At 40.8% G+C, this 144,179-nt stretch overlaps 2 protein-coding genes across 5 annotated transcripts; one reads left to right on the top strand and one right to left on the bottom strand.

Annotated features, from left to right (window-relative positions):
* Positions 1-35,771: 35,771 nt before the first annotated feature.
* UXS1 (UDP-glucuronate decarboxylase 1) lies at positions 35,772-95,960 on the top strand. Of its 3 annotated transcripts, none has more exons than XM_059839584.1 (15): positions 35,772-35,953; positions 52,644-52,671; positions 55,327-55,375; positions 57,454-57,497; positions 60,968-61,028; positions 65,765-65,945; positions 76,428-76,532; positions 77,887-77,946; positions 79,974-80,095; positions 86,669-86,788; positions 88,819-88,862; positions 89,901-89,961; positions 91,383-91,440; positions 93,759-93,862; positions 95,112-95,960. In XM_059839584.1, exons 1-15 carry the CDS (start codon positions 35,857-35,859, stop codon positions 95,241-95,243), a joined length of 1,266 nt encoding a protein of 421 aa, XP_059695567.1. In that variant the 5' UTR covers positions 35,772-35,856; the 3' UTR covers positions 95,244-95,960. The 3 variants fall into 3 exon arrangements, with proteins under 3 accessions (XP_059695567.1, XP_059695569.1, XP_059695568.1); XM_059839585.1 differs by lacking the exon at positions 35,772-35,953 and adding an exon at positions 36,395-36,413; XM_059839586.1 differs by lacking the exon at positions 60,968-61,028 and having other exon boundaries at positions 65,863-65,945.
* Positions 95,961-102,765: 6,805 nt separating this feature from the next.
* ECRG4 (ECRG4 augurin precursor) lies at positions 102,766-123,081 on the bottom strand. Of its 2 annotated transcripts, XM_059839583.1 has the most exons (5): positions 122,906-123,081; positions 108,497-108,621; positions 107,780-107,827; positions 105,184-105,344; positions 102,766-103,150 (listed from the first exon to the last, which is right to left on the bottom strand). In XM_059839583.1, the coding sequence occupies exons 2-5, from the start codon at positions 108,582-108,584 to the stop codon at positions 102,989-102,991; spliced, it is 459 nt and encodes a 152-aa protein (XP_059695566.1). In that variant the 5' UTR covers positions 108,585-108,621; positions 122,906-123,081; the 3' UTR covers positions 102,766-102,988. The 2 variants fall into 2 exon arrangements, with proteins under 2 accessions (XP_059695566.1, XP_059695565.1); XM_059839582.1 differs by lacking the exon at positions 122,906-123,081 and having other exon boundaries at positions 108,497-108,680.
* Between the last annotated feature and the right edge of the window lie 21,098 nt (positions 123,082-144,179).

The following is a 144,179-nucleotide window of genomic DNA, read 5'->3' as shown; positions in this document are numbered from 1 at the left end:
CCACTCCCCTCTTAATTAAAAAAAAATATAGAATTGAGAGTTAGTGATGGTTTTTTAAAGCAATCTATTGCCAGACTGAAACCAAGACAGAATGCCACAAACTGAGAAGTAGCAATCTGATAATCTGTTTGGTCTTTCATTCCTAATGCCAGTGGATGGTCCACACTCTCACTCTGAATTATGTTCACTGAACACAGTTCAACATGTCATATTGGACACTTGAAGATAGATCTGCTCTCAAATGTTCTGATGAAAAGAAGTGATCACATGGCTTTAGCCTATGCTAATTCTTCAACTGCTTTTTCTTGTTTTGCACATCCGTAGATCCATATGGTTTAGCACACATTGGTGTGCCATACATCCATCCATCCAGCAATGTTTAGAGTATAGCCCCCTCACAGCAAATGCCTCTTTTATGAAAAATATGAAGTATTTATAAAAATACCTTATAAAAATGGATTAGGGTAATGATAAATACCAAATCACAGAATCTTTGGGCTGGAAGGCCTTAACAGTGCCAGAGACCTTCTAGTTCAATCCTGCACTCAAAGCAGGGTCAACTAAAGCAACACTGAACACTGACCAGGAAGGGTTTGGATCTCTCCAAGGATGGAGACTCCAGAACCTCTCAGAGCAGCAGAGTGCCACTGTTTGATAACTTCCACTGGAAAAAATACAAACCTTGTATTTAATTGTAATTTCCAGTATTTAGTTTTTTTCCACTGCCTCTTGTCCTGCCACTGGCCATCACTTAGCAGAATCTGGTTTTGACTTCTATTTTCTCCTGCAAATATTCATGCACTTGAATAAGACTCCCTGAGTCTTCTCTTCTTCAGGCTGAACAATCCCAACTCTCTCAGTTTCTCCTCATACAAGAGATGCTCCAGTACCTTAATCATCTTAGTGGCCCTAGTTGGACACACTCTAGTCCATGTCTTTCTTTTACTAGGCAGCCTAGAACTGAACCTGGAATTCCAGATATGTTTCACCAGAGCTGGTTAGAGATGAAGAATTGCCTCCCAAAATCTGCTGACAGTGCCCTTTCCCATTCAGCCCAGGATGCTGGAACTATTGTGCAGCTTTCTAATATTTACAGAATCAGCATCCTACAGAATCTATTCATAAAACTGGTATCTTCACATGAATTTGATTTTTTACATGGAAAATGCCAACTGTTTACATACATGACACTGACATAACCAAATATATCACTCAAGAATGTACAGCTTTCAGAAAATCCAGTCTGCTTAATAATAAAAAAATACTTTGTCTTGGAGCAACTGGGAAAAGACACAAACTCTTTAGACAGCAGTCACTCATAAAACAAAAACATGGAAGGCAAAGCTATTTATAGTGCCTGAGATTATATAACTTCAGGGAAAAAATCACCAAGAAAACGCTGCTCAGTTTCCCCAGTCTGTTTCTGCAGTTGTTTGATCTAGATAAGCAAATAAATTTAATGACTTGAAATAAAATAATAAAACTGTAAACATGATCAGAAATATCTCTCACCAAGGTGCATATTGGATGCAACAAGTACAATTTAAAAGGGAATATTCACTTCCTGTGCAATATGAAAAAGCTTTTGGTGTGCTTTCTTGGGTATTTCTACTGCAATTGCCAATGGATAAATATCCTAAAGTGTAGCAGGGGCTGTAAAATCTCTGTCCTCAGTAGTTTCAAGACCTGACAAGGCAGTCCTAACAAATCTGGTCATATCAGCTGAGCCTTCTTTGAGAAAGTTGCTGGACTAACAACCCTCCAAGTTTTCTTGCAAACTGAATAATTCCATTATTTCATGGTCCAGATGATTAGAGTTCTTCTCTGATATATACAGTGTTTGGAGACCTGAAAGGCCATGCGGTCCCATATGAAAATAAGTTCTTTGCAAACTTGTTGTGCATTTCTTACTTTATTTGTACTGGGCTGAGTACAAAGCAGGAGGAAATATTATAATTTGAAAGTGGAAATGCACTCAGAAAATTCATTTGTGTTACTTAAACCGTAAGTAATTTCTTCCTTCCCTCAAGACTGTCAACAAAAGAATAAACTCTGAGTCTATCTGAGGAGATTTGCAATCTGACAAAATAGGGGATGGGAAAATGTATCAGAGACTTATCCTATTTAAGCCTATCCCAAGATCTGAATGTCCTTTATGTGCTAATTAATCCCACTTCTCCTGATTTTCTGCAGACCCTGGTACGCAAAGAATTAGGTTCATCTTCCCCTACATCCCCAAAGTAAGCAAGATATGGAATAGCTCCAGAATGAGAGGTACCTCTTTATGTTAAAACACATGTATTTCCTTGAATATGCTTTTTTTTTCAGATAATTTCACAAAGATGGAATGCAGAATTTCACATTATATAAAAGATTTTATGAAGCAAACACGACTGAAAAGTGTTTGTCAATTGAAAGGAATAAAAAGCTATTCTCTGTGGAGGAAAAGCTTTTACAGGGTAAGAAAAGCTTTTACAACACAATCCAAAGCCAAACAACATCCATTTCACTCCAAGTCTGTCTTCCCACATGTTTTGAGAGTTTTACAAACTTAAAAAAAAGTTTCGTTTAGTACAGAGAAACTTTGGCATAAAAACTCCAGAACCAGAGTTTAGAATCAAAATATCACCACTGATTTAATCACCTTTAAACTGAAATCTGTCAAAAGTGAAACTTGCAAAGAACTTTCCTCTGGCATTCTCCACTAAGAAAAAAAAAACCCCTGTTTTCTAATTTAAATAATTTAGTTGAAGAATAAAAAAAAATTTCAAGAATTCTAGCCAACTGAAACTGGTAAACTTCATGCAGCTTTTCCTCTGAAGGTCTATTGACCTGGTATCCCTAGAGCATCATAGTGTTTTCTTTAAGATTTGCTAAGCAGCTCATCTCCAAAATATGCAAAATAGTGAATCACACCAATATAGTGTAAGGAGTGAATTGAGACACAGCAGGGCTAATTCAAAAGGAATTATAAAACTCAGTTTGATAACTATTAAAATTTCAAACAAATGGGTGAAGTTGAAGGACTTGTTTCCCTTTGCTGTGCCTTCACACACACACTTAGTACTGACCTTCTACTGTAACCTCCAGCTTCACAACTCTCTTTCTCCACTCCCACTCTGTCCCCCTGCAGACAAGACCCAAATTGTTCTACCCTGTGGGACCCCCAGTGTGTTTGGTGACTGTGTGTGAGTGTCAGTGCCACAGGCAGTGTCTGTACTTACATGCCAAAGCCAGGGCAGGCTGAGAAGGATGTCTGTCCTGAGAAGGCACCCCAAGAGGACAAATGTATTTACAGAACAAAATCTTCCTCCCTAATCTGTGTTTGCACAATGGGCTGTGCAGGGAGAATTCTCCATAGCACCCTTTCAATGAGCACAGCCCTTCTTCCAAATAAGATTACAAGGCAGAGCCACCACCCTTGCATCCTGCCCCGGGTGCCACAATGCCACATTGGCAATCCCTGAATGTGCCAACCCATGTACATGCCAGTCAGTGTACATGCCTGGGTGTATCTTTAAAGGCCTTTTCTGCATGGAAGCTGGAGAAAATGGCTCAGAAATACACCCCTTGGCTCTCCTGGGCTAGAGACCAGGAAGGTAAACAGCTCCACATATTTAACAAACTGGAGCAGAGGTCCCACAGGGGAAATGCAAAAAACCTGTTTTTAAAAATGGTTTGCAAAGTCTTTTTCTACTTATTTATTTATATCCTGAATGGCACAGGCTGAAGATTGAAAGAAAGAAGTGTCATTAGGGAGTGACTAGAGACAAATAAATATTCTGCATTAGAAAGCAAACAAGCCAAAACAAGGTGCTTTTTGCTCTGTGAATATTCCCTCTAGGTCTCATTAACTGTCAGAAATTAGGCAAAGTTCTAAACATTTTCCACTGTGGCTCTTGCTGCTGGGAACATTCATATTGATGTCACCATTTCAGAAGTGATTCAGAGCAACTTGAAGGCAGAAGTCAGACAAACTTTCTACTGACACTAACATCGCTGGCTGTCATTTTACATTAAAATTTTGTTCCCTGTGCTGCAGCAGTGTTCAGTTTGTTTGACCTTCCTGGTTCTGCAGTGTCAGAAAAAAAAGCTCAGGCAGAGCTTTTATGTTTGTTTTTGTGAGTTTTCATGGTGACCTTGCTTGCCGTGGGAAGAAATGGACCAAAAGTTGCCCTTTGTTGTTACTGCTCTTTAAACTCTGTCTTTGCTGACAGCTTTGGGAAACCCTAGGTAGACAGTGTTTTTAGAACTGTGCCATGCTCTTTTTCAGTGCAGCTCTTCTGGCACTGGGAGAAGAGGGGAGTTATGCCAGAACACCTCTTTTACTTTCTATTCCGTGCCTCTGAGGCACAGATACTCAAAAGCACATCGGCAGCTAACGCAGCCGCAACAGACACCCTGGCTCTCCCAGGAGGTGCCCAAACCTCTTTTTAAAATCCAAAAGGACTATAGAGGGGAAACACACATGGGTCAAGTTGAGCACAGCTATGACTGCAGGAATCTATCCTCTGAATTCATTCCCCCTGTGCTTACAGAATGAATACATGCAATAAAATTAAGAGTCTCAAAAACTGTGTTCTTTATGGCTGACATTGAGCTCTTCTGCTTCTCACTGTACCTGGACTTCTCACTGTACCTGGAATTACTACTCCATATGAAAGTTAATCACAAATAATTTTCATTAGTTAAAACTAAATAGCAGGATGAGGAACAAGAATCCAGAGCAGAGTCACTGCAGACAGTATGAAACCAATTAAATCAGTTGATGATTTGCCATTTCTCTTGTTGCAAGAAGTGTGAATATTAATGATCTACACATTTTTAAAAGAAAATAAAATGTATACAATGAATTATGTAACTGTGGTGGCAGCCCAATTAATATACCATTTCTGCTAGATCATCTGTTATAAGCAATAAAAAAATTTTATTATATATTCAAGTCTATAAATGAATTTTTACCACACAGCTCAAATAACCTATTAAACAGGGAAAAAGCAAAATCTAGAAAGGTCTGCTCTACTTTTGATGTGGGGATCATGGTCTCACCAATCCTTAAGAGAGCAGTGTCCTGCTGTTAGCTTAGCTTCATTTAGGAGGTACTGTCACAGATCATATTGCCAAGATCAGTAATACTTCTGTCAAAGAACAATTTAATAAAAGTTGAGCAATCAGCTTTTACCTTGAGAGTGGGTATCTGAGTACAGCTGCAATGAGGAGTTTAGAGCAAATGCCAAATGAAACTCACAACTTCGCCCACGATCTCCATTAGCTGCCAAGGCATTGATCCTGGGTTTGTCTGTTTGCAGCAATGAAGAACAGAGCAGCAAGAAACACCTGCTCTAAAAGAAGTCTTCATTCTAATTTTCTTTTTAGAATCTGAGCCAGAGCTTTATAAAGCCCCATTCCTGCATGCCTTTATAAATAGTAGAGCTTTAGAAGTCCTGTAAATTGTATTCTACAACAGCTTGGAGTGATTTCTTTCAGAATGAAGCATAATTAGATGTGTCAGATGTTCTATCAGCATTTTCTTAAGCACAATATAAACAGATATGAAAAAAATCCTTGGGCTAGCAACTCAAAGCACAATGAATTACTGAAAATTAAAACTTAAAGTTTAACTTGGTCACTCTTTTGCATCAGCTACTAAGTAGAAGAAGACCTTTGGGTGAAGCATGAAATCCCATGTTGTGGCTGAAAGAAATCCATACAAGTTTACCTACATATAAGTTATGCAAAATGGAATTTAATTCATTCTTATCAACCAGCCCTCAATATACCAAACAGATTGCATTTAAGATACCACTACCTGTGTGGGAGGCACACATTGATCACCTCATCCATTATGGTAATATTCACACTGCTCCTTCATTCTTACTGCATGTAGATTCCTGACAAAGCTTGTTCATATATTCTTTCTAACCCATTGGATAATAATGAGAGAATATATAACTTAAAATATAACTGAGAACATATAAATTAAAGTAGCAAAGATGCAAGGCTTTGAGGTTTTATTGGGGGTGATGCTGGCAATGGTTATAATGAAATCTAGAGGTAGGAAAATGTAAATGCACATCATATTGCTTCCCCTCAGTGACAGGGCATTGGAAGAAAAAGTCAATCCTGCCATATGCAATGTATTATTTATACACTGTCAGAGTAGTATGTAGTTTTAGCAGTGAAAAAATAACCTGGGTAGAAATAGAAATAAGTAGTATACAGGCTGAATGCATGAATAAGAAGGTGGCCATAAACAACTCTAATTTAAAAGTGCTACAGCAAAGTTGTATTTTTCTTAACATATCTGCAGGACTGCAACCTACTTCATCAAGCAGTGCAGAACAGGAGGCACTGAAGAGTATGTGACAGCAGTTGTGCCTGACTCCTTGTATAGGATGCCACCCAGGGGGTGTTCTCTGTCACACATTAAACCAGAGTACAGTGAAATGTGTAACCATAAGGCATGAGCTCTTGTTTCCATCTGGAAATACCCAGCACAGTACATTGGGCTGGAATGTTCCTGCAGAATTTCCTACCCTTTTTCCTTCTTTCTTTAGGGTTCACTTATCACACAGCTCTTTGTGTCATCTATTTTGCACACACCAGTAGGATGGTGTATCATTGCATGTGCTGCCTCCAGAGAAAGAAGACAATAAAACAATGACTTTGGCAGGATCAAATTTTCATTATTGGAAAACCGACATCAAAGCAAGTTGGCAGAAGTGAAAGCAGATATAGCAGAAGGAATGACCCAGTATGTAAGACTGGTCTCTTATTCAGTAGCTAGCCACAAAGTCTTCTCAATGCATTCATCCCCATCTTTGTTCTTGCTGGGAGCTGGAAAAATGAAGGAAGCTGCTCTTAAACACCTGTGCAGCTGGATGTATGATCACTAGCAAAGTCTAGTACTCAACACATAATATTTATTTGTTGACCACGGATGGAATGACTTTACTAGAAGTCCAGCATGACCCAGAGAGATAAGACCTGAGGTTACCAAACACTAAATAGTGGTGAGCCTTGTTTTGAGCTTCTTTCTGCATTAGGTGGAGAGAGGGAGAGTTCAAAAGAGATGTTTTCAGAAGACAATATGCATGGTTTTTAATGGGAATATAGGAGGAATCACTAGAGGCATGCAGAACTCCCAAACTCTGTACAGGGCACATAAGCAGTAAGATACTCTTCAGTCCCAGGTTAAATTAAACAACACATAATAATTCTAACCCTAACTCTTGTTAATTTCTGCAAAATCCCTTTCAAATTGTCTGTTGCTATGCAAAATATAGCCAAAGATATCTTTCTTTCATCCTCTTGTAGACTGTAGATTGGATGGAAAACCATCCTTCAGGAAAACCTCCAGGAAAACCTGGACAGGATAAAGAAATGGGCTGACTAGAATCTCATAAAGTTCCACAGAACTAAATGCAAGGTCTTGCATGTGGGGCAGAACAACTCCCTGCACTATTGCAGGCTGGGGGCTGGCTGTCTGGAGGGCAGCTCTGCACAGAAGCTGACAAGAGGATTAGACCTGATGACCTCCAGAGGTCCCTTATAAACCAAAATATTTGGTGATTCTGTGTTTCTACGAAAAATCCTGTACACAGGAATACTAGAGGAGCATAGGGAAAACTTCCAGCTACTAAGCAAGGCAAATGATGGAAACACAATTCTGTCAGGTCTGAAAAGTGTTGGAGAGGGAATACAAAAATGCAAATGTTCTACATACCAGAAAAACACAAGATTTGGAGTAAAACATTGGAGACAATACAGATAAATGAAAAAGAGAAATTGCTTTTAACTTAAGAAAATGCACAATATTTTGTCAAAGTGAGTAGAAAGACTTCAAATATTAATACATAAAATGGAAACAGACTAAAATTGTGAATGAAAATGGAAACAGAAACCTAAGATATGAGAAATAAACCCAAAAATATTTCTATTCATAATTAAAAAAAATCAGTTCTGAACAAAAAATGGTCAAAGTGCCCCTTTTGAGATACATGTCTTCTTTTAAAGAAAACCTGTTTACAAAGAGCCTGGAATTAATGGCATTATATTGTTTTGTACAACAGCACAACTGAGTTCTGCAGCTTTCAGCTAGCCATACATTTTTGGCAATGAAAACCTGAAAAAAATTAGTTTAATAACATACAGCTGTCATTTCTCTCAAAGACGACTCTTCAGTAAACAAAAAGTCAGACATACTAATATTTACAAAGTGGCAGCAGCATGAATATGACAGCCTTTTATCATACTGCTGTGACAAAATCTATTCTGTCATCTTGCTTTAAAAAACATTCTATTGAAAGGCAGCATTCCATTTCCTGTCAGATGAATGATGAAATGGTTCTGTTTGACATCTTTTTGTACTCTGACATGAAACAGGTCATGATTCACCTGCACACTTCTGAACCAGGATACATATCTAATTATATGTAGTCAATATTTAAAAGTACAATATCTAATACAATAGAACAGATGTGACTCCTGCAGTATCTGCTCTTTACCACTAAGTGGTGGAGAGAGTGACCTGCAGCTGTTACAGAAGCTAAATGCCAAATGTATACATGATTCCAGAATATTCAGCAATATTCCAGAATGTTCATCCCTTAGGAACACTCGAAAACCCCTGCCTTTCTTTTCAGAAGTTCAGTCTTTTGCAGAAGATCAAACTAAAGACAGGGTTTGAGACAGCTACCACAAAAGTGGCCTGGTACTTAGTGACCCTTTAATAATTACACAGCACATTAGCCAGAGATGCTAGAAGTGAAGAAGAAGCAATAAAATAATTTCAAACAAAAATTATTCAAATGAAAACATTAAAAAGCTAAAACACTGAAAGAGTTTACAAAAACAATAATAAAAAGAACCCAAATTATCTATTGTTAATGCTCTCCATTCTGCCATCATTATAAACCACTCTAGTTTATAAACACTTTTTATATTTTGCAATCATGACAGGCTTATGAAATGGGAAGTGAAAGCCCAGAAAAGATGCCTGCCCAGAAATGTATCTTTGTAGTTTGGATCAATACTGTTTCCATTCAATCTCTGAATGGTAACCAAGGTGGTGTGGTTTTAGGAAGCTCTGATGCATTACATTCTCTTGGCTGGAAGTGTTTTGTTAGTGGGATTACATTATAAGCTTTCCAATTGGTTCTGCAGAACCAAGCTTCTGCATCTTTCAGCAACTCTTGCTTGTGTAAATATCTCTTTGTTCTATGATTTGAATAGTAGCATTAAAACTTTTAATAGTTCTTCCTCTCTAAAATGCCTGGGTACAGCCTGAAGATTTTGGTACAGTTAGCAAAATGGAAAACCTGAAAACATTCAATGCTTTAGCCATTCTGAAGAATATAAGTTGCAACAGGTAAAACTGGCTGAAACAGCAAGAAAATCACAATCTAATTCCAACATCATCAGCTTCCCAAGGCCCACAATATCTCTATGTTTTTTGGCTGCAATGACAGGATTTTCTCTTGTGAGGCTGCTGTTGTTTTTAAAATATCTTCTTGACTGGGTCACCTGAATGTTGTTATGGTTACTGACATTTTGCTTTTGAAGAGCCTCATCATGAAAAGCAGATTTTTCTGTCATATGTGGAAGGACCAAGCAGACATGGGGAAAATTATTAAATTGCAGTGGATTGTAAATATAAGTGCAACACTCTAGCACCAAAGGACAATGACAACAAGGGAAACAAGTGGAATTAATCTGATATAGAATAGGTGCTGTTGTATTTCCAGATTTACTCTGGGCATTTGAGGAACTATAAATGAACAGACACAATTATTATAAATTCAAGGACTGTTTTTCCCTAACTGCAAAATAAACTTAGAAAACCATCAAGAAATTCATCCAGTGTCCTAGTAAGCCAGTGAAAAGGAAAAAACTACCTCTGGAAATGTTTGATTCACTTGTTAAAAAGACTGTCATACTTTTCAGAAAAGTATTTAATTGCTACTTTAGTGATATTTATCAGGATGAGCTATATGCTGAACTGAGATCAGTGGGATACTGATCAAGCTCACTGATACTGATCACTGGGATACAAGTCAGCTCCACTGACTTGACCAGAACCATTTATGCTCAAAGATTTGAACCACTTTCTTTTTGATATTTATGGAAATATCAAACATTGGGACTCCTACTGTAGCAAGCCTTTCTGTAACTAGTATGTATGCCAGCTGAGGAGCATTACAAAGCAGCCTATGCTACCTTCATTATGCAAAATGCAGAGCTGGGTACTGTGAGCTGAAAGTAAGAATCCTGATTACATAGGTCTTCATAAGGGTTGATGGTGCTATATCTTGCAAAACAAGCTGCTTTTTATAAATCTTGCTCCTCACAAAGCCTGCTATTTAGACCATGAAAGCTTAACTGTTCTCATTATTTGCACTAGACAGTTCATTACTTTGTCTTATTACCCTAACAGCCATTCAAGGCAGAAATGACACAGGTGCTTTACTCTCTATTATTATAATATTACTATTTCAGATGGCAAAATCAATAATTCATGTGTATTCTGGGTGATTGCAATGTATTGACATAGGTAGGAATTTTGAAAATGCATTCAAGACCTAAGTCAAAAACAGATTTTGATGATATGTTGTTGAGTACTTTTCCCAGTTTTGAGGATGCTGTGCAAATTCTTTTTTTTTTATCATAAAACATATTCAAAACAACCTTAAATACTCAAGCAAGTTTTAAGTTTTGCCCTAAAGATATTTAACTGATTCATTTGAAAAAGCCAATTAAAAATTTTTATTAGGAGAAAACCAAAACTTTAGCCACAATGCACTCTGGCACTTCTTACACAACAGATTTTCATAAGATGTATGATATATTCATAAGATATAAGAACTTCAGTGCAGCGTGAATCACTACATATACCGGGCAGATTTTGATGGCTAATGCTGAAGGGTGAACAGTACCTTGGGAATACAACCATGGAATCACAGATTGACTCATAGAATCATAGAATAGTTTGGGTTGGAAAGTTCCAGCCCTCCTGCCCATCTTCATGGCCCTTCTCTGGATTTTCTCCAACAGGCCCACACGCTTCTTATATTGGAGGTCCCAGATCTGGAAGCAGCACTCCAGGTGGGATCTCATAGAAAGGAGTAGAGAGGTAGAAATCTCTCCCTCGACCTGCCGGCCATGTTGCTTTTGATATAGCCCAGGTCAAGTTTGGCTTTCTGGGCTGTGAGCCCAGAATAGCTGGTACAGGGCTTTCAGTCCCCATCCTCACTGTCACTCTCTGGCTTAAGAGCATGTGCTGCTTTTCACCCATTCTGCACTTTTATACATAATATGCAAATTCTGGTCCAAGTCTTACACAAATTTTCTGCCTCCTGTCCAGCCACTCGGATCTCCATTCTCTCCATTGGCAAAAGGGACAGGATAGGAAATGGATTGTACCATGGCAATCCTTGGGATTCCCTGAAAGAAGGGTTTTTTGTTTGTGAATGAAATAGTAAAGATTTCTTCCCATTGTTCATAAAGCAATTTTAGTTAGGATGCCAGCATAAACAGTGAATTTGTGAGAATTAAGGAGTGCAAAAGTCTCATCTAATAAAATACAACAATGTACAGCAGAATACCAGAGCATTAATACTGGAGATGCTTAGTGAAGTGAAAGAGTAAATCTCATAACCGCAATCACAAACATTCCATTTCTGGTCTTGTAGAAAATCATCTCTTTTCTTCTCTTCTCCCTTTGGATCCTTGTCTAGCAGTAGATACTATGCAAAGTCTTCAAAACATGATATTATACAGAAATCATGCAAAAATTACAGCTCCAGTGAAACACAGGAATTTAAACAATACTAAACTATGTGAAACAAATCAAATGGAAGACAAATTAAAATTAATTCTTTCAGAACACTGATGCGTTCATGCATTTCCTTCCTAACTGATGCTGAGAAATGTTAAATTGCAAATGTTATTTGTTTTCACATTTAGATCTGTTTATGGCTTCACCATACATACAGGTTTTCCCAGGGAGACAAAAATACTGCAAAAATACTGAAGAGTTTAAATTTTATATTGTAAGCATATATAAAACCAGAACAGATTGCTGTGAGGTGGCTTGCCTTATTGCATTAGAATGTTAGAATTTTGTAACCAAGGCCATGGGGGCAGAGCTCTGTAACAGGCCATGGGGCCTGTTCCTTGTAGGCTCCCTGTGGGCACTGGGTTTGGTACCCAGTGATCAAGTCTCAGCAAGAACAGGAGCAAATCAAAAACAAAACCACAGTCAAATATACAATGAGATAAACTGCAAGATCTTTAGGCAGGCAATGTTAGACTTGCACTGCTGTACATGAACAAAGATGAATGTTTCTGCAGTGTTTTTTCTTCTCCTACTGCTGCCCTGGGTAATAGCTTGCAATCGACTGTTTGAACTAGGAAAGGGACAGTTTGCACTGTGGTCATACAAGGAAATAAAACTTGGGGAGTCATGTTGTGTATTTGGTGCTCCCATTAAGGGGTGGTTTTACTCTCCATTAAATACCAGAAGTTCCTCTGGTAGGGGTGAGGAAGCAGGGCATAGATGAAGCGAAAGAGATGCAGGAAGTTGGGCAGCCTCAGTTCTGTTGTGCACAGAATTTGCTTTTCATGTGGTCATTGACAGATGGTCTTAGCAGACACAGTTTTCATCCTCAAGGAGATGACACTGACACCTACGACTTTGAAGAACTAATTAGAACTCCTATCACAGAAAAATACCTTTTCCCGTGTCCCCAAGTGACAAAGGCTGCCTTTAGACCATGTCCCTTGCTTTCTTCCCCTCGAAACCGTTCTGAAGCTGCTATGTTATCCAGAAATTACAAGCTAAAGTGAAGGAAGAGACATCAAAGCACAAGTCAAAGCAAGACTATCTAGTCCCCTTAGCTGATTTCTGACACCTCAGGGAAGCAAAATTATGTGTAAGCTGGGAGATGAGTAGCTACATTTCTGTCAGGCTGTGTTGCCAAAATCTGTCCAGAATGGTTGATTTCCTGTGAAAACTTGAACCTCCGGTAAGAAAATTATTCCAAATTCACGTTGTATTTGTGCCCTCATATTTTTACACAGTTTGTTTATTCAATCAGTCACCAGTTTTATGCAGATCACAGTTTGTAGAAGACTCACTTTTAATCCTCTCTTATCCTTTATCATGGCCTAGACTCTCTGGGATTTCCTAGAAATACTATTTGCCAACTGTGTTATGTGCCACCTCACAAACAATACTTCTCTTTCCTTGTGCAGTAAAAGTATTCTTAGCACAGTCCTTAGAAGTAATGCCTTTTTAAAATGCTTATCACTGATACACCATGAGCCTCTGCTCACTGCACCTTTGTTGCTGCTCATCACTGGCAGAAAAACCACACTCCAGGAGCAAATAGATATTTCACTGTGAGGCAGCAGGGAGAGATTTATTTCTTGCTAGTTTGTATGACAGTTCTCACTGCCTAACACATCACTGCTGACTATCTGAGAGGCACCTGTATTCTTGCTTTTGCAATTCCTCTGCTTTACAAAATCTCTGCCTCCCTTGGAAATAGAGAGTTATAATGAAACAAACTCATTCCAGTCCACCTAAAAACACAGCTGAGCAGCCTTCCCAGCAATGCCAGGAACACTTGTCCCTTCCAGTTGCATAGCAGGTCTTACAAACCCCAGTGAATCCCCACTCAAAAGCATGGGAATTTCTTATTTCCCCTTTCATGTATCATTCCCAGGCAGTAATTCTTTATCTGCAAGTACCAAATCTGCACAGGAGACACAGAAAGGCAAATGGGACAGCATCAATATGGGAAATGTCATACACTGCCTAAAAAGGAATAAGAAATGACATTCTCATCTTCATGATAACTGACTTGGTCCCCTGCCCATTAAAATGAAATTACATCACCCCTCTGCCTTGTTTTCCCTCACACTTGTCTGCCCTTTTGACTCAGGTACCATTACCTTTGGTAGGGGAAAGCACTCAAATAAAGCCACCCCACCTCCTCTCCCCTTTCTTCTCCCCCACCCCACCATGACAGAAAGGCCATCCCAAACAGGGCCTGAGAGAGAGAAGGAATTAAAATGATGGGACTTCTCCATTAATTTGTTCATTCTCCTAGCTCTGTTAAATGAAATCTGTGTGCTGATACTTGCTATCAAACACACATTCCAATATTATTTTTGCTACAGTTAATTTATAGCTATCAGATAAAGCATTCATTTGTAGTTTACGGGGAATAGGGGTGGGGGGGGAAGTGGATATATTGGTATTTTTGTGGGGTTTACACATTTGTAAATGCATACAATGTGTAAATGAACCATATTGTTCCATTTAGTCATTGAATTGAATTTTTCTCATTAAAAATAAATAAAAAGGAGAATTGATAAGATTAGAACACTGGAAATAATTAAGAGTGGTAACAATTCAGAATACTAGCTAAGCCTTCTGCACATCTTGAAAATACTGAAAATAGAGCATTCCACTGCTTTCAGTTAAAACTAGCTCAAGCTCAGCAATCACTTGCACTACAGTGGCAAGAGGAGTGGCAGTAATATTTATTTTTAAATCTTCTTTTGAACAAAAAAATAGATTAATACATGGATTTAGACTAGTTCAAGGAGCAAAGATATATAAATAGCAAAAGCCAGAGGTGACATGATGAAAGTAAAATACAAAACATCTAAAATTCTGCTTTTCATAACATAATATAAAAATGCTGTGCTAGCCAACTAATTACCATTTTATTTTTTCCTGAAATGTTTTCCCACTCAGATTGCCCATTTGTTCTTCTAAAGCTACTATTTCAAACACATTAAATTATATGATTGCATTTGTAACATACATAGTAATGCAATTGGCATTAAAGGGAAAATCATGTTCAGAACAAAAGCTTTAATTAGATCTAAATATAGAATTATAGTGCCACTAGTAGTTTCAAAAGGCTTTTGAATCATCAGAGGTTAATTGTCAAGATAACACTGGCATGATTAAAGGGAATAAATATGTCACATCGATTTGGCTCAGCATTAATGCACTAAGTAAATCCTAAATTACTACACTCCCTCTAAATCAGGCTACTGAAAGTAGGTTCTTAAAAAACTATGAAATTATCTGCTTCCATCCCAGGGATTATTGTTCTAGATAATTGGAATGTTATATATCTGAACAAGCTGTCAATATATGAAGGTATTGCACTGATTTAGCAAAGCAACTGCTAGACTGGGAAATCCCATGAGATTTGAGCATTTTCTGAGCCATCTTGCTTGTATTAATTTTTTAAAAATTAAAAGAAAATAGGAAAACAAAGAGGCTTGTAAGAGATGAAAGTGAAATGAGATTAAAATATTTCATAGGAAGTGAAGAATCAGAGGCAACATCAACTTTAGCAAGTACTTGGGTATGAAGTGGGTCAGCAGGGAAGCAGTCAGTGTTTGTCTTTTATAGCTGTACAAGATGGTACAGAACTTTTACCTTAATCCACCCCTCTGGAAGCAGACTGAAGTTGTCCAAAGGACAACTTTGATTGATTTAGACCTTTAGGTCTCTTTGGGCTTGGGGTGAACCTGATCCACAGTAGGAGCACAAAACATATTCTTGTTTAATATTTATCAAAATAATATTGAGTTTGTACATCCAACTGCTTTACAAGTCACAACAGCCAACGTGCAGCTAGAGATAATTAGAGGAATTCACTACATGGCTTTAGCTGTGAATCAAAGGAAAGTGTAATGCAGATGCAGCTACAGATCCCCATAATAAGCTTCAGCAAATGGCAAGTAATGTCTCCTATCACCAGTTTGTCTGTACATCAGGAGAATTAGTATGGAACCATTAGAAAAACAGGGATTGAAAAATAACTTTTAGACATGTACATTTGTTCTTTTTCATATTTGGTAGGCATGTGAAATATTCGTGAAAATTTGAAGCTTTAGGGGAGAGAATGGGATTGGAAATGAATCCCACTATTTCAATTAAAAATCACAATAAAACTAATACAACTTCATGATTTCCTACTTATCTTTAGACAGACAAGAAATTATATATAAATCTTACTGGGTAACAGCTCAACTAATCAGAACATTCTTTAAAAAGCAGAAAAGAGAGACTCTGAGGTACTGCACAATCCTTCAGCCATTGTTCTCTGTGTTGAAAAGCTTTAGACAGTACTCATTGTGCCTTTCAGCAGTTTTGTCTGTCACATTAAAAAATAAATAAATCACTTTTATGCATTATGAGAACTTTTTCTAGGCTGAACTTCTTGTCTCCACAATGTGTCCTCAGCTTGGAAATGAAATCCAAACTGTGATCCACTCTTTCTGTTACTAATTCTAGGAAGTATGTTCTTGTTTAACTTCTCCTAGAACACTTCTGGAAATATGCAGTGCATTATTAAGAAAACAAATGAATAAAATAAAAATTCTCAAATTCTAAGTAGAGCTTGCAGAATTTCAGTTTCTTTGGTGGAGAGAGCCTGTCAAAGTCCATATTTGTGTGCTTCTTGTTCTTTTGGTATGGCTTTGGGAATCGGAGTGTATTGTTGTATTCAATATATGGCTTTTTGGCTTTCATATGATATATAGGGAATCCACTAATTTTGGTCTGAACAGTACTGGATTTAAATACATACATACCTGACTTTATAATTTCTGCTTCAATTTGTGTAATCAGTCATGCCTAGCTACAGTTTAAAATAAGTATTTAAACTTTCTTCATCATTATCTGCAAAGCCTCAGAATAAAATAGCTTTCTAAGCAGTGGATTGAACACTGCCTGGAAAAATGAACAGAATGGGAAAGATGCATCAGGAAGTGGAATTAATTGTTTTCTGTTCCTTTTCTGATTCAGCATGGCCAAATATGCTGAGCAACTGATGACAAATCGAATAATGTCAAGGGGGAAAGGTGGAAAGTAGAAAACAGTGACTAAGCAACAAGTCTATGCTTCAATAGGTAATTTTTTTCTTATCACCTACCATGTGAAAAATTATGATTTTTTCAATCTTATTTTTGGTCGACATGTTCTTCAAGTATTTATTTACAAATGCAAGACAATCTTCCAGTTTAACTAATAGGCTACACAAAGAGTCAGCATTTGTTACCATCACACTCATATTAAGAGCATAGAAGCAGGGAAGACAATATTCTAAGAAGCATTAAAAAATCAGTGCTCTATTCATCATACATTCCTTCTACTGACTAAAACTTGGTAAATTTTGAATAAAACCAGTTTTTAAAATTTTCAATTCAAAGTTTTCAAACTCGTGAACATGAGAGAATCACACTTTTCTCCCTGAAAAAAGTCTTGAAAAGTAAAAAGATAATTTCTTTTTTGAGAAACCAAATATTTCAGTAATCAAAAAGAACTTACTTAAGAACTCCCATAATAAAGCCTCATGAGAATTCATTGTCTCAAATGTCCTTGTTTTCCTTATGTCAAAATCCCAGGCATCATTCAATTTCCCAGTATGGATTTCATATGGGTACTCCTGGTGCAACCTCAGATGATTTATAAAGAAGGAAAACCAGAAAACACAGGTGGGGCTTTATTTGAATCAAGGAACCTCATCTATACAGAAAAGCATGCCATGAGGAACCTAACAATAGTTCCTGTGAGTACCTCTGAAATAGAGATTTTTTTTTAAATGTATTTTTCAATTTCTGAATTTTTTGTCAAATTCTTCCGTAAGTAAAAAAGCCTAAAAATACTGGCATGAAATGATAAAAAACAAAGTTAAATGTTCTCAAGGATTCATTGAGTTCGCAGTGTCAAGTAGACATACATGAATTTTAGAAAAGTTAATCTACTGTGGTTTCAGCTTTTAGTGGTGCAGTTTCATAATGGAGTTTAAAAGACACAAAACAGCAAATAAACAATGTGTATGTTCTGCAGCACAATAACCATTTTTCATGACCAATATTCCCTTCTCTGTTGTTGTGAAGGCAACATCTCAAGTTCTGGTAAATTACAGAGCCTGCTACAAGACATGTTGACACATCTACTACATTTTCTCCCAGTAATGGCTGGAAAGGGGAAGACATCTGCTGAGGGAAATGCCTTATGGTGGAGAAGAGATGATGGGCAATCTGTAAAAGGATGGGGCTACTCAATGTTGTAATGTTACCTTCTCCATCATTTTTGACTGACCTTGTCCACTTCACTGATATTATAATTTGAAAAGTTTTGAGAAATACAGAGCTGCAACCTGTGAATAAGATTTAAGCTTCCCTGCAATGGTAAAATTTGTTAAAAAACAACCATTGCTCACTTTTTAAAGAAACAGCTAACACATCTTGTAGAGGATTTGCAATATCAAAATAATTGCTGTGTGAAAACCAATTCGGAAATCTACAAGACCTACTCAAGTCCCATCCAACAATGAGCTGTTCTCCAGTCTGGAATGACTAGACCAAGTCAGTAAATAAGAAATAATTGCCAAACTGCAATATGTACAACAGCTGTCTATGTTCTAGATGTCTGTGAGAGAGGGCTCAGGGGAGGGCAGAGAAGAGTCAAGGTGCACTAAGTAATTTCTTTTGCCATGGTCCTGGTGATATCTATGTTTAACTTGCTGGGAGTCTCAAAAACTTCTTAGCAAGTGAATATTCCCATAAAACAGAGTATGGAGAGAGGACCCAGTTTTAAATTCTTTCTTTGCAGCAAAACTCAAATATGTTTGACAGAGAACAATTCCTTGTCTCTGAAATTTTAGCCACTAGAGACTTTTAGGGTTTCTTATTTTTGCTTCTTCTTTCCAAAAGTGTAATACCACAAGAAGCTGTGAGTTCAGTTGTGCTGTCCTAGTGAAACTGACTTTCTGCTGATGAAATCACTGCCATTCCTGAAGTTTCTGAATCAACCTTTTCTCCCCCAAAAGCAATCTTTATGGAAAGCAGTTGGTTTAAGGGAAACATTGTCTTTCCTGATGTAATTTGGTGAAGAAATAAAAAGTGGTTTGAAGAATCAAGCATACTGGAGACATTGTTTTCCCCTTCCATTGAAGGAATGGAACTACTGCAGCAATTCCATTTAGAGCTCAGAGTCCCCATTAGGTGCTCAGCAAATAATTCCCAGAAATGTAAGGTGGGGCAAATGTGTAGGTGAAACCCAAAGGTTCCTTCCAACCCACTTTGTTACACTACTCTGACAGCAATCCAGCATTCTCCATAGCAGAGTAGACCTGAGATTTTCATAGCCTTTAGCAGGCTGTTCTTCCCTGTTTCTTTGTCACCAGGACTGTCAGTGCTGCCATTAACATTACTTCAGAAATAGCTGCTGTTCTGAAACCCTCATCTGCTCCTATGTCAGAATTCTAGAAGGCTTCAGAAACTCTCAGCAGAGATGTCATTATCAAACCAGCAGCATCACAGTCGCAACAGGAACCAACATGCTCAATTAGTCTTAATGTACTGTATTTCTGTTTCTAATTTAATAGCCTTGCAACCTTTCCTGCAGCATCTGTTAGCTGCAGCAAGGTCATCAACTCTTTCATTAGTGCTGAATGGCAGAAAGAACTGGCAACATGCAGAGTTTCCTCAGAACACCCAGTTTTCCTGAGTGTCACTTATGGTTATTAGTACAGATAGCACTTCTTTCCTACAGAATCACTCTGCCCTTTGGTGAGTTGGAACTGGGTTAGAAACTGACAATTCTTCAAACTACACTAATTACAAAGATGGGAAATTCAGTGAAGGAAGAGCTACAGTCAAAAAGTTTTTTAAAGGGTGGGGAGTTTAATAATATGAACCTTACCTTTTCAGCAACAGGGGGGAAAAAAGTCAGAGAAATGTGTAAGAGTGTCAAAGGTACTGGTAGCAGTCACTTCTAACTAGCACTGCTAGAATTCAGTAGCCCATAAGGAATTCTTGAAAGAAGTGCAAAAATAAACTAGTCAGTTCAATTAAAGCATCTAAAGCAATGGCAGGGGTGTGATATGACATATCAAGGAATTCAGGCTCACCAGGTAAAGCAAATTAGATCATTACTTAGACTGTTTGAAACACCTCAGTTGAGAAATTTGTTGGGGTTGTATTAGAAACAGTATATATTCATTTAATTAAACTATTCACAAGAAGTACTATCTGCGTAAATCACTCAACACTTCTGCACTTTTAACTAAATTCTGGATAAACCTTTCAGCAATTGTATAAGGGTCAAGATTTCGGTTCCTGATATTTCTAACATTAGAAAGTAAACCCAGAAAAAACTCTCTGTAAAATGCTGCTCATTCTCCAAACATGAAGCTTTTATTCTTATTCTTCTTCTTCTGTTTTTATTTTTTTAAAAAGAACTGATGAACGTTTTTGCAGATCCCCTAGAGTGAAATAGTAGATACATTCTCACTTGTTGATCAAAAGTCGGATAAATTTGGACCAAGACCAGAGCACTAAATTATATTTTGTCTCTGTACAGCCACATAGGATGGTATATGGCATGCCAAGACTTAATGCTACATGCCAATTTTGCAGATTAACTTTCCAAAGCAACTAATATATCAAATTGTTCCAGCCATTTGATAAAAATGTTTTACTTTGTCTAGGTCAAGATAGAGCTATGGGGTTTTAAAAATTATTTCATTCCCTTAATCTTAAACACATTTCATTATTATTACACTGAATAAGCATGAGTAAAGCAAATATAAAGAGTTTTCATCAGGAATCATTCTTATCAGCTATTCCTTGCCAAAGGTTAATACCTTGCAAAGCACCTACACAAATAAGGGCTTGTGTTTGCAAATACATTCAATGAATATGCAGAGAAACTAAATGTTGATACCACTAGTCCTCCTGTTCCAACCCTTGTATTACCAGGCTTGTGCTGCTTTGCTGTATTTCTCCTGTGTTGTACATTTTTCGTTTTATTTCTGTTACATCTCAGAGACACCAACAGAGAATACAGATTGCCAGGAGCTGACAGCAATCTTCTGGTAAGTTGTGGTATGGTACCAGTAAAACATATCAAGAGAGAAAATATACTTACAGTAACATTTTTATGATTAGCACCCAAAAAAAGAGGCAAGGAGGTAGGGAAATCAGCTCACTGCACTACAAAGCACGTGCTGGTTGGCAGACTGAATTCCTTAATGGCATTCTAATTAAGTTCTTTCTGCCAAGTCCTGTTTGCTTTTGCTGTCAGAACTGTCTGCATTTATAATGAATAACTGCTTAGAAGCTACTTACATAAAGCATTGTTTTCATGTCACTGACATAGATGGCATCTCTAGGCAGATGAGAGAGCACCTTGAGAATGAGTTCATTGAACAGTAATTTTTAACACATTTGTGCTGGGACAGTGTTTCTATGGACACAGTCACATTGGTCTGTTCCTGAGGATGAGGACCTCCAGGCCTAACATATTCTTAATCTGAGTGATCTGATACCATATTTTCACTATGTTTGCAATTGGGTTAGCTCTACTGTGAAGGCAGGCTATCAGAGTAGTTATGAGAGTAGTGAGGTGCACTGGTTGTGGGAAACCCTCCAGAAAAATGTAAATACACAGTATGCCAATGCCCTAGTGTAATACAATCCCAGAGGCAGAAGCCTCTTGGCAGATGGGGAAGGGTGGCAATACATAAATGAGCTTGCAAGGTAGTCTTGTAAAATCTTGCCAAAATTACACTGTTTACACAACAAATAAAGCAGAGGAAAATGTCTCTTTCTTTCCACACACTGCAATTCTTACCTTTATGCTTTTATCTCCAATGTTTAATTTCCCCCTGGTCAACACCAGCTCTGTATGCAGAATATATAAAGAATGCATAATTTAGAGTGAATTAGTCTCACAGCAAAATTTCCACTATGGAGCTGGTTTGCTTGCAGTACTTTGTCACTGTGATGATATGACTGGTGTGAACCCTGGATATTGCTGGGAAGTTGCTACAGCAAAACTCATTCTTTGGGAATAATTTTGTGTATAAATGTAAGTCAGTAACTGTTGGTGGATCACTAATATGTCTTTTCCAAATAAAGTCAGACACAGATTGAGCCCTGGGCAACAAAACTGTTTTTGAAAACATCTAGACTTTTAAAAGTAAGCCATACATAGCATGCACTAGAGTCCTTCTCAGCTTTAAGAAGGCATTACTAGAAAGAAGTTTTTTTAATGTGGAACGAAAGGTGGTGGTACAAAGAATTTAAAAGAGAGAAAACTATAGGAGAAGCCTAAAATCGTCAAAAGGCAAGAAGGTCAATCCTAAAATGCAGTAGTCAAGGTCAGTGGTGCAAATAGTTAGAAAACAGCCTTGCAGGCTGATGTAATCCCACAAGCATTTACTTATCATTAGATATGTAATCCACACCTACCCCCCATCACATTGGCTCCAGTGTGATTTTACCACCTGCATGTTAGGTAGTTGTATTCACGTAGTGTAAATTGTGACTGCAAACTGCTCAGAGAGACAAAAAGAAAAAGTTGCATATGTACCTCAAAGCATCATTGCATAGCATTACAGGACAAACTTTCTCATGTGCTTGGATTTGACTTTACTGATAAGGAGAACAGAATGCACTGTTTGGGTAACGCGAATACCAGCCAAACCACATCAAAAGAAAAAATTGGAGTCTAATGCATAAGTAATTTTGCCTTTTTTAAGTACAGTGGTGAGAGGGTGTATGTTTTTGGGGTTTTTTTGCCATGTTAGAAAATTCTAGGTGCTGTGTATTTCATGCAGTCCAGAATACACCCCTCAGCCTTTCATAGTAGGTCAAATAGTAACATTATTACCCTGCTGAGAATATATCTCAGTGGGTGGGTGATGGGGGAAGACAGAACCTTTTTTCTGGCACAATTACAAAGGGAAGAATTGTCAAGGTCTTAGCATGACTATTCCTTATCCTGCACAAGAGCCCTCTTCACCTCTCAAATGCCTTTTCTTTCCTCAGGCAGGCATTGCACAGCATGGTACCCAGGCTACTGCTAAAAAACCATGCCTGCTGCCATGAATCTCCCTGTCAAGAAGCAGCAAGGTCCAACCATGCCATAAGGGAAAGGCAGTGGGAAACCAAGGATGATGAAGCAGCTGGCAGACAGAGGGGCCATAACAGCAAGGGTCAAGTCCCACAGTATGTGACTGAGGTAGCCAGAGAAGGTGTGGTGACAGTACTCAGCTAGGCTGAGTGTTCAGATCATGAGACAAGATCACAGGGACAAAGCAGAATGACCAAGTCACAGAGTCAAGCCAACATGTCAGATCAGAGTCTGGAACAACAGTGTCCACAGCTGGGGATGGGCACAACTGTGGCACAATTGCAAGGTAGCTCAGATGGGGACAGAGGCAAGAAACTCAGCTTAAAAGCAAGTCTGAAGGAAATGAATGGGAACCCTTAGAAAGGGCATCTTCAATCTCTTTTTCACAAGAGGTCTTCCCAATGAGCCAGGCTGAACACAGACAGCTACACCCTTGACTCCAAGCCCAGGCAGGCAAAGTCACAGGAGGGGAGGGGAATGTGCTGATATCCTCTGGACTTCCAAAAGCACTCAGTGTCGGTTCTCCTTCTAAGTGGTGATGATCTCTTGAAAGAAATGAGAACACAGCTCAAGTGGAATTATATATTTTTAGAATGACTGTAATATACTTTCAGAGTAAATCTTACTGTTTGCTCTATGGTCAAAAAAGACATGTGGCTGTAAGAAAACTTGTCAGTATCCTATCTGAGGAAACTGAATCTCAGAAAAATGGAAAAATAAACTGCCATCTGCTTGTGTTTAAAAATGGATAGAGACTGTTGTATTTTAGGTGATATGCATCCTATTTCTCAGTGACAGATGGAAAAAGAATATATACTCACACAATTTAACTCGGGCAAGTCTTTATTCTTAGTATTGAATTCAGACTCCTTGTCAATGAAAAACATTGAATCAGAATGTGAGATTATAATTAGATAACTAGTTAGCTGAGTACAGCTGAACTACCAAATTAATTTAAATGGAAAAATCAGCGAGAGACTCAGATAAGAGCCTCGTTATGAAGTTCTTTGTAAAACCTCCATGAATCGATAAAGGATTCCTCCAAGCTTACAGAGACCACCTTTGTTATTTAAGTCATGTAATATCGATTTTGCCAGCTCTTGTGCAACCACATCAACCTGCAACCCCTTAATATTATCGGTTGCACCAGTTTTACCTCTTTTTCACTATAAATAAGGGGGAAGATGGTTTTGATCTAGTCCCATCATGATAACTGGTGCAAGAGAGGGCCAGTCAGAATGAAGGATGTTCAAAAGAGAACAACTTCTTGTGGGAACCTGTGCTAGAGCTGGTAATGGACTTCATCACCTCAAACATGAATCCCACAATTGACTAATTCTACAATTACACAATAGTAACTCGTGCTTACATGTGAATTGCAGATACAGCCTTTAGGAAACAAAAGAACTATCATTCTGCAAATGCATTTTTTCAGTGCAAAGTACAGAAGAGTAGGGGTTTCTAAAATTCATGTTTGGTAGCAAGTTTAGTGTCTCAATATTTATTTTGGAAAAGGTCTGCATGGAAGTGATGCAGTTTTTCTTAGAAGAGCCAGACAAGATTCTGCTTCTGCCTTCACAGATCCTTTGTTACCAATCTCCCAATCCAGAGTTCAGTTTGGGACTTCCACTGCATCCAAAGAAGATCAACGATGTGGACAAAGAATTTAGAACACAAGTCCTGTGATAAACAGCTGAGGGAACTGCAGTCTCTGTCCTCAAGTAAAAAGCAATAGGACAAGATGAAATGGCCCCTAATAGAGCCAAGGGAGGTTTAGATTGGATATTAAGAAAAATTTCTTGACAAAAAGGTTGTCAAGCATTGGAACAGTCTGCCCAGAGAAGTGGTGGAACCACCATCCCTGGCAGAGTTAAAAAAGTATGTGAATGTGGCACTTAGGAACATGGTTTAGTGATAGGCTTGGCAGGTTTATCTTTATAATTAGACTTGATATGTCGAGGTTTTTTTCAACCTAAATCATTCTATGATATGGTCATTAAACAGGTGTATTAACTCTGTGTTTACAACAAATCACCTAATTATTCACCTTTTTAAAATATGCTTTCCTTACTTCCTTACTTCTACCTTATACCTCAAGGACTTAATCTGGTTTAATGTATGAGGGTCTTTATAGACTTTTCAATGACCCACATTCATAAAAGGCACATTTCGTATGTACAGCCCCCATTAAATTCACAGGGAGTAGAGGGACTGTTAAAAAGTGTATTCTGGAAGAAGGGCAACATATTAACATTTATTGAATATTGAAGCCTCTGAGTAGCAGCCTTTTAGCTGTTGTCTTCCCTCTCCTTGAGTTACCTTGCTCCTAAAGGATTAGAGTGAGCCAGTGATATATAAATAAAAAATTACTTTCTTTTGCAAACCAGTAAGTGAGTAGGTAGACCATAAACAGACATTTCTTAATTTTATTAGATTTAAGTAGAATTATATAAACTATAGGATTGCTTCTGCTGATGGAAGAGATTTTAAATAACATTTCTCTAGGCTTTATTTGGAAACTGGATGGTCAGATGATAATTACCCTATTTGCATTTCTAAATTACTGCCGGCAGAGCCTTAGCTACTGCAATCTAGCAGAGACCAACACTTCATTGGGCTCAAGAGGCAATTAAGCTACTGAAATCTAAAAAAAAGGGAAGCATGAACACTTTTCAATGTCTTTCATTAATTGTTTGAAAAGCTTTACTTACCTTCTTGAAATTGTCTGACCTGTAAACTGGGATGATCGTTTGCATGATGGTAATGAAAATCCTATACACATCAAAAGGATTAAAAAGTCCCCTAACTGCCTCACTTTTAGTGATTGATTTTCAATAATAAACCTGAGCAGGTTCAAGGCAAAGGATCTCACTGGGTAAATTGAAGATATGAGCTGTAGACTGAGTGCTTGCTCTGGCTTTACTGCAGGTATGCAAAAATTCTGCATAGCTTACTTCACTACATAGGTGAAATAAGCTTACATACAAATTCTACACAGCTTACTTCACTATTTTCAGGGTTCCGACTTTCCAAACTATTCAGGTATATAAAAAAAGAAAAATATGAGGAAGGTAGCGTCTGTGTATTTGGAGGGTAATTAACAAATGAAAAGCTGAAGAGTAAAAAACTAAAAATCATCTCAAGCAGAAGCAGTACCCAGGAACAGGCTCAGTGCTGAAAGGAATGTTTTGCAGACAAAGACAATGAAAGTAAAAATCTGAAGTAAAGAAAGCTATTGCACTAAAACTATTCCTAATATCCTCTCCCTCTCCTTTCAGACTGCATTTTTTCTATTTGATTAATGAATATTAATGATCTTCTGAGTTTCCAGACCAAGTGAACTAACAACCAGATGCTGTTGCCATGTCCATGTACAAACCCTAGCTGGAAAGCCACACTCAAGACCACAGAGCATGCTTTTGCAGCCCCATGTGAGTAGATCTCAGTGGTCTACTCACATCTACAGACAGCATGTAACGTAATAAGCCATGATGCCTATGTGACAAGCCCAGTCAACATCCCACACCTTTCCTTGGCTCTTCTTCACACACTTGTTTGCACATGTGTACTGCTTCATAGCACTTCATGTGGTGTTGTGTTTTGGATTTGTGACCAAAAGAGTGTTGGTAATTCAGGGGTATTTTTGCTATTGCTGACACAGCTTGCACAGTGTCAAGGCTTTTTTGTTTCCCACCCCACCCCATCAGTGAGGGGGATGGGAGTGCACAAGGAATTGGGAGAGGACACAGATGGAACAGCTGACCCCAGCTGACCAAAGGGATATCCCAGACCATATGAAGTTTTGTTCAGATATAAAAGATGAGGGGGAAAGGGGAAAGAAGGAATATTAGGAGTTATGGCATTCATTTTTGCTAGTAACCCTTACTGTGATGGAGCCTGGCTTTCCTGGAGATGGCTGAACACCTGCCTGACCATGAGAAGTGCTGAATGAATTCCTTATTTTGCTTTGCTTACGTGCAGCTTTTGCTCTACTCATTAGAGTGTTTTTATCTTAATGTACAAGTCTTCCCATTTTAACCTTTCTGATTCTATCCCCTTCCCACATCAGGGGGCGTGGATGATGGGAGGGCAGTGAGCAAACAGCTGCATGGGGTTGAGCTATCTTCAGTGGTTAATCCACAACACCACACCAGCTCTGCACCCCTCTTCATAAAGAGTCTTTATTTTTACTTACTTTGCCCAGTGTCTTAGCTTAGTTTTATGTAGGGAAGATGAAAACTTTTGTCAGGTGTTCATATCTCTGGAGTATTGCCATTTCCTACTGTTTGACTGTGCTGTCTCAACGACAGCATGTGGCCACGCTTCAGGTGGAGCTGTGAGTGTTTGAACCCAAAGGACTCACCAGGACTGATGAGAGATGATAGCTGGGGAGCACAAAGAATTGTGTGCTATTGCAACAGCTGTTGTACTCTAATGATACTTTGATGCATGGTCTGAGATTAAAGCAGAGATCAACAACAGGAATTGGGTACTAGGTACTTCAGCTCCCAGTGAGGACAGTGATCCTTCAGACAGCATCTTACCTAGCTGCAGGGTGTAATATAGACAGCAACAACCACTAAAAAGAGAGGTTTCTTTGCCCTTGGTGATAAACTGTAACTATCTCCCAAAGCGCATGACTGTGTTGAAGGGCATCTGGGGTACTTCACAGATAGGGTTTCAATAAATTTTTGGGTCAGGCATAGCCATTTCACTCAGCAACCACAGAGAGTGAGTGCCTCAGCCCATAAATGTATGAGCAAAGCCTTTACTAAAGCTAGACAAATGTAAAGGGTGTCATCTCTAACAGTATTCCAGACTTTGCAGTCTCACAAGATTAATTTAGGTGCTGTAAACCATGTCTACCTGGCTACAAACATTTAAATAAATTATAAAGGTAGTCAGGAATATAATGTTGAAATTTCTGGAGAAAAGCACACAAATTTCTAGACAAAGCTTCTTGATGTGCTACTTCAGTATGATCATTTTCTTTAAAAAATGAAAATGGAAAACAAGGCCTTCAAATGCAAACAGCTCATCTTACCAGTATTGCCTGATTCTTTTCAGGGTACCAGTTTAAGTTATCTTGGCAAGGGAGTAATTTTACAATATTATCTATGCAGACACTTTTGTACTACCTGGAAGTGCACCTATCCCATACTATCCAGTACAACTGGGAATACACAAAATGCTTTTGTATAGACAGTAGACAAGTTCCTGAGCCACCTATTTGCTGGAATTACCAATTACAATTCAACATAATGATTTTCCTTTCAACTTGCACTAGAGTTTGAGATACTGTTTGTACCTAGTCAGCCTATCACATGTGCATAGAAGAAAGGTTTCCAAACCTTTTTGATCTAGAGTCTCTCCCAGACTTCAGATGTAAATCTGACAATAGATTTTTTTTTTTTTTTTTCTTTTAGATCCTTTTGCAGAATGCTTCAACATAGTCCACACACTGAAAGCTTGGGACCTAGGAATATTTCCCAAATGTAGTTCAGGCATATGTTCCAGCTTTGCCTTCATTGCATTCCTTCTTCAATTCATTATTCACCTCACAGTATGGTTTCCATAGCTAAAAGCAGAAGGCTGAATAAACCAGCAAAGTCAAATGCTCAGTCCAAGCCTGGTCTTATCAACTTAGTTTAAGTGCTCAGTGTGGAGCCTATGATAAATGTAAGCTTGTTTATTCATAAAACCTTGCCATGGAAGCCTAGGCATAACATGGAAAGATGAATTTCTGATAATTATTTTTGATCTAATAATGCAAATGCTGTATACATCAGGCCTTTGTGGTCTTTTGCTGGTTGTTTTTAGTAAGCACTGAAGTAATAAATCTTCAGTGCCAATGAGAGGCACAAGATGTGCACATAAGAATTGTCCTTTTTTCTATGAATAAGTTTCATACTCAAAAGTTCACATTGCTTGTAGATGATTTGGAAATTTATGGAATATTGCTTTCACCAGCAGTGAATTTATTCGCTGAAAAACAAGAAAATTCAAAGGTTCTTTAGCTAGGTTTGGTTGGTTGTCGGGCTGCAAAACAATTTCCAAATTCATTTAACTTGTATTCACCAGGGGAATTTACTGTTTATGTAAGACCATAATTTAACTTTGGAAGGCAGCAGTGAAAATTTATTTGGTTAAATCTCATTAGCTACTGGAAAACCTATCTGGAAATTCCTAATCCTCCTCACTTTAAAACAGAAATTTGATACTGTAAATAACCTTGACTATAGGCTATAATTCTAAAGCCTGTAATTACAAACAAGAGTAAGTTTACACACAAGACTGTTCATTACTGTCCTTCCTCACAGGAATATTTCTACTGAGATAACTAAAGCTAGTTTATACAAAGGTAGGCACTTGTCTGGTTTTGTATCAATTCAGCTGTATCCTGAAAAAAGAACAAAAGCACACATCTAAGTAAAATATGTGGATCTGTGCTTTTGTTTGCTTTGTAAACACCAAATCACAAAATGTTTGAGGTTGGCAGACACTTGTGGAGGTCATTTAGTCCAATCCTCTTGCTCTAGTAAGGCTACCCGTAGCCAGTTGCCTAGGTTCCTGTTCAGATGGCTTTTGAGTATCTCCAGGAATGGATATTTCACAGCATCCTCAGGTAACCTGCACCAGTGCTCAGTCACCCTCACAGTACAAACATGTTTTTTGTTTTAATAGGGAACCGAAGTGTTTAATTTTGTGCCCACTGTCTCTGGTCTTGTCACTGGGCACCACTGAAAAGAGCCTGGCTCCATCCTCCTTAGACTCTCCCTTCAGTTACTCATACACACAGATGAGATCCCTCCTGAGTCTGCTCTTCTCCAGGCTGAGAAGTCCCAGCTCTTTGAACTTTTCTTAATATGAGATTCTCCTTAGGAGCCATTTACTGAGCTCTCTCCAGTATATCCATGTACATCTGGCACTGGGAAGCCCAGAACTGGACCCAACACTCCAGGTGTGGCCTCACTAGTGCTGAGTAGAGTGAAAAGCTCACTTCCCTTCATCTGCTGACAGGAAACCTTTTAATGCAGCCCAAGATACCATTAGCCTTCTTCCTATATGGGCACATGGCCAGCTCATGTTCAACTTAGTGTCTACCAGGACGTCCAGCTGTTTGTCCCCCAGCCTTTACTGCTGCCTGGGGCTGTTCCTCTCAAGCTGCAGGGCTTTGTGCTTTTCCTAGCTGAATTTTGAGAGGTTCCTCTAAGCCCATTTCTCCAGCCTGGCAAGGTTTGTCTAGATGTCAGCACAGCCCTCTGGCATATCAGCCTCTTCTCACAGTTCACTGTCACCTGCAAATATGCTCAGGGAAAACTTTGCCCCATCACTCATATGATACATGATACATGATTCTCTTCTCTTTGCAGCTGTCCTAGATCCCTCTTCATAAGGTCATGGACTGTCATAGCTAAGGACTTCATAAGCTTAATAATGCTTCTGTGCTACATTTACAGAAATGTATGTGTAGACATGTCCTCTCTGTCATACATCTAACTTCTCTGACACTACAGCTAGAAAAATTCATGAAAGAGTAATAACATCAAACAGCAGTTTTGGAATGTTTGCACTTCAAATGCAATTCAACTGCACTGTGATACAGACACTTCTCAGTAATATCTTTCTATAAATTCAACTGTGTAAGTTCTTGAACACCTTTAATGACCTTATTTACTTTCTGCTTCATTGACAGCCTGAGAGAAGTTGAACAGCACTAAGACTTTCCTTGCCTCAGAGGAGAAAACACCAATATCTAGATTGCAGAGTAGATATACTCTCCAGCATGTTGCAGTCCTGCCCCTTCAGTTATTTAGCATCAGCTCCTTATTCCCAATTAAGATGATAATCCTCACATTGCTGTAACACTGAAGTACTACTACTAAAGTGGCTTGTAAGTACCTGAGATTTGCATGAGGAAAGGAGAGGCAGACCTTTTACAAAGCACACCACTAACATGGGTAAAGTCCCATCCAGCTTGTACTACTGCAAGTAAAGATGCAGAAAGAAAAGGGTTTCCCTCTTATTAGTGCTATAGTGGACAGCACGGACTTCCAGCATAAACCCCAAGTGGCTTTTCTTAACAAGAAGCAGTCCTCAGCCACATGCACAGTACAGGCATATACATCCCTAGCCCACCCAGGGTATGTTTATTTTTGTTCACTTTCTGGGACAGGGATATAAAAGTAAACAGGGGCATACAGATTTGACTACTGTATATCATCAGAAGAAGGCACGGGCTTCTTCAGTACTAATTCCATCTTGATCTGGATTAAATACAGCCCAAAATGGAAGCATTCAAAGTCATTACTTCCAAAGTGCTCTAGGGTAGAGAAATACCAATTAAAAAGATCCAAAGGGCTTGGGAAATTATGAAATGTAAAACAGCAGTGAATGAGTAACTTGCTGACCCAGCCTAATAAACTAGCTTCTTTGATGGATGATAAAAGAACTTTGAGGAACAGTGGTTTTAACTGCTCACAAGTTTTTATTATCACTAATTTAGCACTATCTCTGCTATTTCATTCTGACCCAATTACCAAAGGATCTTGCATGTGGCCTTCTGCACTTTCAGAATAGATAAAGCACCTAAAAATCTTCTTCCAACTTTGAAAATGTACATGGCTGCTTTCAGTTAACTCAGGGGAAAGATGCATCATGAAGAACAAGTACTTTATGTACGTGCTACATTACTAGCTTAAATAATGCTACGAGTCAATTTAGGAATGTTGTTTAATTTTTTTTTTTTTTCAATTGAGTCAGTATATCAATTTAAAGCCTGAAGCCTGAAGCAACTTTTTTGAGTAGTATTGTGTCTTGGGTTTCTATATGCTTGATGTAAAAAAAGAGCCTCAAATTTTACAGAATGAAATACTGGGACTACACCCACATGAACAAAACTGCTTAACAAAATAGATAGATCTCACTGTAGTCTGAAATACAGTTCTTTCCTTAGATATTATAAATTTATTCTTTGCAAATAACTGTCTAAATCATTAAATGATTCATGTAATTTCTGCAAATCCACATTTAAGTAGTCATTTTCATATTATGCTTTGACATTTACTGGTTAGCTTGCTTTCACTGTATGATCTGTCTCTTAATTTGTATGTTTTCAATGGCTGGGATTGTCTCAATTCTGCTTTGAACTGTTATGATCCAGTTTTATTTGAAACTGCTTATTACCATCCAGATAATAAATAATAACTGTCTGAAGCACTTAGCAGTTTTCTTTTCCTTCAGAGATGTTAATATAAAAGAATAGACTCTCTTCCCAGAACTGCATGTTCTCTTTTCATTAGCCTTTATAAAAACCACAAACCCTCAAAATTCGAACTTTTCCTGAAGAGAAACACTGCAAGTTTTAACTCATTTTTGTCTGAGTTCCCACTATGTTCTGTTGTTAAAAGTAGAACAAACCAAGACAAATAATCACATTCCAGTCATTTTTTTTCTTTTAAGTCATGTTTTACAGTATGTGCGTGCATGAATGCCATCAGTTTTTCAAGATTATCTTGGGCTTTATAGATCTGAGTGGTTGTGCCTGTGCAATGCAACAGTGTAACTCTGCAAAATCATCTATTTTTAGAGGAGGATAACAATACCAGAACAATTCCTCCCAGGTAAGCATCACTAGGATGTAGCTGAATGGTGAGGAAGCATACAAGTATCTGGGCAACTCTGCGCTACTTCCCTGGTTATGATGAGCTTTCTAACTTCAGAGACCAAAATTACAAAAGATGAAAGTAGCGTGCTGGTAATAGCTTGATTTTATTCTTGCATTTTCTTCAGAGCTTTGTAACTAATTTTGTTATCTTGTACATAGCAATTCTCTCTGCTCAGGTCTCAGTGCCCAGGATCCACTTATGTCTCCCACATCATACTGTGGAACATCATCTCTTGCAGAAACATGAGTGGGACAGAAAACAAATGTTTTCCTGGTATTTCCACATGGCAGAAGAGTCTCTTGCATGCAGCTTCATGTGAAAATTCTACAAATTGTAGCAGTTGGTTTGGTAGGGTTTTTTTTTCCCAATTCTGGAACAACAGCTGGGCAATTGCATAGTTTTGATCTGGTGTCAAGGAAAAGAACATTGCAGGGGTGCTGTGAATTCTAAACTCATACTGGTTGTTCAGGTAGATATACCTGCACACACGTTTTTAATAAATATCAAAAGTTATTTTAAAATCCCATCATTCAAAATCCCCCATTGTGTTACAGGCCGTGATTCAGTAAACAAAAAAAATCAAAATGCTCTCATAAAGCACTTCGAGAACTAAAGTTGAAAACTGCAATGTGGGAGACAGGGTGTACTGCCTGCAAACCATCTCAGTGAAGACTGCCATTAGCTGATGTCATGTGATCATCCTGACCAAAACAACAACCCAAAGGCAGATGGATGCCCACTACCTGATTTATAGTACATTAAGACTCAGCACTCAAAACTCTATCATCCCTGTCTTGGCACATTTAGCAGCCACTACATACCAGAACCTCTGCTACTGGTACCAGTCCTTGGCACAAGGTTGTGAATGTGACCAGCTGTATCCTGAAATGAGTTGGCTGTTGGCCTGCTGTTGGCCATCATGGGTCTGGAGAAATTTATAGTACTTACATGTGGATAGCTATAGTTGAGAGGGGACAGACTTACAGTCACCAACCTGCAGTTAAGTCAGACACATTCTGTCTCATTTGCAGAGTGACATAGACACAGCTGGCCCTGGTGTCATGCATGACAAACAGGCAGCCCTGCAGAGAGCATGGCCAGCCTGCCTCCTGCAGGGTTCAAGTCTCCTCCACCATGAAATTCCATAATGCACCCTGCTCCTTTGCTCTCCTTTTCCCATCCTCACAGATTGCAGCCTGTCTGAACAGGTTTCTGCAGCAAAACTGGCATGAAGACTGAGCAAGGTGCCAAGCAAGGTGTTTTACAGAGGCAGCGTGATTGAGTCACAGATTGAGCAGCCCAGCTTAGGGCAGGGCAACTGTTAAAAGCACCTTGGGCACCCCTAAAGGCTTGTGGATTTTGTATTGTGCATATGAATATATCCTGTAATATTCTCTAGCTTTCATGCAGCACTGTCAACTGTAACTTTTTGATGGCCAAATTTACTGCTGGTATAAAATTCTGCTTCTTTTTGAAAGATTACTACACAAGATGAATTTGGAGCTAGATCATGTTTTAAATGATGATCTGTTCTTCCCTTTACTCCATGTAGCCAGATGCAGCGGAATGAACTCACAAGCTAGGTATAGCAAACACAAATCAAAGGAAACAAAAATCAAGAGGAAAGGAGTGGCCTTATAATCAGAGCCCAGCGTTAGGAAATCTCAATTCTCAAGGCTTCCTGAAAAAGTCCCTTTTCTTAGATGGGTCTCACAGAGGGGAATATTCTTAATCATTCTGCACAACACCTTACTGCACTTACCATTCTGACTCTCACACATTTGTTTCACCGACTTTACTCCTTGTAATAAGGAGTTAACTCTTGTTAACTGTGCGAGCCTCTGTTTGACTGAGGTCATAGTTTTTTGGTGTAAACAAGCTGCATTTCTATACTGAAAAGAACAATTTATTTCAAGAACACTTGCTCTCGCAGTCTTCTCCTGTGGGAGGCAAGTGTGAGAAAGAATATCCCTTGCAAAGTATGTGGAGGCCACACTACTCAAGGGGAAGGTCAGGTTGTGGAGAGAGATTTCTCTTCAGATTAAGTGTATTTGCTGGCAGGAGAACATGTTTTGACACATGAAGAAGGCACCTACCCTTCCAGGCAAATACCAATCTGCAGTTTGCAACAGGCCACTAGGACTTGAGATAGAAGCTGCAGTAAAAATGTAATAGATTTATATCAACTGCAATCTTGTTATCCTGAACAGGGGCAAAGTCATAAACTACAAGTTGGCAGAGGTGTGGGGGAGAAGGGGGAAATCCTCACATTTTTCATTTACAGAATCACACTAAGGGCAAGATTGGAAGGCAGCAGAGCAGGTCATCTGATCCAACCTGCGTGTTCAAACAGGAGGTCCTACTGCACCTTGGGGGAGACCTCATCTCACTCTACAACTTCTCACATGGTGGAGGGGCACACACTGACCTCCCTTCTCTGGCAGCCAATGACAGGACCTGAGGGAATGGCCTGAAATTATGGCAGGGGAGGTTCAGGCTGGGTATCTCAAAAAGATTTTTCACCCAGAGTGTAGTCAGGCATTGGGACAAGGCTCCCCAGGGAAGTGGTCACTGCACCTAGCCTGACAGAAGCATCTGGACAATGCTCTCAGGCACACGATTTAATTCTTGGGGGTGTCCTTTGCAGGGTCAAGAGTCGGACTTCATTATCTTTGTTGGTCCTTTCCAACTTCTGTGATTCTGCAAAATTGTATCCAGGTGGTTCTCCTTACTCTGCAGATAGGGAAAGCACATTGGGGACGAGCCAAACGGTGCTTTCAAAGGATCAGGTACTGAAGGTGCCAGCGCGACACACGTGTTGTGTATGCGCGTGTCCACGTCTGCCGGCTCATTCCAGCAGATCACCATCCAAGGACCACCACAGCGGGAGGCGACAGGTGACCAAGCTCGCCAGACCCTGAAGCACCCTGACAGACGGGACGAGGCCAGCGGGAGGCGGCAAGCGCACTCCATTTCCCAGGCACCCCGCAGGGAACGCACGGCCCACAGCGAACCGCTTGTTATGAGGGAAGCACGGGCCACGCGCATGCGCCGCCTCCGCTCCGGCCGCGTCCGCGGCCCGGGAGGTTCTGGGGCGGGCGGGGGAGTGGGCGCGCGCTGCCGCTGCAGCGCCTGCGCGGGAGGTTCTGGGGCGGGCGGAGCGGGGCTGAGCGGAGCCGTGGGTGGCCGCGGCCGTGCCCGGCGCTCTGCGAGCCGCTGCCGCGGGGCATGGTGAGCAAGGGGCCGCTGCTGCGCCTGCTGACCGCCATCAACCGCAGGAGGATGAAGCTGCTGATGGGGCTCGCCTTCGTCGCCTATGTCGCCTGTGAGTGAGCGGTGGTGGGGGCGGGTCTGGCACAGCCATTCATTGCCCGCCGGCACGGCGCCCCTCGTGCCCTCCTTCCGCCTTGGGGGAGAGGAGGAGGAAGGGGATGAGGAAGATGTGGCGGCGGCACCTCCCGCGCCCCGTTGCTCTGCCCCGTTGCGGGCGCGCCGCAGCGCCGCTGCTCCGGCCCGGCGGGGCAGGGGCTCCCCGCGGAAGGCTCCGGGCGCGGGCTCGGGGCTCCTGCGCTGCCGAAACTTTCCCGCGTGTGGCGGGCAGCCGTGCCGGGCGTCCCCCGTCAGCCGTCGCTCCCCTGCCCCGTCCCGAGGGCTTGCGGGCAGCGGTGCGGGCGGGACGTGGCTCAGGGAGTGTTTCCGCAGCCGCTCCTGTCCTCAGACCGCGCTTTGTCCGTCCCGATCGCCACCTGGTAGCGGTGAGCAGCCCTCAGGGAAGTTTTTCCAGGGTAGGCCTCGTGTCTGTTTTTTGTAAAATCCTCCCAGGTCCTTTGGGGGCTAAATAAATGTTTGTTTATTAACTCAGCGCGTAGCTGGAGTCTTAAGAGCCGGGGAAGAGGCACAGAGGTACTTTAGAAAATCTTATAATAGCCAGTGACGGGGATGTTTATGACTTCACTTACTAGCAGTGAGTCAGATAGATTTAAAATGGATTTAAAACGCTGTCATGTCAGCTCTCTTTCCGTACTTGTTCTTTGTGTTGCAATTTTATTTTATTTTACTTTAGCCTATTTTGTTTTCAGACTTAGGTAGATTTTATGTGGACAGCACAATACCTTGTCTGTTCAGGTAGAGAGAGAGCCATTCCCTTGAGGCTTGAAGGCACATAGGTAGAGGTGAGCTAGTTTTGGGGGTGAGTGTGTGCATCGCATTTCAGATCTTTCCTTTGGGTTTGGGAAGTTGGAGAGGTACAACACAAGTAATTTTGTTAGAGCGGTGGTGTTTCCAACCACAGAAACACAGCAATTCCCTTCATTACCATATGTTATTGTCTTTACTGAACCTCACTATTTAGGTACTTTTGTTACCATTGAAGTTGTGTTTCAGCTCTGACTTTCAGAAGTTTGTCCTGTGACTTCAGGTCCCTTGCATCCTGACAGCTAATGTCAGTTCATATTTTGGAAGGCTTACATGTTTTGCTAAGAGTTATAGTTTTCAAAATGAAAGTTAATAGACTGCTGAGAAAACTGGATTTGAGTGACAGGTGATGTGGTCATTGGGACCTAGCTATTGATTATATTCTCTGGATGGTAATTGGTGCTTGCTTTCTAACTTTTTGAGTAAAAGTTAGCCTTAGGGAGAAGCCTTCTGACTGCTTGTTTTTTTGGGATTCAGAAAAAAGTGGAGGAGGAGAGGGACTGCGGGTCAGTGTGGCAAAAAAGTGTCTTGAAAAGGCAGTAAGTTGGTGTCTGATGGGAACGTGTTTTTTTTTTTTTTGCAAATCTAAATGCTGTGCTTTCCCGTCTTTTGACTAGAGATCAAAAGCAGTGGAATGCTTAGGTGTCAGCTACATAGTATGGCACGGTAGCAGATGCCACTGCTCTATCAGATTCTAGAGAGAATATTTTTTGTTTGCTTTTCTCAGAAGTGATTATTTATGATCCCATTCACCTACCCTAAAAGGGTACTCCTCACAATGTTACTGAATCATCACTATGCTCTGCTTGCAGTCAGATAATGCCTGACTGAAATAGCAGAGAATCTGAGAAAACTGAGCAGCTGGTGTAGGTGTATGTGCTGGCACTTCTTACATTCCTTCTTTCTTAAGTACTCTCCAAATGACTAAGTGTTTTTAGGCTGTGCGCCTCCTTTCCATGAATTTCCATTCAGTATTAGGGCATGGGCATTCAGACTTGGAGCACATTTTACAAGGAATGAAATAGTTGGCAAGGACATTATTTTTTTCTGAACCAAAGGATAGGACTTTTTAAATAGTGCCATTTTGTCAGCCTGTGCGTGAAACCCTGAGCAAATGTTTCAGGAATATAATTTAGAAAAATGTCGTATTTCATAGAAATCTTTTGCCTTTGAATGCAGATTGGTTACAAAGGTGCCTGAAGAACTTCTCTGTGCGAATTTGCAAACTACAGAAAGAACTTTTTGCATACAGTTGGAAGGCTGTGAGCTATTTCACTCTCAAGTCATTGAGTGGCTCTCTTGGTAGTTTCACACAGTGGTGGATGGCTGGGCTGTCTTCAGGATCTCTGCTCCCCATCCATACAATTACTGCAATTTCTTTCTTGTGCACCAGATGAAGGAACTGGTCTGGACTGAGATCACCCTTTTGTGTTATAGCAGTTTGACAGTGTGGGTATTCAACAGCTGTTTGGTCCCAGCTTGAGGAGGTGGTGCAAGGTGGTAAAATGGGATAAAAGCTGGCAGTGCTGCTGGCAGTGTTGCCGTCACATGCTTTGCAAGGTCTACAGTTAGAAGCCTGTCTCCGAAGGAGTCCTGTTTACTTTGGTTGAAGTAGCATCATGACATGGTATACACTGTTGGAGTCCTAGTATAAGATCCCTAGAACTCCTTTATGGCCTTCAGTTTGCTCCCTAGTAGCCCTTAGAGCCAGAAAGATCCTTACTTTTATTTGAATTAAGGTAGTATTTGATGCCTCATTTCTGTAAGTGTAATTTATGTTAATTTTTAAAAATCATTCACTGGAAACATTGTGCTATGCATGGTTTTTATGTATAAAAATAGAATTCAAAAGGAGTATTTCTATATAGCAGGCAATTAAAAGCTGTTGTGACTTAAGCAACTGTTTCCTGGAAAAAAGAAATTGAATAAAGTTTAAAATTTACCTTTACCTTTTCTGTAGGCACAGGGTGAAAGAGGTGATGTTGTTCCCCACTGCCCAGGTGATGAATTTGGAGATACTGCAGCTAGCAAGCTGTCTGAATCACTCTAATATGTCAGACTGCTACTCAATTTTTTTTAATACTCTTCATAATTAGGTTAGTTGGCTCACCTTCAGTGCTGTCTTCTTCTGTGAACATTGCATGACTATAGTGTGCTACATATAGTGGGAAACCTTGCCCAGAGGTTGAGTTTGCATTGCCCTTTTAAAGGGAAAAAAATCTTCTGCTCCAAATTTCCTCTGATTTAAGCCCCAGCAAAATAGTGCAGGAGTGCTAATGCTAACCAAAGTGGGGTGGAGGGGTGTGTTGAGGTGGACTGAAACAAATTCTTTCAGTCATAAGCTCCACTTACATCATCTTGAAGCTGTTGTGAAACCACAGCTTCAGAACGTGAGGTGATTATAAACTGAAGTGTAGTGGGTTTAATTGATTTTTGTTGTCTGTAATGAGAAATGTAGACAGATCATAAAAGAGTAGTGAATTAAATCAATAATGTTAAAAAACTTGAGTGTCACCACAATATGAATAACTTAAATGAAGGCTGAGAGTGTTCTTCTGTTTTTAAAAACCCCATCTGTGTATTGGGATGTCAATACATAGACACCTTAAACTCACTCCCTTGGAAGTTTTAAGTGTGTATTCAGCTTTATATGGACATGCAGCCATGCCTCAGAGGCACTGTCTTTGCAGAATCAGAACCTATTTAAGTTGTTAGAAATACACTTAGAATCTCGTAGCCAGGATTTAAAGACCAGAGCTCATCAGTCTGCATGGTTTGATTTAATCTTGATGCTACTGTAAATAATCTGCTGATGTATGACAGGGCAGTTGCATGTTCTTAAAGAAAAAGTTCAGAGCTCTATTTTTTGTAAAGTAGAACAGCTCTCTTTACTCATTTGTAGATCAAATGGTTCTCAGGAAGTGTATCAGTTGCCTTGTTCCTTTTCCAAGGGGAAAATGCAATAGTAGGGTGCTGTCATGAGATCCAAGCTTAAGACCTCATTTCCTTTGTAAGATAAGTTATAGCACAGCTACTAGAACAACTTAAAAATGAAATGTCAAAATAATATGAGGGAAGTACATCCTGTAGTATAGTGGCTTGACTTTTCACATCATTGTTAGTTTCCATGGTTGTTATCCTTTGTTTTATATAATTAGCCATTTGTTTTTGTCAGATTTTCATCAGCTGCCGGGGTCTCTCTTTCTAGCTGGTCAGAGTGACCCCGACTAAAGTTCTAAAGTTTCTTTTCCCAGCCCGGTGCTTGAAGAAGAAGTCAGGGCTCTTCATTTTTTCGGTCTCAAGATTGTTTATTGCATCTTATCTATAAAGTTCTTTCTCCCTGTCCAGCCGAGATCCGTTTGGCAGGACAGCCAGAGGCACTCCCCCCTCCTCCAGGGCGGTGTTATCTTTATATACTACAAACTACGTGTACAATATTTACAGTTATTTTCCAATACCTATCATCTATATTAGACAGTGAGTTTCTACTTTAGACCAATCTAAAAGTGCCAACATCACCAGACAAGATGGAGGTAGAGAAGAAGAAGAAAGGCTAGACACGCCCAAATCCCTCCATCTTGTCACCAGAAACCCCTATACCCAAAATCCTAAAACCTACATTTAGACTCTGTAATTATTTATTCTTACACTATTTACACTATTGTGGCTTTTATCTCTTTCTATAAAGGTGACAAGTTATTCCGTGGTTCATAATCGAACCCACTGGTGTTCTGGGCTGTGTGCCAGGGTCTCCGAGCCCCCTGGCAAGGGTCCCAGGAAACTCCGGACTCCCAGAGGGATGTCCTGAGTTCCGACATCTCCCCCTTCTGTTTGCACCAAGAAGACCTCTTTGGCAGCTTGGTTGACAACCCGCCATATACACAAAAGAATGCATGGCGCAATGAACAAGAGAACTAAAAGCCGTACTAAAATATAACAAGCAATCATCTAACAACAGTTCTACAACACCACTGATTCCCACACCCATGAAGAGACCCAAAGTCCACAGTCTTCTGTGGGCAAAACACAAGGGTTGGAATCTCTGTGCAGTCCACATCTCCACATCTTCTTTTCTGCTTATGGAATGGTCAGCGTTTTCTTGCCCACGCTTCTTGTCAGCATTATCTTGCACTGGATGGAGTTTCACATTCTTCACTGAGGTTCACCTGGACTTTTGTACCTGCTAAAACACAAACAAATCCATGCCCCCGAAGAGACTGGAGGATTTTCTCAAAATCTCGGAGGTGAAGAATGGGTCCTGATATGAAAATAAAACATTGATCAACTCTGTTTCAGTCTCTATGCAATTGCATAGGGAAATGTAAAATGACAGCAATTAGAAATCAATTAGATAATACACATAACCAATAACACATCTGAAATCATACAATTGTCAAACATTACAACACTGAACTGTCATCCCAGAGTCTGCGACAGCTGATGAACCTTACAACAACAGAGAACTGGAGAATCCATGTCCGGATTCATGTTTCTCCAAACTCCTTCTGAAAACAGGCTCAGCTATCATAGACGGTCAAATTGCCAAGCCAAAAGGACTTGAATACTTTTTGATGCAGAAAACATCTGGGCTGATTGTCAATCACTCCATTCAAGTAGAGCTAGGACTTGGCCAGAGCCCGAACTCTAATTGATGGATATCACTTAGCACATTCTTAAAATGAGACTCTTAAAAACAGCAATTATGAATAGGAAACCTTAGGATTAAAGATCTATCAAACCATTAAATAATTGGATCCTTCTGAAACTTCTGTTGGGATAGAAATTCTTCAAACACAGTAGACTTCTTGAATTCTTGGCTGAAGTACCTCTGTAATAACTGAAGAAACAATAAATGAAAAAAAAACCACAAAAGCGGCAATTTGGATTTAAAAGAAATCCAAAAACCTGTGAGTAGTTAGGAAATAAAGACAAGATTCTGAAGAGACGTGGCTTCTCACAAAAGAGATAGTGGAACACTGGCTGGTTATAAACACTACAATACCCTGATAATAATTCTTATCACAAATTCTGAGAATTCTCATTATATAATCAACTTATCAACAGGAAGTATTTGAAGGAGTTAAGACAACCTTTTTAAAGTATTCATATAACATTAACAGCAATCCTTATTTATCAGTATTACCTATAAAATCTAAAAATAACAAAGGTTACAAACTCACTGACAACAATCCCTAAAACTCTGAACCATTGGAGAATCAGCTGATGACCCCACAGATAGGATCTGATTGATGTTTCTCAAATGCTCTGTCTTCAGAGACACTTTGAGTAATTGAATCCTTACTAATACTTCTATCTTTATATGGTGCCGTCTCTCTCCCTGAGAGGCATTTTTCAAAATAGATTTCCATCTACATCATATTTGGAATAACATTGATTTGCATTGATTTTCCCTTCTTTTTTCTGTATCTTGGGCAAAAGCCTGGTGCTTTCTCACTTTTCTCTGACTTTTGGACAACTTTTTTTTTTTTTTTTTTTTTTTTTTTTTTTTTTTTTTTTTTTTTTTTTTTTTTTTTTTTCCACGCCCATCTTTTGCATCTGAGACTTGATCATCTGATAAATGCTGTTTCTGTCACTTCTGTGGGACTAGCCTGTTGAAGAGCTCGGTGTGCCTCACTCAACATGTGCTGCACCCGCGAAAAATCTCCAACTTGAGATTTTGATGGAGGCTGAAACTGTGTGCTGGCTGCTGCGGTTAGCTGGGTGCCCGTTGCCCTGGGATCGGAGAGGGGTGGTACCTGGGGCAGCCTCTGTACCCTGATCACGCCCCGTCTCTGCCTGTGCCGTCACGGGAGTGTGGACAACCCCGCCCCGACCGCGCCTCCCCTGCGCTCGTCTCGGCGCAGGCGCGGTCTCGGAAATGTCCTTCTCTCTCTGATCGACACCAGTACAGCTCAGATCCCATTCTGGCCCCGTGCCAACACCCGCAGCCGGCGCGCGGTCCCTGCTCGGCCGGTGCCCGTCCCGCGTCCGCGAACTGGGGAAAAAACCCTTCGCGCCCCGACTTCCGGGTCCTGCATCATCACCACGCGTCTCCTGCGTCTGCCTACGGGCACCGCCTGGAGCCCTGCAGCTGCTCCAAGCCCACCGCCCGCGTCTGACGTGGACGCTATGATTTGAGAGCCCTTCCCGGACGTCCCGCGGGTCTCGCCCTGCGCGCGCGTCCCTGGCACCGCGCCAGCTGAGGCCGCCGCCGTCGGTGTCATGCTCACAGCCCCCGCGCCGAAACTCGCGTCCCCCACTGCCTCCGCGCTCCCCCCGCCGCTCGCCGCCGCCGCCGCGCAGCCACGCTCGCCGCGAGCTGGGCTTTCGGGGTAGAGGAATTGGAGGCGGTAAAGCTGCTTCCCACTCCCTCTCATCGGGAGCTATTTCCCGCTCCCTCTCATCGGGAGCTATTTCCCGCTCCCTCTCATCGGGAGCTATTTCCCGCTCCCTCTCATCGGGAGCTACTTCCCCAGGGCTGGTTGGGACCAGAGACAATCTCTGCTTTGAGCTTTGCTCTCCTCCCCCCGCCCCTATGGGATTCACAATTAATGACCTTTTAGCTCTACTCCGGGATCTTGCCGTAATTGCCTCTAACATGATCCTTGCTGGGGATAAAAGCTTCAAGGCCGTTTTACCTTTTTTCAGAGATTTTCACAAGTTGTGTGGCTGCCAGACCTTGTAAGGCTGACAAAATCCTTAACTGTTCCTGAGAGCATGTCCCCTCCATGTTCTCAAATCTCAACCTTCTTACCAAAAGCTGAATCATTTGCAAGGTCCGTCCGGAGGTCGCCCTGGTCACTGGCCCCCCCGCCAGATCTGGATGCGAGTCTGTTTAGCAGAAGTTGAATCTTGGATCTTCTGTGTGGATTTTTTTTTCTTTTTTTTTTTTTTCTTTTTCCCTTTTTTTTTTCTTTTTTTTTTTTTCTTTTTTTTCTTTTTGGGAGTGCCTGCTTCTTTTCCTTGTCCTTTTTTGTTCTCTTCACGGGCTGTGTTTCAGCGGCTGATGTCTGGTGGCGTGGCTGCCTGCCAACTGCCCACCTGGGTGCTTTCTTGCTGCCCAACGTGTCGTGGTCTCTCTTTTGCAGCCCATCTCTTGCAGCCGTCTCTCTTTCCGCCCATCCGGGTTGTTCTCTTGCCGCCCAGCTCTTGCAGCCCACCTGGGAATGCCAAATGCCGGGTCTTTCTTGCAGCCAAGCCAGGGAACGCCAGTTGCCGCATCTTTCTTCGAGCCTGCACAGGGAACGCCAGTTGCCGTGTCTTTCTTCGAGCCCACCCAGGGAACGCCAGTTGCCGGGGGCTGTCTTTTTAGCCGGTCAGAGTGACCCCGACTAAAGTTCTAAAGTTTCTTTTCCCAGCCCGGTGCTTGAAGAAGAAGTCAGGGCTCTTCATTTTTTCGGTCTCAAGATTGTTTATTGCATCTTATCTATAAAGTTCTTTCTCCCTGTCCAGCCGAGATCCGTTTGGCAGGACAGCCAGAGGCACTCCCCCCTCCTCCAGGGCGGTGTTATCTTTATATACTACAAACTACGTGTACAATATTTACAGTTATTTTCCAATACCTATCATCTATATTAGACAGTGAGTTTCTACTTTAGACCAATCTAAAAGTGCCAACATCACCAGACAAGATGGAGGTAGAGAAGAAGAAGAAAGGCTAGACACGCCCAAATCCCTCCATCTTGTCACCAGAAACCCCTATACCCAAAATCCTAAAACCTACATTTAGACTCTGTAATTATTTATTCTTACACTATTTACACTATTGTGGCTTTTATCTCTTTCTATAAAGGTGACAAGTTATTCCGTGGTTCATAATCGAACCCACTGGTGTTCTGGGCTGTGTGCCAGGGTCTCCGAGCCCCCTGGCAAGGGTCCCAGGAAACTCCGGACTCCCAGAGGGATGTCCTGAGTTCCGACAATCAGCGAGGAAGAATGCAATGTTCTCTTCTCAAAATATCGAGGTGTGAGTTAGCTTTTCAGTTTGAATCTTACTAGCCCCTCACATGCTGCTTGTCTTGCATATATTCAAAATGAAGATTAAATGTTACTTAATGTTTTGTTTTGATAAGCTTTTACTTCCACTTTTCATAGTAGAAGAGCAGTTATCAAGTTGGTCCTGCCCTATTGCTTCAGACTGTCTCAATGTTTTTCAGCATCAGAAATCTTCCTTCCTCAGCCATTTTTTAACTAGATGTCAGGATTGATTGGCCATGGAAGAGTTCAAAATGGTTGTGTAGGACATTAGGCTTGCTGGTTGGGCTCACATTCCCCAAGCTGCCTTTCATTTGTGGGTTTATGCAAATAAGTTCACTGTTGTAACAGCTTCCAGTTCCCTGCTCATCAGGCTTGCAACTGGCTGTACTCATGAAGCTTATGAAAATTTGTTCATGCTTCAGTTGTTTGTTAGGAAGAGATGGACTCTGACTATGCCTTGCTAGCCATGATGTTTTAAAACAATTTTTGGCATCCTGGAGATATAGTATTTGTCACTTCTGCAGCATGTGCAGGAGACAGCCCTGTCATCATTCCACTCAAGGACAAATACTCTTAGAGCTTCTACCTTCTTTACCCTCTGTTTTTGCAAAGGGGAATATTTCTCTGACATTTATATTGCTTTTTTCTTTTTTTAAGGTTGGTTGACCAAAGCAGAGTTTGGTTGAAGCTGGTAGTTTTCAGCATCTCATTTATGGAGCGGAGAGAGGGAGAGGTGGGGGTTATGGCATCAATTTACCTGAAGGGATTTGTGAAAAGTAGCTGGGAAGAGTGAGTTTGTTTCAGTTACAGTGCTGACCATTGGAGCATTCTGTGAGTCCACTGAAAACAACCTTAGCTGTCAACAGATGGGTCAGTGGAGGAGCAGTGGTAAAGAATGATATGCTGAAGACATGAGGCAGGAAGGAGTAGTAACAATGAACAGAGAACTGGAAAAAAGACTTAATAGAAATTTCAAGAGAATTTTCCATCTGGGAAACTAAGAATGAAATTCCGTCATAAAGTGATGATGCTAATTGAAATGTAAGAAAAAGTGCTCTTGGCTACCTTCCCATGCAGTATGAAGCTCCATTAACTCTTGTAAAGAAAGAAAATTTGCATAATGTTATCTCTCACAGCTGTGGGAGAGTATTGGCTTGCCAAGATTTAACTGTTTGTTCTTAAGAGAGAGTGGAGAAATTTCCTGGTGATGTGTTGCCTTTGTTTTGCTAGTTGATGACTAGCTGAAGGGTTGACATAGAGTGGCAGTGATACTGTCTAAGATGCAGACAGCATCTTTCCCTTAGCAAATCCTGTCTTTGTGTCTAGGATACTTCTCTTGTGGGAAAAGCTACGGTTCCTATCTGCTGTCTTTGATTTGGGGCAGGAATTTTACTGTTGAGCAAGGCATCAGTTCAGGAGATGCAACAAGAACTATTTGCCATACAGAGATCTGTGTAGACTTACCAGAGGTGTATTTTTTAAAAATATTTTTAAATATTCAAGTTGTTATACTTTCCCCAAAGGCATAACCATAAACTTCACTCAGTAAAGTGACATTTCTTAAAGTTACGATTAATAATTGTATGTTGTCACCTCCACTAATATTGCAAAACACTCTCATCAGTAAAATAATTTTCTAAAGCAAATTAACATACTGCTGGAATTACAGATGGACTACAGTTGAGAGGGTTTTTTTATTCTTATGGAATCAAGACTATAAAAGGTGATTTGAAATATATTGGCCATACTGTAAAATGGTTTACATTGGATGAGACTTTTAAAGATCATCTAATCCAGCCCGCCAATGCCCTGGGGGGATGTTCTACATCTTTCAGTAGAACAGGTTGCTTATACCCCTGTCCAACCTCACATTGTTTACAGGTGTGGGCCATCCAAAACTTTTCTGGGCAATGTGTTCCAGGCTTGCCACTCTCATAGTAAAGAATTGCTTCTTTGCATCTTACTTAAACCTGCTCTCTTTCAGGCTAACACCATTGCCTCTTAAGAGTCCTGTCATTGCAGGCCTTGCTGGAAAGTTTTTCTTCATTGTTCTTATAAGCCCCTTTTAAGTAAAGCTACAGTAAGGTCTCTTCAGAGCCTTTTCTTCTCCAGGCTTTTTTAGCCAGCTCTCTCAGACAGTTCTCATAACAGAGGTGTTCTGTTCCTCTGACCATGTTTTGTGACCCTCCTCTGGACCCTCTCTAACAAGTCAATGTGTTTCTTGTCCTGGGAGCCCTAGAGCTGTATGCAGGTGATGTCTCATGAGAGTGGAAGGGAGAGGAAGAATCACCTCAGTTGACAGGGTGACCACACTTCTTTTGGTGCTGCCCAGTGTTTCTGATTTGTTTTCTGAGCTGAAAGTGTATGTTGCCATTTCATGTCCAAATTTTCCACCAGTACCCCCAGGACCTTCTTGACAGGGCTGCTCTCAGTCCTCTTGCAACCCAGTCTGTACTTATACTGGTGGTTGCTCCAACCTGGGTGCAGGACCTTGCACTTTGCCTTGAACTTTATGAGGTTCATGTTTGCCCACTCCTTATTGTCCCTCTGGATGGCATCCCTTCCCTCAGGACACTTACAGCTCAGTGTCATCTGCAGACTTACTGAGGCTCAATGCTGTATCATTAATGGAGATACTGTGCAGTACTGGTTCCAGTGCACCCCCCTGGTGGACACCAGTTTTTACTGATCTCCCTTTGGGCACTGAGCCCTGGGTGCAGCCATACAGCTGCCATCTCTTGAGTAGTCCATCAAAGTCATATTTCTCCAATTTAGCCACAAGGTGTTGTGTGGGAAGTAATAGTTTCCTAAAGAAAATAATTGGGTTTTTTACATTATTAAATAATGTAAAATTAATTAAATAATTAATACATTATTAAATAATGTAAATTAATTAAATTAAAACTTTAATGCAATTGTGTAAAAAAGCATTTTATGATTTTGCTTTGCATGTTCTCCCTTTTTGTCAGGTTTGCATCTGGAAACTAAAACCTTATTTCTTCCAGGAGACTGAAGTTGCTGAGTGACTGTGGAGAGTCAGATTTAAGTAAAAAAAAAAAACAAAAACCAAAAAAAATCCTTTTTTGAATGCTGTTGCATCTCTCTGAAATAGAAAGTTTGAAACAATTCACTTTGGATGGTCAGAGCATATGAGTTTGTTCTAAAAATTCTGATTATGACTATCTATCAATTCATATTATTCCTGCATGCTGTTTCTGTTGTTAGTGAAATCGATTTATAACAAACATCGTCTTGTAATCTCTATATTAGTTTAAAGGTGGGTGATACAGGGACAATCCCTGTGCTTTCAGCTAAATCTATTTAGACAAAAGTTTGTGTAAAAGTTTCTTTAACAGTCCTGAAAATGCAAACAACAAAGCAATTGGGAAAGAATATGGTTTTAAAAGAGATTGCATCTGGTTTTGGTACAGTGGGATCTCTATGGACATCATGGTTTTGCTTTTTAAAACATCTGTTTTAAAATGTATGTGATGCTGAAACTAGTGATGTCACTAATAATTTCAGATTGAGTGTATACTACTGTTGAGGGCCTGTGGTAAGTCTGTGACTTGATTTTAATGTCGTTTAAAGAGGCCCAGAGAAGAGGGATAAAGATCAAGGCTACTTTTAGAATTGTGTTTTTTCCCACCTTCAGGTTGTGACAGTGTTGTTTTTCTGGTTCCTCAGCCTGTTGTGGATGAGTTAATTATGGCATGCAAGGTTCTCTTAGTGTAGTAATCTATATTTGATAGAAACCTGTACAAAAATATTATTGCAGATGACAAATTCAGAGGATATTCAGATGAAAACATACATCCTATTCCTATGTTCTGAGGATCTGGAAAGATAACACTTGCCTGCTGTGAAATGCAGCTGGTCAGTTAAAAAGTCTGACTGAAATATTGAAGTGTACATTTAATAGTAGATACTCAGCAATACCCCAGCCAAATACCTGGGGTTTCTGTTGTATTTTTCAAGTGTGATTTAACAGATTTTATATTTTGTGTTGTTGTGGTTTGGGGCTTTTTTTGGTTGGTTTTTTTTTGGGGGGGGGGGGGGGGTTGGTTGTTTGTTTTTTTTTACTTAATGTAGGCATGGTTGGTTTGGATCCAAAGGATAGCTCCTGGACTTTTCCTTTACTGGCAGTATCCGAGTCATTGCAGTCCTCTGCATTCAGAATCATTTCAGAATGGGCCTTCTCTAGAAAAACTAAACAAACTTTTAAATTTCCAGGAATGTAAATATATTCAGTAGGAACAAAACCAACACAAAATTCTTTACTCATGTATGACAAATTGCCTTTAAGGGAGGTTTGAGAAGTCTTGAAAACCTACAACAATTTTACTGTAAGACTGTGCCTGCCAAATAGTTGCAGCTTAATCTCAGAAGCTGGGGAAAGAAACAAAAAAGCTTTTGGATTTTCTAAAAACCCGGAGTGGTTAATGTTTAGTCGGATAAATGTAAAACCTCTTTAATAACAATACTGTTATTAGGGCATTAAGAAACAATTTTTTTTTTTTTTTTCCCCAGAAGAGGCTCTTTTAGAGAGTTCTTCATCATTTTACTGAAGGCATGTTGTCCTTCTCTGGCAGCCTTCGCTTTAAATTTTATTGTCTGTGGAAATTATTAATGACTAATGCAAAGGGGAAACAACATCTCAAAACAGATTGGTGTAGTCCTATTTTCACTCTTCCTACAGACCATTAAACCAGGCTACAACAATTCAGATATTCTGCTCACTTCTCTAGTGCCAATTCACTATGACCTTAATCAGTCATTGGGTGAGGTTTACAATCCATCTTTGGGAGAGAAAGTAGAACCCCTGTCTCTTTCCCTTGTAGGTGAGTGTCGTAATTGTTAGGTTACAAGTCATACATAGTCCAATGAATCATGAATTCTTCCCTTGCACAGAGTTTCAGTAGATGGCAGGCAGACTATGTTTATGAATGCTCTCTAGTTGGATGAGTTGCAAGTTCTTCACAGGGTATGTGTGGCTGTGGGGGTTGAGGATGTTAAATCTCTGCAGTATGAGAATTGGCACAGGACTATAATCCTGGATTAATACCTTTTGACTTAAAAGATATGGGTTTAGACTTGAATTTTTAAAACTGGCTTTTACAGTGAAGTTCTGGGTTGTGTTAGTGTTTGCTCAAATTTGGTCCATTAGGAGTCTCATGCTTTTGAAAGCTGGGTTTGTGTGGTGCCTAATTCATGACCTTGCTGATGTGGAAGAATTTTTTAACCATCTATGTTTGCAGCTTTTGGGGCCTGAACTTGATGGGCCTATCAGGTGGTTTTGTGATGTCTGTAAGGATTTTCATCTTGAATTTAGGCTTGTAATTTTCATCGTTCTGCTTGTGGATTTGGACCTACTTACCTCTGTGTTTCCATCATTCTTGCCTGAATGTCATACTAGCCTTGACTTAACCTTTAGGGCAAGGAAATCCTCTGTGAGCCAGTCGTGCTTCTGGTTCTGCTACTGGGTAAGCCCGTTATATAAACAGCTGTGTATTTGGAAGAAAAACAGCCAAGCCTTATTTCCACTCTTGTACAAAAATATTAGCTCTGATCCCTTCAACCTTGGTGTAAGCTCCATGTGAGCACCAGTAGCCAAAGAGATCCTTTTTAGAATTGCACATTCAGGATTCTTTATGAGGGCAGTCAGTATGCTGAAATGAGTTTTTGTAACATCTCTCTACACATGAGAGACTTCAGAGTTCTTCAGATCTCTCTGTATGGTAGTTCCTATGTGATTAATTTTTGCAATTTTTTTTCTTTTTTTTCTTTTTTTTTTTTAGTGGTACTCAGTACACTTCGTAAAAGTTTAATGCAAGGTCATGTTCTCCTACAGAGCTGAGATATCAAAAACAGTGTTTCTGGAAGGATGTGAATGCCTTTTTGAGCTTCCCTTCCCTGCTGTGGACACTGAGTACACACAAGTCACATGTTTTCTTTAGGAAGCCGGTTCTTTGTATGCTGTGTGGCTTCAGTGTCTTTGCAACAAAACTGGGAGGGTGGTATTTGTTGCAGCTGGCAACTCCTTTTTTTTTTTTTTTTTTTCTTAAATCAATTCTTACTTCACCAGCTAAACCCAGATGCTTCCTGCCACTGCATAACGATTTGTATGGGTTTCTGTAGCCCAGAAAAATTATTCTTTGTACGTATAGCTCAGTCCTGTTTAACTGGAGAATTCTGTACTTGCAACTGCCAGATTGTCATCACTCATTGAAAGAAAAGTCTTTTTTTCATTACTGTTATCATACATAATTCTGAAATCCTATCCAGAGGGTAAATAACTTGAATTTAACTGTGCTCAACGCTGTATTCCATTTTCACCACATTAAATTTACTTTATCTACAAAATCCAGGTTATTTAAAAATTCAGTTGGATTTTATGGGTTATTTGTTCTAATATAATAAAGCTTCCCCATCTTTTCCCCAGAAGATGACAGGTGGTTTTATGGTATCACGAGAGATAACACAGAGCCCTCCTACAGCTTATTTCTTAGTCTGTCATGGATTCTTTCCAGTTACTCGTGAATTACTCAGCAGTACTCAGCACTTAAAAACAGTTCAGTAGCTTTCCCATCCCCTGAAGGCTCGAACAACTGCATTACTGAATCCTCATTTGTGTCCTCCCCACTCCTCCTTCCTGGGAATGTTTCATTTCTCCTGCCTGGAAGGTGCCTGTGACTGTAGCATTGTTTTTTGTTTTGTTTCTGTAACACCTCATCCATGAGCTCATTGAGTAATAGTGATGGAAATGTATGTGCAAAGCCTAAAGGTAGGCAAAATACTTTACAGCTTACAGAATGTATGGACACTTTAGAAATTTTCTTTATGTATGGAAATACAGCATATAGGCTACTCCCTAAGACAAATTACATTGGGTCCTCCTAAGCACCCAATGTAATTTGGTCCTTAGCTTGAGCCTTGTGTCTTAAAGAGCAACTCCAGAATGATATTCTGGAGATGTTTGGGGTATATTTCTTGTGTTGCTTGTTTTGCAAAATTCCTTACATAACTGTTCCATGTTAAACTTGTTTATCTTGATGTTGCAAAGTTGTCAAGTGTTCCTTGTCAATGTAGCCTGGTTGATGGCTTCTAATTTTTTCACTTAAAACTGCATTCTATTTCCTAGTTGAAAGTTAAAAGTAAAGTCAGTGTTCTCATAGTCTTCCTATAATCTCCTAAGCCCTGACCAGTTATGTCTGTTACATCTTTTGGTCTTTTATTTTATAATGTGATTTATCTTTCTATAAAGATTTTTCCATACAAACAGTAATAAATGAGTTTTGTTTGCTTACTGCGGCATTGTAAGTTACATTGCTTATGTGTCTTTTGTGTTTACATCACATTATATATGTATTTAGACACAATTATATGTGCACACAAGCACTTGCTACCTTTAATGCAGAACTCCTGAGGCAGCTCTTTGGGCTGGTTCAGCTCTAGCCTGTAGTGGCCCGTCTTTTGTCACTCTGCAGTTTCCAGTTTGTGTGGTTCAAGTCCACGGGGCTCCTTTCTTGCTCTTGTCATTTTTTCCAGTACCCCTAATAAACAAGTCGAGTGTTCTGGTTTATCCAATCTGTGTGCAGTGCCAAATTACAGGTTAGATAATTCCTGCATATTTTTTTACAGTCCCATGTAATCTCATCAGAATTCCACCCATACTCTGAAACTGTATTCTAGGCACTCATGTATGGGAGGTGCATGTATAACTTACTTAGTTTGTAATTGACATACTTAATATTGTCTTAAATTCCTTCTGATGATAATAGGAAAAAGCTACCTCAGGTACTGCTATATGACATTGTAATGTTTTCTCTTTTCCTATTTTCCAGCTGTATGGGGAAACTTTGTCAATATGAGGTAATGTATAAAATTTTCGTATTGACTATCCTTATGTTTAATAAAATTAACTAACATTTTCTATCAGTATATATCGGAGAAGAACAGCACTGTTGTTTGGGTGGTTGCTAAGCAGCTGATACCTTTTTTTTTTAAATACAAAGCGTTCAGTCTCAAAAATGGTTGTATATTTGCTATAGATCTCACCTGGAATTTTACTCACACTTCATCTGCTTTTCTTTGCACAAATTCATCTTCTGATTTTGGCCAGTTGGTTGGCATACCTGTTTGTATAGGCTTGGATTCTGCTTTTCCTTAGCACAGACGTGACTGTATCTTTCCAGCATCCAGAGCATATTCAGTGATAATGTGGGCTTAAATATTGAAGAGCAGCACATTCTCCACTGCTTCCCATTATATTTCTGTACCTAGAATCAGAAATGTACTTTGGAGAGCTTTTCCTCCTCCACAGTTAATTTGTAGAGAACCTGATGGCTTAACTGCTGAAAAGCAGAAAATCCTGCGCTGTCCCCTAGAATTTTTTCCTTTAGAAATAGGAAGACAATATGTATGCAAAACATGCAGATTTTCACATTTCTGCTTGCATGTGAGTTTGTCCTGCAGGAAAATTCACTGGGAAGACACAGCTGCAAAAGAAATTGAAGAGAATATGGGGACAGCTTGTTCCCTACAGCAAAGTCATTGTGTATAGAGGACAAAATATTTTACCATGTTTTGCTAGTAAAGGGTTTTGATATTCTGTTGCCACTCCTAGCAGCACATGGTAAGGAAAGTTTGAGACAAAATGAGAATGATAATAATGATTTTTCTCTAGGCTCTAATGCACCCAGCACGGCTTACCCTGGGAGTCTCTTCCTATCCCAAGTGGTCCACTCTGCTCCTCTTGGAGTTTCCCAGCCTTGGTGCAAAGAGTGCTCAGCTGTCAGGCAAACAGCTGCTGGGCTGCTGTGGGTTGCAGATGGGGATATCAGTTAGATTATCATGTTATCATGACCAGTGAACTATGGCAGCTTTGCAGCTGTTACATGAGCAGCTGAGCATTTCTTAACAAAGGACAAGAACCTCAGAGAGGGGTTTGAGGAGGACAGGTGGGTGTGGGATCCTGATATTCCTGTTTATTTCCTGATCCTGTTTATTTCCTGGTAAGCTGTCCTTACAAATCCTGCCACTACCTGCCTCTGAATTATTATTTGAGATGTCTTTTTTAGAGCTGTTGAGGATGAAAATTATTTCTGAGGGACTGATGTTGGTCCTTAGCCAGTAAGATTGTCTTTGTTAGGAGGAAATGCTCATAAAAAAATAGATTGCAGAGTTGCCAGTCCTTGAGTTGCAGTATTTTACTGTGAATAAAAAACAGTAGGAACTATTTTTAAGGGGAACTTTTTTAATTCTGGTCACTTACAAGAAAGGAAAGACTATCTGTTCCACGGTTGTTTGCATAGTTTTTTGTAAATTTGTTACTTGGGAAAACATTTTCAAAATCCACCAGGACAGCTTAATTCCATTTCCTTATAGAACATTCATTCAACATTAGCTTCAGGGTTTTTATTTGCCACTAGTGCAATAAATGACAACTTCGTTTGAACAGATGGTTCAGGGAATGTGTGTCTTACTGTTGGAATTTACTGTATTCTTTAGAGATACAAATGAATCTGGTCAGTAAAGTCTTTGCCTTAGTAATACACAGAGTTGACTTTCTTAAAAAGTGAGAATTTTACAGAGGGTTATGAAGGGAATCATTGCTTTAACTTCTAACAGTGTATATATATATCTGCTTAACAAAGGATCTTCTGTTTCTCTAGGTGTAATGAGTTCAGGTCCCAAGTAAAGGAGCTCTGTTTTTCACTTGAAAGAACTGCATTTTATGTTGGATACCCATGATTCCTCTAGTATGCAAAAACTTAACTACTGTGAGATAAATAATTCCCCTTTCAGAAGGTTTAATTGGAAAAAAAAAAAAAAAACGAAAACATAGTAACACAAATGTTAGGAAAATTGCATAACCTTGATATAAGAGGTAGAATTTAAAAATACATATTCTACACTTGCAAATGTTTACTCAAAAGTGAACATAACTGGGACACTTTACACAATCAGATGCTAAATAAGACCACACAGATTTACCACAACGTACTTTATCCTTGGCCTCATGTCAAATGAGTAACATTCGTGTGAGAAGTCAGTATTGCCCATCAGGCAGTTGATGAAGATATGTTTTAGTGCAGTTGGGGTTTTTTTTCCCATTTGGAAAAGTTCAAAGTCAAAATGAGATACATTTGTCTAAGGGAGAAAGTTCTATCAGCATTTTTGTCTCTGCAGTAAGCAGAGACCTCAAAGAGACATTTTGGGCCTTTGCACAGTAAATTTGCACTCAAAACCAGTAATTAGACACTTTTCTAAAATGCTGGTCGTTTCTATGTAAAACGAATGTAACTTTTATTGGTACTGTTCTTTCCCGTGGGTTTGGCTCAGTTTCTGCCAAAGTCATGGATTTCAATGGAAATTAGACCATCCTCTTTAAATTGTTCTAATTATGTTTTTGAAATAATACTAATTCGAGGTGCTTTGAGGATACTGTTTTAATATGATGCAGGTGCAGTGGAGCAATTATTGCTTAGGTGTGGATTATTTTTTTTTTTCTTTTCTTGCCAACAGGTCTCTTCAAGAAAATGGGGATCAGAAGGTGGAAAGTAGAATAGAGGAGGTTGGTTTGCTAATAGTTGTAATCTGTTTTGAGTACTCCATTTTACTAATTTCAAATTAAAGTGGTATATTTAGTTGTATCTCCTTACTCTTGATTCTGGTAAAACCAAAGCATTGGATTTGTGTCTGTACATAAGTTTTTGAATTGTTCTTCGCTCTAGTGGAGTTTCTAACATTGATCTCTGACTACACTTTAATTTCATTAAAAGCTTTCTTGAAAGTGTTAGATCTGCTGATACATTTGCTGCAGAGACTGTGGTAGAATCCTCGCAAGAACTGTTTTATTTGTTGCTTAAAGGATGTACACAAATTCTTTCCTCTGACTGCCTTACAAAATGTGAAGTATTTACAAGGTGCATTACAAATTTGAGGGTGCCCAAAATTGCTGTGTTTTGTTCTTAACTAATGAATAAATGTAGCAATGTTTGCAGCTGGGCAGGGTGTGCCATGCCAAGGCTTTAAGCATGAGTCCTGGCAATTTCTGGAGTAGACATGGGGACTGAATTTACTTGTGGTTCTGGACTGCTGTACCAATACCTCTGAATTTCCATTTCAGCCTCAGTTTATTGTGAAATATTGAGAATGTGTGCAACAGATCTTTCTCCAAATGTTTCGCCCTTCCAGTCTAGTAACAGTAAAACAAAGTATGAAGTAGATAGTCCTTGAGGTTGATACCCCTTACCCTTGTGTGGGTGTGTGTTCCTGTACTAGTGTCTTGTATTCCAGCAGGTTTGTAAAGCAGTTGTTCCTCTGGACACAGTGAGCAGCCTACTGAAATTGCTTAAAATCAGTGGAGAGCCTGTATGATTAGTTTGTCTTTTGCATTCCTCTTTCTCTGTTTTTTTGGTTGGTTTGTTTGAATTAAAAAAAAAAAAAAATCTGGTAAGTGTTGCAACAAGCATTGTGAAAATTCCAGTTGTTTAAGAATGGTGAAATATTTGAAATTCAATGTGTAGATCAGAGTTACTGTAAGGTCTGAGAAGTTGGGTATTTCTGGATCTTATTTTTAAAGTTGTATTTGTAGAATGTCTTACACCATCAGAATAACTCTTTCAGGAATTATTTGCTCTTCCACAGAGCTAAATATTTATTGAATATAAATGATAATACCATATAATTTCCTCTTAACATGAATATGCAGCTTTATTCAGTTTATGAAGTTACTGAAGTTTAATTGTCTAGCTCTAACCAGAAGTATTTGTATAAAACGAATTAATGGTGGTTGCTGATGTGCTGCCACTTAGTACCAGTTAGAACCTCTGACAGCTTTCAACTTATGTATTGCCCAAGAGTGTAAATTTTGTGACAAGGCTTTAGTAAACCTAAAAATAAGAATTCAGTGACTCCTGTTGAAATTCAGGACTGTTAGAAATTTGGGTCCTGTGATAAAGAAATTGAAACTGATGCTGGCTTAAATGATTCTCTCTTCTAAAGCTGTGAAAATGCAAACAGAAGTAGGTGAACTATATTTTCTAACAAATTTCCTTTCAATATTTTCTTAAGCCTAAATATACCCTCAAATCATTATGTAGAACATATTTAGGTATTTAAACATGATGAATCTTTAAATTTGCATGGCATGTTCTGAAAGAATTACAGTCATTTCACTGGAGCTAATGCCCCTCTTTCTGTGTCTCTGTCCTCTGTATGCTTATCTGTTGTCCATTTAAATAGCTGATGGTTCAATTACTGTCCCATTGTTCTGTTGCTAGATATAGATTACCTTTGACCACCTCAGACAAGTCACTTATGACTTCACTTTGTCAAATAGGAATCATAATATTGGATGTCCTTGTAAAGACTGTGGTACTCATAGCCTTGAGATGTTTTGTTTTCAGTGGTAAGTTAAGGGATTTAATTTCACACTTTTCCAGGTGATTTGATTTTTGGTGGAAAAGGTTCAATTTTTTTATGTAAAGGAGGCATTAAAATGTAAGTTTCTTGGAGTGTCTTCAGTAAAGATCTGCATAGGAGACTGTTTGCCATGATTTCTGCTCTAAGGCAACTTCCTATGTGTGTCTTTTGTGATGTGAATCCTGTTTTATTCTTCAAAGATTAAATGTTTTTCCTTTGTTTTAGGCTGTTGCACCTCTAAGGGAGAAAATCAAAGATCTAGAAAAAAGGTATGTCATCTGCTGAATTTGGGAAGCATCTCAAAGGCACAGGTTTTTTTCTGTAGCAGTCAGTTCTGTAATTGTAGGCTTGAAATAAATTTTTGTATATACCTTCAGCACCTTTGATTTGTTGTCATATATAAGTGAGGACAGGGCATTGAATGCTGAGACAGTAATGGTTAAGGTATTCTGCCTGATTGATCCTACTAAATCAAGCTGGGAGTGCTGGACTCTGTAAAGTTCAAATCCTGTGGAGGTGTTTGCTATTTGGAGGCCAACTGATGAATGGATTACTGTGGTTTATGCCTGGTCTCATCTTCAAGAGACTTCAAGTATGTTTTACCTCACTTTTCCCATACTTGTGGTTGGTTACTCTGCTTCAGCTACTGTGCAGTGACTTGCTTGTGCATCCTAGCCTGTGTGTGTGCTTTGGATGAGCCTGACTGACCTGCTTCTCTTAGGATCTGTAAGGGAATGTGTTACCCCTCACTCAGCCTGTTCGCCTTGGTGTCTCATCAGTTCTCTGATCAGGGTGTCCTCATGGACAGATGGTTTCATCACAGAATGAGGTCTATGGCAGTGGGAGCTGTCAGCTCTGACTAGGGCATGCTGCTTTTGCCAGTGGTACTGGCTTACAGGTGACACTGTTGGTGTCCCAGGCAAAACAGAAAGGGCTGCGTTGCAAAGGGTCAAGATTGGATTGTCCAAGCAGTACTAGTAAGCCCTTGTGGGATATTTCATACTGGTGGTTGTGTGCTCTTTCTCTGGCAAGGGGGCAGAATACCATTGCTGCTGGCCAGAGGTGTGCTTGACACCTGCAGTACTTTGGTGTTCAGAGTTTGGTCTTGTCAGTGAGCAGCTGCTCCTCCTCCTGCCATCCCTCCTGGGTAAGGAAAAGGGGAAAAAAAAAAAAAAAAGAGGAGAAAAAAATTCTGTGTTTTACAATTGATTTGAAAGGTTCAGTGACCTGCCACATGCAATTTATTTCAGTGAGAATACTGAGCTGGTTGCTCATCTCTTAAAGTGCACATGAACTTCATAGGTTGAACAAGGTGTATATTGGCAATGTGAAACAAATTGCAGGTTGTGTCACCACCTTGCCAATTACAATATTAAATTGATTTATTTAATCTTTATTGATAGTCCAGTAAGCCTTCACCTTAAGCTGTGGGTAATTCAGGTATTTTCTTCTGCCATCCACAGAAGACCTTTGTGGGAGGGTATCCTGATTAGCTCTTTTTTATTTAATAGTTTTTGTATTTTTTCAAATGAGCAATGAGCTGTTGAGTAGAACCATTAAGTTAAAACTTCTCCCATAACCCATATAAATACTACGGCCTTTTATTGTACATTGATAAATCTTGTTTCAGAACTCTTGGAAAAAGGAGAAGGAATCAAAATATTTTTTATCTCAGTATGAGCCAATCTGGAAATTATACTTTCACAAAAGGGATACTCTTATTATTATCTTATTATTATTATTCTAATAATGTAGCCATTTACCTCTGGTTGTTTAGCTGAATGTGGGTTGTTGCAGTTAATGTTTTTTAAATTTTATATCTGTGTGAAGTGGCAGTAAATAACTGCTCACTGTCAGATGCCTGAAAGCTGATCCTGCTTGCAAAGCTTATTCTAGCGTCAATGTTTTCTTACTTCATAAGCTGATAAAACTTGAAAGCAAGCCATCTTCATGCTTTTGAGAAGCAGGAAAGACAAGAATTCCTTAATGCTAGTCTCATGACAAGAGATTGTTTAACTGAAGCTAGAGCTATAAAGTTTTTATTAAGAATTTGCACAGCAAAAGCATTGCCATGTAGTCATCAAAGCAAGCATCAAGTCAAGATAAACTCCATTTTGTTGCCAAAAGGTTTTTGCCTGCCATACTCTATCCCACTGCCTCTAAACTGCTACTGGTGTAATAGAAGGAGCAAAAATGGTTGTGAGGTCCTTTGGCAGCAGTATGACCCCGGGCTGCATTACTGCAACCTTAAAATAGTCGCCTTCAGAATGGAGGAGAGACATGCCTTGCATCTAGTTATTTGGCACTTAAACTTATTTTGAACTCCATAAATCTCTTGTTATGAGTGAATTTTCCTCTCTGCCTCAGAGTATGGATTAGACATCTGCATTGTGCTTATGCACTATCTTTCATTGCTTCAGCATAAATGGAAGAAATTTTTTGGGACCTGTATAGTAATGTAAGGCAAGTTTAGGTAGCTTCTTTTTCAGTCTCCCTGTGTGGCTAACATTGGAAGGTTCCATTGCCATATTTCCTTTATCCAAGAAACTGAAAGTAGCTTTCATGCTGTGATGAAAATTGGATAAAGTACCAAAGCATCTGTGCTCTGGTGCTGAAGAATTCCTGTTGAGCCAGTATTGCAGGTTAGAAGCAGAGGAGGGGTTGCTTCAAGATCACAGTTGTAGGGTCAGTTCAATCAGCAGCTGTTGGTAAGTAGAAGAAAATGTAACTCTTGGCATTTTTGGCTCCTGCATGCTACACAAGGCTATCTCTAGGCTGTGGACTTCCTGGAGGAGAAGAGTAACCACAGTGTGTGCAGTGTTACACTGATGTTTAGTTGAGGAAAACCTGAACTATTAAATTGCCAAGACTATGAGGCTAATTACTGAAATAAATAAATAAAATTCATACCTTCTTTCAGAGGACTTTGTTGCTCTGTGCAGAATGCATGCCAGGGAGGGAGAGAAGTTCTTCTAAGGTTTGAAGCATCAAGAGCTTGAGAAAGCATTTAAGATTCATATGTTGCATAATTTTATTTTATAATGGTTTTGGTTTGATTAAGTTCTTGTAAAGAAGATGCAAAAATTAAATTACTAGCTTGAAGACCAGCAAATAAATGGCAATTAGCATGTCTAAGAAAATTAACATTAGTTTTCATATTGAATAAGATCTTTTGTAGAAGTTGTTGAAATATCTTAAAATGTGCTTTTTCAACATTCTGATTGTCAACTTTATATTGGTTTTTGTAAAACTTTAAGACAAATAAGGACTTTATGTTGTAAGTTTCACATTGAAACTTCAACTGTTTGAAGTCAATGCGATAAGTCAACAAAATTTGCTTTGTGTTCCAGGGCTTTTAAGAGGGTTGTTTGCCTTTTAAAACTGTAAAAAGAAGATGTCCAGTCACTGCTCATGTTTTATTGTTTTATTCTCTTGTGATGTCATGCTTGACACTAGTTCTGCTCTCAAAAGATAAAAGTCAAGTGATTGATTATATAAAATCAAGCAGAAATTGTAAAAGCACTCTTTGTAGATGAATTTTGATATTTCACCATGCTTAGACATTGTCTTGTGTTGACCCAGATTCTTTTTTAGAATAAAGGACTAAATATGCACTTAGCAGGACTTTATGAATGGAAGGTTTTCAGAGTAGTTTCTCACATGTCAAAGAGAGGTATGTGAAAGAAACCAGGCTGAAACTTACTTAGTGTTTCTTCCTTTGTTTTGAAATGTTCTGTAGTTTCACCCAGAAATACCCACCAGTGAAATTTTTATCAGAAAAGGATCGTAAAAGAATCCTGGTAAGTTTGTGTTTATTCAGAGGTTGTTTTGGGGAAATACCAAAAAGTTCTGTGGAATGTAATCTGTTTTGTAGGATTAAAGATATGAGAAGGGATGAAGGGGGTTACCTTGAATGACATATGTGTTGCACAGGTTTTAGGGCACTGCTTCACTTATTTGTGTTGATGTTTTCAAACTCAGGGTATGAACAATACACGTGGACTCTGCTTTGAAGTTTGACTTGCCAACTAAACTGCTCTTCCCTGTAACTTCTCAGGATCACATTGCCAGAGAGTATTTGTGTGTGCTCTCAGATGGCTTAAACTTTCGGAGACTGGGAAACTTTTCAAGCACATCTTAACAGGAGCCTTGTGTGACCAAATTGGGCAAAATTTAGTCATAAGGCTAGAAAAGAAGTTGCTCTGCAGGGAATGTTCATCTCTCTGTATCTTCTCTGTTTTTTCTGTTATTTTGAAGCGCCTTAAGCAGTTGAGGGTTGAAGAGGATGGCAGGTTAACTCAGGAAAAGGAGTTGTCCAGGGCATTCTTAAATTTAATGAATTGTGCTATAAATCAGCTTTCTAGTTTTGTCTGCAAACACTTTTGATGTTATCTGTGAACTAGATTTTTCCTTATTTCTGTGTGTCTTTGGGGGGGAAATTGTCCTCATGTTTTGAAGGCAGAGAAAGAGTAGCTACTTGAGATGTGTAAAATGGAATAGGACCTTCTGCTTCTGTAGTAATGAAAGTAAAGTCTACAATAAAACCCTGCTAATGTGCCTAACTTAGCTGGTGCTTTTGTTTGCTTTGACTTCAAAATCTTGAAGAAAAATCTGAAAATATGCAGAAAAATTATTTTACTGCATATTTAGGCAATAATCTTCATTGATATTGAAAAATTTCACAAAATGTTACCAAATTAGTTTAATTCTGCAATGGTGTTCTGTCATTTTTATGACAGTCTGACGAAGGGAGACCTGTAGACTCCCGGTGCCCCTCTTGACTACAGAAAATAAACTGAGGAAAATAGAGATTTAATTTTGAAAATTCCTAAATTGTGTACTTTGTGTGTTTGCAAGTGTGTAAAAGTAACCTTAATGCCATGTTTTCTGTGTAAGTGAGAACAAAAGTGTCAGTGAAAGCTGTTAACAGGCTCTGGAGCTCTTAATGTTCACTTCCAGATTTGCCACTGAAAACTACTGGATATTTTGTTGAAATTTGTTGCTTCAACAGAGATGGCAAGTAGTTGGAATGGGAGAGTTTTCAGCTGACCTGGAGGTGAATAGCTTTTCGGTTTCCAGTGTATTTTGTAGAGTTTAAATGACTACAGAGAAAGCTGGCCAAAAGGATTGGCAGGTTGTTCTGACTAGTTTTGTGCCAACTCGGATGGACATTCATAGGCCTCCTGCTCATGGGGGCAGTTACCTTCTGTTACAGTTGCTGTCATAATTGTAGGGGAAATAATCTCATGTTCTTTTGCACAGCTGAAGTTCCCATAAAAATGTTGCACGACACTTCAAAATTCTCAAGAACTGGCCCGCCAAGTGAATTTTGCTAGATTACATATTTTTGCTTTGTATTTTGTTAATACTACATCTTTTTCAAGAATGCATTATTTAACTTTTTTTCTGACTGCAGTCTCCAGCTCCAGCCTGGAGATCCCCACAGCATTCTCCTGATAAGACAACAGTTCTAGCAGTTAGTTTTTATTAAACAGCATCTCTCTGGAGATGATTTCTAGTAGTGGTGGTATCTTAACTGAGACCAGATATCCAGTCACTTTCAGTGAAAAGAGATCTTCACCTTGTTGTGCATGATTTATCTATTTCCTGAGTTCTCTGAAGTGACTAGGCCACAGGCTTTCATATGCAAGAGAAAGAATTCTCTTATGTGGAAGATAGTGTTGCCATTGATTCAATCTATTGGGTGTTTTTTTTTCTGAATTGAATATAGTAAAGTGATAAAAGCGGAAAACAAAAAATAATTAATATAATTTCCTTATAGGCCATAAGACGTTTTGAATCTGATTGCAGACAGCAAAAATGTGTAATAAATAGACAGACCTGTAAATGCCTGTAGTGAAGATAATTATTTGTAATATTTGTGCCTTTTAGTAGGTACTGAAGTTACCAAGCAGACGTGCTCTACTAAGTAATTAAATATTTTCATTAATGTTGTCTTAATAAAGAATTCGTTTTTAAGACCCAAGTGCTGGTGCTCCAGTTCTGATATGGATATGATTCATGTACATCTTATGATTATGTGGATTAATACGTCATTGTGATTTGCAGGAAGTAATATTTAGAAGTGATGCTTGTATGAGTAATTACAGGAAGGTTGTACAAAGAACTTCAGTGATAAATCTTTTTTTTTAATGTTGCATCAAGTAATGATAAAAAACAATTTACATAGTTTTTTTACTTTTCCAGGGGAAATTCAACTCCTTTTTCAATAATTTCTTAAGTTCTTTGTCTAATAGCTGTGGAAGTGATATGTTAATAAAACCAACTTAATTTCATCGTAAAAACTACTTGTAGATTTAAGGTAATTGGAAACGTCTTTACAGATAAAATTGGTTTGTGCTTTTTTTTACCTTTTTTGTGCTTTTTTTCTTCTTATTGTGTGTGTGCTTTTTTTCTGTGCTTTTTATGCTTTTTTTGCCTTTTTTATTGGCTTTGTGATTTATTTTTTTTTACGGGTTATTGGGAAGAAGGCACTTCCTTTTACTGCACCAAAGACATATATTGCAAGCATTGAGTTTATCTTCTCTAGTACTTTGAAAATAGAAATAGCAGCAGGAGATTTCCTTCTGTCTCAGGTGAAGGAGTAGATTCAGGTCTTCTACAGAAAAGTCTTATCCTGGTCACCAAAGAAAAGCCAAAACCCTTGGAACATTCATCAAGGCTGCAGCTTGCTTGCGAGTCAGCATAAACTCATGGCATTAGGTTTGCCATGCATGGGTTTGGTTTTTTGCCTCTTATAAGTGGTGACACATGGCAAAGGGCTGTTCTCCCTCAGTTATTGGTCTTCTGTCCTCATTCTCAGCATTCTGCCAGAAACCTGCTCTTCCCTCCTCTCTGTTGCAGCATAACGTGTGTCTTGAGATTCTTTCTTTTATTCCAGAGGGGATTTGTCCTAAATCCTGTTTCTCCTTCAGATTTGTCAGGGAGCTGAATAAGATGTTGAATCTGCCACAAGGAAGCCCTGACAAACTCAGAAGAATACTAAATAGACCAACTAAACGATTCTTTCATTAACTGCTAAGTACAGTTGTTTTCACACACTGGTGCCTCTGAATTTTTAATAAGAAAAGGAAGGAGAATACAAGAAGTGGACATGCAAGTTTTTGCAAAAGAAAACAGGTGTAGTTTTTGTATGGTTTTTTTTTTTCCTTTTCAGTCTTTGTAGGTTTTCCTTTGCTTTTTTTCCTAGTTAAAAAAAAAAAGTCTGCTAATTTTGCTTTTTAAAACAGTGGATGGCAGGGTAGTGGACAGGATAAATGTTTAGTCTTTGACTAACCCAAAGTAAAAGAACTTCAGGCATCTCATCCTTTTCCACACAGCACTTAGTCATTTCAGTACGTTATCCATTCATTAGATTCCTGCTTGATTCCACCTTGTCCTTTCATGGTTTAGTTAGTTGTCACTACAGCTGAAGAATGGACATCAACAGCTGAATCACTTTGAAAATGTGAATTTGACCATGCAGATATATTTTATAGCTGATACCACACAGGTCTCTTACAAGTCTGCTTTTTGAGTGTTGTGATCTGTCATGTCTTGGTTCTTGAAAACAATTTATGAAATGCAGAGAAAATAATTGCTTCTGTAGATGGTCTGGGTGTGTCACACAGCTTGCAGTTCTGCTTATTGTGCTGACTGCTTCAGTACTAAATAACTGATTTTTTTTTTTTGCTTGTTTACTGTTAAAGTCTGTGGTGTAAAAAGGGAAAAATTAATGAGCTTGTTTATTCAATGAAACTAGAGTACTGAGTTTTAAATATTTTATTTCTGCTTGTTTCTTTGCAGCATAACATCAGGGTTTCAAGACAGGCAAATGCTGCATGTCAGAGCTAATGGTGTAGAATAGAGTTTTTTCAGTTGTAAGGGACCTGCAAAGATCATCTAATCCAACTGACTGACCTCCTCAGGCCAGGATGATGTAAGCTATAAATGCATTAAGACACAGAAAGAATGATTTTGGTTTTAGGAGATATTTCAAATGAAAGGTCTTCAGAGAATTCCCTTCCTCCTTTCTGGGTGAAAACTTACAGTACTTACTTAGAACACCCAGCATGTCTTCCATGTAAACCAGACAGAAGCTGGATTTGACATGTCTGATAAATCTGACTTGAAAGTAACCTGGCATTCTGTCATACCTTATATTTTTCTCTGGGAAATGGGATTTGTAGAAATTTCTTCTAATACCTTTCTGCATCTTTTTAAACTTTGCTGTCGCAAAAAAAGAGCACAATCCAATATGAAGGCAAAAAAGGAATATAATGTAATCTGAAAAAGAGATTTTGTTGATGTGAATAGCTAGCTGACCTTCTAGCCTGACAGTGATGGAACTTGTCAAGTATGTCTCTCAAAATTTTAAAGTCTATATTTTGGGAAAAAAATATATACATGGAAATGGAGTTGTTTCCCCTGGAGTAAGCAAAGATCTGAAAACTACTGTTCTGTCGTCATGTTTGTAGACTTTGTCTAGTGTTTCTGTAAAAAGAAAAAGAAATTTATACCAACTGTCCTAACGCAGATAACTGGAGGAGCAGGGTTTGTGGGTTCTCATCTTACTGACAAACTAATGATGGATGGCCATGAGGTTACAGTTGTGGACAACTTCTTTACGGGCAGGAAAAGAAATGTGGAGCACTGGATTGGTCATGAGAACTTCGAACTGATAAATCATGATGTCGTTGAGCCCCTGTACATTGAAGGTAGGTAGTCCCTGCTTTGGTATTTGCACTTTTTTGTGCCTTTCCCTTCTAAGTGTGTGCGTCTGGAAAGAAATGAAATTGATGTGCTGACTTCTGGGTTGGTATGTCTAATGTCTGTATGCTTTGTTTATTATTAGCCTGTTTTCTGTGACCTGTATGGAGTAAACGGTTCAGAGCACTTTTGTCTGCAGTCAGTTCTTCTTTTCTGAGTGGACCAGAGGAAAGAGACCTTAAAAACATCTTGATATGTCTGATTTTGTGAGCAGGCAAGATGGCAGCGGGTCATTCTGTCTGTTCCATCCATTGTCTCACTTTCCTATGTGCCTGCACAGGCTTACACACACAGAATATGTGGTCCAGATATTTCACAAAGTGTAATTGGGGGCTGCAGCTACACTACATATGCATCCTGCAACTGTGTATGGTCAGTTGAGAAGAAATTAACTTTCCTTAGGTGTCTTCAGTGTCTTCTGTAGAAAGCATTGCTCCCACTTTAAGTATAGGCTGTCTACAACCTGAAGAGTTGGAAAACAGCAGCACCGAATTTCCCTAGTTTTCAACAGAAAAACAAAAAAATACACAAATTCTAAAGAAAGAAACAAACAAACAAAAGTGTGTTCTGCTTTAAAGTAGTAGGTCAACATCTGAACTGTCATTAACCTCAAACTATTAAATAATGAGATTTTAAGGCACCATTAACATGGTTGTATTGGAGAGAGACCTTTTTATAGACTTCTATGGGAGTATTTAACCATGTAATGACTCAGTGAAAGCATTACTCAAATTACACTGCAGTTCTGGTAGGTGTGCTCCATCCTTTTAAAACTCTATAGCAATGTACTTGTTCAATTTAAGAAAAAAAATGAGTGGTTTGGGTTTTTTTTTTGATTTCTAATGAATTCTAGTGGATGGAATTTCACAGGAAATATCTCTAGTAATTGTGTTGTATTGTTGTATTATTGCTTGTGATGAATTCCTGGCAACACTACTCAAGCAGTCCTGCAAAAACACGTGCTCCTTCTCTGTTCTGACAATGTCCTGCTTCAGTTACTGCTTGTTATTTAGAAGTTATTTCAAACTTCTGCTTCCACTGACAGGATAATGGAACAAGGACCTTATTAACTGACTCCAGGTGCTGGTAGCTCATGCCTCAGCCAGATCCATTTGTCAGCTTTTCTGATCTTTTCCATTCTTTTCCTTCTTCCTGACTAATTACATTTGAGACTTTGTTAGAGAATTATCATCGTTACTATATTGTTGCCCAGCTAACTAGGCACTAATGAATGGGAATTCTGAGATCCTTCAGCTACCTTTCCTATGGCCTATGTCATTAAGACACCGATTCCTATTTAGTACTGGCAGCTAATTATTGCATGTTATTCAGTGGGTTGTTTATTGAATGCCTTTTCATCTTCCAACAGTGTAAATTGAGGGCTGGCATGGCTAAGTGTTAAAATAAAATTAACTTTCATACACTAAGAACATGATAAAATTTCATTTCCTTGCAGAGTTTATAGTCCAATGAGGCAATGGGGGGACAGTTTTTTAACAAATCAGCAAGTTGACATATAGATCAGATGCAACTTTTCTTACTCCCAGTTTCTCCTTTTTACTTGTAAATAGAAGTTGGAATGTCTGTGCAGTCATGATAAAAAGTAGGTTTGTGTCTAAAGAATTTCTCTGTATTTGCTGTCCTGTTTAAACCAGGTTATATAAGGTTGTTTGACAGCTCAGTTCCAGAGAGGATAATCAGTGCTTTATTTCTGAAAGAGACCTCATTTTTGGTCTAGAAAGAGCACTGCTTTCTCTTTGGATATGGGAAAGTGAATTTAGTCTCGAGATGGGTAGCTTTCAGCTTCACAGTGGTGCCTACGCACAATCTGCCTTGGCTGCGTCATTATCTTTGAGCCATGACACCGAGTGGGACTCAGCATTCTTGTATCTTCATCTAGGTTGGCCCGAGACAATTACCAATCACATAAACCACATTTTATTTTTTAGCCTTGTGACAACTGTAGTTATCTCTAGTGCTGAAAGTCTTTCTTCTCTACGAGGACTTTATTTGCTTTAGCATTTGGAAATGTCCGTGGGAGATGCACAAGTTTTCACTTTTTTTTTTTTTTTTTTTTTAAGCAGAAGAAAGAGGGTTTTGAATTCTTTAGTGGAATGAAAGTTCAGGAATATTGAAAGATAAATAGTTTAAAAAAAGTTGCAAATAGCTATATTAACCCTTCTTTTCCTATTATGGTTCAGTTCTGTGTTTTTCAAGATATTTTCATTTCAGCCTAACCTTCACATAGAGTTTTAATACACTATTAAATGGGCACTTTTTTGGTACAAGAAGACAGGGCTTTTTTTCTGAAGGCTGGTCTGGAAAGGAAAAAATCTGATAATACTCTTTTTTGTATTATCAGGAAAATAAAAATACCCCTTTACTTATTTTCTGCCTCATTCTCTGCATTTATTAAGGTTACAAGTACCCCAAGATAGTCCCTTGAGGGCACTGTGGGCTTGTGTTCCTACAAACCATATTGTAAGGACACACAGATGTTAATTGGAAAACAAATGAGAATTAATGCTTCATCTGGTGTTATTGTGATGTACCCCAATTTAGGGTAATAGATAAACTGCAATAGGAAATGCCAAAGGAAATTCTGTATTAAATACATGTATTTTATTAGTAATGTACTTGGTTTCTATAGTGACATAAGCATTAGTGCTGTTTTGTTTTTACTCACCTTTGTACTCTGTGTTTGTAGTAAAAAGTAAGGGTTTGGTTTTATATCACTTCAAGCCACCCAAGTCTCTGTTTCTATTGCAAAATAGTGTTTTACTTAAATATATGTGTTTAAAAAAAGCAAAAAAAACCCAAAAAACAATGAACCCCCCAAAAAACCAACCAAAATAAATAGCCCGTATACCCCACAAAATGCCCAAAAGTACACACATGGAAAACCAAGCCGCTTTCAAAGTGATGTCATAAGATGGCACATGGTCCTTCCACAAGCCTAAGCAGTACCACTAAGCAGGAAAAAATGCCTCTCAGTTCTCAGTCTTGAGGTCCAGTTTTCAACTACCCTTAAGCACACACAGCAGTTGAATAAATCTGGAAGAAAACATCAGACAGTTATACATAGCCCATATCCTTCTCCCACTGGTGTTTCTTCTTCCTGCTTCTTCAGCAACTTTTGGAAGCCTTAAAACAATCTTCTGTAAAGTGGTAGGTGCACATTTCCTTTAAACTGCTACGTGCTGTATCTGAAAGATGTCCTCAGTTGAACTGCTTCACACTTTGCAGGAACACATTTTGGCCTTGTATTTCTTTTTGGTTGCTTGTAGTGTTGTTTTGTTTTTATTACACCTTTCACAAATTTGAAACAAAACCAGGCCTGAAAATGACACGGATTTACAGTCAATGGTGGAAACAGTTGAGTCAGTTGAACTGATTTCACTCCCCTAATCAAAGGTGCACAGTATGTTTTGAAAAATACTGTGATACTTGTAAAATTGCAGTCTGTGGCAGCTGAAACTGCTGCCCAAACTCTTTTTGGGCAGAGCAGTGAAGAGTTGTTCCATTCTGATGCTCAAAAACTTCTGTTTAAAATAAGTGCATGTGCACTACCTAAGTAATATAATATGAAATGAGAGAGTAGTGAAGTGTAAGTGTAGGTAATGATCAACTGTTTTATGGCTTATTCTGAGATTAACTGATCTTCAGTTAAATAAAGCTGTTCAGTTTTGCTGTTGGTTTGTTGTTCTGTTTTAATTCTTCCTGCCAGCAGTCCAGTTTCTGGAAAAACATTTCTTAAATGTAGGCTCTAATTTCTGTGACTATTGTGAACACAAAGGTGGTTTTGGCTCTCTTGACTCTCACTGAAAATGTTTTAAAAATTATGTAATACATTTTGCAAGTTGAGAGACAGGGTGTTAGCACATGATACACATAGTGGCAAGGATATTGTAGAGTTTGCAGGAGGTGTTGTAATTGGTAGTTACATGCACATAGGTAAGAAAAGTAAAAGTATTTATAGAATTTTAATAAATAATTTGCTTGACTAGGACTGAAAAAACCTTTTATTTTTTAAGGACTTTGCTGGCTTGTAGGCCTGAGTTGATTTTTAAGGCTAAGACTAACAGTCTCACAGAATTGGTCAAAAGAATAGTCTATGGCCTTCTTGTGAGTGACAGCCTTCCAGATGTCAGGATGGTAACATTTTACTAAACAGTGTTCTATAGTATCCCAGAATTGTTCAGTCTTGAAGTCCTCTCACAGGTAATTTAAAACACATACAAATACAAACACAAAGGATATCCTTCATACATGGTGCTTTTCTTTGTTTCTCTTTGGCTTCCATCCTTCCATCCCAGATTTTTCCCTTTCTAGTCTTCGTTCTCTGTGCTTAATATGTTCAGTTTGCTGGTTTTAAATTGTATGGTCAGGAAAGTCTATGGCAAGGCAGAGGGTAACAAATACTACTTTATTTTGTTTGTCCAGAGCCAAGTGCAGTGGTGCCTTGATATTGGTCTGGTGTGAGGCTCTCCAAAACTGCTCCAGTATGAGCAAGTGGTAAATCTTTATGAAGTTATTCCAGTTTGCCTGACATTACAGACAACATCTTTAGCATCAGGTAAATGAACTAGTATTTGTCATTTTTAGTTCAGGGCAATAGAAATGTCTCGCTTCATTGTGTTAGCTTCTCTGGCCTGAACTCCAGTAGTGAAATCAGCACAGCTGGGGTTTTTTTACAGGAAAAGTCATACATTCAAGCTGTAGGAACCTATTTGTATGCTTCTGATCAAAGCTTTTCTGCTCAGTGCTTCCTGACTAGCAAATACAGTGATGGATGCAGGTGTTTAGTGGACTTAGTGACCTGTTTAGTCCTATCTGGGACTGTGACAGATGTGGAAGGCAGAAATTGAAGATGAAGGTCATTTCCTGTCATAGGAAAGGTGGTATTTTTCTCCCTTACCATTCACCTAGGAAGTATGGAGAACATATCCAGGGCTAGAAAATGAAGATGATATGAAGGAAAGTAGTTTTATGGCAGTATATTGGAATTTTATGGAGTATTTTGTTCTAGTCACCCTAGTACAAGTGGTTTTACTGATCATTCTTGTTTAGCATTAAGGAAAACACAAGATCGGATACTTGTGTCCAAATTTAGGTATTGCAGATTCCAAGTATGCTAAATTTTAGGGAATTTTTTTTTTTAGCTTTTCACACAGAGAAGGGCATAATTGGCAAACATTAGTTGCTGTTTATCTTGCAATATGTTACTTAAACCATATGTTGAGCACAGACTTCTATAATTGCCACAGTGTACCTTGTGTACCAGACTTGAATGTTTATACCAGCTTCTGTGTCTGTGCTATTTTTAAATGAATTTGATTTTTTGTTTTTTTCCAATATAATTGTAACATAACAAATTTATTTAATTTTTCTTCATCAGTAGTCTATGATCCTCTGCTTGCTAAACTACTTGCTGCTGTCTTCACAGTTAACAAAGTTCTAGTCTCCCATGTGAGCTACACATAAAACTTGCAGAATTTTGTTGTTATCATTTGTTATTCTGTTGTGGTCCTTAACGAAACACTTTGCACAGCTGTTCACACGGTTATTTTCAACTAATTGCACTGTTACTTTATTGCAAAGCCAGCTAAAGGCTTTGTATTAAATGTTGTAAAACTTCTTTACCTCATGTAACGAGAGAGTTGTGGAGGTCAATTACTAGATGTATTGTTTCTGTCCTTCAGTAATATTGTCCCAGGCACCCAAACAGTTAATCCTTTGAAAAGCTGTAGCTTGGAGACCTTTCCACAGCTCTGGCTGGAACAAAGTTGCCTGCTATCTTAAATAACTGTTAACTTTGTGCTACAATGCACAAGGTTGTCAGCCAAGCTGGGTGGATGGCTTTGTCTAGCTGGCCTGCTGAAATTCTGAGAGAGAAAAAAAAAGTAGGTGTTCTTCAGACCTGACAGTTAATAAAGGGAAGGTGGAATGAGAAACAATTACTCTTATTTCAGAATTGTCAGCTTGATGGTTCAAATATGAAAAGTTTGTGGTAGAAACTTTTCACCCTACTGAAATGTCCAGCATTCTCCAAATGTTTTGGAAAAACTGTGATGTTTTTCATTGGTCTGAGGCTTGATATCCAAAAGATTCCTTCCCAGGCAAGAGGCAGAGGTCCTGTGGCTGCCTGTTTGCCTGTCCTTCTGATCCAGAAGATGGCCACCTGCCACTTGGCAAATTCCCCATCTTCCATCTCTGTGCCAGTTCTGCTCTTGCTGAACCTTTTCCGTACAGGGGTCGATTTTTGCCTTTATGCATGGGGGGAAAGTGTATTGAGGCAAATGAGACAGGCAAGACTGTAGATTTGGCAAGGAAAACCTTGTTTTTTCCCCCAGCTCCTTCCTTGTTTCACTTGAAACAATTGCTAGCTGGGAAACAAGGGAAGAATGAAGGTCTAAAAGAAGGAGAGTGCTTTCTTGCTTGCTGTCTTGCTTTCTGTCTTTGTTTTGCACTGTTTTTCACACTTAGTTTAATGTTTAAAAATACATAAGTAAACTTGATTATAAGGAGTTTGTGCGGTTTTGTATTTTATATACATTTGTTTCTAGCTAACAGTTATATTACCACTGGGATAATCACATGCCTAGCTGTGTCCTTGTAGAGCAAAAGGAATGGTAATTTTTGACCTTTTGTATCTGAATTGCCACATGTCATTAAAGGAACCATTCCTATATGGGCTGCTGTGTGCCAAAAATTAGCAGTATTAAAAAAAAAAACAAAAACAAAGAAACCACAAAACAAAACAAAATAAAGTGAAAGGAGAGGGAGGCAGGAAAGAGTTCATTTCTGCTTTGACAGGTTAGGATTGGAGAGTAAATTACTAACAGACCAAAGTGGTTTTGAAGTTTTTTCTCTTTCCAAAAATTCCACCAGAGCTTGTCAAAAACCTAAATTAGAAAGAGTTGTGAAGGAATAGGTAGAAAGAAACATCATAAAACTCAAGGTCAGACTTCAGCTTTGAGTGGCTGTAGGTGACTTCAGCAATTACTTTGTTAATTTTTCTTCACCACTGTGCTTGAGTTGTTCTTGGTGCTTGCAAGCATCAGTCAGCATCTTTACAGAGCATTCCTTTTCCCAGCTTCCAGTCTACTCCTTGCCTTTGGTTTTATGACAGTAGCTTGCTGTGAGAAGGGGATACTTGTAGCAAAACTTGGGGCAGTCATGTATTTTATTCATGTTCAGAACTCATCTGTAGGAAGTGTGTTTAAGTTCAGCAATCCAGTTAAACTTTACCCCATGCTACGTTTTTGCATCATTTCACCAGCAGATTCCAGCTTTATTTGCTGCTTAAGTTTACAGTGTCACAGTGACCAAAGTAAGGAGTAGTTATTCCATGTCACACTTCATCATGCTGAACAATTAACTAGCTTCATGTTGCAGATAGACTCCTACAAGTTTCAGTTGCATTAGCAGTGCAGGCAGGGCTTGGAATCGAGCCTGAGCTGGGAACTTTGTTCTGCCAGTTCTCACTGCATCAGGTCATCTTTGGATGCTGTTTGTATTGCTATTACAGGTGCCTTGTGTGACAGACTCTCTCTTGATGCTTCACCAGAGTTGATAGTGGATGGATGTACTGTTTCCTGATCATTCAACAACAAATAGCAGAGAACCTGCTACATGAAATTTTACTTCTCTGCACCTTTTTATGTGAGAATAAATATTCAACATTACACATCTGCCAAAACTGTCTCTCTTTAGCTTTTTGGGTTGTTTTGACATCTTCTAGGCAGCAATTCATCCCTGCTTTGTAGAGATAAACAGCTGTAGACCAAAGAGAGAATGGCAGGATAAAAGCAGATGTATTTTGTGGCATCTGCATGAGCATACTGTCAAATATCGTTACTCTGTCAAGACAGTAAAACTTGCAGTAACAGTCATTAAGTTTAGCTTAGGAGCTCATCTTATGTTTATGTTGATAGTTAATTGTTCTCTGGGGTGAGGTATGGCTTGAAATAATTTCTCCTTATTTTGGTCACTTGACATTGTGAGTTTAATCAGTGAATGAAATTATTTTGCAGGATTTCTTGTGTTGCAGTGATAATGCAGGGCTGCAGTATGTGGTAAACTTTGAAATGCTTCCTCCAGATGAACCAGTGTGTGCTTATCCAAGCTTATCAGGAGCTGAGCTTGCCCAGTAAACAATAGACACAACAGTTAATCTAGAAAAACTTGACTTACATACAAGCACACTTCATTAGGGATTCAGAAAGAAAGTAGGTTGAATATTTTACCATGCCAATATTGCTGGTATTTTTAAAGTGTTATTACCAGAACATGTGCTTATCTTAAAAAGAATATTTTACTGTGAAGGAGATACTTGTGCTTTGAAGGCTTACCTACTTTTCATTTTTTCATTGCTCAATAGACTGTTGAAAAGTATGGGGTGACTTTCACATGGATAATTCAAGCCACTTATTTACACTCTTGCCCTATACTATGCTTTTTTTTTTTAATATATAAGAGGTCAGAAAGCAAAGGTTTGCATACTTGCTTTGTCAGATGAAATTTGAGAGTGGGAAGGAAGTCTTCAACAGAAGGCACGTTCCTCTAGTATTTCAGTGTTCTCAGCTAGTTAAAAGCAGGTGATAACTTCATAGCTGATATTCTATTTTTCCATATAGTGATAGGACAAGGGGAAATGGCTTTAAACTGTAAGAAGGTAGATTTAGATTAGAGATAGGAAACAGAATCACTCCTGTGAGGGTGGTGAGGCACCAGAACAGGTTGTCCAGAGAAGCTGTGGATGCCTGATGAACACTTGAAAGTGTTCAAGTTCAGACTGGATGGGGCTTTGATCAGCCTGGTCTGGTGGAATGTGTGGTGGGATGGAGGTGATCTTTAAGGTCTCTTCCAATTCAAACCATTTCTGATTTTCTTTTTTTTCCCTACTAGATGTAACTCATATACAGCTTGTGCTGTTTAAGTGAGTATAGTTGTATTTAACTAGAGAAAAAGGAAAACTTTTTTGGTTTTGGGTTTGCTTTGGTTTTGGTGGTCTTGTTTTTTTTTTTTTTTTGATACTCAAGGGTGCTTCTACCCTGTTTTAAGTAGGAAAAGTAATTTCACTGGAGAAAAAAGTTCATTATGTCCCAGATTCTGTGAAAGTTAAAGCCTCCAACAGAAGGCTATGAGAAATCAACATGTGGTCAAAGTACAGATGATTTTTTAATGCTGTGATTTTCTATTGCTTTTTAGTAATAAAACACCTAAGGAAATAGAAGGAAAACATTTGTTTGACCAGTAGTGGTTCTGTTCTAGGGCAAGGCAGCCTTATGCCATGCAGTATTTTCTTCTGTCAGAATTGCGGCTAGCCTTGACTTTTCCAGCTTCTTTCTGGTTTTAGTGTCAAATCTTCTTAAAAAAAACCCCTAACTTTTCTTTTAAAACACAAAGGAGTTCTTTTCCCTTTCTTTTATCAGGCTATTCTAATTATTACTTCACCTTTTGATCGCTTTTCTTGAATTACCTTGGCGTAGGGGATTTGTTCTTCCTTAAACATCTCATTTGAGCTTATGTTTAATTTTTTTGCTTTGCTGCAAAAGCAACTTTTGCAGTTGCTTATCCATAGGTGGTTTTTTTAAGATAGTTCTGGCTTGCTGTGATTCAAGTTACATAGAAGACAGAAAGACATTAACATATTTACAACAGTCATGTTATGAAAGGCTTGCAGGTTGAGCTTTTGAATATCAGATACTGCCTATGACAATATATCCAGTTTTCATTGCTTTGTTTTTATTATAATTTTACAAATTTGTTTCCAACAGACTTTTGTTTCTAATAATAAACCTTCAATCATCTCAGACAATGAATTTCAACTAGGTCTTTGGTTAATTGTATTTTATAACAGGGAGTAGAGGAGTGTGTCAAAATCTCTGTATTGGGTTTTGATTTGTGTGTTTGTTTTTTCTATTAAAGCTAAAATACTGTATTATCCAAAGCATTGCATATGTGTGACAAAAGTAAGGAGGAAAAAAGGACAAAAGTTGTATGCTTGTATCTTGCCATATATATTTAATATATAATTGATACAAACCTGATTAATGTTTCATTGACAGATCATCTAGAAATAAAAATACAGTATTTAGTTTTCCCAGAAAGTTTCTCCTCATATTGAAGAAATGTTTTTACCATTTTTGCTTCACAGTCAATACTCTGAAGCTTGTAGCCTCTTAAAAACTTGAGGATAACAGAATGTTGCAAATACTTCTGCAGCTTCTAAACATTTTGGAAATACTCAGCTAAATTTTTTATAAGTGGAAAAGTGTGTTCACCAACACAGACATTTATATCCATGTCAACAGTGTCGATATATTACGTTATGTAAAGGAACACTTGTTTCTTGACTTCACTGCTTTCTTATTTAATATCTTATATGGGAAAATAATAATGCTATCCCCTCCATTTTTCTGTAGTGGACCAGATCTATCATCTAGCATCTCCTGCTTCTCCTCCTAATTACATGTATAATCCTATAAAAACATTGAAGACCAACACTATTGGGACATTAAACATGCTGGGTAAGTGGAATTTTTTTATTACTTTACTTGGTTAGACATCATATAATCCTGACAGAGTTGCTGGGGAGATGGGAGGATGAAGCAAATGAATTGTACACTTTAAAAAGTTGTTTCTTTAGGCAAAATAAGGTTGGGGGGGTATTTTTACCCTCTTTGAAGATTTTTTGTGGTTTTCCTTTAAATATATCTGCAAATGAACACTAATAACGTGGCTGTCAAAGGACAAGAACTTTGTGCCTGTAAGTTTGCTATGGAGTGTGCAGTAATTACAGAAGAACAATTAAGAGCGTGGGATTTTTATAGCCCAGTTGTGTTCATGATTGCAGTTTTCACTTTGGTGACTGTGGAACTTTCCCACGATTGCCGTAAGTTAGTGTTCCTTTCCACCTCAGCAAACATTGGACTAGGTGGAACTGCACTGGTTTAAACTCCAGACATCAGGAGTACTGCACCCTCTTGTGCATGCCTTGGCTAGCAAATTCTGAAAGAGTGTTTCATGTCTAGCGTCATGCTGCATAATTACTAGGCCATGTTTTCAGCTTTGTCTGCTAGTTTTGATGCTGGGAAGGGGTCTGTGAAAAGAAGACCTCAAGCCTTCATTACTTTTTCCTCCCATCTTTCTGCCATTTGGTATGATGCAGACTGATCTGTGTCAGTGATCCTAAGAATTGTTATGAGTCAGAAAAACTTGGCATTATCATAGCTGAGTTTCTTATTTGAGTGATACTCTAGAGAGTACAGTTCAGAGAATCAAATGATTCAGAAGCTATTGAGGTACCAGAATGACAGAGGTGAGAGATTTGTTTAATTTACCATGCCAGCTTGAAGACCAGAAAGCCATTGAAATGGAATGGAGGATAATCTCAAGCGATGGGTAGGATGATCCAAGCAGTTTAAAAGGGCATAATAAAGGAGAAATTATTGATTTTTGTCCTATAACATGTCATTCTGTGTAAGTTTCTTTACATGGTTTGTCTTTAATCTGTGTAGGGAAGGATTTAATCATCATAATATACTATGTTGTTTCAAGATCCTGATTTCCTAAGTGGAATGCTTCCCTGGCCTGGCCTTTATTTAGATTGTAATAGATTAAATTCTTGGATCTTGATTCAGTGCAACTGCTAGTCCCAGAAGCAAACACATCACATGCAGGTGCTGCTCTGCTATTTCTTAAGTTTTCTAGTTTGGAAGTGGGAGCTATGGATGTGATTTACAGCTAAATTTGCCTACTGAAAGAGATCAAATTGTCTTTAAAAACATGTAAAACAGGATCACACTAAAACAGCTAGCATGAGTGAAAGATTCTTGCACTTGCTCTAATTATGTTCTTCTTTCCCTATTGCCCAAAATCTAGGTTTAGCTAAACGTGTTGGAGCACGGCTGCTGCTGGCCTCTACGTCAGAGGTTTATGGAGGTAAGAAGAATAAAACAGTATTTAGAGCTCTTCAAATATGACTGTGTAAAAGGATATTTACACATCTTTTGTCAGATACCAGAATGATAGATTTTCATCACTGTCTTAGCTTGCTTTTTTAGGAGATGTTTTTCCTACTGTTTAAATTATGACAAGGGCATTTACAGTGCCTGATGTATGTATCTAGTCAAGAGTGGTGGCAGGAGACTTGCAGTGTTGTCCATATCTTTCCCGTGTCCTGGTTTACATCTCTTTTTTCAGAGGGCTTGTGGGGAAATTGTGTTGTACTCTAAATTCCAGATGCCATAACGAAAACCTGAGAAGAAAGATTTCAATAGTAAATATGCATATCTTTTTCCCATCACATAGGAATTGTATTGTTAAGATTTAGCAGATGCCCTAGTGTGTAAGAGACAAAGGATGTAACCTCCAAGCTAAGAAAATACTTCTTGTGCATGCAGGTTCTTCTGGTGTCTCTTAAAATGTAATATTTGGCAATGCTCTCCATCTTCCTCTTACTGTGAGAAGTGAAGAAATGAAAGAATGATGGACAGAATGGTGACTGGATGCAGCAACAATCTTTAGTACTTCCTAGGGTGTGTAACAGACCCTGTGCCTGCTAGAGAAAATTCCTTCTGTTTTGAACTATTGCATAATTGATAATAGCAGTGTTGTAAGATTAGTAGAGATACACAGGGGCAGTACCCTGCTCAGTGGGAGTAGATTTGAGTCTCAGCTGAAAAGAACAAACAAGTAAACAAAAAATGGTCAAAGGTACAAGATACAAAGCTTTGTGAGCAAAAAGTGAGGAAAGACAAAGAACATGGCTCCAGGTGTACACTTTTGGTGGAGCAACTTAAGAAGATTGAAAGTAAACGCCCAAGCAAGAGATCACTAAGATGATTGGCCAGCCAAAGTGGTCTGAGCATGTGCAGCATTCCTACTGCCTCCCAAGCCTTAGATTATCTATGTTCAGGCTCTACAGAGAAAAATGATAGCCCCAAGGACTCTTCTGCAACTGAACAATCTCCCTGCTGGAGTATTTCATTTCCCGCAGCATCTTCTCAGACCTTTTTAAAGTTGTTGTGAGCTTTTATAATCATGTAAAACTTCTGTGCATTTACCACCACTCTGTGGCTGTCATATGGCACAAATTCATCCATAATCATGTCTGAACAGCATAAAATCTGGAAGGTTTAATCAGAACTGACTATCAAGGTTGTTTCAAAAAATTAGCTCTCAACACTAGGAAGTTCTGTAGTAAACTGTATGCAAACTTCAAACCCAGTAGAAATTATACCATTCTAAAGACAACAAAGGGAGAGATTTAACCAAGTGTTTGTAATTTTTCAAGCATATAAAGCACACACCATCAAGGTTCTTAGGTGATTGTTGTTTGATTGTTTTTATAATCAAGAACTTCTGTGCTGGATCAAAGCAAAGGATTGTCTAACCTGATTGTGCCCAGTGATAGCTAGTAAAAATGCTTAGGGTAAAATAGAAGAAGTGTAAGTACTTTGTGGTGCATCACTCTTACCTCTTTATGAAACACTGTAAATTTCTATTTTCTTTATTTTTTGTTTCCTTGTTTCCTATTTTATGAAATTTGATTATGTTTTACTTACCTACATAACCTATAATGCCTCTTACATAACTGCTGCCTGCATAACCTGTAATATTTCCTCTGAAGCACATTAGGTAAAAGTTGTATTTATGCCCTTGAGGTGGTCTGTCTTTGCAGAGAAGAGTTGTCTTTAACCCTCTGTTGACAAACTCTTCTAGGAAAAGCAGTTGCTGGCCATTGTTTGCTTGTACTCTGTTATTTTACTAGTCCTTCATCTTCTGCCACTGCTGTTTTCATGATTTCACTTGAAAGAAATTGTGTTAAAATGTAAGATTTTCCAAAGTGCAGAATTCAGAGAGAAGATGTGCTGGCTTGTATAACTCAAATGCTCTACTGAAAGTCTCATCACATACAGTCATCTTTTGATATATCATAATCTAAGGTGGGTTTTTTTTCCCCATAGATCCTGAAGTTCACCCTCAAAATGAGGATTACTGGGGGCATGTGAATCCAATAGGTCCAAGAGCCTGCTATGATGAAGGAAAGCGGGTTGCAGAGACCATGTGCTATGCATACATGAAGCAGGTATTAAACTTGTATCAGACTTGGTGGTTTTTCTGTAATTACTGAAGGCCCAATGTATGGCAAGACTGGAATATGTGTATTTAGGGGTAGGAGGGCAAAAGAACATCTTAAGTAGGAGCACTTATCCTGTTGTTGCAAAATCTGTTTTCTTTAATGGGAAGGTTTTATTGCTCCCATCTGTTGTGTGTTTTTAGATGAGCAGTCTTCTTGTGGAAAATGTGCTTTAGTGTTCTTAATAGGTATAATATGTCTTTCAGTATAGTAAATAGTTTTTAGGCAGATAAAACTGAGGTGACCTTAGTATGCTTAAAAGTCAATGGGATTGAAGAAGGCCATTACTGATAAATGTGTAATGTTAAAGGAGAACAATCAAAATCAGAAGTTACAGGTAGGAATGGGGAAGGTCTTTAATGAGTACTTACATAGAAGCAATGTATTTTAAGCACTTTTGAAATGTCTTAAAATTATGTACATATAAATTATAGACCTTAATGAATATCTAGCTGGGTAATGACTGTTTTCAGACAAAGACAGTAACATGAGGATAAAAATGCAATTTAAAATACGTTTAAAAATTTTTCATGTCAGTTTCCTTGTGTTTCCTAACCAGCAAGTAGAAACTCATCATTAACTAACGTAACATTGACTGTTTACCTGTAAGTAAATCTTGCTTAATTGTGGTTCATCTAAGCTCTAGGGGACAATTCAATTAGCAAATATGGCATACTAAAGAAAATGGTACCAGTATTTTTTGTTATTTGCAGCCTTAATATAAAAAAGTATAAATCAAACATAGTATATTGTATAGAATTTTAAACCTTTAAATTATAAAATTCTAAGTACTTTATAAACTTGAAAATAGAATCAAGCTGAAGTGGTGAGACTTTTAAGAGGTGGTATTTCAGTGTAGAGTAGTAATTTTGTCTTATCTCTTCTGCCAGACAGAGAAGGCAGAGGTTCTGTCTCCTTTGTTCTCTTTTAAATCATTTAAGGTCCAACATGGCGATACTGCTCTCGTTTAGGATGATGTCTCCAGTATTTCACTGTAGCAAAATATTCCTTGTCAGTCTGGAAACCCATTTGCACTTGAAGATTGCAGTTTTTATGAGAAATTTTTGTGCTCTAGGGTATTGCATTTTTTGCAGGTTTGTGATACACTGCAATATTCTTTTAGAAGGCCATGAGTAGGTAATTTTTAAAATCATAGGCTATATCTTAAATCCACAGAATGAATCCTGATAGCATCTCAGAGATTTTATGCAGGATTTACAATGAATAGGAAAGGTTTATAAGGTGGAACTGCAGTGCACATGTACATTAAGTAAAACCTCATTGTGCAAATGACCTCTCTGTCCTAGAGGCAGCTCTGTGACATATTTCTTGTACTTTGTTATGGATTAGTGAAGTCTGCCCAAGCTTGTCCTAAGTTCAGGTATATTCTGAAACACTGTTAAGTTGGTGTGGGGAAAAGAGAGAGGGTGAGTAGTGATTAGGTGATATGCTGTTACTAGTGGAAGAAACCTTCCCTTTTGAAAAGGTCTGATTTCCTCTATGCCGATAAGCATTGTGCTTTTAAGAGGATTTTCAGCAGGAGTGACCTAGCCCCAAACAGTAAGATTTGCAGTATTTCAAGCTAAAATATTTCCAGAATCCCTCACCTTCAATAAGAAACAGGCAAAGTTACTTTGCATTTTTTGGTCATTCCTTAAAAAGATTTCCATCATCATGCACATTGCCAAGTACCTTAAATACATAATAGCGTTTCCAAAAAATGTGAAGCAAAACTGACCTTCTGCATTATACTTCAGACAGCCTGTTTGAATCAGAATGGTTTTTGAATCTAGTCGAAGTTGACTATTTGCTGTTGTCAGAGGTCCTCAGTAGCTTGTCCTGACCAAGGCATTTTTAGTGTGTTCTTTTCTGCTGGTGGTGTTGTTTTGTTCACTTATTTTGACCCTGTGAATTAAGCACTTCTTGACATTATCACCTGAAAAAGTGGTGAGAAGGGAGTTTCAGCACACACTATCACAGTGTGAATTTTGTGCTTCGTTCAGGACTTACCATTCAATTATCTGTGCAACCTTAAAAAAATTGTATTTGACATTCTGGGGCTACCTGGAAATCTTAGTATTAATGTTTCTGCCAATACTCTGGATTAATTTAAATACTGACTAGAATCTGATGCTACCTTCATGGCAGGGATCTGCATCATCTGCTTAGGTGTGTTTTAAATAAAAATACACTCCAGTTTAAATGCTGTGCATATTCAGGGTGTTTTGTGAACTAGATTTCTTTCTTTTCTTATACTACTGACCTGTAAGAAAATTCTCCAGAGCTGAAGAAACACTTCAGGTCACTAGGGAATGTTACAGGAAAGTTTTTCTTCTCCTTCCACATTCTTCATCCATTTTTTCATACCAGCTATGTGACCCTGAAGGCTTTGGGGGTAAGAAATGGGCTTGGTTGTGATACAGCTATCACATTAAGTGATAGTTTTGGAACTGTCTTAGAATAGCTGAAGTGTTGAACTATAAGCATAACATTTCAACTGTAAAATTGTAGGCTGTGTTCCGGGACCTGCATTATGCCCAAAGTATAGAGTCAGATGATTGAGGCTGTCCTTCCTAACTTGTTTAGGAGTTTTAGTGCTTATGTAATTCAGATCTCAGCATCACTGTTTTTGCAAAATAATTCTAAAAATCTATTAGTAGAGTGTTAATGGCATTTTTTTATACAATTGACAGCACATACAAATAAAATTCCTTGGACCCAGCCTCACTGTAGAGTAGTGTAGCTTAAACACATTGTAGATTGATCCACTGTACACAGTGCTAGTAATTCTGCTGTGATTGCAATTCAGAGGTTTGGGAACAATTTTGAGAGTTAATGATCTGTGAAATACATGGGAGAGAATATGTAAGAAAGGGATTATTAGAGCAAGGAATGCTGACAACAGTCTAAGTAATTTTGGCTGAGACACTGGTAAAGATTTTTGTCAGGTCACAGTGATACCCCTGCTACTGTCTGGACTTCTCCAGCAGATTTTTTTAATTCCAGTTGTCTGCTGGAGGGCAGACATTTTCCTTTCCTGATCTTTTATGCAAGGCGGTCTGGCTCATACTTGCTGTTTAGATAGATCCACAGATTTTACAAAGAAGGAAGCACTGGTAATTAATAGAAGCTTACCTGATATTCTTGTGAATTATGGCCACAACATGTCATATTCAAATTGCTTTGGTTAAAAGAAACGTGGTATTTAAATTGTATTCATCTATTTTCTAAGACAGTCAACACAAGAAAATGCCTGTTCTTAAAAAGCTTATAAAATTAAAATACGTCTTTTTAAATTAAGGAGTTATTACAGCATCCTTGATACTCTTGATAGTTCCTGGACCTGGGATCTCTAAAACTAAATCACCAACAAAGACCCATGCTGAAAACCATGGACAGCTTTGTTTTGCAAGGGAGACTGCATAATTAATATTAAATTTTAACTGACAGCTATAGAATACTCTTGAGTACTTATTCAGAGGAGGTATCTCTATAAGCAATAACAACCTTTTCTGCTTCTTTACTGTTTCTTTTCATCTGTACAGGCACAATCTCTGTGAAGAAATTCATACTTATAAATAATAGAGTGAGCTGAACTGTTTTGCTAGTCCACAATCCTGCATTTTATGATCTTGCTCTCAGGCTCTTTTTTGGATTGCTCAAGGCATTTTCTTTCTGATCAATCTGCTGTGGGAAGGCATTGTCTTAAACTGTGAGGGCAGGAGGCAGCTGATCGCATTTTATCTCAGCATTAGGGATAAATCTCAAGCACTCTTCTGTTTAACAGTATAAATAGGAGCCAAAGAGGTTTTTTTTCTTTGTCTAGGATGTAATAAAATACTGTACATGACTTACTGCTACAAATCTGGGGAATTAATTGACTTTGATAGTGGGAATATGGTAGAGGTAGTCAGTCATTACTAAATGTTATTGATAATATTCAGAGTAACAGGACATAGCTAAGATGGAGTTTATACAAAAAGGAGTAGAGTTACTCAGCATATAAAAAGGGTCACTTCAAATGAGATGTTCATGAAACAGCAAAAGGAGAGTTATGACAATTTTTAAGTTACTGTCTCCAAAATCTCTTTGTCTGTGGAAGAGTTTCTTTTGAGGTGACAGATTCCAGTTTTAAAGGGGCAGATGAAAAATTAGCTGCATAGAAAATAGATTTTTCAAAGCAGTAGGCTTCAGGGAAAAGCTTTGCTAAATGATACTATAAATAAAAGGTTACTCATTTTAAAAGACAACATTACAGTGGGATGAGGTGAATAAATAGAAGGGAGAAGAAATAATGGGTTCATTGTTACTATGAGTAAGTGCCTACAGAGAATGTGTTGTTTTTCTTTTCTAGATCCCTTGGTAGTTTCCAACCAATACTGGAAAACAAGGCTGCTGCTGTAGCTTGTGCAGTGCAAGAGAGGCTTTTTGGTCAGCATTGTTGAATGAGTTATTTTTATCTTGAATACTAGCTTCCAAGTGCCTTATTTTCTGCACTTGTTATTAATGGCAGTATCTGGAAAGCCCATGTGAAATACAACCCCTTCCTGAAGGAGTCAGTGGCCTTCTTAAGATAAAGTGCTAGGCAAAACAAAGGAAGGAGCAGCTCTATAAGAGTATATATTTCCAAATGCTGTGAAGGCTTTGGGAATGGTTCTGTGATGTGCTGCTGGAAGTATTTGAAATGTTACACTGCTGTACATTTTAGCTAGCAAGAATTTAAGAGTATGGTCCCAGCTGATGCATTTTGCTTGGAAAGAGACTTCTGCTCTTTCCAGAGTCTCTTTCAGCGGGAAGCACCCAATGGATGATTTTGTGAGGTTATTTTTTTGCCTCTGTTGTGGATACAAGCTTGTTGGACAAAGACTGTGTATCTTTTCCTGTGGCACAATAGTTACCTCCCTTGTTACTGTTAATTTATCATTTAGTTGCAGTTGCAAACAAGGTTTGATCATGACAAATGAAATCTTACCTGCAGTTAAATGGAATTGAATGTTGTTTGACTTTCTCCACACTGGAAGGTGTTGGGCTTTACCTGTACTACTTGGTGTTTCTGATTTCTCAACACCAAGTAGTAGCTGATGTATTGAATGTCCCTTTTGCCTGTCTCTGTCCTGTAAAAAGCTAGTTCTACTGCTTTCACAAAACATCTTTGAGGATTTGTTTATTAATCACTTGGAGACCTAAGAGAGAAGGTCACATTTTCCTGCAAGTGTCTCTTGTATGTGAAGCTACATTTATTTCCAAGAAGAATGCGTTTCCAGATCTCTTCTGAGTGAAGTGTGTGTGAGCTGCAGCTTGTACTGAGCTGCAGATGTACTGACAATATACTTCTTCCTCATACACCCTCTTCCAAGATGAGAGCAAGCATTGGTCTAAGCCTTAGTAAAACATGTGGAAAATACAAGATGTTCTGTGTATCCTCTGAAGGAATGGTTATGGAAGGAATGTTTGCAACTCCAGAACGCTGTGGTTGTGACTTCAGTTGAATCAGAGCACACAGTTTGCTTCAGACAAATTTTTTCCAGTAACTGATACAAGGATGTCTTTTTCTGGGAGGTGGGAGGACTAGGTAATATGAAGAGCATACATGGGCCTGTACTGAGGTTGATACCTTCTTCCCTACCTTGTGGCTGTCACTTTCAGATCATAGCATCTATCTGCTTACAGCATACCATATTGCTCTGAGCTCAGCAGTATCCTGTTTTAGCTCACAAGGGCCAAACATCCCTCTTGTAGGCTTTATCATAAACTGCGGCTTGTCCAAATGAATGTATCAATCAAAATAACTCAAGAGAGATTACTTCAGTCTACAGTCTCTAACTGTTAAAATGCTGTGTCCAGAAAGGTTCCAATTTCACATATTTGTTGCATTTTACTTTGAAGATTTCCAGAATATTCTGTAGAAAGAACTTCTGGAAATGATAAAAATGTTTCTCGGAAAAAAACTATGCCATTGAAGACTTTGATTGTAATGCATGTATTTACATAGCCTAATAAGAAGGGCGCTAGAAAATATTGTGGCTGTGGTTACAAAACCACTTTATGGCCTTTGTAAAAGATACTTCTCTGACATGTTCAGCTTTTCTAAAGTATGGACTTCTGTAATCTATGGAAATGCAGCCTTGGTACTATATCTGATGATTGTGAGACTTCACCTTTATGTGCAAAGAAAGTAGCTAAGTCCCAGGTGAAATAAGTTGTTATTGGAAGGGTATTATTGAAAAAATCTTTAAAGTTCTTAGTGGAAGAAAATGCATGTGCTAAAATCATGAGCTGTTCTAGCACTGATTTAGATTTGCATTACAAATACTGAGAACTAGCATAAATTAGCTTGGTGTATGGACTACATTTTTCACAAGGGCTTAGGAGAGGTTTGAAGTGTTTCATTATTAGAAAATAATGCATGTTGAAGCTGAAGGAGGGATTCTTAAAAAGCTTTTTGTCAGGGTAGAGTTTACACATTTAGGGAGATAGATGCTTTTATTAAGGAAGTAACAATTCTTTTTTCTTTGGCTACAGGAAGGAGTTGAAGTGAGGGTTGCCAGAATATTCAATACCTTTGGTCCTCGAATGCATATGAATGATGGAAGAGTTGTCAGTAATTTTATCCTACAAGCTCTGCAGGGAGAACCACTAACAGTAAGTGATGACTTCCTGGTGGTATGAAGAGCCTTTCACTTTTATATCTTGTCCTGATGTGTTGCAAATGAGGATAGATTTTAGACAATACTGATGTTCCCCTCCTCCAAAATGTAGTGTTGCAGAATACCAGACGTAAATGTATGGAAGTACATGTCTGAAGATGTGCTCTGTTGATGGGGTTGATCTTTCCCAGAAGGAAACAAGGCTACCAGTTGAAATTTGCACAAACATTTCAGCATTCTTTATATTGGGGATATAAACAAAATCCAATCATTGCCATGCTGACTAAACTTCAGCAAGAATGTTATTGTAATAGGAGTTAGAACAGAATGTTCTGCCCAACATCACTGTTCTGTAGGAAATAACTGTTTGATGTTGAAAATTACTGAATCTGAGAAAAGAAGTAAGGGGAGAGCTCTTTAGCTGACCAGGTAAAATAAAATTAATTATTAGCAATAAGCGGCGACTGAGACCTAAAAAAAAAAAAAAGAAAAAAATCACTCTTACATCATCACAGAATTTGGCTGACAGGAATACCAAGTGTATTATCTGTCTAGAAACTCTATGTATTTGGTCTCTCAGTTCAGAGCACTTGTTCAAACAGGGAAAATAATCTCTTGAGAGAACAGTGTCACTGAGTTGTAGAAATTCTGGCCTATGCAAACATGGCGATTGTTGTTTTGTTATTCCAAAGGAAGATTTATTAAAAGAAACTGAAAGATAGAATCTCTATTGTATTTTCCAGCTATTGCCTGTATGTGGGAAAGATAACCACATGGGTGACCTTGCAAAAATCATGTACAAACACTTAGTTGTGTAAAACTTATCCTACATGCTATAAGTTAAGCTAAGTGCAGGAAACTCTACATAAATACATAAACCAGCTTCCTGTTTGTTTGGGAGTCCATCAGGCTGATATTATGCTCCTGGTGTGTTCCTATCTGCATCAGTTTTTGGATAAACTCTTAGACCCCTGATCTTACCCAATGTGTGCTGAAACTGGAATTCTTTTGGGCTCTGAATCAGCCTTGGAGAGCACAAGGCTTACCAAGTAACAGATGGCCTGTGTACCATTATACTGCCCTTTCTGTCCTCAAGGAAAACAAGCATGCTTTCTTTTCTGTCCTTCCAAAAGCCTTTCTGTTGCAGCAGGTTGATGGCAAAATGTGTATGTCCCCAGTTAAACTGAAATGTTTTCATCTCTTAAATGTGCCTGCCAATAGCTTTCAGAATGTAAGTATTCATGTTCTAGAGGCTTTAGTGATGCACTCAGTTAAAATGTGAAAAAAATAATGGTATCAAATACCATTCTGTACACTTCAAGTATACATTGTCTGTTTGAATTTTGGAGCAACTTGCTCCAAAATACCAGCATATAACCTGAGGAGACTTCTTTTTTTCCCCTCTAAGGTTTTGATACATATTTTGATACAGGTGACTTTGTGAGTTGTATCATCTAGAAATTACTTTGCTTCCCATTTCCCTAGATAGTAATATTTAGAGCCACGTGTTTTTTGATTTTTTATGTCCTGATTGCTTTAAACACGGTGCTTTTTCTCAACAATTTTTTTAGCAACCGCTAACATTTAGTGGTCTCTTTGATGCTGGCTGTTGTTAATGTGCAAATCAAAACTGCTCATCATAACCACATCTTAGTAGTCTGAAGTTTGCTTAAAATGTTTGGCACTATTTTCTGGCTGTGAGTGCAGGCTGCACCTTCTTCCAAGAAGAGCACAAAGCATCACTCTGTCCTACACCCCTGAGAAGGTTTTCTTCATGCAGAGTTCTGACTAACAGAATGCCTTGGGATATGTTTACTGGAGACAGATCCAAGAGGAAGATGACCTTCAATGAACTGATACTTTGCCAAAGGCTCTGCAAGCACGTTTTTTTCCATTCCTGTAATATTGAGCTTGTGTCTCGAGTGTTTCTTCTTTAGGCAATTTTCTAGAATAGTTAGGAGAAGATAATTGGGCTAGAGAGGGCTTCTGTATTTATTAACTTCCCCATTTTTCGTGTGGTTTTAGGTCTATGGACCTGGAACTCAGACAAGAGCTTTCCAGTATGTCAGGTAAGCCTTGTTTGTTCTTGCTGATAATTTACTTCATGGTTCACTTAGCCTGGTCAGCTTTGTATGCATGTGCAGTTGCTTTATGTTTTAAAATAATTTTTTAATACAAGCACTCAAAAAAACATGCATTGAAATCTGATTTCAGCATTCCTCAGCTGCCCAATCTGCTTTACTGGAGCTCTTAGGATCCAGCTTTACTTTCAGAAGGGAGACATAAAAATTTTTTAAAATATCAAGGAGAAAAACATTAATTGGTTTAGAATTTTACTTAAGATACTAACATGCTCTTCCCTTCCAGAGACAGCAAGTAGCAAACAAGTTTTTAGTGCTGAACAGTTTGTCACTCCTTGCATTTTAATGCAATGCTGCCACCTTGTGTCCTTGGGACTGCTGTGGTTGCTGTGCAGACTGCACCAAAAAAAAAGAGCTTAAAAAACCCCATGCTGAACTTCTGGGTTGTTTTAAGCATTCTTGGCTTGGAAATATTTTTTCTTTTTGCTGAAGGTAGTATCAGTGGTAATAGATGTTAAAGAAACACCATCAGGTCCAAGTACCCATTCCTTTCTTGATTTTGAGTCATAATGATCTGGATTTCTACGTCTAGGGCCAAGGTGCTACATCTGTGGCTAATAATCCAAAATAACTTTGGATTATATTGCTGGGGGAAAGTAACACCAAAATACTGGTTTTCAACAAACTTGGTTTAAAAAAATTTGAAAATGAGAAGACAATTCAAACAGCAGGCTGCAAAGCAGGTGGTAGTGTTATGTGCCTTTGCATTACTACTTGCTCTATTCTTTTTGAAATTCATTAGAAATCAGCCTCCCAGATATGTTTGGATACCAGAGAGAAGAGGAAATATTAATCATTTTTTAATACAAACACTCAAGAAAACATGCACCCATTGAAATCTGATTTCAGTATTCCTTAGCTGCCTGATTTACTGGAGCTCTTAGGAGTCAGCTCTCTTTTTTAGACCAGGAATATCATTTATAGAGAAGTGGAAATAGCCCCAATCTGTTCTTCCCTCTTTTACAGTGATCTTGTGAACGGGTTGGTGGCATTGATGAACAGCAATGTCAGCAGTCCTGTCAACTTGGTGAGTATGAGTGCTCCACTCTCCTGAGTTACAGTACACTGGTCAACGCCACCTCTGTTTTCCTCCTTGTCACTGATACTGATTTCTAGAAAAAATAAATGTAAGAAAAAAAGGTCTTTCCATTATGAAGAACGTATTCTCCCATTCTCTTTATAAATAAGAAGACTGAGTCCCTGGATATTGAGATTTTACATTTCCAAGAACAGGATAAAGTTGCTGGACTTTTAAATTTGTTTTAGGAAGAAGATGTATGTAATTAGAATAGGAAGGGAAAAAACGTGGGTCACGCATGCAAAGTGCACCAAGAAAATGATTGAAGACTGATTTTAGTGGAATAAAAGCACTGAAGGAATACTTAGCTCTAGATAATTAGAAATAATTTCATACTACCCTGGGTTCAAGGAAAATGTGATAGTATTTTGTGGTATAGTTCTCTAATATTGTTTAAAATGCTTGGAACTTGACTTGTCTAATAAGATTTTTGTTCTGTCCTGTTATTCTTAGTAGTGGATTTAAGAATAGGAAAAGGATGCATATCCCAAGTAATTTCTTGTGTATGCCAGCTTTTGGTGAATCAGATATTCAACTCTGCAGGACTGTTCATTAGATTTTCCTTTTCTCCTGTGGCCATGAATTAATTTCTGTGTTTCTATCCAAATGCTGATATGTTTAAACTCTGTTACATGCTTTGTCTTCAGAAAACTCAGTATTTAAATCTATATGTATCTTAAGTGCTCACCTTTTGGTCAAACAAGATGTGATAAAGAAGAGTTTTGAAACAAGGAAAGCTAGGGATGGAGGGAATTGAGCCTGATGAAGGGGAGCTAATGCTAGCAGAAAGTGTTCAGCATTTGATTGTAAAATATTGATCAGGAAATTATGTGCAAGTTGGTTAAAAAAAAGAAAAGGAATATTGTAAAGGAAAGCAGATAGCCCTTCCGTATTGATAAGTAAGCTGTAGTAGATTCAGAAGCAATTGTTTGCAGCTAAATGAGCCTGGGTTCCTGGCTTTGCATGAACCAAGAACTTAGCATACTTCTTCATGATACCTCAACTGGGCACAGTCCTTGAATCCAGATTGCCAAATGATGTGGCTGTGTGGGCTGCTCGGTGAAATAGGGCTTTACTGTGATTGCCAGCTCTTTTATTTACAGACTGATTTTATTTTTTTGGAGCAGGGGAGGGGAGGCAGGAAACAACACCTCCCTACATACACTGAATTACCAACATGAATATAATGGAGGAAAATTTTCTAATAAGTAAGGAACTTGTCAAAGTTCTTTTTTTTTTTTTTTTCAACAAAGTAGAATAAAGCTTAAAGTTTAACTTTCTCAGAGTTTAACCTGCCCCTGTTGGAACCATGTCTAGCATGTTGTAAGGTGTTTAATTGTTATTGAAATTAGTGTCTCTTATATTTGTAGGGAAACCCAGAAGAGCACACTATCCTAGAGTTTGCCCAGTTAATTAAAAAGCTTGTTGGTGAGTACGATTAGTAATTCTTTTGTAAAGTTTATGAAGTACTTATTGTCATTAGATAAATTTTAATTGATTAGTGTGTGTAAAATGTGGATAATTTAATTAGTCTTTAGATTTTTTAATAATTTTAACAAAGGCATTTAATCATATCAGTAAATATTAATAAGATAATCGAAATCATCTCAATTGTCTGTAAACTGTTGCATGAAGAGTAGAATTAATACATTTTCTGTGTGTCTATGCAATCTGTACCCACTGGTTTTTATAATGTTTAGACAATTTTCTAGGTTTGTTTTAGCACAAGGACAATACAAAAATGAAGTGTAAAATATGTGGATGAAAATGTCCTGTAAATTATCTTAGCTGCAATAGAGATACTTCAGGAAGGTGGTTCTTCACAGTTGTGCAGGCTGTGGTCCTTCAACTACGGTTAAAAACCTCATGCTGTGGCAACAGTCTTTCTCTGTTCTCTTCACTGTTTCTGACAGTGATTCTTGAAAGGGTTGACAGCACCTGGGAAGAAAACGCTGTGGCTTCCTCCTCATTCTAGCTCTGACACCTGTAGCAAATCAGAGCTCTCAAGAACGGAAGGAAATGGTTGTGCTTGGTGTTCTAGTGTGGCTCCCTAATGAGTTCAGACATCCTGCTGCCATTAGCCAAGGGCTTTAAGTCTGTACATTCCAGAAGTGCTTCTGACAGATCTGAAAAAGACAAGTTCAGACATATAACACAGAAGCTGATGCATGTGTTGTTTCTAATAAAAGACTGTTCCCTCTGGAAAACTTTTGTGAATTCACAGATCAGGGAAGGAAATGGAAAAATCACAGCACCAAACCCATCAGACAGATAGATTAATTGTCACCTCTGTTTGTCTGTTCACAAACAACTTGATGTGTTCCAGTCCACTCGGGGAGGTGGTTTAGTTCTAAAATGGCATGTAAACTATTTGTTAGATTTGGGTAGAAGAATTGGCCTCTTTCTGTGTGTTGTTCTGAGGAAATGCAAGTGCTTGGTTATTTAAATCAGACTGGAGAGTATGGGCAAAAAGAAACTGATGCCTTTTTGTAATGCCGAAGTGCTAACAATCATGGAATGATTGAGGTTGGAAAGGACCTCTGAAGGTCACTTGGTCCAACCTCTCAGGTCAGGCAGGGCAACGTGCAACCAGCAGTGGCCCAGGACCATGTGCAGATGGCTTTTAAGTGTCTCCAAAGGTAGAGACTCCACATCCTCCTTGGGCCATATGTGTTTCAGTTTGTGTCTCTGATCCTGTCACTGGGCACCACTGGAAAGAGCCTGGCTTTCTCTTCCTAATCCCTCCCATCTGGTATTTATACACATGGATTAAATTCCCCATAGCCTTTTTCTTCTCCAAATTGAAGGGCCCCAGGTCTTTCAGCCTCTCCTCATATTCCAGTCCATTCATTATCACTGTGGCCCCTTTGTTGCACTCGCTCTGTATGTCCCTGTCTCTCTTGTACTGGAAGCCTAGAACTGGACCCAGTTCTCCATATGGATCTCATCAGTGCTGATTAGTGGGAAAGCTGATCTCCCTTGTCCTGCTGGCAGCACTTCGGCAGCCCAAAGATATCATTTGCCTTCTTTGTGGCAAGCACACATGGGTTCATATTCAGCTTGGAGCCCACCAGGACCCTCAGTCTTTTCCTGACAAGTTGTATTCCAGCTAGTTGGCCCCCAGCCTTTACTTCCCCAGATCCAGGACTTTGAACCCGTTGAATTTCATGAGGTTCTTGTGAGCCCTTTCTCCAGCCACCTTTCTCAAGCTCTGGATGGCAGCACCATGCTCTGGTGTTTCACAAATTCAGTATTGATCCAACGTTGACCCTTGGGGTATAGCCCGAGTTACCAGTCTCTAACTAATCACCATCCTCTGGGCCTGGCCGTGCAGTTTTCTGTCCCCCTCACTGCTCATCCAGCTCATCCACTCAGTGAGGGTGTTATGGGAGATGGTGTCAAAGGCATCACTGAAGTCAAAGCAGGTGATATCCACTGTTCTGTCCTTTGCTACTGAAACAGTCATTTCCTCATAGAAGGTTAATAGACTGGTATGTGAGCGTAACTTGATTTTTGTGAATCCATGCTGAAATCTTTGTGAAATGCTTTGTGAACCCATGTTGCTGTGGGACAGGTGGATCAGCTAGTTGTTGCATGCAGTGCACCTGTGTCTGTGCAAAGCATTTCAGTGATTGAATTATGAAGCAGAGAGATGCTGAAAGACCTGCTGCTCCACTTGGTAGAACAGATGTGAATGCAAAGCATAGTGAATTGCAGATGATAAATCACAGTATCTTGTTTAATAGGCAGTGGGAGTGAAATCCAGTTTCTCTCAGAAGCACAGGATGATCCTCAGAAACGAAAACCTGACATCAGAAAAGCCAAGTTACTGCTTGGCTGGGAACCCGTGGTATGTACAGATGAATTACTGTTTCTGTGTGGTAAAACACCAGGAGGCAGAGGGGGCTGAGGAGGGGCCACGTGATAACAGTACCTTTCCCTTACTGGAGTATCTGCCTAATGCCATCTCCAGAACAGTTTTAACATTTTAACTTTTTCACTTGCATATTATGAGATGATTACCTTTCTGTAAGCCCAATAAATCATTTGCAGTGTATAGTACATAGTTACTTATATTACCAAGCCCATAGCCAGTGGCTTTGCTGGTGTTGCTGCAGTCCTTGTTCCTGTTGCTGGCAATAGGAGTTGGTTTGCTTTGAGAGGTAAGATCTGCCTAATTCCCAGAAAAAGTGTGACTTTCATAGCCAGCTCCCCATTCTAACTAGCACGGTGGTTTGTAGCCTTCTTTAAATTTGCAGACAAAAATCATTCCAGGAAACATGTGAGCCTACCTATTAAATGTAAGCCTAATAATAAAAAAAGATCCAGACCCTTCTGAAGGGATACACAGAGGCACCTGATATTGATAGACCATGTCTGACAGCATAAGGGTGAAAGCAAAGTGTTGCAAACACAGAAGGTTTGACTTTTGTATTTCTGGCCTTCTGTGTTTGGCACAGGCAGTAAGAAAACTTGCTCTGAAGTAGCAGTACAGAGTTGGTACAGCAAGGCAAGCAGTTTCTGTGCTGCTGTTTTTATCTTCCTGTACTGATGATGGTGTCAGCAAGCATGTCAGAGCATATGGCTCCTGAGAAAACAACTCCTCTGTTGTTCCTGTCTCCATATTCTATGCCTGTGTTTAAGCACTGCAATTTGTAGGATTACAATTATTTGTATAGGATTTAAGAATATCAAATGAGATACTGGATGCCAGCTTTATACCATGCTGCGAAAGATGATCTTTAATCCTTACAAACAGAAGGGGCTTAAATGCTGGGTGCTTGTCTCTTTCAATACATTAGGAACTGAAAATAGAATTATGCATGTCTGTTTTAATACTAAACAGACCCATCATAACCATGTGCGAGATTTAAATTTGTTGGGGTTTTCTACTTATGTCAGAAAATACATGGGCTGTTTAAAAGCTGAACTGCATCAGCAGTGAGGAGATGTAACCAGCATGTGGTGCTGTTAGTACTTAGATTGGCTGAGTGAGATTCCTTGGCTTCCTTGTGATAGCTGTTTTATAAAAGATGCTGTTGTGAAATGAGCTGATGTGAACCTAGAGTGATACGATTCTCTCCTTGCTTTTGGAACAGGTCCCATTGGAAGAAGGTTTGAATAAAGCAATTCATTACTTCCGTAAAGAACTTGAGTATCAGGCAAACAATCAGTATATTCCCAAACCAAAACCAGCAAGGATGAAAAAAGGAAGAACAAGGCATAACTGAAGACTCTTAGTTGGACAGGAAATTCCCCGCTTGACATTTGACGGATGTAATTTTTTTTTTTTTTTTTTTTTTTTTTTTTTTTTTTTTTTTTTTTTGAGAGAGACTTTAAAACAGGTATCATGAAGAACGAACTGGAATTTCATTCTGAAGCTTGCTTTAAAGAAGTGGATGTGCCTAAAAATAACATAAATATTCCCTTTCCCTGCAAATCTTGCCTTGCACTTTTTAAATCTGTCTTTTTATGTAAAATAGAGTAGAAGCATCTTTTAGTATCTTCAAGTTTTATATCTTGATGTGAGATCATTTTGTTGTGACTGTCCTTGACAGTTTTATTTACTGGTTTCTTTGTGAAGCTGATGATAAACACAAATGGGATGAAAAATGCCAATTTATTTATAAAATGGGTACTATAAAATATGAGATGTTCTACTATGCATAAGAAAAAAAACTAGTGGTATTGTCAGGTGAGAGACACTGACATCTGCATATAGAAAAGTTTAAAAGAATTCTGTATGAGAGCTTTATGTATTCTTTAAAGGAGAGATTTTTTCAAAAGTTTAGTTTTAGTTGTACACTTGAATTTGAGATATTTTCATCGATTACCATGGATAAGGATATTTTGAATCACTACTGTGTTGTGCGTACTCTGGGAATAAAGTTAATGTATTATTGGTTACAGTGGTTGAATATGCTATTTTAATAAAATACTGAAACTTCTGTTTGCTAGTTTTAAGGTTTCACTGTGAGCATTTCTCTGGATTTGCACATCTGTGGATTTATTGTGTATTAAATATGAAGTAACAGTCTGTAAATAATCCACTCAAAGTTAGTAACTTTGGTCTTGCATTGCTTGTCTCCTAGCAGATGTATAGTAAGGGCTGCAGGATGTCTGTTGAAATAGATCAGACAAAACCATCCTGATTTATTCTAATTCAGGTAGTTGATAGTGATGCAGGAATATAATATTTCTTTAAACCATGGAGCCTACCTTCAGCCTTCCTGAGGAAATACTGAGGAAGGGTTTCTATTTTAAGCCGAAACCAAAAAAAAAAAAAAAAAAAAGAACCCACAAAAACAAAACAAGAACAAAAAACCCCCACAAACAAAAAAAAAAAAAACACACCAAAACCCAAAACAAACAAAAAAACCCTCAAAAACTCTTCAATTTTCCCCTTATTTTGAATATTTCTCCTAGTTTTTAAAAGGTGTTTAAAAGGTGTTTTGGCTTCGTGCCACTCAAAATTGAAAATCCTAAACCTCATCAAGCAAAGTGACTTGACTTTATCTCATTAGAGCTTGATGGTTTTATTAGCTTTTGAGTATCTCTAGGTTGATGGTAAATTGGGAGTTAGCAGTAGCAAAGATGTTATGCCCAGCCCTAGGAAGACTCTGAGAGCAGTGTGGCATTTAGGCCCCTTTGTCTGACCTCACAAGTGCTTGCATGGCTTGGAGTCCCATCCCAGTCTGTCTGCTAAAGTTCCCAGGGAGTGCAGCAGTGGTGAAGTTGCTGCATTCATTGCTGAGCCCTGCCTGGAGTGGGGCTGCAGGGATCTTTTAAGACTAATGGGTTTTTCCTTGCTCAGAAGTGCACATTTTCTCCCATTGGAAATCTGCCATACAGCCGAGATGAGGAACCATGGTGCATTTTCCTGTCTGGATTCAGAGATGGAATTTAGATATTATACATTACCTTCATCTTTTCACAGCCAAGCAGCTTGAGATCTGCTTTTTTTGTATGAAGCCTTTTTCTAGGTTCTTGATCTGGTTTTTATTCCATATTAAATTGCCTGAAAAGTACACCATGGTGTGCTGCTCCAAATGTGCCTGTAACCTGTCATTACTGAAACGCTCACAAAGCACAGCCTCTCCCTGTACTCGAAGCCACAGCTGGACTTGTGTGAAAGTAGTGCCCACTTCTTCAATAGTTCTTTGGAGAGAACTGTAATCAGCTCCCAGCATGGAGGTTTTAACCCTTAAAACTCTTAAGATGGAGATTATATTTGGGGGATGGTGCTCTTTCTCCTTAGATTTCACTCCTTGTGCAAATTGTGCCATTGAATGCCAAAGTCTGTGAAGAGATGGGACACGGGTACAACCCTGGTCCAACATTCAGCTCAACCATGGAGAGTAAATGGGAGCTCTGGCCACCACTGTTACTTCCAGAGCTATTTTTTTATTTAATCCAGTGACTTCAGTACTAAGTATGTGAATTTGTACAGGCACAAGCATGCTACTAGAGACTAGCACAAAATGTGTATATTCAAAAAAAAATCCCCTGGGAAGTCTGAACCTTTATATACAAGAGAGAAGGATTTAAAAGCTCTTTAGGTTACGTCTCAGCCTGACTTCCTTCATAAAAGGAGCAAACTGGAGAGGCCAAGTGGCTGGTACCAGTACAACCCATTTGTGAGTGTGTGTGATGCCTCCCACTGGGCCTGAGCGACAAGACTGTGGATTTGCTGCTTTCCTCTTACTGTTCCTGGTTTTTGTTTCAGAGGTTCCTGATTCAGCTTCCATATTCTTTTTTAATAGTGTCTTCCAGCAGCAGGAGCTGAGGTAGCTGTTGCCCTTAGGTTTTGAAACCAGTGACGTGGGGCTAATTCAAACAGCATGAATCGTGTTAAGAGTCTGCTGGTGCTTGAGACTAAAAGTCTGGGGTACTTTGAAGTTGTCTGGTCTGAACTGAGTCTTTAAAAAAGCAGATGGAGGTTTGCATGTTGGTGCTCTGCTCCTGTCTGGGTTTAGACATATCAGCAGGAGAAAAGAGGCTTCAAGTGTGTTGGGAACCACAGGTAAGAAAGAGCTGCTGCCTCTCTGAAAGAGTCACTTTTGATGGAGTGTAGTAGAATACAGCGCTGAAAGCTTGGGAATGCAGGATTTGGGAGTAAATGAAGCTGAGACATGCTATCAAGATTATTTTTTCCTTTTGAAAATTTGAGAATTAAAATTTTCTGCTGTCATTGGGTCAGGCAAACAAGGTAAAACTAACATGACCAAACTTGGTTGTGCCTATTTACTCACAGTGATCTGTACAAATGGGCAGCTCAGCTGGTGCTGGGTGCAAGTTCTCACTCTCAGTAGGAAATAAACAATGCAGCAGAGAGAACTGGCCAGCTTAGTGCTGCTGAGTGGGACCAGCTTTCCAGAAGGAAGGGTGTGCAAGGCACCTGCTGCTGTGCATCCTTTGATCCTCACAAGTGGGACCACTCCTGCTGCTGGAGGTTACAACAGCGTGAGATCCACAGTTGGATTTTATTATTTATTTCAAGCATGATGTACTTTTCCTTTATTTCTTTATGTGTGCTGCTAAGGAGCATTGTCAGCCACATTACTAGTCTACAGACAAGCTACAGAGGGGCTTGCAGACCTAATTTATTTTTAATTGTTACATAAATATGTAATCTAGAGAATCCTCATGCCTAACTTTTTGCTATATGGGGAAATAAGGATCTGTTAGTTTCTGTTCTAAGGTGTTCGCAGCTCCCCTTAGCCTGTATAGATTGGTTTAGTAGCCAGTGAGTTCACTGCCATCTAGGTATTTATGTCTTAATCTATTTTTTTCAACAAATTTTTAGAAACGTAATGTATTGGAAAAAATAGTTTTTGCCAGGGTTTGAATTGAGTTTCAAAGTTGAAAGAGGCATAATTGCCTTAGAGAGCAGGCTACAGAGGGCAAAACAAGGCTTCGATTAGTTTGATGGATTGAGCCAGTCCCCAGCCTTGCTAGTATTGAGTTCAATGCTGGTTGAGGCCAGGAAGTCTCTGAGGGTTGTTAGGGGCTGGTCCACAGGAAGAAGATGCTTTGTTAACAGTGAGGGAACCGTATGCTCAACACTGCTAACCCTAACAACCTTACATCCCCTCCCTGAAGTTGCTGGGAATGTAGCTGCCACAAATCCATAGTTCCTCTGTTGAGAGCATTTCCCTGTGCGGGGATTTCAGGTGGCAGAAGGGAATACCTTATTTGCAGCTCTTGACTCTGTAGAGTTACCATGAAGAGCAGCAATAGTTCTGAAGCAAAACAGAGCTCTTTCTATGTGGCAGGAGGCTCCTGAATGCAACTCTGTGTCAACAGGGAGGCTTTGCTAAAATAACAATTCATATTTCTTGCAAAAAAGAAAACAGATTTTGGCTTTCTGTTCCTTGTCTCAGTCCTTCTCTTGCTTATTTCATAATAGCAGATCTGACAAGTCTTTATCCATCTTGGTTTGTTGCCACATACAGCCTGGGACAGGCAGGCACCAGCTTGTTTATTCTTGCAGTGTTTTCCCGAGATGCTGACATGCTCTTCAGCAAGGAGCAGGATCCTCTGAATACTCTGGTCCCTACCCTAGCTGAAACAGCTGGAAGGTCCAAAGCACAAGTCACAGGGTACAGTGGCCTTAAGTGCTGTCAAAGCCATGCACAGCAATGTGGGCTCCATCCACCCCACTATAGAGAAAGCTGTTCGAAGCAAGGAAGGCTACATAGTCCACCTGGGAAACAGTCCTGGGATAGAAGTGCACAATCCTCCATCATCAACATGTTTGTGTCACGAGTAGGAACTTAAAGGGAATGATGACCTGTCCTCCTCCTCCTCCAAAAAAAAAAAAAAAGGCACAGCCGTAATACTTCCATTCTTTGGCAGAATGGTTTGCTGGCAGGTGTTACCAGCAAAGGAGGCAGCACTGCCCTTCTGAGTCTGATGGATCTGCCTGGCTGACATGGACAAACTCAGGGATGTTGCAGCATCAGGCTTTGAAACATGAAGCACTGGGGCATGGCCAAGCTGTTCCTGCTCTGAAAGGAGCCTCAGTGAACAATTGCTGCTCTTCTGTCTTGCTGGAGAGGTTACGTTATGTCAGTGCTGGGGTGGCAGAGGATGATGCTGATGTGAAGTGCTCTGTGCTGTCTGCACAGCAGCATGGAAATGCTGAGAGGAGGTGCACAGTTCTGTCTATGTTTTGGGACAGAAATAGTCGAAGGAAATTAAACTTTGAAGCACTCCATGCATATCTGATGATTTTTTTTTTCCCAGTAATCTTCCTCCTTTTGCCCAAGCCTGATTGCTCATCCTTGCTTGCTATCTATCATTGCAACTGCTGCACTGCCAGGCAGGCGCTGCACCCCTGTGCAAGGAGGGTGACCTCACCTCACAGAGCTATTGCCTTGTGGTGAGTGACCCCAGCCAGCAGCAAAGTGCCCTCACAGCCCCTTCCTCCTCCTGCCCCAATGGGAGAGAACTAGACAATCAAATGGGTACTCTTGAGAGCTGAGGTTAGAGCAGTTTAATGAGTGAAGTAAAGAAGAAGAAAACCCAAGTAATGCAAAGGTCACTCACCATCTCTCCCAAATAAGCCTGGTGCTCACCCAGTCTCTGAGAAATGGCTTCCATGGAAGGCACAGCCCCCACCCTCTTCTTTTTCCCAACTTTTAGTGTTGAGCAATTGCATCATTTGGAATTGTCCAGTTTGGGTCAGCTCTCTCACCCTAGTACCCTCCCAGCCTCTCACCTACTCCTAGCCTGCCTGCTGGGGGTCAGTGTGGAAAACAGGCTGTGCAGGCACTGTTCACCCAAAGCAAAAATGTTTGTGTTCTGCCTACGCTGCTTTAGTCACGAATCTAAAACATGTTATCATATGTGTTGTTATGTAGGAAGTTAACTCTGTCCCACTCCTTAACCCTGCAACACGATATAATGGAAAAGATTTTTTTTTCCTCTTAGAAAATTCAGAAGACAGAGACCATAGATTTGGTTGTGAGCCTGCAAGGCACAGAAAGCTGCTAGACTGAGTCAGCTTGCAGGAATGGACAGAGTTTACAAAGGCCTAGGGAGGGATGGATGGTCTTTATTTACAGCACTTTTTTTATTCTTCCTTTTTCAGCTGGTCTGAATTCTCAATTGTAAATTCTGGGAAATGATGGAAATTACCAGCATGGTTCAAATGTTGCCAAATTCAGTGCACTTTCTGGATAATATACAAAATGAAAGTATTCTTCTAGGAGTAGGTGTTTTCCAACTGTGCAAAAAAGTCTGTGCTTGACTCAGAACGGGATTATTCCGTATTTGGAATAAAGGCTCTTCTACCAAGGAAACACACCAGTTTAAACCAGTTAAACTGGCAAGGATTCTGGAAACACACCAGTCTAGACCAGTTAAACTGGCTTAAGGATTCTGCTGAGATTAAGCCTAGGGAAGGCTGAGGGTTTGGAGCATGTTAGGCCAGCGTGGATCTGTGTGTGCAGAGAAGTGACCAACATGTTGAGTTTGGCTCCCTCAGCAAAGAGCTATCTCCTGGGAAGTGTTCCTGCAGGAAGCTGTGTAGTGCTGGGCTGCATCTCCTAGACACCAGTCCATCACACAACAGGGCTTGAAGTAAAGATTAGGAAATACACTCAGAGTTAAGAAAGTAGTGAAGCATAAAGAATGGTGTTACCATCATCCATGCTTTGGAAATTTTTTGTAAGCTTTAGATGAGAGACAGCTAAAGCATCCATGCTGTCTTCTCTGACTGCTACAGTTGGTAGAACACATTTTATCTCACTTTATCCTGATTCTTCAGTTCCAGAAGTCAGGGAAGCCAACCTTCCTCACCTGTCCCTTCCCAGTCCATTTGTCGAATGCCAGCGGTGCTTTCCTCTGCCCAGCTCTTCCTGAAGCCCCTGACAGCTGAAATCTCCCTCCCAAGCTGATGTTGCGGTGATACAAAAATTGGTTGTGTTTTGGGACTCTTAACAATCCCCACCAATCCCCCTTTAATCCACTGTGTTTCACTAACAGATGCCTGGTCTTTGATGCTCAGCTTAATGTGCATGTTTCAGTCTGAATTGGGGTGGAGGGAATTTTGCAGTAGGAAATTATGATGTCAGGGGATTGTGTTGAATGCTGTCTGACACTAACTTAATTTTAAATAGCTTACTTTGTTGTTTTATTCCCTGTTTTGAGCCAGGCTGAAAGCTTGATGCTAAGTGGAATGGACACAAAGGGGAGTATTCAGCAAAGATAACCTTTGGGTTATCGTGCCTGGGAGGGGTTGGGGCCGCTCAGGTTGGATGCTCTGTGCCTCAGCAATTACTGCTGAAGTCAGGCTCCTGCCTTGAGCCTGTTCCCTGGAGGATCCCTTCACAGGCTTGGTAGGTAGGCAAGCCTCATGTGCACTCAATTTAGCTTTTGTGAGTATCTGTCCTTGACCCAACAGGAGCTGCAGAAGTGCCATGTCAGACTCGGAGGGCTGCACGCTGTGGGTATGGAAATGGCAGAGGAGGCAACAGAGCAGCACTTTGATTGACAGGAAACCTTTTTTTCTTTCCTTTTCTCCCAAGAAAAATTGGATTCATTTGTTAATAGAAATGTGAATGGGAAGGTACATCTTAAATGTACTGGCTAATATTATGTATTCTATATGTCAAAGTAGATGATATAATGTAATTTTGCAATTGATTGTAGGACAGCAAGAGAAAAAGCCCTTTAAAAAGGAATCTGTAGTAATACAGTTGGAATTAGACTTGCTGTTATGAAGTCTACTAAATAATGGCAACCATATTATCAAAAAAAAGCTTTATTTCTATAACACTTTTTATATATAGTGAACTACTAAGTAATGATAGTTTAAAAAAGTCATGTGGCTTTCATCAAAGTCTGGCAGTTCCTTTACTCTTGCTGTTTGACACGAATAGAAGAAAAAGCAGGGTCATCCTGACTGAGGGAGGGCTCAGCCTCGCCCAGTGCAGCCCCACAGGCAGCAGCTGCAGTAGGGTTAATGGCATTAGTAATCGTCGTAGTTGACGCCTGCCCCGTGCCTGAAGGCGTGTGGGTCTCGGGGGCCAATCGGAGCATCTTCATCGTAGTGGTGCTGGTAGTACCCCCCGTAGTACTCATTACGAGCACGCCCCAAGTTTGTCCAGTAGGAGATGTCATCTTCGAATTTCTGCCAGAAAAAAAAGAGAGCGTTTTCTTTCCAGCCTGAAACTACAGTGATGAGATGAAACAGAAGTGGTGCAAGAGCCTCCTTCAGAAATTTGTCATAAATGAAATCGTTCCATCTAAGGGGTTTTGTGACTCGTACCTGTGGGATTATCAGGATCCTGTGTGCAGGAGTTGTCCTGCCTAGCCCCACTCTGGACCCAGCCCCACACACCCCGACACTGCAAAGTGCTTAAACTGAGAGCACCTTCATCCAAAATGTGCACTAAGCACCTCTAGTATTTCTATTACCTTGTCAATGGTGGAGTGTGGAATTATGTCAATATTTTACAGCTAAAAACCCAAAGGTTTAGTTCTCCCTTGCCATGTGCCTTTAGTTGCAATGTCCCTGGCTGGGGTGCAACAGGCTTTTGCTTTCTGTCTGATCTCTCTCTCTCCCACCTCTCACAGGTAAAAACAGAGGTACAATGCAGCCTTCCAGCTATGGAAATGCAATAAGCACTTCAGTTCTGCTCACAACAGCAGAGGAAAAATAGTGTGCAAGGATATCAAATACTTGCCAAGTCAAAGCCTTTCCATCTGAATGACTCTTTGGAAATATTTTTGGCTGAGATTTGGGGGAAAAAAAAAAGAGTTTTGCGAATACACAATTGATAAGTATGGACCAAGTCCTTTGCTGGAACAAACAGTTATTTCATTGTTAAGACTGTGTCTTAATACTCAAGAAAACCTACTAAGTAGATTCATTGTATCCCACAACAGGCCTCATTTTGGTTTTTGAAATGCATACAGGAACTCAGAGGAGAAATCACTTTATCTGCATGGTTTGCCCTTATTCCTTTTGGTATTTTCCCCCAGCCTTCAGATTCCGGTGTATAAAACCACTTTTCCTATTTTTCCTATTTCTGTAAGTGAAGGGGGATGTAGCCATGCTGTTGAGAAGTGACTTTTACCCATATAATATCCAGGAGAATTTAGAAAAAAAGTACCCTTCATTATTTCAGCTCAAGCAAAGGATTATTTTTCTAATTGTTGCAGCTTTGAAAATGAGTGCATTCATCTTCCAAGCAATCCACATAGCACGAAGCTTTAAAATGTACTCCAGCTTCCCTGTGCCAATGCAATCTCATTAAACATATTCATATGGCTGACAGAAGCCAAGAATTCAACATCTATAACTATTTTTATCTCTTATTAAAAGCAGAAATTATTCTACACATGGGACTGCAACCAAACACACTTTTTTGCCCAATTCCAGCATCTATTTAAGTAGAGCTTTGTGTAGAGTTTGATTCCACTACAGTGTTTTTACAAATACAGTATTTTTAAAAAATGTGTCCTTCTCATTTGAAGGGAGGCTGACTGAATATTATCCAAAGGTTTTCCCTTCACATATAGAGTGGAGGCACAGCTGACAGTGTTCATGATGGTCAGGAGCTGCCCACTCTGTGGAGGCACAAGTGTGCATTGGGTGCATAATGTCAGTGCCATTCACTGAGGAGTGCCAGTCACAGCCAGCTTGGTGTGGAGTTCTCATGTTTAAAAGCTGATCAGATTGAGGCTGACAGGAAATTACCTTCCTGAAATAGGATTGATTGCTTTGAGTGTGGCCACCTATTCCCCACAGCAAACTTTGTTCATATGTCCAGTTGCAATTTATTAAGCTTAAGTTTGATAGCAGGGAGGAACTCCATACAAGACCTTAATGTAATTTTTTTCTATTAATAAAGTAATTCAAGGATCTCTAACACATAACAGAGGTTATATTTCTGTGTGACATTTGCCACTTTAAAGAAGAATTCTGAACAGGGACCCCTTCTACTAGACCAGGTTGCTCAACACCCCATCAGACCTGGCCTTCAACACTCAGAGGAATGGGGCATCAACCACTTCTCTGAGACACTTGTTCCAGTATTATTTCTTCCTAATATCTAATCTAAATCTCTTCTTTTTTTTTTTTTTCATTTAAACCCAATCCTCCTTGTTCTGTTCCTGCCTATTCTTTTTTTGTAAGGCCTCTCCATTTCTTTCACTGACCTGCTCATCGAAGCCCAGGTACAGGAACTGCTGGTACCACTGCTGCACGTCAGGCTGGCTCCTGTCCCACAGCTGGCGCCTCTGGCGTCTCAGGCTGCTCAGGAACTCCTTGGCTGCCGTTTCTTTCACTGACACCTCCGGCTTCACAGCAGCAGGAGAGGCTGAAATTAATCCCCCCCACAAAAGGCATGCCAGGAAATTTTTGGTCAGCTTGAAGTGTACTGCTTGCAGCAAGGAAGAAAATGATTCTCACATCATGCCATTACTTTTGGGCTTGCCAGTGCAATGCCTGTAGCAGAGTAACAGCATTAAACCCAGGAATCACCAATGTAATAGGATTTCTCTGCTACCCTCATTCTCCTGGTTTCTTGAAGAGTATTTCTGAGCCTAAGTACAGCAGCTGAGGAATTTAAATAAAAACACCCACATTCAATAAGCACATACACTATGTGTTTGTGTTTTCAGGAGAGAGCAGGAGACTGGCCCTAAGTTCTACAGTTGCAGAAACTGGGTTGAAGAAGAGAAGTGAAGTTAGAATGACTAAGGAAGCTGGAGAAACACTGCTAACATATTATAGTGCAGAAAGAAACACTTAAAAAGATAGATTTTTTAAATCTGATGTGTAAAAACGTAGCATTTAGATGAGTGCTACTAAATGCCCTGTATGCCTGAAAATAAAAGCCCATCAGGTTTTCATAGCAACCTACATGAGGGATGCATGGAAATGCCCTCAACCTGCCAGACCCAGATGTGCCATCTGGCTTGCTCCATGCCTGAGAGCAGCGTGCTGTGGCTGCTGGAGGAATCGATGCAGCTCCCAAAGACATGGATGAGAGGACTAAGTAGGATGAGAAGAAATGGCCTCAAGTTGTGCCACAGAAGGTTTAGCTTGGATGTTAGGAAAAAGTCCTTCACTTAAGAGTGGTCAAGCTTTAGAACAAACTGCCTAGGGAAGTGGTGGGACTTGCCATTCCAGAAGTGTTCAAAAAACAAAAGTTTTTGGGGACATGGTTTAGTGGTGAGTGTGGCTCTGCTGGACTTAAACTTAGAGATCTTTCCTGATCTGACAGTTCTGTGGTTCTGTGACTGGCCAGCCCCTGGCCGCTCATGGAAATGATAACACATGGTATTGACCTGGCTGTGAAACAAGAAGTGTGTAGGAGTAGGAGAAGTCTTGCCTTCAGATGGTTCATTTCAATGAGGGAAAAATCAGGAGCATGGGTGGAGGTGAGGGAAGAGACTGGGGTAGACAGGGAAGTCAAGTGGAGATGTGAAGAAAAGCACTGAAACAGGAGCTGGGCAGACTCACAGAGGAAGGCAAAGGACTGCAGAGAGAAGGAGATTCTGAAGATAAAAGTGGTAGATGAGTTGTTGCAGTAAGTGGGAAACAGTAGGCTGTCCTGCAATGATGAGCTGGAAACTGATAACTCACCATGAGCTTGAGCTGAGTATTATTGCTGGGAGGGACAGCTAAGCAAATGTCCCATGGATGAGCTGGGACACAAGGGACACTGCCAGCAAGGGAAGCAGTACTGTGTGCTTGGCCTGCTCGCTTTAGAAATCAACCAGAAAAGGGGAGCAAGGCTGGAATTAAAAAGGCTGCATATTCCCTCCATGATCAGTTTTGCAGTTCTTCCTGATCTAAGCCATGTTGTCTGCATGCCCAAGAGCCCTCCCCAGGCAGTCCCTCTCCCCAGGGGACCTGAACAAACAAGTGGCCACTGCTGTGGTGCAGGAAGGTCACTCCTATCTTCACACAAGCCCTGCAGAATGGTAACATAAGGAACCCACACACAAGGAAAATAGAGGTGGGTGGGATATATATTTAGTTCTGGCAAGAGGTGTGGAGTGAGGCCAGAAAAAAACCCCAGAACAAAATTAGAAAGCCTGGCAGGAAGTGGAAGTCCCCTCTGTGAGGGTAGAAATTCTTTGCTTCAGCCATAGAGCAGGCTGAGGAGAGGTGGCCAAAACTTCTGGGATGTTTCATCTGCTGTGTGGTGCAGCTTGTTCCCAGCTGGCATTGTTTCCACCACCTTCCCTCATCCAGCAAGCCATTCCATGCTTCTGACTGCTGGGCCTTTGGCCATCATCTTTCCTTTAACAGAGCAGTCTTCCAAAAAGGAAGCACACGTGGGGCCAAGGAGACAAAAAGAACAAGTCAAGGCATCATAAGCAAGCCAGGTTTGCACATATTCTTCCCTGTGCCTGAGCCAGCAGTATTTCCATGCATTCCTTGGAAAAGTTTGTGACTGCCCCAAATAGATAAATGCCACGTCTGCCATGCACACACTGGAGAATGCCGGTGCTGTGCTCTGTGCAGAGCAAAAGGCAGCATGCCTGAGGCTGGGAATCCCGGAGTTCAGAGGGAGCTGTGGTAAGCAGAGCCACCATCCCAACCAGATATGCAGGCAGAGGCTCTGCCTGAGCAGGAGGTTTTGGTGTGGCCCACAGTGAGAGTGGCCCTGTGCTTATAGCCTCCTGCTCCCTCTGCACTCCTGGAGCTGGAGGTACAGGGACAGCTCATTGACAGCTTCGACTGCCAGCAACTGACTCCGAGGAAAAACAAGGGAAAGCACTTTGCTGTCTCTTCACTCACCTTCTCGTTTCTGGAGCATCAGTTTAAGCTTATTTCCCCTTGAAACATCTAGACAAATAAAAATAAAATAGATACATCTACTGAGAAGGAAATAACAACAATAGCAACCACAACAGAAGTTTATTTCTCAAAATCTGCCAGAAGTACTTCTGTCATAGTTCCAGTTCAAGAGGTGAAGCAGAAACTTGCTCTCTTTGTTCCCCATTCCACACTTGAATGCAATATACACTGCAGGGAAGCTTCTGACGCTCCAGCATCTTCTCCCCAGCTCTCTTGGCAAGGGAAACCCTATAATGGCCTTCTTCACCAAGTAAATTATTATATTTTTCATCAGAAAACTGCAGTTGGTGCCAGTACCAGCACCCAGAGCAGCACGATAATGCTGAAAGCCCCTATTCACTGGGTGAGGGCTGTGCTAACAATCAGAGTGCTCCAAAATTGTGCCTGGCATCCTGCCCCAAAGCACATCGAAGCTGTCATCCTGCTGATCCCCAGACCGGCAGCGCAACGGGAGACCTGCCAGCGCTCGGCTGTTCCGAAGTGCTTCAGTCCCCGGCAAAGAAGCGCCTTTTTAAAGAGATGCCCAACTCGCACAAGGCTTGGAGCGCCCGAAGGCTCTCACCCACGCGGGATGCTAGGAGAAGGTTTTTTCCCGCTCCCCAGGTGCCAGGTTAGGCTTTCCCCGTGTCCCGCATCCCGCACGCCGCGCTCACTCACCGGGCGCCGCGCAGAGCAGCGGGAGCAGGAGGAAGAGGAGGAGGAGGGAGGCCCCGGGCAGGGCCCCGCGGGGACACGGCGGCGGCATCGCGGCAGGGCCGGCGAGGAGAGGAGAGGAGTCCCACCTGTGCGGGAGGAGACGGAGGGGATGGAGGTGGAGGGCGGGACGAGGAGCGGAGCGGAGCGGAGGGAAGGGCCCGTCCGCCGGGCGGGGCGGGGCGGGAGGCGGCCGGGCCGGGGCTCTCCGCACCCCGCGCCCCGAGCGCCGCGGCTCCAGGCTCCCACCCGCCGCTCGGCCACTTCCCAGAAGCACTTTTTTGTTGGAGTTACACCTACTCGATCCGGTGAAACTGGTAAAGACCTTTCAGCGGTTTATGCAGGCTTTTCTGACAGGAGAGTTTAAAAAGAATTTAAATGGCTGTAGCGTGTCATTTCACATTGCTCCCGATATAAACCCAGTTTGTCAGATCCTTGTGACAGTGCATGGAAATGGAGAGATTGTCCAGAGGGAAAGACTAAACAGAATCAACCAAAGGTGACTTAGTTCAGGATTTTCTGTCTCCCCTCCTCCCACCACCCAAACCCACAGAAAATCAGAATGCATTTTAGCTGATTAGCTTTAAAAACTAATTTGGAAAAATTGTTTTTCTACATATGGACAGTTTTAGTTTATTGTAAGAACTCAGGGACCAAAAGGCATACTCACAAACTAAGAGCCCTTGCTCGGCAGTTCCATAACTCTAATGGTGCCTAAACTTACTCTTGCCTTTTCCTAATTTGGACTTAAACCTTCCCTTCATGAATTAATCTTCTATCAGTTCCTTCCTCTGCAGATGCCAGAAACACCCCAGATGAATTCCCAATGAATTCCTTACCCATCTAAGACACAAACCTCTCTCTTCCCTCAGAGCAGAGTCCCACACACTCAGGAGACCATAATGAGCATCTCACCTCCTGCTGAACCTGTGCCAGCACAGAGCAAGGGAGAGCCAGGGCCCCTCTGTAAACTACTTGTGAGAAATCTGGCAGGTGCTGGGGCCTTGGCTCTGTGATAGAAGGATGGTTCCAGATCAGTTGCAGATGAATACACACACACACACACACAGAGTGCATACTCTATATTGCAGTTGTATATAAATATGTACATTGAATATGTATGTGTGTATATACACACAGCCACGAGTGCATGATGGGGGAGCTGTGCAGTGGCAACTCCCTGTGATGAGATGTGGAACACAGGCAGGCACAGCAGATCGTGGGAGTGGGACCAGACCCCGTGGCTGGCTTCACCACTCACTGTAAAATGCAGAAGAATCACCAGAGTGGGTTGGTCCCTCAGCAGTGTCCCAGCCCCAGCCTGAACACTGCTTCAGGAAATCCTTCCTGTTTTCCCTGCACATACTTCCTCTTCTGAAAAAAAAATCATTTGAATTTGCACTCAAAACTTTTCCCTTGCTGCCCTTCATCCCTCAGCACCTCTGAGCTAAAGCTCAGGCATCTATGCTCATCATTTTTGTAAAGACTCGTTCCAAGATCATGAAGTGGTAGGACAAGGGATGAGGGCTTCAAACTGAAAGAGTTTTCATTTAGATATTAGGAAGGAATTCTTTACTGTGAGGGTAGTTAGACCCTGGAACTGCTTGCCCAGAGAAGTTCTGGGTGCCCCATCCCTGGAAGTGTTCAAGGCCAGGTTGGATGGGGCTATCTGAGCAGCCTGGTCTTTGGGAAGGTGCCCCTGCTCATGGTGGGGAGGGGTTGGAATGATATCATCTTTAATGTCACTCCCAACCCAAACCATTCTGTGATTCTATTACCCCAGTTCAAGTGGCAGTGTCAAACAACAGCTCCACACAAAGGGCCTTTTGCTCTCTGCAGGAGCCACATCTTCCCACAGGGAGAGAGAGACGGAGGGAGCAGCACCCTCCTGATCCCCACGATGGAAGCACTTCCATAGGACGCTGGGTCCCAGCTCTACTCCCATGCAAATGTGAACCAGAACTTGTCTTTTCTGTCACTGTTTTTGAGTGTTTTTTCCCTGTAGCCCAGTGGTTCAAGTGTCAGCAGACAACACCATGTGTTGGAGCAAAGGCCCCTTCTCCCGAATCAATGCACTCTTTCATCAGGTTAATGCTGACAGCCTGTTTGCTAAAACCACCAGAGCTTTTGGGATAGCTATTTGCAGAATATAGCTAGAAGGGACAGAAGTGAAGAGCACATATGCAAGGCTACATGGAAAAGCTGTGATGGAGTTAATTTATAAAACCAGGGCAATAATTCATGAATATTCATGGTTTATTGCTATACTGGCAATGGCAAAGGGTGTTTTGTTCAGCTGGTTGGCTTGTAAGAAGCCTTGTGTGGGAGCTGGGGCTCTGCAGAACTTCAGGTGCTTTGTGCCTCTCAGCCAAGGAAACACAAAGCACAGAACCTCTTCTGGATACTAGATACACCACGATGACTCAAGAAACTGCTGGGATAAAATGCAATCTTGTGAAACCCAGAGAAAGGATTGACTCAAGTACAAGGTTATTGTAGAAATTCATTGCTCTAGTGATGGAAGAAGGGATTGACAGAAGACTATAACCCTCAGGTTTAAAGTGAGTGCAGTGTCTTCGAGAAGAGGTCACTTTCTCAGTTCAGGGGACTGAAGTTTTTGACATGAAGTAAAAAAAAGCATAATAGCCCTTCTTTTCAAAGGCAAGGTGAAAGGTGACTGATGTTTTCCCAGTAGCAATCTCTATTTCTTTTCAGGTTGTTATAAGGACTTAAGGCAGGGTTGCCCAAGTATTGTAGTAAGACACGTATTTTTCTGCTGAGCTTGCAACTACTGCATTGTTGTTCCAAGTATTTACTCCCCAGTGAATATCCAAGTTTATTGACATGTCTGCAGTACCCCTTTCTGTTATTTACCATGAAAAGCCACAGTTGCTCTGTGTACAGCAGGAATACTGCAGTGTTTTCCTGGAATCTCTCCATCAGCAGTGACACTGCTCTCTTTAAAACCTCCCTTTCTTCAGCATCACCAGGATCACCAGTCCTTGTTCTTCTTGTAGGTGACTTTAACCTGCCAGACACCTGCTGGGAACTTAAACACAGCAGAAAAGAGGCAGCCCAGGAGGTTCTTAGCGTATGTGGATGACAACTTTTTGTCACAGCTGGTGACTGAGCCCACCAAAGGAGGGACTAGGTTAGACCTGATGTTTGCAAGTAGAGGTGGGCTGGTGGGAGATGTGGTGGTTGGAGGCTACTTGGGGCAAGTGACCATGAAATTATAGAGTTCTTGATACTTGGTGAAATCAGGAGGAACATCCATAGGACTCTTACATTGGACTTCCGGAGGGCAGACTTTGGCCTGTTTAGGAGACTTTATTCAGAGAGTTCCTTGGGAAGAAGCCCTTAAAAACAAAGGAGTTCAGGAAAGGTGGACGTGCTTTAAAACAGAGGTCTTGAGAGCACAGGAACAGACTTTCCCTGTGTGCCAAAAGATGAGCTGATGAGGCATATGTCCAGCCTGGATGGGCAACGAGGTTTTGAAGGAACTTAGAGATAAAAAGAGTATGTATCACCTTTGGAAGGAGGATCAGGTGTCTCAGGAAATATTTAAGGGGGTTGCGAGGGCATGCAGGAAAAAATTAGAGAGGCCAAAGCCCGGTTGGAACTTCATTTGGCAACGCTTGTAAAAGATAATAAAAAATTTTTTACAACTATATTAATGGCAAAAGGAAGGGTAAGACCAACCTTCATTCTCTACTGGATGGGAGGGAACTTAGTAACTGCAGGTGAGGAAAAGGTGGTAGTGCTTAATGCCTTCTTTGCCTCGGTCTTTAGTGGGAAGATGTCTTGTTCCCAGGACAGGTGTCCTCTTAGGCTGGCAGATGGTGTCAGGGGGCAGAATGGTCACCCTGTTATCCAGGAGGAGGCAGTCAGAGAACTGCTGAGCCACTTGGATGTTCATAAATCCATGGGACCAGATGGGATCCATTGCAGGGTGAAGAGGGAGCTGGCAGATGAGCTTGTGAAGCCGCTCTCCATCACTTACCAACAGTCCTGGCACACTGATGAGGTTCCAGATGACTGGAAGGTGGCCAATGTGACACCCATTCACAAAAGGGTGGGAAGGAGGATCCTGGCAGTTATAGACCCGTTAGCCTGACTTCAGTACTGGGTAAGGCAATGGAACAGTTTATATTAAGTGTCATCACAAGTAACTTATGGGATGGCCTGGGTATCAGAGCCAGTCAGCATGGGTTTAGGAGGGGTAAGTTGTGTTTGACCAACCTGATCTTTTATGACCAAGTGACCTGCTGGGAGGATGCAGCAAAGTCTGTGGATGTTGTCTATTTGGACTCCAGCAAGGCCTTTGGCACTGTCTCCCACAACACACTCCTGGAAAAGCTGGTAGCCCATTGCTTGGGCAGGAGCACTCGTGGCTGGGTTCAGAACTGGCTGGATGGCCAGGCCTAGAGAGTGGTGGTGAGTGATGCTGCATCCAGCTGGGGCCAGTCAGCAGTGGTGTCCCTCAGGGGTCTGTGCTGGGGCCAGATGTGTTTAATATGTTTATTGATGACATGGATGAGGGGATTGAGTCTTTCATTAGTAAGTTTGTGGATGACACCAAGCTGGGAGCATGTGTCAATCTGTTGGAAGGTAGGAGGGCTCTGCAGAGAGACCTGGAATGGTTGGATGGATGGGCAGAGTCCAATGGGATGAAGTTTAATAAGTCCAAGTGCTGAGTCCTGCATTTTGGCCACAACAACCCCCTGCAATGTTACAGGCTGGGGAGGGTGTGGCTGGACAGTGCCCAGGTGGAAAAGGACCTGGGGGTACTGACAGCCGGCTGAACATGAGCCAGCAGTGTGCCCTGGTGGCCAAGAAGGCCAAAGGCATCCTGGCCTGCATCAGGAACAGTGGGGCCAGCAGGAGCAGGGAGGTCATCCTTGCCCTGCACTGGGCACTGGTGAGGCCACGCTTTGAGTGCTGTGTCCAGTTCTGGCCCCTCAGTTTGGGAAGGACATTGAGACACTGGAGTGCATCCAGAGGAGAGCAGCAAGGTTGGTGAGGGGCTTGGAACACAAGCCCTGTGAAAAACAACTGAGGGAGCTGGGGGTGTTTAGCCGGGAGAAAAGGAGACTCAGGGGTGGCCTTATCACTCTCTACAACTCCCTGAAAGGTGGCTGTAGTCAGGTGGGGGTTGGTCTCTTTCTCTAGGCAGCAGCTGACAGAACGAGAGGACACAGCCTTAAGCTGCACCAAGGGAAATACAGGTTGGCTATTAGGGAAAAGTTTTTTGCAGAAAGAGTGATAAAGTACTGGAGTTGTCTGCCCAGGAAGGTGGTGGAGTCATCATCCCTGGATGTGTTTAAAAAAAGACTGGATGTGGCACTTGGTGCCACGGTTTAATTGAGGTGTTAGGGCATGGGTTGGACTCGATGACCTTGAAGGTCTCTCCCATCCTAGTGATTCTGTGATTTTGTGTATGGAGGTGTTTAAGTTGGTTTTAGGGCTTGATTTGTCTCCATTGGCACACCAGTGCTGGAAGATCTCTGCTGGAAGCATTCTCAAGGGCATTAGGTAAGAAAGTCTGCACCAATGATGTCATTTGGTTAAATATCTTTCCTCACCACTGGTGACAGTAGTAGACCCTTGATGTCGAAATTTTGTTGAAAGATGTTAATTAATGCTGTCAGCAGGGCTGTTCCCCAGACAACTCTGGAATGAGGAGCAGTGAGCAGGGCCCCTTTCACACATGGTGTAAACTCCATCAAGCCCCTCAGCATAACAAAGACCATGAATTGGAAGGAAGCCTGCAGCGGGATAGCAGGATAGAACTGGTGGGTTCATTACTTTCCTAGCATGGGGTTAGACTGAAGACTATGGTCTTGCAAGCCTGAGGCGAAAAATTGGGAGCAATCCAGTGGAAACCACTCTGAACCTGACTTCAAGAATATCCAGGCAGGAGCAAGGCAAGGAGCTTACTGAAGAAATTCTGGTAGCTCTTTTTTGGGGGGCGAGGGTGGGGGAGAGTGTAATCTCTTGCTCAAAGCATCCTGAAGTGTTTAGAAACACTTATTTTAACACTTATTTTAACTTATTAACACTTAGAGTTAATTAAAGTGTTTTACTATTATGACTATATTTAATATTCTACATTTTGCCTAAAATTTTGTACAAAGAGATCACTGAATAGAAGAGATGCCTGTTTTTGCCTCTCATCACAGTAGCTGTTGAAAGAAGTGTGGTTTTTTCATTAAAATGTAAGAGATAGTACCAGTAATGGCTATTCAAGGATATTAAGTAATTCCAAGAACAACAAAAAACACACTAAAAAGATTGATCTTGGTTTCTTTCCCTTCTTTCTTTATTAGGATTCATGATTTTAAGTGTTTCAACACAGTAATGTTCTTAAACACAGTGTAGATTAAATGCTTATATAATCACAGGACTCCCAAAGTTGGATTTCCAAGAAAATCCCCCCACCAAATATAATGAGACTTAGGATAAAATAATGAGGCTCAATGTGATCATAACTTGATAGGCAAAGAGCTAAATTGGAAATTGGCCAGGAAGTGCAGGAGATGACACTTCATCTTTTAAAAACAAGCATGTGTAGATTTAACAATCCACTAAAGTGATCCATTTGATCAAGAACATGGCAGCACTGAACAGTGTTCCTAACACCCAGAAAATTATTACTTTCTGCTAATAAGGTTTCCATAAATCTCCCAGCCATATTGTCCAGGTTCCTTGCCTTAGGGTAGAGGCACTTGGCACTCCAAATCATTTTCTGCAGCCTGTTCCAAGAAAACTGCAGGAGCCATGTTTTCCTTCCAAACAGAAGGAAGAATATTTAAATCATCAGTCAGTTCTTTCCAAAATATTTTGAGTTTCATACTATTTCTTCCACTGCCCCCACAGAGATATCCTGACAGTGAGAGGACCAGCCCCAAGACCCAGAGCAAACATCGTTTCTTTAGGAAAAATTTATTTGTTGTCAGCTGTGAGTCTCATTGTCCTTGGCACATGGTTTGGGACACATTTCAGCCATTGCATCTCAACGGTTTGAATTATTTTTTTGGTCCATTTTAGTAATAAATATTAGAGCTCATATTTTCCATAGAAAATAGTTAAAATAAAGTTATTGGTATTGTTTTTCTCCTGCTTGGCTACTGCTGATATTTTTCTCAGCTTCTGTCTGAGCCTGCCAGGTAAGAAATGGTGTCTGTTGGTCTGTCCATCCTCCTCCCTTCACTGACTGACTTTGCTGCCCTCACTGCAGAATTTACCTTACTGCTCTGGTGATAAGCACAGTGAGAAGCAGATTAGTTCAGCAGCCTTATCAGATCATGGCTGCTTCCTTTCCACAGAAGGATAAAAACATTCTCTCTGAGAAATCCTTCTCCTTTTTCTCTTCCACTGCCTCCAGCATATTTTTAGAATAAACCTGGAAGCATATAGAAAGCCTGTATCTCAGATTTAACAGGAAAGGAGATGGAGAGGGACTGTAGTACATTAATACCTGCCTTTCTGACATGGCCTGATTTAATTCAAATTATTCTTTCCTTTACTGCTGTCATTTGGGATACTTTGTTTCTATGCTTCCTATTTCTGAGCAATATTTTACTTGTGTCCGTTACCTTATTTTATTATTCACATCCAGAATGTACACACACTCTCATAAAAAAACCCTGAAAAAACCAAAAAAATCCCAGACTCACCTAATAAACAAGCTGCACCTACTCAAAGATTAGAAAATGCAAAATCTCAAAAATCCTAAATCTTAGCAATGACAGCAGTTAAAATGTGGGCATGTTCCAGAGTGGATTTCAGCCTGTGCAGGGAAGTTCATTAGCAGAACAGGTTTGCCTCCTGAGGAGCAAAGACCTGAGACAGTGACAGTGACCTGTAATAGGTCTGTGCATGGTTCCCTCCCTGTGCCTCAGTCCCCACAGCACCAGGAGCCACAGCAATGCCGGGCAGCCTGGGCAGCAGGGCAAGCCCTGTGCACCTCCACTGCCTCTCACCAGCACAGCCACGAGCCTCAGAGACCTGCAAGACACAGCACGTGCCTGCTGAGCACGCACTGTAAAAGTATGTGGGTTTTATCTGAAATGGGAGAAAGCGTGTGCAATTTCGTGGGGAAGGAAAAGGGGGACATCCCAGAGAGCTGCTGCCACCCCAGAGAGCTGCTGCTGAACCCCACGTTTCAAAGCAGAGGAGAGGGAACATTGCCTGGAGTGTGCCAGGCATTTTCAGCATTAACAAAACAACCTGCTTTCCCCTGCCTGCCTTCTCAGGCAGGTAGGGATCACATGGGCTGCAGTTTCCAGCAGCACTGCCAGCCTGCCTGAGGCAGGCCCGCGGGATGCAAAATGTCTGCCCAAAAACTCAAAACACAAAATACAGCAGTCCCCTGCAGCAGAGGGCAGGTGACTGCTCTCTCCTCGGGCCAAAAACGAGCCCTTGGGAGCCTTAGGAACATGCAGTGCATCACATCTTGGAGCATGATTCTCAGGTTATTAGAGCAGAAACCTCACTTGTCTTCCTGGCTTTAACACACATGACCTTACACCCCTCTTGATCTGCTCTGTGGCCGCTCTTGCTGGCTCTGCTTTATATCTGTGCTTCCCAGTTCCACCAATGCCCTGCCTGTGAACAAGCCCGTGCTTCTGCCCATCTGATGTTGGATTACCTCTCTGATTTACAGTTCAGTTTGTTTCCAGGAGAATGCACACTCTGTACTGTCTCTGTGCTGCTGCTGAGTAAGAGATAGTGACATCTTTAATCTTCCCCCATGAAGCCCCACTGCATCCAGCTGTCCCTGGATGCCAGTGACTTCAAAGGGTGGGTGGCTGAGAGCTGTGGAAATTTGAGGGAAGGTTTTTTGCCTGTTGTGACCATTTAGGCACACACCCTGCAAGTATTCATGCACACATGCATTTTTAATCACAAGTGCCCCAAGGAATCCCATTTATCTCAGAAAGATTAAATCCCACTCTATGCCTGGATCTCACAAAACACTGTTATACAGAAACATGGCTCCACTGGAAAGGTGTTCATTCCATCCCCATCTCTGCTCTCCTGGGCCTGTGTTTGGTGAGCAGCAGAAAGGAAGGCTGCTGGTCTCTGATCCCAAATCACAGCATGGGGCCTGACCAAGCTCACATCATCTCTCCTGGTGCTGGTAGGTGCTGCACAACTCCTGAACCCATGTGGGTCTCCATCAACCAAGCAGAAGAGCCTGCCTGCACTCGTCAGTGTAGAGAGGCCTCTGGAGTCCTGGCTCACTCCTTGAGGCACTGGCATAGATGCTCTTTTGCCCTGGAGATAAGATGCTGCCATCTATGTAGCATGTTGTTTCCCTCCCATCAAAATATCCTGGGAGGCAAGACAGCCATGGTTTTGGTCAGATCACTCAGTTTCTGGGCCAGACCAGATATCAACTTTAATCTGAAAGTTAATCAGCTTTAGAGAGAGGAATTCTGAGCATGTAATTCTTCAAGTAGGAATGAGCAATTCAATCACTTACCTTTACCAAAACCAACACAAAATTCTTTCGCCTCCTCCTCTCTCAAGGTCTGCCATTACAAATCTGTGTGTCTGACTCCTTTTTTATTTCAAAGAGGACCCCAGTGATTTTTGCTTTGAGGAGCCTTGCCCTGGTTTTACACATTTTCACATCCTGCATGGCAGATCTGAAATACTGTTCCTGAGTGAAGGACAGTGATTGTCTTTTTATTAGGAAATGTTACCACCTAATGGCTACAATTCCAAGATGCTTTTACCTGGTAATTATTTGTTAAAATGGGCTGCAAGTGTAGTACATATTCCTGAATGGTATTTGGAATTGAGGACGACCTGAGCTGGGTAATGCCCTGATGCCCTGATGCCACCAATCTCTTTCTCTCATGTGTGAGTCCACGTTAGGGTTTAGCCATACAGCAGTGAGTAAACACCCAGACAAACCTTTGAGGATTTCTTTAACCTTACAGAAATGACACTGGCACAGTAATGACTTTATGATAGATTGGGGGAGGCCACACTGTGGTATTAGACTGTTTATTTTTACTAACTTACAACTGGAATAGAAACATCTTAAAGATGGTCACTTAAACTTGTAATTTTTATGTTGAATAATGTAGATGTAGGGACAACAATATAACTTTGATGTTGGTAATCAGATAGAATCATTTAGGCTGGAAAAGACCTCCAAGGTCAGCAGGTCCAACCACTGAACAATCACCGTGTGGTCAACTAAACCATGGCATGCAGTGCCACGTCTAGTTGTTTCTTGAACACTCCCAGGGATGGTGACTCCACTATCTCCCTAGGGAGTCCATTCCAGTGTGTTACCTTTCTATGAAAAAGTTCTTTCTGAATTTCTGTTGTAGATAATCACTTGCTAACCAGACATGGTAAGATCACTGTACCATAGAAACATTTAGAAGGGAAAGAGCTTCAAGACCATGGAGTCCAACAACAAACCTTCCACTGCTGAGTTCACCACTAAACCATGTCTCTAAGTGCCAAATCCATGCATCCTTTGAAAACCTCCAGGGACCATGACTCCAATGCTTTGCTGGACAGCAGGGAGGAGATAGGAACAGATAGGAAGCTTTCTGCTGTTATTTTTTTGTTTTTTTTTTTTTCAATTAAGAGAAAATGACAGATCAGTCATACTTTGAAGAACACCATACCCATTCTGGGACCACAATTTTCAGAGACTGGGCCTGGCCAGCTGCTGTGCAAAATTTAGGCACTTGGATAAGAAAAGTTGTGGTTCTGCTAATTTAAATACAATAGTTGTCCTTGGGTTTAGTAAAGCCAATCCTTTACCCTTGATAATTTCATATGAAATTTTTGTCATGGGGTTTGAGTTGGCCATGTAATGAACAATTATTTTACACTTTAAAAAACCCCCATCAAATACAACCAAATCACTGAATCATTACAAAGCCACTAAATAAGTCCACGGAAAAGCTTTTCCATAATACTGATCTTACATGACTTACTAATTTTATTTTGTTCTTAAAACAATGCATACTGAGATATTTGAAGAGGAAGGAGAGAAATACAAAAAAAAGACAAGAAATACATAGCACAAAGAAGAGAGAAATACAGAGTGGAGAGAGGACTTTTTATCTGATAAGAAAGAACACACGTTGTAAGGTATGTATTTCAGTAAAGAAGCCAAAACCCTCAAATCTCCACTGCTGTCACCATTCCTATAGAATTCCCATCAAACCTACAGTCTCAATATATGAAGCAATCAATCAGTGTCCCTAGCCATGGAGAGATCCCACTGCACAAGGCACAGATTGATTTCCTTGTGAGCGCACAGGCAACTCCAGGCAAGACTAAAAAAAGAAACAGATTAAAACAAAGGCTGACAAAATACCTTCATTTTGGTTTCATAATGAACAAATTCCAACTCTTATTATTTCATCCAAACTGTCTCTCTCCTATTCGACTCCAGTCTCCACTTAAATATCATGCATTTTCGTTTAAATATCCTTTATTTTCATTACAGAGGACTAAACTCTTATATGTAAATAAGCAGTACACACTAAGAATATTAATCAAAGATCTGAGCACATTTTCTGCATAGCAAATATGTTGGAAAATGTATCTTCCTATTCCCTCCCCTACTATATGGGCAGCTTCAGGAACAAATTGTCCCAAATGATCTGAGGCTGAGTTTATGACAAGAACAACTGCATTTACAAAACATATGTATTTTGCTTACTGATGTTTAAATTTTGTGCATGGACAATGCATGTGCAGGTAGTGGAGCAGCCTCCCTTCTGAAGCGCTTTAAACCTAATTGGATGTGTAATGGGCTCAGAGTCTAAGGGGAAACATCAGATGGATGCTAACAATAATGGAACAACTTCTAAAGAATTGTCTTGGACTGTGTGGATCTTTCTTAATCAAGGAGAGGTTTTCTTCTCCTTGTCAAAAGACAGTCTCTGTCACAGGTACTCTTCTTGATCCTGAAATATTACTTTATACAGGGATGTCAGAGGACCTGAATTATGCATGTGGTCAGCCCAGAGTGATGTCATCTAGCCTTAAAATCAATGCACCTCTCTTGGATGTGAAAGGAAGGAGAAGACAGGTAGTAGTGCAGAGTTTGTACATTCACAAGTCTCCTATAAAATAGATTTCTCCAAATTTATACAAAAATGCCATCTGAAGCCATCTTTCCTCCAACCTAACCAATATTGTTTTCCCATCAATTGTTCAGCAGTGGCTTCAGGCAATACCTGAAAAAGGTTGGTGGCTGATGACAGCACTACAAGCAGCAGAGAGGCTGCAAGTAAGAGGCAGAGGGGCAAAGGGCACTGGTGTAACATTAGAAAGGCCAACAGGCACGAGTGATTTTACAAGGCCTTGACAAATTCCATTTACTCCCCAAAGTTAACGACTTGTGCTTGTGCCTCCTGCTGAGGACGAAATCTGAGTGGTGAGTGGTAAGAATATTCTCTGCAAGCACAGCCTTCACACAGCAGAGTAACACAGATGTGCATTTTGCCATAGCTACACTGAGATCCAACCATCAGATTTAATGGCTGCCACAGGGAAGGACTGACGTCAGGGCTGATCCTTCCTGTAACTGAAAATCCAGGTTTGATGCACAATCTGTTAACTGTTCAATTCCAAAGGTTTCAGCATCTTTTCTCAGTAACCACACTTGGCAATCAATATTTTCAGAGGCCTCTGACACAGCCTTAAAGGCATCCCATCTGTCTGTCATCGGAAAGCTTCTCATCTCTATATATCCACATTAGTATTCACAGGGAATGAAGCCGTATTAAAAAAATACATTGAGTATGAAGCCTCTAAAAATGCCCTGGTGGATTTATTACAGAGTGTCAGTGTGTTGGAACACCCAAATGAACATTCGCGTGAGAAGCCCCAGAAAACAGCAGACCCCACACAGTGTCTTACAGACAATGCTTCTTTATATCATTAAGTCTTCCCTATAGTAAATCAAGCCAAACACAGCATGCAAAACATTTCTGTATTTCAGCCTGTGCTAAATAAATGCTTTTTCCTATTGTTTTTTAATGACAGATGTTTCCCTTTGAATTTTCACGGTCTAGCACAGATCATTCTACAGTCACCTTAAAACTCTACAGGTGTCCATGAATGTATGTGAATAAACTGCAATGGTAAAATATGCAGAACCTCTGCATGCCATTTTTTAAAAAACACATTATCTGTCCATCATTTTATTAAGAGATGGTTTTATTTCACCCTACCAAAACTTCCCTAAACAAGACAGATTCTTAAAAAAGTCCGAAGTAAGACTTGTTCATGAGAACTGTCTTCTTTATTAGGCACTTGTTTGAGGCCAAGAATATAGCTTGGCTGAAACCAAGACCTTAGGAGGTCTTAGTAAGAATTCAATTCAAAGAGTTTAGGAGCAGCCCTTGCCTGATTTAACCACATGCCTCCAAACAGCACACACAGAGCAGGCTGCCTTGCTCCAGGTCCTCTTGCCCAGCCTGCAGCACAGCATTTTCCTGCAGGATTGTGGTGAGCTGTCACTTCTGACCATTTGAATCAGTCCAGCTGTAGGGATGCTGTGGCTGGAGTGGGATGTGTGTGCCCTTGGAGCACTGCAGCTACAGCTGCATCACTGAGTTTTTAATGTCTTCTGCAAAACTGGCTCAAGTCTTCAGGCTATCTGGACTATGAGTAAAATCCAGCCTGAGGAGGTGGGGCAAACCTGTTAACTGATGTCAGATTTGAAGAGTAAAAGTACCCTCTGGCTGCTGCCTTCAGCTTTATTTCAGGAATCAGTGAAGCTGAGCCACTCAATTGTCAAGCTTGCTTTTGTTGCAAATACTCTCCCTTTATTTCCCAAACATGGCATCCTTAATTGTACCTATACATTATTTCTTCAGTCCTCTTGTGTAGCAGCATGAAAAGCAAGTTTTAACGTGGAATGTGACAAATCTACAGAAGTACACAAACCATAAGACATCTGCGTTACAAACTGCACATTTCATCAAAGTGATTTTTTTTAGTTGTTTTCTCATTGGTCAGCTGCAACAAAGAAAGTAACAACAAACAAACATTAGATTTCCCAGAGACTCTGCTAATATCCCCTCTATGTGCACTCACTTCTAATACTTTCAGTCATTTCCTCCTCTGCAGAGCATGCATTCACACCCCAGTGTGTACACACACAGGCGTGCACAGGCAGACAAAGAGCATCCTTCCAGCAAGGAAAATGCCCTGCATGAGGCTACACATCACTGAAGGCTAAAACATTTCTTTATGACACCCCACAGCTGTTGTCAGGGAAGGAGTAAGATGCCGCAATAATTTTTTCTAAAGAACACTGACACGTTTTTGACATTCCTCCCCTTCTTCCAGCAGACAAATATTTTATCAGTTTACCTTTAATGCAATATGCTTCCTGTCTCCTTCCCAGGGTGGGAATGCCTGGCCAGAAGAAACGACCTTTCCTGACGCAAAACAAGTTTCTCTTTATTTCAGCATGCCTTGCCTCCTGCAAGCAGGGCAAGAAGCGACCAAGGCTGGGAGCGCGGGAGCCACGGGGCTGGTGGGGATGCCGGGCGTGAAAGGCGTGTTTATTCTGCCTCTCCCAAATCCAGCCCCTTGGCTGGAGGCGTCTACCCAGCCCTCCTTGGACCAAGTGTGGAGAGTCACATTTCTCCTTGATCAGGCCGGCTGCCTGGAGGAAGATGATTGCAAGCAGATGTGCCCATGTTCTCATGTGAAAGGAATTTCAGCTTTTGTGTCAGCTGTACTGTACGATGAGCGCCCAGCTCCAGGGAGCATTTTAGTGATCTTTAATTCCTTGCAGGTGCTGGGAATAGCATGTGTTGGTACAGTAGAGCTGAGACACAAGAGGGACAGCACACCTGGAGTCAGCAGGAGGGCAGAGGTCAAAGGCATGACCAGGAGGCTCCCCTTACTGCAGGGAACAAGGCTGGGGTTCATAAAGACCCATATTCCTGGTAAACACCCATTGTGCTCAAATCTTCAAGGCTGGGGCAGCAAAACTGTCTTTTACCCCAAGTGCAGTGCTTTCAACTTCTTGTTACAGATGATCCAGGAGGAATAAACAAGATGGACATCAATAATATCGAATTAATTTATCTGAGTATGTAGCTGAAGAGGAACAGACAATGAATGTGGCATCCGTATATTAAAAAGATCTTTTTTTCAGTGGGATATTCCAGTAATGTTCCAAATGGCCTAAGGAAATTACAATCTATTTAAAGAAACACGTGATGCAGTTACAGCTGCATTTTGTAGGCACATTATGTATTTTTAGTGACAGAATGCTAAGATACATACCAAGACATTCAGTGGAAATGGACGTACCCTTTGGATCATACTTCAGGATGTCTGGCCACATCAGGGTGAATATTCCTGCTCATGGGACATACCTGGACACACAGTGGCAAAGCAGCTGTAAGCAGCCCATAAGGGCCCAGACACTGCACATGGGGCTCCCCTCCAGGCAGCCAGCCACATGTCCACCTTCATGTAGGAGCACTAGGAGGAGAGGCTTTACTTACTGCCACCACTTGGAAATAACATGATCATGCAGACTTCAAAAGCACCACCACTGGGGCTTGCTGTTTACTCAGCAAAACCCAGTCCACTTGGCACAGATTTTTAAACCTAAAGGAGCAGCACCTGGAAGCCACCAAAAGCCTTTGCCTTGCTTTGCTGACTCCACAGAAAACATCAGTCCTTACTTGAGGAGTCGTCGTCTTAAAAAAATAAAATTCAGCCTCAGGTCTGATCTGTGAAGTTCCGATGTGGTGAATGCTTTTTTAACAGCAAAGGTGGGTTAAGCAAACTCTGCCCTGCTTTTCCCCCCATTGCTGTGTCTGCCCCCATGGCCCTTCACAGAGTCTTGCAGTGGTCCAGATCAGGGAAGCAGCTTTGGCAGCAAATACCCCAAGGGAAAAGAGAGAAACAACCTTCCCATCATTTGGCTTGATCTCCTGATTCATCCTCTCACTGCTGAGTGAGACACAGCACAGGGGACAGGAAAACGCCGTGCAATATTGAGAGCCAAGTCAGATGAGACTGAGACACTCTGGGATGTCTCACCACCAGGAAGAGCCTCTCACCTCCCCTCACCCCTTCCAGGAGCTACTCTCACTGCCTATACCACCTTGACTCCAACATCATATCTTCACCCACACAGTTTAACTCACTAAATCACCAGAGGGATAATCTGGCAGAAGAATAATCCAGCAAAAGCTAACCCAGCAGTAATGGAGGATTCACCCTTGCTTTAACTGTACAGTGGCAGCAGCAAGACCCTTTGTGATAAGGGCTGTACCAACACACAGGGAGGCCTGCTTGCTGTAGGTATTCCTTAAGAAGCTCTCATAATATTTTAGCCTTTTTTCCTGGAAAATGAAGAAGTCTCTGCAGAGGTACCTGCTCAAAAGCCACTCAGGTGACAAGCCACTCAATTTTTTTTGTCCTGTAAGGGCTTTAAAATCCCTGTCCCTTCATCCAGCCCAAAGGTCTTGTCTTTTGTGAGTCATTCCCTGAAGTAGGTGGAGGGCTGCCAATCAGAGTAATCTGGAAGAGAAATCCAGTCCTTGGGACAATTTTGGGCTGGGAGGTGGAGAGACAAATCAGTTACAAGTATTATTTTTACAGCCATAGGAACAAAAAGGGACTCCAGTGGCTTGATTGCTTTTTATCACCTTGCTGACTCCCACTTTTGCAGCAGGAAGAGAGTGCATGTCCTTGCTTGTCCCCAGGTGCTCATCTTCATGCAGGTTTCTATCTGCACACACCTTGCTGGCCATTAGAGACTGAAGCACGTGCCAAGGAGTTGTCTTCATGGATGTTTAGCAGCATGCAAGGGACACATGCCTGCATTGCCCCATGGAGGGGGGTTCATGTGGCTCCCTCCACTGCACACATGCAGCTCCTAGCACCCCAACCCTCATTGTCCAGCTGCCACAGAGCAGGGGATGCTGATGGCACCCAGCCCTTTGCCACAGGCCCTCATGGAAGTGTAGCTGATGTTACACTTGTGGCTGAAAGCCAGTCATGGGGGAGCTTTGCTGCTCCCTCTTGCTGGCTGTCACTATCCATGACTGTCCATGATGATCCATGACTGTTTTCCAGCCAGAAGAGCCGTGTGCCACTGCCAAGGGTGAAGTGAGATTGCAGCTACACCTGAAAGGCACCTCAGTGAAGCTCATGAGCAAGAACAATCCTGCCAGATGGCTTAATCCAGGCTCCTTCTGCAGGCTGCATTTCCCAGCCTGAGCATTCAGCACATGCAGGATACAGCAAATCACCTAGCAGACAGAAATCTCATTCCCTGTCTGTCTGGTAAAATACTGATAGGTAGTAACTCTGGGACAAACTTTCCATAATATAGAAACTGAAATTTCAGCTAAGAAAAAACTGCATAAAAGGATTTCTGATGTTCTCAGCCACCTTTCTTATAGAGCCTGTGACTCTAAGACTGCATTTTTTGCAATCAAAACTTTCCTGCATAAACCCAGTGTCCAGAAGAACAGCTCTGAAGCAATACCCCAATTCAGAAGTACAAATCTTTATATCTTTAGAACCAGTTGCTCAGATAATGTTTTTCGAACACTAAAAAGTAAGGATTAGGAAAACAGTCATGAGACAAATCAAGTAAGACTGGGTGAGAATTTTGCCTCAGTACATAGCCTTGTGTTATTAAACCAGTAACTGGAGCAGAAAGCTCCTTCTAGACAGATGCAAAAGGCAAAAAAAAGGGTGTTGACGAGTCATTAGTCTGAATTATTGGAAAGTGGGCAGCAAACTGACAGGTAGCTTCCAGCAAAATTCTGTGTAAAGGTTTAGTAGAACTTTCCCACCAAAAGATTTGAGACTTTCAGGACTTTCATTCCTGATCACTAAGAAAGGCTTAGACATTACCCCAAGGAAGCTTCAATGTTTAGAAATCTGATAAGCCACACGTGATGGGGAAATGTCAGCAGAATGTGGCTGCTTTTAGAACTGTGGGAGATGGAGAGAAGGGAATTCTGTTCATTAAGATATTTTATTTCAGATTGCTTGATCCATATTATTTAAATAGTATGTCAGCCTAAATCAGAAAGAAAGACAGTTTCCTTTTTGACATTAGTGATTTTGCTTTGTGGTGTCTGTAATTGCTGTAAACAATCCTGCATCTACTGAGCTATATAGTAACTAAATCATCTATCTTGGGGACATTCTTTCTGTTCTCCTGCCAACTCTGCCTCTTTTTGGCCACCTCCTACCTCCTCACATTCCAGCCATGGCTCTGTTTGTACTCCTGTATTTTTCACAGTACCCGTGGCTCAGAGTGGAACATATTTGCACCTCTCTCCCTTATGCTAATGGACCTTGCTATGAATGGCCCCTTCTGTGAGGACACACGTGAGCTCTTAGAGCTCAGCAGCATTTTGTTGAGGGCATTGACACAGAGGTACCCTGCTGCCAGCTTTGTTCCATAAATAACTACAGCATCATTTTTTGGAGAGGGGTGGTGATAGTGGCAAGAAACCACAGTAACTCTTCCACCATCACCCTGCCCCAGTTAAATGAGTGAGTTCCATCAAAATCCTCCTCCCCTTCAGACTTCAATGCTTGTCCAAAGCAGATGGCCCCATAAATAATATATCCTAGGAAACTCGATCAGTCACCTCTGGGATGTGCTTGAGCTCCTGTCTCTCATCATATCATCACTAGATTAGCTCTGGGAATTCTTTTAATTTAATCCTTTTAACAGGTCATGTGTGCAAGAAGCAGGGACTGGGAAATTAGATGCATTTGACTGGGATGTATTGTTGGTAGCCTGAAGTCAGCAGGTCCCCACTCAGTCCTTTTGGGGATATTTTTGGGCACTGCACTCAGCTGCTGACCCCTCACTACCCAAGCCCAAGGCAACGAGACTCAGGACTGGTGTGGCTGAACGTGGGGAGGCCAGGAGAAAGGGGCCAGGGGCCAGAGTATCTGAGCAGCACCCCCACATGTGGCCAGTATTCTCAGCAGGAAAACGTTGAGCAGGGAGGTACTTACTACCTCCACTGGGAATGGAAAGTGTTGCATTTATTTTAGGATTTAAGATGGAAATCCGTAAATTCCATTGTCTTTGTCTTTAGTCCCCTATAATTATTAAAATTGCTGGATTTTAGCAAGGGCTCAGAGACATCCCACAGGATTTATTCTCACATTCATGCAAACCTCATTTCAGGTAAGTGGGAAGAAATTCTGGGTACCAGTGATGAGGTGGGTCCTTTTTACAGTTACTGCCATGGTGACACCAGTCTCAGGGCTTCCTGCCCTCCCTGCCCTGCCACAGCCCCAACTCCATACACACTGGCAAAATGTCCCTGCTTAGTCTGTGTTCCCTTAATTTCAATGCCCACAAGGATGGGTGTGCAGGGTGGAGCTGGGGGAGATGCAGGGTCTGTTCACATGGGCAAGAGTAGGACAGCTTTCCATGCCTCCATGCCTGTGGAGCCACAGCCTGGTCCATGTGGTCATACAGGCTGCAGCAGGCAAGCTCAAAGTTCCATTTCCAAAGGGTTTGGAAACCACTCTGCTTTTGAAAAAAAATGGTACCGGAAAAGAAAAGCTGGGCTTGAGTCCTTATCTGGAAATGCCTGCAGGATGCAAATATTTGAAAGTAGAATTGCTAAACCAGAATGGCTTTTAAATCATAACAAATCATATCTTGCATTTTTGCAATGCCTTTCATCCTATGTTCTCTTCACAAACATAAACACATGAAGTTCAACAACACATCTGGCAAAGCATTGTGCCGTGTGGGAGCTTTCACATCCCAGTTTGGTAGATGAGCAGACATGTGGGGTCAGTGGTGGCTGCCTGCCCCACATCAGACAGGATATCTGCAGCAGTGGTTGGAACGCGGCCAAGATCTCAGCTCAAGTTGGGAGAAATCTTTCCCTGGTATCCCTGGGGATTTATTTGTCAAGAGACTTGGTCACAAATCCAGAAAATAAAATCTTGAAGACTGCAGGGGACAAAACAAACTCAACTTTTCCAACTATCTTTTTTGAGCTTTTCTGTGTCCATCCAATGCTTTGGCAATGTGGAGATGTCACCACAATTAGGTTTCTGTCTTCTGCATGCCCGGTTGGTATTCAGCTGGAAACCAATTATCAAGAGACACATTTACTGTGTGGCAAATCAGAATTTGTTATTATCACCACCCCATTAATTTCCACACACATCTGCTAGAGTACTTGTTTCTGCCTGTGTCTCACATTTATCTTCATCTAATCCACTTTTTACTGCCCTTGTCTTAGTGCCAGCAACTATCATGAGGCACTGTAAACACTTGTTAGTTAACCATTTATGATCTCCAGCTCTTCAAACTCCACATTACACTAGTTGTTGGAGTTAAGTGAGTTTAAGATTTCCCATATCACTATTATTTTGCTGCATTATGAATAAGTCAAAAGTAAGCACCCTGAGATCGCCCCAGCCCCCCAGGGGCAGGAGGGGAGAGGAAGTTTGGGATTTTCAAAGAGCTCCAGGAACTGAGGAGCCCAGTTCCTCCTGGATATCTGTGGAGCTGAGCTGAGCTCAGTCTGTGCCAGCTTCTTCTAGAAAGCTAAACCTAAGTCCTTTGATAAGCAAATAAGTCAAGAGGTTTTGCGCATCCTAAGCCTTCTTCGGGTCCAACACCAGCCTAAATGTGCCCTGGCAGGTCCCACCCCACTGGTTGCTGCCACCCCTCTGATGCAGCAGGAAGGTGGAGTGGTGCCAGCTGGTAGGAAATGTCAGGCTCAGCAGCCTTTCAACTCCTGTCTTTCAGCTACTGTCCAAATAGAACATGTCCCCAGTGAAGGGCGAATGTTTCTGAAAAGACAACATATCCTGCTCTCAGAAATGCTGGCTTCATATCTGCACCTACCTCCTACAGGACGCCTCAGGTTAAAATGACTTCTGCTGAATCAAAAGTAATTTTTCCCATAGTACTTGACAGCCTCTTCCTCTGTCAAATGCAATTATTTCCCATTAATTAAAGGGCTGTACCCAGGCTCAGCGGGAGCCTGGAGAAGCCCAGCTCTCAACTGAAAACTCTTCATTTCTGTATTCAGGTACCCAAAGCTCAGGAAACCCAACCTGACTCCCTCCATGGTGCTGCATCCCATTGGCACTCTCCTCTTTGGAGACAGAAGCAAAGCCTGGGCTCCGTCAGCTGAGGCGGCTGTGGTGGTGTCAGACAGGAGTGGGCAGCAGGAGTCAGCACAGCCATGGTGGCCTCTCCTCAGTGTGGTGGACACCAGCAGATGTTACTCAAAGGTTTCTTCTGGCCCAATTCCGTATCTGTCAATGGACGAGATAAAACGCAAAAGAGGTGTTGATATCATCTCCGAGCACCAAACAACTGCCTTGGTGTGCTGTGATCCATCCTGTTTGGATTCCCTGCACCCTGTTGGAGTTAAATTTCCTCTTTCTGCCTTTTTCTGAAGTACATATACATTAGGCAAACATTGGCAGGATAAAAATATCCTCCCAGAACCTCCCAGGCAACTGCACAAAGCCTGGATGCAGGGAGTTTCATTGCACTAATGGCCTTATCAACACATGCTGGCACTGCCTGGACCTGTAGCATTCCCTAGCCTCTCTGTGGAGCAAGGAGGCACCAGAGAGAGGAATCACTGCATTTTCATCCACACAGCCACTTGCAGCAGTGCAAATAACAAATGTGTGCCTGTACCAGATCTAATCTGCCCCAATATCCCCTGTGCATCTGATCCCTTGTGCCTTGGTCCCCCCTGCCTGCTCGCCACACTGTGACTCTATGGATTACGGGCTGGTGATCCAAAGAGATTAGCCTGTTGTAAAGGGCATGTGTTATCACAAACTGGCAGAGGCACCCACCTTCTTTCCTCTTCAGGCCCCGCAACATCCCAGTAACTTGAGCAGTAGGAGATTAGTTCTTGCATTAAAGTTGAATTCACCTGACTTAAATTTCTACCCACTGGATCTTGTTGTCCCCTTGTCTGTAACTTCATACCACCCCACCATTCCCTTATCAGATAGATTTTTATGTCTGCACGAACATAAGGCTGCTGAGATTTCTCCTAGGTGAGAATGACAGCCTTTCTGCACCAAGTCACACCTGGGAAGGCTTGGTCTCCAGGCTTAGGGTCACCTGGACTGTTTTCCTGTGGCTCTCCCCAGTATTTCCTCATTTTTTGCGCAGCATGGACCCCATACCAGGGCATCTCTCTCCAGAGTGGTCTTCTGTGTGCTGCACAGACAAATAGCAACGAGACTGCTTCTGCTTGGTGCTCCTCTTCTTGCAGCATTGCCCTGGGAAGTTGTGCTGAGGAGGCTGTTCATAATCACTCTCATGGCCTGCCTGGGACAGATTCTCCTGTCTTACAGGTACTCCTTGTATTTTCCAAGCTGCAACGTGCCTCTATTTTAAAAATATTTAAACATGTTTTGGATGGGGACTATTAATCAGACATTATTCTTTCTTACTAACCTGTCATTACCACTGTAGTTTCATCCCCTAACTTTCCCACAATCCATTTTATTTTATAGCACAAGCTGATTGTAGCACTTAATGGTTTAAATACTAGATGAAATTTTGCTAGTTACAATTCTTTAATGTTTTACTTTTTGCACAGGTCTTCTTCACTATAATTAAATATGGATCTATTCCTTTTGAAATCTGTTTCTGGTGATGGCTTGGACTATAAGGGTGGCTGCCAAAATTCTGCTCCAGACTCTTGTAGTGTGGAAGACAAGAATACTGTTGATCTCCACGCCAAAAATAAATCCCAGGAGCTTATTTAGAAGCAATTTAGCTTCTAAAGTTAAAGTTTAATTACTAAAGTATCTGAACATTTACCAGGTTAATTAGACTGGATCAGCAAAATCTCATTCAGATGTAGTGGTTTCCCCATTTCCATTTAGATATGGATCTCTTTCAGCTTTATGCTGTGAACCTTCATATCCAAGTCAGCAAAAATGCCTGCAGCCTTTTTTCTCTTCTCACTTGCTTCTTTTTTTTTCTCCTCTTTCTAATTTTTGTCATTACATAATGGTACTCTGCTTCACTCCAAATGCATTGTTCTATCTGAAACTCACTGGAGCTGATGAAAGTCCTTTCACTGCTCTCAGAAGGCCCTACCTGAGGCTCATAATTTATGCATTACCTCGGCTGTAAGCATCTGAGATATGTAAAGAATATAATCTCTTTCTATCATGTCTTCTTTTTGTTCCTTCTATTTTTTTCAAACACTGCATACAAGCTGTTAATGGACCAAATGACATGGAAACATAATCTGTATTCCTGCAGGTTTTGTGGCTGTGTTTGCTGCTTATTCCTTATCACCTGAAGTGATAAAGCAGTGTTGGTGATACCATAATTGAGTTAGTGGAAGTGATTTATCAAGTTGCCAACAGAGAATGAAAACTTTGGGGGGCATGGGGGGAAACAAGCAGCAGGAGAATATGGACTTTTCAGAAACAAGAATCTTGCTTTTTATGCAAATGGTTATGTTAATGAAAATCAAGGGGGGGAACCCATAATCACAAGAATTTTGCTTACAGAGCGGATGATAGCTTATCTAAGGAGAAGGCTTTCAAAGCTCGCCCTGAAATGTCAGGTGGGTTTCATTATCTCTCTGATAAAGCCTAGTGTGTAGGATCTGTTCTTCACTCCTTGCTGCTAACTGACTAGGAATAAGTCTATAATTCTTCATTATGCAGAGAAAATGTGGAAGAATCCTCTACTTGAATAACTTGAACAACATACTTCTCGTGTTTCTTTCATGGAAGAAAAAAATTTTTCTCAAGAACCGAATCAAAATCCTGAAGGGCTTCAAAACAAAAGCCTCAACAGAGTTTGAGACAAGCTTTTGGTTAGTTCATATTTCTATTCTTACTTCTATAAGTTATTATCTAATATTTGCACTGTAGGACCGCTCAAAAGCCCCAAACCTGGGGTTCCATTGAGCTAAGCTCCAGATAAGCATCAAGACACCAAATTTTGTACATGCACCTAGCAGCTGCTGCAGCCTGTGAAAGGGCAGAGCCCTGCAGCTGGCCTCAGCAGCCTCAGGCCTGGTAGCTCCCCCTCTGCCAGGGCCTGGAAAAGCCAAGTGTTCCACAAGGGCTGCTGTGGGGACTGTGATCTCCAGCCCATCCTGGGGGTGACACCAACCACGTGTCCTGTACCTGCAGCCAGGCGTTGGATGAAACTGCACCTCAGCAGTTAATCAGTGAGCCAATGAGTTTAAAATTAGGCTGGTGTTCAAATGTTGCTGAATGGCTCAGAAGAAAGTGCTGACACCTGGCAACAGCACTGCAGTTTGAGAGCTCATACAGCTTCTGGGCACTGGTGTCTGTGGAAGCTGCTCACCTTTGGAGATCACCACCTTCCTCACCAAGCCCAAAATAAATTCATTACCACAAGAGGTTGAATTTTATTTGGCTGGGGAGTCATTGCTTTGGAAAAATTCTCCCTTTTATTTAATTAATTGTTTTGTTTTCCTCTCCTCAGGTACAGCAACTGTGAAACAACCCTATCAGTTATTCCTAATTTTGATAAATTAATTGTCTCCCTGTAGAGTGATTGATTACAGGAGATGCTGAGAAACGCATTTGCACGTTTCAGAGTGCCTCAAATTAATTAATTATTCCACTTGAGTTACAACTTAGTGATCAGGATGAAGAAAATGCCTTTGGAATAACTGTTTGCAGCTCCCTTCTTTTTAAATAGGCAGCTAACAATTTCCTGCTCCCTCCACTTCACTCATTTGTTTCGTTTAAACTAAAGAGTTTATTAAACTTGAAGATTAACAAAGTTTTTAAACTTTGTTAAAATAAAGTTTGTCAGGGAGGAGAACCTCAGACATCCCTTCCAGTTTCATGCCAGGGCCAGCATGAGATGCCCAGAGCCTGGAGAAGGATCACAGATCATCAGGAGAGCACCTGAAGGGCAACACAATGGAATTCCTGCCCCCCAGCCAGTAAGTCATCTCTATCAGGGGGCCCAGTTTAAATACCTCTGTTCAAACACACAGCCTGGGGAATAAATGAGACAAGCTAGGGTTGTGTGCACGCCTGCAGAGCTACGGCCTCATGAGCATCATGGAGACATGGCTCCCATGACTGGGGTCTTGGAATGGAAGGATACAGCTCTTCAGGAGGGACAGGCAGGGGACATGAAGGAGGTGGTGATGCTCTCTGTGTCAGTGACCAGCTGCCAAGGGAGGGGATTCTGCCACACTGCTCCACTCTGGTAAAACACCATCTGGAGTGCTGCATCCCCATCTGGATGTGGACCTGTTGACATGAGTGCAAAGAGGGGCACAAAGATGATCACAGGGCTGGAACATCTCTTCTGTGTAGGCAGGCTGAGATTGAGGTTGTTCAGCCTTGAGAATAGCCTCCAGGGAGACTTTACAACAGTTATATACAGCCTTCTGGTTCCTAAAGGGAAAGGTGGAGAGGGACTTCTTACAAGGGCATTTAGTGATAGGACAAGGGATAATGGCTTCAAACTGAAAGAGGGCAGGTTTAGGTTAGATATTAGGAAGAAATTATTTATTGTGAGGGTGGTGAGGCACTGGAACAGGTTGCCCAGAGAAACTGTGGATGCCTCATTCCTGGAAGTGTTTAAAACCATGTTGGGTGGGGCTCTGAGCAACCTGGGCTAGAGGAAGGAGTCCCTGCCCAAGGGGGGCGGGGGGGGGGGGGATGGGAGGGGAGAGATTGGAATGAGATAATTTTTAATGCCACTTCCAACATGAACCATTCTATGATTTTATGATTTTTCATTTGAAAGAGAATGCAATCAGCTTTTCTATTAAATAAAGAAGATGAGGCTCCCATTTGTAAAACACATTCACTGGCTCCTCTTTATCTCTGCAGCACAATAGATGTTTTCTAAACCTTCTATTTCCCATTTTAGTGTCTGTTTTCAGTTCCTGCTTTTTCTATCAATATATCTGTAAAATTGCTGTGGCAACATTTTGACTCATATTTTCTTCTCCTCTTTGTAGACAGAGGTAGCTTCCTTCCTTGTAGGTCATTCCAGAAGCCATGCAGGGCTCATTATCCTGGGACTAGCACGGATCTTCCCATCTCCCCTAGACCTTCCATGGGGCTACCTTGAGAAGACTGCAGCACAGTCCCCTGTGCTTTCCCTTTCAGAAAAGCCACTGAGATGCTCAGAGGCACTGAGGGTGCAGTGCAGGAGGTCCCTCTAAGTCTGTCGTAGTTGATGTTGCATTCAGACCCATTGGGTCACGTGAATCCGTGATGAAGCACTGAAGTGCAGTTTTGGTAACTCTCCCTCAGTCCCTTCATGTGCCCTGATTGTTTGCTCTCAGTTCCCATGCCAGGGCAATGCCTCCTGGCCAGAATAATAGTGCAGCCTTGCAGATTTGTTAAACATCTCTGGGGTGAGGATGCCTCTACCTGTAGAGTGTCTGAGTGACTGCCTGATCCTGCCTGATAAAAGATGATGAAAGAAACACGACAAACAAAGGAGCATGGAGGGAGTGACACGAAGAGCTGTGATGAGGTCTCCAAAACCCCAGCAGAGAAGCAGGCAATGAAGGAATAGTCCCACAGCCCATTCAGCCAAATTCTACAGAAAACATAGAGAAAATAAGGAAGGGACTGTATCTGCAGGATTGTGGTGGCTGCCAAAAGTCCTTCCTGTTGATTCTTGAATTTCTCTTTCACGATTAAATTGTTGAGAGGCCTCAGGCAGGTTTAAGACTGTGATATGCAAAGAGACTCCATTGCTGCATGGGGAATGAGAAAATCTTTCTCTAAAACATCAAATTCAGAAGAAGAGTTTGGGACGCAAAAGTCGAAAGGTTTCAAATCTTTTACATCTCTAGACTTCAGGCTCCCTTCAGCTCCTTCCTCTGGGTCACTTGTGACTTTCAAAACTGATTACAAGGGTCCTGCTCCCAACACATGCAAAGTAGAGCATAGTCAGGGCAATAATCCAAATTCTCCTACAAGCTCAGCCTGAACTGCTAGTATCAGTAATACAACTGGAAGAAGCCTTTGAGTGAGTAAATCCAGTCTTTGGCAGTGACAGGCAACCATACAAAGGAAGGACCCACACCCTTTCCTTGCTTTGCCATGAAACACTTCATTAATCCACGAGAAAATCAAGATCTTTGGTGCAGAAATAAAGTATGCAACAGCCACCCCAAAGGACCACAGAAAGGCAGCAATACAGGTCCTAATGGCCTGAGACAATGCCAGAGTTAGAAGCACGTCAGCAGAATAAGTCCAGATGGTATCTTCAGAGGCAACTCATCAGTTCTTGATTTGATTCTTGTTTCTAACCTGGTGATCATATCAGTTCTGAGTTTGAGGAGCAGAGACATGACTCATCACTCACAAGGTTGTTTGGTTGCTTGGTCCTACATGGAGAAGCTTTGCCTCTTGTCCACCTTCTCCCCTCCTGCTGTTGCCAGTCTCTGACCTCCAGAAGGAGGAGAGGCACCAAGAACCACATCTTATCCAAACCTTCCCTATTCCCCCTACTCAGATAAACGGAGCATTACGGGATGACAGGATGTGCCCTGGGTCCTACAAAGGACTGTCAGGAGCATGGAATTAACTAATCCTTATCCCACCCTGGCAGAAGTCCCAATCAATTGAGCATTTTGCTAAGGAATCTGTGGCTGAGGATCTAGCTGCATTTTTGGGATAAACCCTGATTTAGAAGTTTAAATATTTAGCCAATGTTGAAATCTCATATTGAAACAGGAAAACTCTGGGTAGCCATACATGTTAGCAAGGGACATGGCAGGTAGGTAGGAGGTTTATTGTCTACAAAATTATCTTTCCAGGCAAACTGATTAAAATCAGGGTTTGGGAAAACAAAACATGAAAATGAGGACACCTTTAAAAGTTCCCCAGATACGCTGTTATTTCCCTGCATTATGTCATGTTCTTCTATTTTTGTGTTGCTACTACAGCAACAATTTGATGTCACAAACAGAAAATAATAGTTTAAGGAGAGAGAGATATGCAGGAGCAGATGACCTCTTTTAAAGTTAATAATAATAATCCTCTTTTCCTGCAAAAACCTTTGGTGACAAAAAGCTAGGAGAAAAGTAGAAAAATGAAGTAATATACAAGTCCTAGAACTGTCACTAAAAAGTGGGGTTTGTTTTAAAGCCTTCAAACAAGATGTAAGTGTGTTTTTTAGCCTGTAGCTATTGCTGCACCAAAAAAAAGTCAAAAGAAAATAACAAAGATTCTTCTATCTACTCTGGAATTCTTACCAGAACATGGTCTTGAGCACCAGATCAGTGCAGTTCCCACAGAAGACAAGGTCAGAGTTTGACCCTTCACTTTATTTTTAAACACACTTTTTTGCATTTGAACATGTAAGTAGTAGCAGTTCAAGGAAAAAATAAAAAGGTCCAGATACTTGATGAAATATCAGCAAGGAATAAATTGATTCTGCTTCCAGCTGATGCATTTATTGTCCCTATGGCCATGGTAGGACACCACAGTATACTGGGCAAGCATACCCAAGTACATACATTATTTTCATTAGGGTGAAATAAATATCTCAGAAAAGGCAGAACAAAAATTAAAACTAAAAGAAAAAAAAAAAAAAAGGAGTATCAGATCATAAATTAGGGCAAATTTATGATCTGCCTTGAGTCAAGAGAATACAGAAGATAAATCAGGGAGAATTGAAGGATGTTACGTGCTGTTCTGAAGGTGGGCGAAAGAAGACTTTTCATTGAAGTGCCTTGAAAGAAAAGAAGACTTTGGAAAGAAAAACTTCTTGAACATCAAAAGATAAAGGACACCAATCAGGCTTAGTGAGCTAGTCTTTGAAATGCAGTACCAACTTCTAAGTCAGCAAAACATGTGCAGATTTAAGTAAAACAGCACAATGCTCTCCCATATTTATGGAGTTATTTTCACAAATGAGACTGCATGTCTCTATTAACAAAATTCCTTTTTCTGCAGCCTGCATATCCAAAAATAAACCAGTAAAGCAGAAAATCCTCATGTTGAGAGAAACTGAGAGGACTGCCAGAGCTGCCTATTTAAAATCTCTCCCAGAGTGGGATACATCCACTTGCTTACACATGCTAGTGCATATCTAATCACTGCAGTTAACAACCCAGCTGCAGGGTGTAATCCAGGCCCTTTCACAGCCCAGACTGAGTGCATCAGGTTGGATGTGGAAGCACCTTGCCCCCATTGCTGTCAGTCTACTTTTGGGAGGATATTTTAGCACTAAGATGGTGAAGCTCAGTGAGAGGAGCCAGGGGAGGGAAGTTGCAGTGCTGATTTTCTTGCATAGCTCATGAGTTTAAAGCACCCAAACAGGGGACACACTGAACCCACACCCATGCAGGCACACATGTCATATGTGTGTTGCCTTCCATGAGATAAAAGGTTTCATTTCCAGCTTGCAAGATTTGATGGCAAACAACCTGGAGAACAGGGCTACTGAAGTGATTTTGGGGTTTGTTTGAAGGTGCTGGAATACCAGCAGAAAGAAAACCACGGTGAAGTCTGTAAGAGGAGCTGGACACATATTGTAAAAGATGTTATGACATAAACACAGTTTCTGAGGGACTTCCCCACCACAGCAGGGACATTTGTCCATAGCCCTGTGTTGCATATGAGGTGAGAGTGGCACTTTGAGCCACACCATGGGACAGGACAAGCATGGCCACCTTCCCCTTCTGGCAAAACTTCTCAAAGAAACACTTTCACAAATCCAAGGGAGCAAGACAGGGAGGTTCATTCTTTATTAAAAAAGAAAACAAAATTGGTTCTTGTCCCACTAAGGAAGCCTGAATAAAGAAGAGACAGAAGGAAGACATTTACCTATTAAAAAGAAATGATTCAGAGATTAATTTTTGAGACTGGCACCATATGGCTGGAAAACATCTAAAGGAAAAAAAATTTAATTCTCCTGAGACTGAATCTCCATTTGATAGGAACTTGAGCAAGGGTGTGCTCCCTGGGGGCCTTTTAGCACTCCTTGTTAAAGCAGATGCCTGGCTGCTCACCTGTGGTACCAGCACATGGCTTTTCCTTTCATCAGTGGCTTGTGTTACTTTGGAGGTGTTGGGTTTGCAGCTCTTCCAGGACTATAAAAAAGCGTCACTTGTTGGTTCTCTCCCTATACACTGCTCTTTCAAGCAGAGACTAGACAGCATGCAAACCACACGCTAAATAATATTTAAATACATGTCATCTTAAGCAGCCCTGGGGTTAGGAGGCAGGTCTGTGCCAGGGTGGCATCCCTGAAGTGCTTTGGGAGGAAAGAGGGAAAGAAAGGCTGCAGGCAGGTGCTGCTGGCACTGCTGGGACATGGAGAAAGGGCCAGGGGGTGCCGCCCCCACTTCTGCACTGCCCAGACCTACAGCTGCTACCAGCCATGAGCCCAAGTTTCCTGTCTAGGAGACCTCTTACATCACCTCAGACTCCAGTCCAGGACTGAAACAAACATACTGGACAGACTGGGAGGGGGTGGGGGAGCAGAATCAGGTCAGGCTAATAGTGGGTTTGAGACTGAAATTCCCAGTATGACTACATACATGCTGAATGAGAATACAGCAAAACACAGGCAGGCCAGGCAGACCTCATCCCAGGATTCAGGATCAGACATGGGAGAGCCCTGACCTTTCTGACCTGCCCATGGGGGACCAGACTGTGCAGAGGGTCCATTTTACTCCATCCTTTTACTTGCATCTTGCATGTGAATGACTGCAGCAGGATGCATCAAAGGGGTTGAGAAACAAAAGTTTAGTCTTGTCTGAGGTTTTGGCTCAGAAGCTCCACTGATGTTTTAGCAGCTCTAAAATAAGATGAGGACTGAAGAAGGCAAGTGCCTGGGAAATAAGGGATGAGACCTGTTGAGGAGAGCTGCCACTTGTTCCTTGTGAAGAATGGGTTAACACCATATGACAGGTCATGCATGTATTTTAATTATGTGCCATTTACTGCTTGAATCATGAAATATCAGGGTCTTGCTCAGGCAAAGACACCACAGAACAATGGAGGGAAAAACATCTTTGGGAGAAGGCTGTAGGACTTGTCTGGGACTAGTAAAGGAAAGAGGCTCCTCTGTGTCAATAATGCATGAAGGACAGGGATGTGAGAGCACCCCAGCAGCTGCAACACAGCTGGTGCAGGTCTGGCAGGTGATGTAGAGACCAGATACTGTGCAGCAGCTGCTTCAGCCCCTGGAGGAGATGTACACATCCCATGCCATGCTCTTTGGCCTTCTGGCTGTCACACCTAGGGGAGCTCGCGGAGCAGAGAGCAAGTTAATTATTTTTAGAAGTGAAGCCTCGAGTGAAGGAGGGCAGTGTGAAGCTCACTGCACACAGGAGGTGATTATGCCCCAATTCTCTAAAAAGCAAAGATAGATGAGAGGTCTTAGCCCAGGTCAAGCTAATATGATTTGTGAGGGATGGCAATCAATCAGCAATTAGCACACACACACACACACACACACACACACACACACACACACACACACACAGAGGAGGAGGAAGAAGGGGACCACCATTCCTGTGGACTCATATTTAGCCCTATTTTCTGCTCTCCCTCCCTGTATGCAAGACTTGCAGCCATGCCACATCTTATGCCACTGCCCCAAACCCCAGAGAAGCTGTGCTCCCCCATGCAGGCCACTCTCACCAGCCTTTGTTTCACAGATTTTTGCACAAGGTTTACATCCTCCGGCTGCTTTCCCCGCCCCCATCCTGCTGCTGCTTTTTAAGGCAGTTTCTGAAAGGAGGGTCCATCCCTGAGGATGGAGGATGGCCAGCACATTCCCAGGAGCCCCAGGGAACTGATGTGACTGCAGGGCTGGCAAGCTGTCGTGTCCTGGGAGTACAGGCACAACCCCGTGTGTACAAGGACACACAGGCAGTTGTGGGGCCTGGATAGTCTTCCTTTGTTTAGTATTTTTCTGTATCGTATACAAAGCTGTATATACAGCACAACAGCTGTCACAAGGGTGGACATGTCCTGTCATGCAATGCTTAACTCTGCCCTGCTGCCCCAAAGCCTGATCTTGCAGCTATTTCCAGCAGTGGGAGAACAGTGCCTTTTGTTTGGATCTGCCTTGAGCAGCTGGGCCTCTGAAATATGAATGCTTACATTTTCCCCCCTTCCTTCTCCTTCTCCCATTCTCAGCAGGCTCAGCTGGAGTTCTGGCATAATAGATTGAGCCTCTGGCAGTCGAGCATTTGTGAGTTTCTTGTGTGACCGCCTCATTCCTCCCTCTGTACCAAAGCACCTTTGTTTTATCATCACTGAGCTGCTGGCAGGACTGGACTCTGACACAATGATTGCAGGTTAAGAAGCAGAATCTGTCTTGCACCACTGTTTTCTTCTACACGTGGTGATCAGTAGCTGTCACCATCTCTCTTTGTCCCTGTGGCAGGTGACCAAGGTATCTGTGTCCTCAGCACCCTCAGGCCCTGCCAGTGTCCAGATCTGCTGCTGAGAGTCCCTCAGGTGACACTTCACGTTTTCTTCTGCTTCTGTCAGCAAAAATAATGTTGTTTTTGTTGTTCCTTCCCTTCACTCACTTCTGCCTTCCTGCCAAGGTATTTGCCACACAGTACTTCCCCTGCTCCCCCAGATGTTAGTACAGATCCAGCTGCCAGCAACCCCCACCATTCAGAACCTGTAACAAGCCTTTTGCACTTATCTGGATTGTTGGAAGTTATTAGTCAAGTACCTGAATGTACTGGGCCATGCAGAAAGATAATTTTCTCTTTGCTTTTTCTCTTCTGCAACAAGCCTTCCCTCACAGCAGTCCGATGCCACGCTCCTACCCATGCACTTAATTTTTGGTGTGGATGCCTGGAAATAGAGAAGCTAGATTGGAAACCCTTCTTCACTGCTGCATCTGGCAGACATTATCAGCCAGGGGTCTGCAAGCTTTGATTCAGGTCAGCTGGCATCAAAGGAGACTTGGGAGTGTTTGCTTTCAATCCCAAGGCTGAACAAAATAATCTGCTCTAAAGCTCAGGCCTCTGCTTGCCCTTCATCAGGGGTCACTTTCACTTTGTGCAGGGAGAGCAGGGGAGAGGAGAAATGGTGTGCAGAGCAAAAGTCTCTGCTTTGTTCTCTGTGTTAGGGCTGGCGTCAGCAGACCTCTGAAAGAGGGAGGTAACCATGCTACCACTTGTTCAAATATTTTGAATAATAAAGGTGTTAGTTTAATAAATGTCCTTGAGGAGGAAGGGTTGTCCAGCAATAATAGCTCAGCATTTTCTCTTTTGAGCCTGGAGAAGCTGCAACCAATGGTTAGTGATCTGAGAGGGAGGGTAAAGGCAGGATGGGGATCAAGATTTAATTTTTGTAAGAGGGCTCTTTTGGCTTTGCTTTCAGACATGGTAATCACTACTGCAAGCTCTTCCCTCATTGATCTTTCCTTAAATACAGAGTGGCAATGTGCAAAGCTGGAAAAATATTCACATTCAATCTCAGGCTCTCCTTTTGCCCAGTCATTTACCTTCCTGATTAGGGAAATTCTCCATCTGCTAATACTAATAATTTAAAGCAATTTTGTATATTCTTTTCTTCTTGTCATTTCCCTACACTTTAATTTTTTGTTGTGCAAAAGGAATTATTCACCCTGATTTCTGAGGACCAGCTGTGTTCTCTCCCAGGCAGAAACCCTGCATTTCTGGCTCTGTTGGAGAGTAAGAAGAGTTTGGAAGGGACAGCAGACATGGGTTTGCTTCCTTAGTGTCCTTCTGTCTCACATATGGAGAGCAGGGCCAACAAATCTCCTGTCTCCTGTCCTCTCAGAGGTACAAGCAACTAATCAGAAAAACGGTCAGAACCCAATGTGATTCTTGAAGCTGTCAAGAGTAAATTGTTATTATTATTGTTATTACTACTGCTACCAAGATTATTATTGCAATTGCCTTGTGTTTGCTCTTTTTTTCTCTAGCCAAGTGACTACTGAAACAAAGGGGAGCAGTTTCAACAGGAAAGTGAGAGATGAGCCCAAGGAGCCTGAGGGAAAGAGGAGGAAGCTAATCCTTATCTGCCACATCCTGGGCTAATCCTGGCACTTTCTAAGGAAAGAGTACATTCCTCCTGATGTACTTTTTGAGAAAGACTTAGGAAACACATTTCATCCAATGCATCCCCCTCAGGCACTGCAAAAGACCCCGAGCTGGAGAGCTGAGTGTGCAATAAGGCCCTGCCCTGACACCAAACACAACCCTCACTCAGAGGGACCATAGGAAGCAATAATCACTTACTCCTGGAAGAAGAAAATCCACTTCCATGCAGCTAGTCATTTTAGAGGCCCACAGATTTCCTTGGGCTTTCTAAATGTCACCCAAACGCTGTGACCAGAGAGGACCATAATTTAAAAGTTCATTTTCAGATTGTTGCATGAGTGGTGGTCATGCATGTCCTTCATGCCTCCTGCTGGAAATGCACTTCCTGATTTCTATAATGAGAATGAACTTGTTGTTTGTTGTGGATATATAATCTAAGAAATTCAGTGTCTTTTCAAATCTAAAAAAAAAATGTTCTTCCGCCTAATTTGATCCCATTAGTAGGTTGTGATCTTCTGTAAGCTTTCGTGAACACAATTAGCCAAAATACATCACAACAAATATTGGCAAATTGTTATTTCTGCTGTGTCCTCTGTTTTGCATAACCACTGACTCGGGCTTGAAAACATCATGGAAAGACAAGCTAAAGACCTCACCACAGCCTACCTATTCACATCAACTCAACACCCAAAAAAAGCAAAAAAAAAGCAAAAAAAAAAAGCTTTTTTAAGCTATTTTAATTTTCCCCCTAGTTTCTGCTCTAATCTGGTGTCATAGCCCCATGCCCAGGGGACAGGGAACCTCTGTCCTGCAGCACCACTGCAGAATTCTCTGCTTCATCAGATCACAGTCTACTTGTTAATTCAGTCAAATCACACGAAAAAGTGTTCTGGCTGAGGTGAAAGGGTCAGGAATAAATAATATATCTTGCTTCACAGTGTTATTTCTACTAAATTGCAACACATTTCAGGATACAATGATTTGATGAATAAGTCATCACTGACCTAGCCAGCACATGAAATGGCCAGATATGTGCCAGAGCTGAAGAGTCACGAGTTTACCAATGGCTTTATCCTTGTATCATCCCCACCATTCATTCCTCCCCTAGGCACCTTCCCCATTGCTGTCCCTACACCTGGAGAGCTCTTTGGCAATTGCAGCCCCATCAAACCCTCCCTCAGCTCCTGCTCCTGTTGGCTGTCACCCTGCACAGCAGCAGCCCCACGGGAGGTAGAGAATCACAGAATAATAAGGTTGGAAGGGACCTCTAAGATCATCGAGCCCTAACACTTCAACTAGACTATAGCACCAAGTGCCACATCCAGTCTTTTTTTAAACACATCCAGAGATGGTGATTCTACCACCTCCCTGGGAAGAGCATTCCAGTAGTTTATTCTTTCGGTGAAAAACATTTTCCTAATATCCAACCTATCCCTTCCCTGACGTAGCTTGAGGCTGTGTCCTGTGGTTCTGTCAGTGCTGCCTGGTGGAAGAGACCGACCCCACGTGCCTACGACCCCCCTTCAGGAGGTTGTACTGGCAGCACGGTGTCAGTGTGCCGTGCCAGGACAGCCCTTCCACCCTGGCTCACCCAG

This window comes from Haemorhous mexicanus, chromosome 2 (assembly GCF_027477595.1).
Source record: "Haemorhous mexicanus isolate bHaeMex1 chromosome 2, bHaeMex1.pri, whole genome shotgun sequence".
Lineage (NCBI taxonomy): Eukaryota > Metazoa > Chordata > Aves > Passeriformes > Fringillidae > Haemorhous > Haemorhous mexicanus.
The sequence above is the reverse complement of the archived record's forward strand: the minus strand, read 5'-3'. Positions and strand labels throughout refer to the sequence as shown.

What these genes read in the sequence shown, in the direction of transcription:
- UXS1 (XM_059839584.1), top strand. Translation starts at nt 35,857, where the DNA reads ATGGTGAGCAAGGGGCCGCTGCTGCGCCTGCTGACCGCCATCAACCGC. An exon ending in ATCAAAGATCTAGAAAAAAG is followed by an intron (nt 57,498 to 60,967) that starts GTATGTCATCTG and finishes AATGTTCTGTAG; the next exon opens with TTTCACCCAGAAATACCCAC. An exon ending in TGCTTGGCTGGGAACCCGTG is followed by an intron (nt 93,863 to 95,111) that starts GTATGTACAGAT and finishes CTTTTGGAACAG; the next exon opens with GTCCCATTGGAAGAAGGTTT.
- ECRG4 (XM_059839583.1), bottom strand. Translation starts at nt 108,584, where the DNA reads ATGCCGCCGCCGTGTCCCCGCGGGGCCCTGCCCGGGGCCTCCCTCCTC. An exon ending in GCTGCTCTGCGCGGCGCCCG is followed by an intron (nt 107,828 to 108,496) that starts GTGAGTGAGCGC and finishes TTATTTGTCTAG; the next exon opens with ATGTTTCAAGGGGAAATAAG. An exon ending in ACCTGGGCTTCGATGAGCAG is followed by an intron (nt 103,151 to 105,183) that starts GTCAGTGAAAGA and finishes TTTTTCTGGCAG; the next exon opens with AAATTCGAAGATGACATCTC.